This window comes from Salvelinus fontinalis, chromosome 13 (genome assembly GCF_029448725.1).
Source record: "Salvelinus fontinalis isolate EN_2023a chromosome 13, ASM2944872v1, whole genome shotgun sequence".
Lineage (NCBI taxonomy): Eukaryota > Metazoa > Chordata > Actinopteri > Salmoniformes > Salmonidae > Salvelinus > Salvelinus fontinalis.
Genome location: NC_074677.1, coordinates 43,078,833 through 43,223,011, shown reverse-complemented (window position 1 = coordinate 43,223,011; position 144,179 = coordinate 43,078,833). Strand labels below are relative to the sequence as shown.

The 144,179-nt window shown below is 42.3% G+C and overlaps 2 protein-coding genes and 1 long non-coding RNA gene across 3 annotated transcripts; 2 read left to right on the top strand and 1 right to left on the bottom strand.

Moving 5' to 3' along the window:
• Positions 1-51,795: 51,795 nt before the first annotated feature.
• adamts8a (ADAM metallopeptidase with thrombospondin type 1 motif, 8a) lies at positions 51,796-85,792 on the bottom strand. The gene is made up of 9 exons (XM_055942938.1): positions 84,733-85,792; positions 65,392-65,631; positions 64,273-64,405; positions 63,819-63,986; positions 61,593-61,891; positions 58,661-58,847; positions 57,995-58,167; positions 57,653-57,828; positions 51,796-57,446 (listed from the first exon to the last, which is right to left on the bottom strand). The coding sequence occupies exons 1-9, from the start codon at positions 85,465-85,467 to the stop codon at positions 56,714-56,716; spliced, it is 2,844 nt and encodes a 947-aa protein (XP_055798913.1). The 5' UTR covers positions 85,468-85,792; the 3' UTR covers positions 51,796-56,713.
• A 2,393-nt stretch (positions 85,793-88,185) lies between these two features.
• On the top strand, positions 88,186-116,638 carry adamts15a (ADAM metallopeptidase with thrombospondin type 1 motif, 15a). The gene is made up of 8 exons (XM_055942937.1): positions 88,186-89,454; positions 96,872-97,004; positions 97,572-97,739; positions 108,148-108,434; positions 108,799-108,976; positions 109,255-109,430; positions 113,078-113,253; positions 113,471-116,638. Exons 1-8 carry the CDS (start codon positions 88,480-88,482, stop codon positions 114,270-114,272), a joined length of 2,895 nt encoding a protein of 964 aa, XP_055798912.1. The 5' UTR covers positions 88,186-88,479; the 3' UTR covers positions 114,273-116,638.
• A 1,241-nt stretch (positions 116,639-117,879) lies between these two features.
• Positions 117,880-139,953, top strand: LOC129868729 (uncharacterized). Its single transcript, XR_008761803.1, has 4 exons — positions 117,880-117,937; positions 135,668-135,948; positions 136,041-136,178; positions 136,302-139,953. It is a non-coding gene; the product is annotated as an uncharacterized LOC129868729 (long non-coding RNA).
• The last annotated feature ends 4,226 nt before the right edge of the window (positions 139,954-144,179 follow it).

The window sequence follows — 144,179 nt, the reverse complement described above, 5'->3', positions numbered from 1 at the left end:
TGACTCCTTATGGCGGGCTGGGCGCCTGAATGCTGACTTTGGTCGCCAGTTGGATGGTGTTTCCTCCGGCACATTGGTGCGTCTGGCTTCCGGGTTAAGCAAGCAGTGTGTCAAGAAGCAGTGCTGCTTGGTAGGGTCGTATTTCGGAGGACCCATGGCTCTCGATCTTTGCCTCTCCCAAGTCCATAGGGGAGTTGCAGCGATGGGCCGAGACTGTAAATACCAATTGGATATCACAAAATTGTGGAGAAAAATCATATATATTCATATATAATAATAATAATAATAATAATAAAAATGCTTAGATGACATTTTACAGATAGTATCTTTCAAAACGTACCCGAAAATAAAGAAATGTGGATTGATAGCAGCCTTGTAGGAAAACTGAAAGAGAGAGATGCTGCTTGTAAACCTGGCAAGGTGACCAGGGACAATAGTTTGGTTAAACAGTACAAATATGACTTATGCAGATTGATCAAGATGGCGAAACAGAAGTATAGAGACAAAGAGGAGGAGCAATTCAGTGGGTCGGACGAGTGGCAGGGGATCCTAACAATCATTACAACGTGGGCTACACACTCAATCTCCACTTAGGATGTATGGAAGTCATTCAAACGTGTTAACCCTCGCAAGGCTGCCTGACCAGATGGCATCGTTAGCCGTGCGCTCAGAGCATGTGCAGACCAGCTGGCTGTTGTGTTCTTTGACATTCTTCAATCTGTCCCTAGCTCAGGCCTCTATACCCACCTGCTTCAAGATGCCCACTATCATCCCTGTGCCCAAGAAAGGGAAAGTAACTGAACTGAATGACTTCCGAGCAGTAACCCTCACTTCCGTCATCATGAAGTGCGCTGAGAGGCTAGTCAAAAAACATATCACCTCCTCTCTCCCCGCCACATTCGACCCTCTCCAATTCACCTACCTCCCTGACAGATCCATGGACAACGCAACCGCCATTGCACACTGCCCTTACCCACCTGGACAAAAGGAATGTATATGTGAGGATGCTGTTCATCGACTACATCTCTGCCTTCAATACCATAGTGCCCTATATGCTCATTACAAAGCTCACAACCCTGGGTCTGAACTCCTCCCTATGTAACTGACCGGCCGCCCCCAGGTGATGAAGGTAAGCAACATTACCTCCTCCACACTGAGGATGGATCAACACCGTTGTAGTTACTCCACAATACTAACCTCAATGACAGAGTGAGTAACAGAAAGCCGGTACAGAATATGTTTTTTCTTCTCCAAAACAAGCATCCTGTTTGCAATAAGGCAAAGTAAAACTGCAAAAAATGTTGATAAGAAATTTACTTTATGTCCTGAATATAAAGCATGTTTTCAGCAATTCCAACACATCACTGAGTACCACTCGTCATATTTTCAAGCATGTTGGTGGCTGCATCATGTTATGGGTATGCTTGTTAACGGCAAGGACTAAGGAGTTTTTTTGGGATAAAAAACGGAATAGAGCTAAGCACAGGCAAAATCCTACAGGGTAACCTGTTTTAGTCTGCTTTCCAACAGACAGTGGGAGACATTCACCTTTCAGCAGGACAGTAACCTAAAACACAAGGCCAAATATACATTGGAGTTGTTTACCAAGATAACATTTAATGTTCATGAGTAGACTAGTTACAGTTTTGATTTAAGTCTGCTTGAAAATCTATGGCAAGACTTGAAAATGGCTGTCTAGCAATGATCAACAACCAACTTGACATAGCTTAACTTTTTTTTAAAGAATGTGCAAATATTGTACAATCCAGGTGTGCAAAGCGCTTAGGGACTTACCCAGAAAGAATCATAGCTCTCATCAATGGCAAATATGATTCTAACATGTATTGACTCAGGGGTGTGAATAGTTATGTACAGTTGAAGTCGGAAGTTTACATACACTTATGTTGGAATCATTAAAACTCGTTTTTCAACCACTTCACAAATTTCTTGTTAACAAGCTATAGTTTTGGCAAGTCGGTTAGGACATCTACTTTGTGCATGACACAAGTCATTTTTCTAACAATTGGTTACAGACAGATTATTTAACTTATAATTCACTGTATCACAATTCCAGTGGGTCAGAAGTTTACATACACTAAGTTGACTGTGCCTTTAAACAGCTTGGAAAATTCCAGAAAATGATGTCATGGCTTTAGAAGCTTATGATAGACTAATTGACATAATTTGAATCAATTGGATGTATTTCAAGGCGTACCTTCAAACGCAGTGCCTCTTTGCTTGACATCATGGGAAAATCAAAAGAAATCAGCCAAGACCTCCACAAGTCTGGTTCATCCTTGGGAGCAATTTCCAAACGCATGAAGGTACCATGTTCATCTGTACAAACAATAGTACGCAAGTATAAACACCATGGGACCACGCAGCCGTCATACCGCTCAGGAAGGCGGTATGAAGTACTTTCATCCTAGAGATGAAAGTACTTTGGTGCGAAAAGTGCAAATCAATCCCAGAACAGCAAAGGACCCTGTGAAGATGCTGGAGGAAATAGGTACAAAAGTATCTATATCCACAGTAAAACGAGTCCGATTTCGACATAACCTGAAAGGCCGCTCAGCAAGGAAGAAGCCACTACTCCAAAACCGCCATAAAAAGGCAGACTATGGTTTGGAACTGCACATGGGGACAAATATCGTACTTTTTGGAGAAATGGCCTCTGGTCTGATGAAACAAAAATATAACTGTTTGGCCATAATGACCATCGTTATGTTTGGAGGAAAAAGGAGGTGGCTTGCAAGCCGAAGAACACCATCCCAACCGTGAAGCACAGGGTTGGCAGCATCATGTTGTGGGGGTGCTTAGCTGCAGGAAGGACTGGTGCACTTCACGAAATAGATGGCATCATGAGGTAGGAAAATTAAGAGGATATATTGAAGCAACATCTCAAGACATCAGTCAGGAAGTTGGCCACAAATGGGTCTTCCAAATGGACAATGCATACCTTTCTGGCAAAATTGGCTTAAGGACAACAAAGTCAAGGTTTTGGAATGGCCATCACAAAGCCCTGACCTCAATCCCATAGACAATTTGTGGCTGAAAAGGTGTGTGCGAGCAAGGAGGCCTACAAACCTGACTCAGTTTCACCAGCTCTACCAGGAGGAATGGGCAAAAATTCACCAAACTTATTGTGGGAAGCTTGTGGAAGGCTACCCGAAAAGTTTGACCCAAGTTAAACAATTTAAAGGCAATGCTACCAAATACTTATTGAGTATTGGTTGAGTATTTGGTATTGAGTAAACTTCTGACCCACTGGGGATGTGATGAAAGAAATAAAAGCTGAAATAAATCATTCTCTCTTCTATTATTTTGACATTTCACATTCTTAAAATAAAGTGGTAATCCTAACTGACCTAAAACAGGGAATTTTTACTAGGATTAAATGTCAGGAATTGTGAAAAACTGAGTTTAAATGTATTTGGCTGAGGTGTATGTAAACTTCCGACTTCAACTGTAAATTAGATATTTCTGTACTTCATTTTCTTTAACTGAGCAAAAATATCTAACAACATTTTCACTTTTTCATTATGGTGTATTGTGTGTAGATGGGTGAGAGAAAAACATCTATTTATTCAGGTTGTAACACTACAAAATGTGGAATAAGTGAAGAGGTATGAATACTTTCTCTGAAGGCACTGTGTTAAAATGCCTCCAATATTATTCATGCCCGCCATGGTATTGGGTTCCTGCTATTTAGAACTCATCTGGTTTAAAAATCTAACTCTGCTTATATTATTGCACAAAACATCGTACAACCGTTTTAAAACCTCCATTCTAGCATACGGACACACACACACACACACACTGATAATGAATATGGTTTGCCTAAAACTACCACAGCAATTACGTTGTCTATGCTAAATGTGTTTAAATTGTAAAATACATAAAGAATAGTGTTACGCTTTAATAAATACATGGCGTGACCTTGCTTGGAGTATACCAGGAAAAGCAAACTGAAACAACCACTCTAACACCATGTAATTAGGCAAAACTATTATGCAGGGTACCTACTTCACATCTGAATACTAAAAAGGCTCTGGTATAAACTTGTCATTTCCAGTCATTTCCAGTAGACTGTAATGAACCTCATTGGTCAGTGCCTCAATGTTGAATGCTCCCAAGTTTGTATGACTTCCACCAACCCCTCTCCACAGCATCCAAGCCTGTGCCAAGGCCACATCTTCTTCACTTATCTGTTCTTCTTCTACTAGTCTTCTTTTCTTCCCGGCCGTCATCTGGGTCTTTTTTATATCTGGAAAAGTAGTAGAAGTATAAACTGATGCTGCTGCAGCGTTGCTAATCTTCACAGTGGGAATCCAGTCGACGTGATTACTTCTTCAGGTCACCTATGCCGTCAAGGCTTTTGATTGTTTGGTTGTTAAATTCATTCAGGTGTTTTAGTGTCATTAAAATATGAGATCAATTGTTGGGCTGGAACAGAAATAGATAACAGGTTGTCCTATCCCATTGAGGCCTTTGTCCTATGCTGTAATGTCCATACATTTTCCCTCCTCTTATCAATAAAGTTATCAACCAATTCTCATTCGGTCACTGCCACTAGAGAATTTAATTTGACAATAATTTCCTCCTCCATGATAGATGGACGTCATATTGTACAATTTGTGTCTCCCTTTTTCATAGGCCAAGATTAGATGGTTGCATTCAAGAAAAGGTTGTTTTTAAGGATATGTGAACAAAATTGCTTCACCAAAACTTGAAACGCACACTCCGCCTATGAGAGAGACACATGCTAATAGCTAGACTACAAGCAATCTAGCTAATGTTGGCAACTTAGTCTTGTTGTTAACACCTGGTTAGCATAACAGATAAACTAACCATGTTATGGATCAGACTTACCAGTGATGAAATGATAGTAGCAGACCCTGTACTGACTGTGGTCTGCAGTCAGGTCTTGACGGTTAATGAAGGCAATCCAACCAAAGGATTCTTGGCTTTTCGGACAATTCTTGAGTCCTATCTCCTTGTGCCCCAGTATCTGTGCATTAGAGATGTCGATGAGTATGTCAAAATACGTTCATTACTCACCAAAAAATTGACTTTCGCTGAGCAACTACCTTCATTTACTCCGGTTACGGACAGTATGTAGTTCCAAAAAAGGTCTAAATACAATTTTACAAGCAACCTAAAAATGGACTATTCGGCACCTCTAGTGTAGTCATCTGTTGTGAGTGGAAGTAATGCATGATTTACATTGGAGGTGTTGAATAGGCATTTTTTTTGGTTGCTTGTAAATGTTTATTTAGACCGTTTTTGGAACTACATATCGGCCGTAAAGGGAGTAAATTAAGATATTGTCGTTTGAATCAGAGCTTCTTGGGCGTTTAGAGAGGAGACCCGTCATACTCATCGAGATCTCTAACGCACAGATACTGGGTCAATCTCGGTGCGGGTAACCTGTAAAAAAAATGTTTTTCCTGTTGTCTTTCCTTCCTTGTTAGCGCAGCCAAATACATCACAGAAATTGACCACGGTGATGAACCAAGTAGTTTTAGGCACCGTTATCATGCAGCTTGGGGTTGCCACTCGGCCAAAATAATTGATGCAGTGGTCGGCCAACATGGCTGACAGGAGGCATCGTACTTTCACTAGCAACCCTTTATTCTGATATGCAGGAGTTCCCTAAAAATCTTACTAAGGTGTAAGCTTAAATTGCCTGATCTCAAGGAGTTAGTTAACCCTCAAACATATTCCCTTGTCAACAACAAGATCAGGTGTCTATCGTTTTACAGATGTCTGACTCTTACCTTCTACCATATAAAAACGTCAAGCTCCAGATATTTTATTTAGTGAAACAAAGCTACACATTAAATAAGTTTTCCTGAAATGTAGGAAAAACATGTTTTCTTAGCTGTTATTAAAAAAAATACATGTTTTGAGAAACCCAAGACCTATCACTGTATTATGCGTGATCCAAATAGCTTCTGGCCTCTTGGCACGGATACTGTCTGAAAACAGCCATAAGAAATACCATTAGAATCATACCCAGCCATCACCATGTCTTGAGACATCCTAAGACATCATTGAAAACGTCTTGAGACATCTTAAGACATGTCTTAATTAATAAGTGAAGATGTATTGAAGGTGTGTACATTGGCTTCTGAAAGTATTCAGACCCCTTGAATTTTTCCACATTTTGTTACGCTACAGCCTTATTCTAAAATTGATTAAATATTTATTTTATTCAGCAATCTGCACACAAAACCCCATAATGACAAAGCAAAAACAGTTTTTTAGATTTTAAAATTTATAAAAAATATATAAGGTCCCATAGTTGTCAGTCTGTAGTGCTCCGAGACAGGATTGTGTTGAGCCACAGATCTGGGGAAGGGTACCAAACATTTCTGCAGAATTGAAGATCCCCAAGAACACAGTGGCCTACATCATTCTTAAATTGAAGAAGTTTGGCGTTTTACCCGAGAAGGCTGTAATCTCTGCCAAAGGTGCTTCAACAATATACTGAGTAAAGTGTCTGAATACTTATGTAAATGTGATAAATGTAAAAAAATAAAAATAATAATAATAATATATATATATATATACATTTGCACAGTAATCTAGAGATAACATTTATTTTTATCAATCTACACACAATACCCCATAAGGACATATCAAAACTGTCATTATGGGGTATTGTGTGTACAGTCGTGGCCAAAAGTTTTGAGAATGACACAAATATACATTTTCACAAAGTCTGCTGCCTCAGTTTCTATGATGGCAATTTGCATATACTCCAGAATGTTATGAAGAGTGATCAGATGAATTGCAATTAATTGCAAAGTCCCTCTTTGCCATGCAAATGAACTGAATCCCCCAAAAACATTTCCACTGCATTTCAGCCCTGCCACAAAAGGACCAGCTGACATCATGTCAGGGATTCTCTCGTTAACACAAGTGTGAGGTTTGACGAGGACAAGGCTGGAGATCAATCTGTCATGCTGATTGAGTTTGAATAACAGACTGGAAGCTTCAAAAGGAGGGTGGTGCTTGGAATCATTGTTCTTCCTCTGTCAATCATGGTTACCTGCAAGGAAACACATGCCGTCATCATTGCTTTGCACAAAAAGGGCTTCACAGGCAAGGATATTGCTGCCAGTAAGATTGCACCTAAATCAACCATTTATCGGATCATCAAGAACTTCAAGGAGAGCGGTTACATTTTTGAGAAGAAGGCTTCAGGGCGCCCAAGGGAAGTCCAGCAAGCGCCATGACCGTCTCCTAAAGTTGATTCCGCTGCGGGATCGTGGCACCACCAGGTGTGAGTACATCTGCACGCACAGTAAGGCAAAGACTTTTGGAGGATGGCCTGGTGTCAAGAAGAGCAGCAAAGATGCCACTTCTCTCCAGGAAAAACCTCAGGGACAGACTGATATTCTGCAAAAGGTACAGGGATTGGACTGCTGAGGACTGGGGTAAAGTAATTTTCTCTGATGAACCCTTTTCGATTGTTTGGGGCATCCAGTAAAAGCTTGTCCGGAGAAGACAAGGTGAGCGCTACCATCAGTCCTGTGTCATGCCAACAGTAAAGCATCCTGAGACCATTCATGTGTGGGGTTGCTTCTCAGCCAAGGGAATGGGCTCACTCACAACTTTGCCTTAGAACACAGCCATGAATAAAGAATGGTACCAACACATCCTCCGAGAGCAACTTCTCCCAACCATCCCGGAACAGTTTGGTGACGAACAATGCCCTTTCCAGCATGATGGAGCACCTTGCCATAAGGCAAAAGTGATTACTAAGTGGCTCGGGGAACAAAACATCGATATTTTGGGTCCATGGCCAGGAAACTCCCCAGACCTTAATCCCATTGAGAACTTGTGGTCAATCCTCAAGAGGCGGGTGGACAAACTAAAACCAACAAATTCTGACAAACTCTAAGCATTGATTATGCAAGAATGGGCTGCCATCAGTCAGGATGTGGGCCAGAAGTTAATTGACAGCATGTGAGGGCGGATTGCAGAGGTCTTGAAAAAGAAGGATCAACATTGCAAATATTGACTCTTCGCATCAACGTCATGTAATTGTCAATATAAGCCTTTGATACTTATGAAATGCTTGTAATTATTCTTCAGTATTCCATAGTAACATCTGACAAAAATATCTAAAGACTCTGAAGCAGCAAACTTTGTGCAAACTTTGTGGAAATTAATTAATTAATGATCGGCTATGAAAAGCCAACTGAAAATTATTCATGATTATTATTTGACCATGCTTGTCACTTATGAACATTTTTGAACATCTTGGCATAGTTCTGTTATAATCTCCACCCGGCACAGCCAGAAGAGGACTGGCCACCCCTCATAGCCTGGTTCCTCTCTAGGTTTCTTCCTAGGTTTTGGCCGAGTTTTTCCTAGCCACCGTGCTTCTACACCTGCATTCTAGCTGTTTGGGGTTTTAGGCTGGGTCTCTGTACAGCACTTCGAGATATTAGCTGATGTACGAAGGGCTATATAAAATAAACTTGATTGATTGATTGATTAATATTTGTGTCATTCTCAAAACTTTTGGCCACGACTGTAGATTGACAAAACATTTTAAAATCATTTTAGAATTAGGCTGTAAAGTCACAAAATGTGGAAAAATATTCCTGAATACTTTCAGGAATGTACTCTATAAAGGGCCTCATTGCCAAAATCCCGAGGCATCCCTTTAAAGACGTCTCAAGACATCTTAAGTGTTGAATATGTCTTAGATTTTTTTTAATTTTAAGACACTATAAATAGTATTTTGGTAGTTTATTTATTTACTTATTGATTCCATGTTTGTCTGATGATTTGGCAATCACTTATGTACTTATTCCTAGGACAAACCTTACATAAGCACAGTTTAAAACTAAAAATATGTATTTACAGAAAAATCATTAACACTTACAGCAGTCTGATGTGCTAGGGGAAAGACATAAGAATATAACTACCAAATGTAAGTATGTTATTATTTCTCAACAGATAAGGTCAGGAGGAATACTTTTCCCTTGATGGCTTTCACAAGGCTGTACATCTGATGTGGGAAAAAGCCCTTCCTTTGTATAAGTAAATATGCAAGTTATAGAGTTTGTGCAAGCCTACTCAAACACTTTTTATAGCTACTGTTTACAGGCCTCCTGGCCCGTATAAAGCATTCCTCACTGAGTTCCCTGAATTGACTAGAGCAGTGAAGTCGGGTGTAGTTTCTGACGTCGCTATGCGCAGGATTGCTGAGAAGTGAGAGTCAGTAAGAGATGATCTGTGCCTTGACTTGTTATATTTCATCACTGAAAATGTCTGTTCACATACATAGGTTGACCCAAACAGTACAAACATCTTCTGAGCATGACTCCTGATCTTTGGAAAGTTTTGTTCATCGAGAGATGCATAGAACCTTGTCAGTGACATTGTTTTCAATAGTTCTCCAATCACTGCATCAGACTGAAGATCAATAAGCTCAAGTTGCAGGTCAGTGGGAGCGTTATCCACAATGAAGGTGAAAGGAGAGGAAACCAGCAGTATTTCATTTTCCAACACTTGAACAGAACTCACTGTTCAAAGCACTTAGCAGCGATGTATACTTCTCCCGCTGGTCATCTGATAGGGAACAGACTAGTGGTGTCGGAATGTGGGTGAGATTGTTGGCTTCTACTTGGCGGGTCAGGAGGAATACTTTTCCCTTGAAGGCTTTGATAAGGCTGTACATCTGATGTGGAAAAAGCCCTTCCCTTGTGGTTTGGAATTCAGTTCATTCATGAGGGCCATGATGTCCACGGTGAAGGCAAAATCAGCCAACCATTCTTTATCTTGCAGTTGAGGGAAATCCACATATTTTCCTTTCATTTGCAAAAACTCCGCAATCTCTGACTTCAGGTCCCACACCCTTTTTAAGCACCTTCCCCAAACTCAGCCATCTCACATTTGTGTGGTAGGGGGGATCTGCAGTGAGAAAACTGCCTGTGGTTTAATGATTTTGCTCTTATGAAGTTTACCACTTTAGTGACTGCATCCACAACATGGCTCGCTTTCAGAACACATTTACAGAGCACCCCCTGATGAATAATGCAATGCTGGAAAATATTTTTCTGATATGGGTTCGGCTCAGCTACTTGATCTTATATCCTTTTCAAAAGGCCAAGTTTTTTTCCTGTGAAGTTTGGGCACCCATCAGCGGTCACAATGGATAACTTTTCAAAACTCAGTCCCAGCTTTGCCACACACTTATTAACCTCCACCAATAAATATTTCCCTGTGGTTGTGCTCTTCATTGACTGCACTGAAGCAAGCTCCTTTGTCATGACTTCCGCCGAAGTCGGCCCTTCTCCTTGTTCGGGTGGTGTTCGGCGGTCGACGTCACCGGCTTTCTAGTCACCATCGATCCATTTTTCTGTTTCGTTTTGTTTTGTCTGTATTTTACACACCTGGTATCAATTTTCCCCATTATGTTCCCTATTTAACCCTCTCTCTTTCATTTATGTTTGTCCGTGATTGTTTGTGAGTTAGGTGTTGTATTTGATACGGGTTCGTATCTGTTTCTTTTCCATTTGTGGAATTGTGTATATATTTTGAGTAAATACTCTGTGGTTTCGCTCAGACCTGTGTCCTGCGTTTGACTCCAAACATTCTCCGCACACAACCCTGACAGAATCACGGACCTACTTCAGATGGAGTCAGCAGGCGCAGCCAGCCCTTCTCTCCCAGTAGAGGAGCAGGTTCAACAGCACGCGACTATGTTGCATAGTTTAGGGACTGCCATGGATCGCGTGCTGCAGACTATGGACAGATGGGAGAGAGGAGGTCTCCCGGTTAATCAGAACCCAGCACCAACACCCGCACCTCTACCTACACCACCATCCATCCCTCCACCGGTCGGAACCAGTGGAATTCGGCTCTCGCTCCCGGGAGCGTATGACGGAACAGCAGCCGGGTGTCAGGGTTTCCTCCTACAGCTGGAGCTATACCTGGCATCTGTTCATCCGTCCCCGTCGGGACACGAGAGGGTGGGCGCTCTCATCTCCTGTCTGACTGGTAAAGCCCTGGAGTGGGCCAACGCCATCTGGGGAAGAGAGGGATCTACCCTGGATGATTATGATGACTTCTCTCGCCGCTTCCGGGCAGTCTTTGACCATCCACCTGAAGGGAGAGCGGCGGGAGAGCGATTGTTCCATCTCAGGCAGGGGATGAGGAGCGCACAAGATTTCGCTTTGGACTTCCGTACTCTGGCCGCTGGTGCGGGATGGAATGAGCGGGCCCTGATCGACCACTACAGGTGTAGTCTACGAGAGGACGTTCGTAGGGAGCTAGCCTGCAGGGACACCACTCTCAACCTGGACCAGCTGGTTGATTTATCTATCCGGCTGGATAACCTGTTGGCCTCCCGCGGGCGTCTAGATCGGGGTCCGCCCATTCCATTACCCAGCTCCTTAGATCCAACTCCTATGGAGTTGGGAGGGGCTGCTAGGAGGGAGACCGGAGGGGGAACCACTCCATGTACCAACTGTGGACGCAGAGGGCACACTGCTGTCCGGTGCTGGGGTGTTTCTCCTGGGAGTCGAGGTAGCAGGCGGAGCACTGGTGGGTCGTCTCAGGTGAGTAGGCACATAACTCACCCAGAGCCTTCTGTTGCACTCATGTGGTTATCTATAGAATTTCCTGGGTTTTCCCTACATTCCCAGCATAAGGCGCTAGTAGATTCAGGCGCAGCTGGGAATTTTATTGACCGCTTTTTGGCTCATAGCTTAGGGATCCCTATTATTCCGGTTGATGTTCCCTTCCCTGTACATGCCTTAGATAGTCGTCCTTTGGGGTCGGGGCTGGTTGGGGAGGTCACAGTGCCCATCGCTATGAGAACGCAGGAGGATCACGAGGAGAGTATTTGTCTCTTCCTGATCGACTCTCCTGCGTTTCCTGTTGTGTTGGGTCTTCCCTGGTTGGCTTCTCATGATCCGGTTATTTCGTGGCAACAGAGGGCTCTCAAGGGATGGTCCTGTCAGTGTTCAGGGAGGTGTGTAGGTGTTTCCTTAGGTGCCACTACGGTGGAAAGTCCAAACCAAGTTTCCACCATGCACATTCCTCCTGAATATGCCGATTTGGCACTCGCCTTCTGTAAGAAGAAGGCGACTCAATTACCACCCCATCGACCGGGGGATTGTGTGATAGATCTCTTGGTAGACGCTAAACTTCCCAGGAGTCACGTGTATCCCTTGTCACAGGAGGAGACGGTGGCTATGGAGACATATGTCACCGAATCTCTGGGACAGGGATACATTCGGCCTTCCATCTCACCTGTCTCCTCGAGTTTCTTTTTTGTGAAGAAGAAGGATGGAGGTTTGCGTCCGTGTATTGATTATCGCGGATTAAATAAGATCACGGTAAAATACAGTTACCCGCTACCACTTATAGCGAGTATGACCGAGTCATTACACGGGGCGCGCTTCTTCACAAAATTGGACCTCAGGAGCGCTTACAACCTGGTGCGTATCAAGGGGGAGATGAGTGGAAGACAGCATTTAGCACCACTTCTGGGCATTATGAGTACCTCGTCATGCCGTACGGGTTAATGAATGCTCCATCAGTCTTCCAATCCTTTGTGGATGAGATATTTAGGGACCTGCACGGTCAGGGTGTAGTGGTGTATATTGATGACATTCTAATATATTCCGCTACACGCGCCGAGCATGTGTCCCTAGTGCGCAGGGTGCTTGGTAGACTGTTGGAGCATGACCTGTACGTCAAGGCTGAGAAATGTCTGTTCTTCCAACAGTCCATCTCCTTCCTAGGGTACCGCTTTTCAGCGTCAGGGGTAGAGATGGAGAATGACCGCATTTCAGCCGTGCGTAATTGGCCGACTCCAACCACGGTAAAGGAAGTGCAGCGGTTTTTAGGGTTTGCCAACTACTACCGGAGATTTATCCGGGGTTTTGGCCAGGTAGCGGCTCCCATTACCTCACTGCTGAAGGGAGGACAGGTGCGACTGCAGTGGACAGCTGGAGCGGACAGGGCGTTTGGTCACCTGAAGGCTCTGTTTACCTCCGCTCCCGTGCTGGCGCATCCTGATCCTTCCTTAGCATTCATAGTTGAGGTGGACGCGTCCGAGGCGGGGATAGGGGCTGTGCTGTCTCAGCGCTCGGGTACGCCACTAAAACTCCGCCCCTGTGCATTCTTTTCGAAGAAGCTCAGCCCGGCGGAGCGAAACTATGATGTGGGGGACCGGGAGTTGCTGGCTGTTGTCATGGCTCTGAAAGCGTGGAGACATTGGCTTGAGGGGGCAAGACACCCTTTTCTCATTTGGACTGACCACCGCAATCTGGAGTACATCCGGGCGGCGAGGAGAATGAACCCTCGCCAGGCAAGGTGGGCCATGTTTTTCACCCGTTTTGATTTCACCCTTTCCTACAAACCAGGTTCCCAGAACGTTAAGGCAGACGCACTGTCCCGGCTGTATGATACAGAGGAGAGGTCCTCAGATCCCACTCCCATCATTCCAGCCTCTCGCCTGGTGGCACCGGTGGTATGGGAGGTGGACGCGGACATCGAACGGGCGTCACATTCAGAGCCCATTCCACCTGACTGTCCAGCTGAGCGTATGTACGTTCCGTTTGATGTTCGCGATCGTCTGATCTGTTGGGCTCATACGTCACCCTCCTCTGGTCATCCTGGTATCGGTCGGACGGTGCGCTGCCTTTCTGGGAAGTACTGGTGGCCCACTTTAGCTAAGGACGTGCGGGTTTATGTTTCCTCCTGTTCGGTATGTGCACAGTGTAAGGCACCTAGACATCTGCCCAGAGGGAAATTACAACCCCTTCCCGTTCCACAGCGACCATGGTCACACCTATCGGTGGATTTCGTGACGGATCTTCCCCCCTCGCGGGGTAACACCACGATCCTGGTCGTTGTGGATCGGTTTTCTAAGTCCTGCCGTCTCCTTCCTTTGCCCGGTCTCCCTACGGCTCTACAGACTGCGGAGGCTCTGTTCACTCATGTATTCCGGCACTACGGGGTGCCTGAGGATATAGTTTCTGATCGGGGTCCCCAATTTACATCTAGAGTCTGGAGGGCGTTTATGGAACGCCTGGGGATCTCGGTCAGCCTTACCTCAGGTTTCCACCCCGAGAGTAACGGGCAGGTGGAAAGAGTAAACCAGGATGTGGGTAGGTTTCTGAGGTCCTATTGCCAGGACCGGCCGGGGGAGTGGGCAGCTTACATCCCCTGGGCGGAGATGGCCCAAAACTCCCTCCGCCACTCCTCTACCAACCTATCACCGTTTCAGTGTGTGCTAGGTTACCAGCCGGTCCTGGCACCATGGCATCAGAGCCAGATTGAGGCTCCTGCGGTGGATGAATGGTTTCGGCACTCAGAGGAGACTTGGAACGCTGCCCATGTGCGGTTACAACGGGCTATTAGGAGACAAAAGGCGAGTGCCGACCGCCACCGCAGTGAGGCCCCGGTGTATGCACCGGGGGACCGGGTCTGGCTCTCGACCCGAAACCTACCCCTTCACCTGCCCTGCCGGAAGCTGGGTCCGCGGTTTGTGGGGCCATTTAAAGTCCTGAGGAGACTGAACGAGGTTTGTTATAGGTTACAACTCCCCCCTGATTACCGTATTAATCCCTCGTTCCATGTGTCTCTCCTCAGGCCGGTGGTGGCTGGTCCGCTCCAGCAGTCTGAGGTGCGGGAGGTCCCTCCGCCCCCTCTTGACATCGAGGGGGTCCCGGCGTATACCGTAAGGGTCATCATGGATTCTAGACGTCGGGCGAGGGGCCTTCAGTACCTCGTGGAGTGGGAGGGGTACGGTCCGGAGGAGAGATGCTGGGTACCGGTGGAGGACATTCTAGATCCATCCATGTTACAAGAGTTTCACCGTCTCCACCCGGATCGCCCTGCACCTCGCCCTCCGGGTCGTCCCCGAGGCCGGTGTCGTCGCGCTGCTGGAGCCGCGCGTCAGGGGAGGGGTACTGTCACGACTTCCGCCGAAGTCGGCCCTTCTCCTTGTTCGGGTGGTGTTCGGCGGTCGACGTCACCGGCTTTCTAGTCACCATCGATCCATTTTTCTGTTTCGTTTTGTTTTGTCTGTATTTTACACACCTGGTATCAATTTTCCCCATTATGTTCCCTATTTAACCCTCTCTCTTTCATTTATGTTTGTCCGTGATTGTTTGTGAGTTAGGTGTTGTATTTGATACGGGTTCGTATCTGTTTCTTTTCCATTTGTGGAATTGTGTATATATTTTGAGTAAATACTCTGTGGTTTCGCTCAGACCTGTGTCCTGCGTTTGACTCCAAACATTCTCCGCACACAACCCTGACATCCTCTGTAATTTCAAAGTCTGGGGTTATGCCTTGTAAGAATATCAACAACTGCACCGTGTCACTGCTCTCATCCAGGGCCAAGGAGAAATAGGTGAAATCCTTTACCTTGTCTTTCAACTGTTGTTCCATATTTTCTGCAATGTCCTCAACACGCCGTGTCACTGTTCGTCTTGACAGGGAACCATTTTTAAACAGCTCTTCCTTGTCGGGACAAGGTATTGCCGCAGAGTCAATTAAACATTCTTTAATGAATTTGCCCTCAGCGAATGGCTTGCTATGCTTAGCAATTTTAGCTAGCTCTCGCAATTCCGTCGTTTGCTGAATGCAGTTTTGGGAAAAGTCCTTGCTACTTTTGCAACTGAGGAAGCAACTCTTTCGATGCACTTGCCCTCTGCTCAGAAGACATATTCCTATATTTCTCTGCATGCTTCGTTTAGAAGTGTCGGGACAAGTTGTAGTCTTTCAAGACAGCGATGCTCTCTTTGCACACTAAGCACACAGCTTTCCCTGATACGTCAATAAAGAACTATTTTGATGTCCACTCTTGCTGGAACACTCTACATTCATTGTCTACTTTCCTTTTCTTTGAAATCTTTGAAAAACTATTTGTTGTAACTGTGACGTGTGTGTCAGCCTGTCAGTCACTGTCTGTCCTCGTGCAGTTGTTATTGATACATGCCTTCAAAATAAATGTCCCACAAGCGGTGGGAGTTAAATCATTACACAAAGGCAAATATTAATTTGGCTTTTAATTTGTTGAGTAAATACGTTTTTGAAAACTTTACTATCGCAAATTCTTTATGTGATCTGAGCATGATTCTGCAGGCCGTATATAATCAGATCGCGGGCAGCATACCGGCCGGCCTTTTCCCAGGCCTGTCCTCAGTGCTGCTTTTGACACGATCGATCACCACATTCTTTTGGAGTGATTGGAAACCCTAATTGGTCTACATGGACAAGTTTTGCCTGGTTTAGATCTTATCTGTGGGAAATATATCAGTTAGTCTCTGTGGATGGTTTGTCCTCTGACAAATCAATGGTAAGTGTCTGTGTTACTCAAGGTTCCGTTTTAGGACCCCTATTGTCTCACTATATATTCTATATTACTATATATTTCTAAGCAAACAGATGGAAGCAGGGCTTTCTCCTATAGAGCACATTTTTTATGGAATGGTCTGCCTATCCATGTGAGAGACGCAGACTCGGTCTTAAATTCAACCACTATTTATTGTCGAACTCAGCGGATTTTCTCTGGACTACACAAATGAGGCCGGAAATGAAGGAGAATGAGAGGCTCAGTTAAATATGTTACAGAACTGCTGTATGTGAAGCATCACTCCTTCGTGCCCACTACCTGACGTTGCTACGGAAATCAAGCATTATTTACCATCCCTGTAACTGTCACTGCTGCAGAAAGATCGTTTTCTAAACTAAAACTCATAAAGAAGTATAGAAGCATTAGGCTCTCGATCTGATATGCACTTTTGAACACCTGAGTTAAGCTCCACTCATCGCATTAGCGCCATCGTAGCCTTGACCACGGCATTTGTTCACCGATATCCCCTTACTTTCATTTACTTTTTTTTATGGTCCGAGGCACTTTTTCTGTCACATTCTTGAAGCCCAAGAAACTAACAACGTACATATGGAAATTAAAAAGGTTTATGAATGACTTTTTGGAGGGTTACTGTCAAAATTATTGATTAAATAAAATAAAAAATAGACGTGGTTGTAGGCCATTTGGAAGCTGTGGGGGTATCCAGTACGCCAGTGGATTCATTGATGGACAATCACAAAATCTACAAATAGAATAGATGTGCATGATTGGAAGCCAAGTTTATACACTTTTGAATGAAATGGAACAAATGTACAGTTGATCAGGGGGAAAGTAAGATGGTGTGGAGTAATAAATAGTGGGGTACTTCCCGGTACCGAGACTCATGCTGACAGCAGTGAATGTGTAAATTCGGGTTACAAGTCTTGTGTAAGTGACAATAACCGAATGTCACTTATTCATAACACTTTCTGGTGTTTTGTAACTGATGTCTCTTTGCATTTATCAAATGGCGGTTGCACAGCACACTGAATGGATGTGCCTATTATTTTAGAGTGGAGTAACGTGCACAGGGGTCCCACAGCAGCCTTTTGAAGTAATTGTTTGACATTCAGATGGAATCATCATGACTGGTTGTGTTTATGCCGAATTAAAAGGTACACTGTAAAAAAATGTCCCTACAAATTTACAGCATAATACGGTCACCAGAGTTGCCAGCTTAATACTGTAATTTTGCTTTACAGCAGAGATGCTGTAATATATTTTACAGGACTTTTTTCTTACTGCATACATTACAGCATCCCTGCTGTAAATGTACAGTGATTCTGTAATGTTTTACAGTAAAGAAAATAGTACTGTAAAATACAAACAGTGATATATGTCGCACAGCTGAGACCTAAGTGAACTGAATCGCACAGGGTTGTGACAGCTAAGGAGGACACTGTGTCCTGGAGCTGTTGCCGTTCATGCTCTCACCATTGAGTAGACTATCTCAAGGCGACATCTAGACGGCTACCAATATTAGTTATTTCTTGTGTAGGCTGCTATCCTACTTGAATATAATCCTGGGAGGGAAAAAAAAAGTGGCCACTGCCCGTGACACTGTGAAAAAATAGCTACCGCCAACGACACTGTGAAAGTCTACAGCTGCCCAGTGCCCACTGCACCTTAGGTCGGCAGTTAGCTCGTTACAACACCGGTGCACTCATCATTTGCATCAGCTTTAACGGTGCCCTCAATGTGGTTCATGTGTAAAATGCGGCCCATCAATCCCCCCCAAAAAACTTATTTGCTGGTATTATGGGTATTATCTTTTAAACTGCTAGAAACAAGCCATTTTCTCTGTAGTAATGGTGAAAAAAACGGTCATGAATCTGCACTCAGTGTATTCTCTATGGTACTCAGAGGCTGCGGTACACCGAAGCCTATCACCATTACAGCATTTATTATCTGGGTGATGTTTTTCTATGTTGCACAGCAGGATATTTAAGAGCAATTTAGAGCAGACCGAAATGGCTTGTCTCACTTTGAGCTAACTAACTAGCTAGCTTCTTCGGGATCGGTGTCCCTTTCACGGGACGGTTGGGCTAACGTAGGCTAATGCGATTAGCATGAGGTTGTAAGAAGAACATTTCCCAGGACATAGACATATCTGATATATTAATTCTTGTTAATCCAACTGCACTGTCCAATTTAGAGTAGCTATTACAGTGAAATAATACTATGCTGTTGTTTGAGGAGAGTGCACAATTTTGAACATCAAAAGTTATTAATAAACAAATTGGGCACATTTGGGCAGTCTTGATACAAAATGTTGAACAGAAATGCAATGGTTCATTGGATCAGTGTAAAACGTTGCACATACACTGCTGCCATCTAGTGGCCAAACTCGAAATCACACCTGGGCTGGAATAATACAGTATGGCCTTTCTCTTGCATTTCAAAGATGATGGTACTTATTAAAAGATGATGTATTATCTTTTACCAGATCTATTGTGTTATATTCTCCTAAATTCATTTAACATTTCCACAAACTTCAAAGTGTTTCCTTTCAAATGGTACCAATAATATGCATATCCTTGCTTCAGGGCCTGATCTACAGGCAGTTCGATTTGGGTATGTCATTTTAGGCAAAAATTGACAAAAAAGGGTGGATCCTTAAGAGGCTCTTGCTAGCTAGCAAACGTTACCCAGCTAGCTGGTTAACTAAGAAAACATGCAGCAATTCACCGTTGGCTTGCAATAAAGATACTTATAAACAAGTCAAGGTACCTACTCAGCAATAGTCTGAGCTTCATGTGTCTCACCCAACAGCATGAGGTTGACACCTGAAACTGATCATTTGAATCTACAGTAGTAATACAGTATGTTAGAGTAATTTTTAAAGGAGGATTCCAATTACAGTTAACAGTATTTTCAGCTTTTACCCATAATACAGTGGGTAAACCACTAATGCTACACCACTAATGCTGTTAAACACATTTATGGTATTTGACTGTGCATTCTAAATTGTTTTACTGTTGAAATGACAGAAAAGTCTTACAGTGTAGGCTAATACATTTTAAAACCAATACATTTTAAAGCTAAACAACAAATCTTTACTACCTTTACACGCAAGCACGTGCACACATCGCATGTCCCCGTACTGGGAAGAAATGAAATCTACTTTCACCCCTGCAGTTGATATAATGACAACTCTACATGACAGTGTAAGTGTCTGTTCCCGAGGAACACCTTGTTCTCATCATGATTGTTGTTACGAAAGTTCACAATATTGACACCATGTGTCCCTGTAGATCTCGTTCCAATTCCTAATTTAGGTTGTGAAAAACACACGGACCTGGTCTTCTTGGATGAACTCCTCACACCCTGACAAAGGATCCCGTCTGTTGAGGGGTCTGAGAGGTTTCCCCTTCAAATTAAACTGGATGGTTCTCTGTAGGAAAAAGAAACACAATTGAATAACACTGGAGTTCAACATCAGAGTACAGTATCACCACTGTGGCACCAGTAACACTGTACCATGGAGTAATATAGCTCACCTAAGGCAAATACCCACATATTGGTGTGGTTGGGTACGTCTCAATGTTGGCGGCGAGGTAGGACCCCATATTTATTGTTTTGATGTCAAATCTGAGGACAAGAGTACAAAAGTAAAGGACTATTCGTCATGATGCCAGAAAACAAAAAAATTCTAAGCTTAATTTGAAATGAGGACAAATACAATACAAGTCAAAGGTTTGGACACGCCTACTCATTCAAGGGTATTTCTTTATTTTTACTATTTTCTACATTGTTTAATAATAGTGAAGACATCAAAACTATGAAATAATACATATGGAATCAAATAGTAACTAAACAGGTGTTAAACAAATCAAAATATATTTTATATTTGAGATTCTACAAAGTAGCCACCATTTGCCTTGATGATAGCTTTGCACACTCTTGGCATTTTCTCCATCAGCTTCACCTGGAATGCTTTTCCAACAGTCTTGAATGAGTTCCTACATATGCTGAGCACTTGTTGGCTTATTTTCCTTCACTCTGCGGTCCAACTCATCTCAATTGGGTTGAGGTTTGGTGATTGTGGAGGCCAGGTTGTCATGTTCCTGACCTGTTTTCTGTTGTTTTGTATGTGTTTAGTTGGTCAGGACGTGAGCTGGGTGGGAATTCTATGTTGTGTGTCTAGTTTGTCTGTTTCTATGTCAGCCTAGTGTGGGTTCTCAATCAGAGACAGATGGTAGTCGTTGTCTCTGATTGAGACTCATATATAGGAGGCTTGTTTTGTGTTGGGATTTTGTGGGTGTTTGTTTCCTGTCTCTGTGATTGTCTGCACCAGATAGGTCTGTGTCGGTTTTTGCACATTTGTTATTTTGTATTGTTGTTTGTAGTGTTTTACTTGTTCTTTATTAAACATGTTTAACACTAGCCGCGCTGCACTTTGGTCCTCTCATTCACCCCTGGAAGAAAACCGTTACACAGGTCATCTGATGCAGCACTCCATCACCCCCCCTTGAGAAAAGCCCTTACACAGCCTGGAGGTGTGTTTTGGGTCATTGTCCTGTTGAAAAACAAATGATAGTCCCACTAAGCGCAAACCAGATGGGATATCACTGCAGAATATTTTTTTACCTTTATTTAACTAGGCAAGTCAGTTAAGAACAATTTCTTATTTTCAATGACAGCCTAGGAACAGTGGGTTAACTGCCTTGTTCAGGGGCAGAACAGTCAGTGTCACCAGCAAAGCACCCCCACACATCACACCTCCTCCATGCTTCACGGTGGGAACCACACATGCGGAGATCATCCGTTCACCTACTCTGTGTCTCACAAAGACACGGCGGTTGGAACCAAAAATCGCAAATTTGGACTCATCAGACCAAGGATAGAATTTATTTGTTTAACACTTTTTTTGGTTCCTACATGATTCCATCTGTGTAATTTTATAGTTTTGATGTTTTCTCTATTATTCTACAATGTAGAGAACAGTAAAAAATAAATAGAAACCCTGGAATGAGTAGGTGTGTCCAAACTTTTGACTGGTACTGTATGTGTCCTGGCGGGATGACACGATTACACCCTGATGTAGTATGCAGTTCACTGCCAAGCTATTGGACGTGTCCACAATCTCACAAGATACGTTTTTCCTCTCTCCCATAAATTATGAAAACACTGGTTTCAGGCCAAATTGAGTAGCCATCGAGTAGCCATCGAGCCACTCATGCCCTCATAAATGCATCATATGGTATACCTTTGATCCTGCCACACATATATTACAGGTTAAATGCCTGTTTTCACTATGAGGTGTATGAACAATCTTCTGTGCGATATGAAGTCTGGAGACATCAGTCAGCATTTGCTCTTTGGGATTTCTCAAGTCTGTTGTAAATTAATAGTTAGGAAATTTTGGACTGTTGTTAGTCTCTCTTTCTTTCTCCTTTCTCCTCTCAGTGTTAGTCTGCTCCTTCTCTCCTTCTTTCACTCTCTTTTTATCCTATTGTGCTTGCCACATAAGCCCTTTTTGGGGCCAGGAAAAACCCTGAATGTGACCTGTGTGTTAACCCAACAAAGACTGCCCTCTAGTGCACAACAACAGTGATATTATAAGTCAGGGGATGGCCCTTCCAAGTGCCACCAGTGATGGTATTATACAGTTGAAGTAGGACGTTTACATACACCTTAGCCAAATACATTTAAACTCAGTTTTTCACAATTCCTGCCATAAAGTCCAAGTAAAATTTCCCTATTTTAGGTCAGTTAGGATCACCACTTTATTTTAAGAATGTGAAATGTCTGAATAATAGAAGAGAAAATGATTTGAGAATGGTCCCACAGGGTTCAATTCTCGGGCCGACTCTTTTCTCTGTATATATCAACGATATCGCTCTTGCTGCGGGTGATTCCCTGATCCACCTCTACGCAGACGACAGCATTCTGTATACATCTGGCCCTTCTTTGGACACTGTATTAACCAACCTCCAAACAAGCTTCAATGCCATACCACACTCCTTCTGTGGCCTCCAACTGCTCTTAAACGCTAGCAAAACCAAATGCATGCTTTTCAACCGTTCGCTGCCCGCACCCGCACTGACTCTCCTACCGATCCTCGACTTCGGCGATGTCATCTACAAAATAGCTTCCAATACTCTACTCAGCAAATTGGATGGAGTCTATCACAGTGCCATCCGTTTTGTTACCAAAGCCCCTTATACCACCCACCACTGCGACCTGTATGCTCTAGTCGGTTGGCCCTCGCTACATATTCGTCGCCAGACCCACTGGCTCCAGGTCATCTAGAAGTCGATGCTAGGTTAAGCTCCGCCTTATCTCAGCTCACTGGTCACGATAACAACACCAACCCATAGCACGCGCTCCAGCAGGTATATCTCTCTGGTCATCCCCAAAGCCAACACCCACTTTGGCCACCTTTCCTTCCAGTTCTCTGCTGCCAGTGACTGGAACAAATTGCAAAAATCTCTGAAGCTGGAGACTTATATTTCCCTCACAAACTTTAAACATCAGCTATCTGAGCAGCTAACCGATCGCTGCAGCTGTACATAGCCCATCTGTAAATAGCCCACCCAATCTACCTACCTCATTCCCATATGGTTTTTATTTACCTTTCTGCTCTTTTGCACACCAGTATTTCTCCTTGCACATCATCATCTGCTCATCTATCACTCCAGTGTTAGTCTGCTAAATTGTAATTACTTTGCTACTATGGCCTATTTATTGCCTTACCTCCTCACGCCACTTTGCACACACTGTATATAGACGTTCTTTTTTTCTATTGTGTTATTGACTGTACGCTTGTTTATTCCATGTGTAACTCTGTGTTGTTGTTTGTGTCGCACTGCTTTGCTTTATCTTGGCCAGGTCGCAGTTGTAAATGAGAAATAAAATAAATAAAAAATAACGCAAAACAAACTTATAGGATAAAAAAGAAAGCAGAGGGTGATTTCAACCTTCCAGACTTGGAATTGTATTAACTCGCCACCCAGGGTTTTTACTTGCGACACATGCACCAAAGAGGGACAATGGGTATGTGTTGAAGATGCGTATGCTCATCTCCAGAATCTTTTTACATTACATTTTTTTTAAGGATAGAGCTAAGAACATTAACAAATGTCATAGTTAAGAACACTACAACAATATGGAAGAAAATGAAACGTAATCTACAAGAACATATATCACTCCATAAAAACACAACCCTATGGAACAATCCTTGGATAGCTTTTCAGAATCCACAGCTAAAGTGATATACATGGAAGACTAAAGGCATAGAAACCCGAAATAACGTGTTGATAGGAAATAAATGTAATTCCATGACAGAATTAAAAATCCATTTTGGATTGACCTATGTAGATCATTTGAACATCAGAGTAATCTCTATTTGGGTCAGAAAAGGATATTCATATGACAGGTAAGATATACAAAACCTTGCAGAGAGCCCTATCCAACTTGGAACCAAGACTTAAAGAACTGATTTTGGCACAATATGGAGGGAATGTTGGAACTAACTAAATTACAGTTAATGTAAATGTACGCTTAATCCAGTATAAAGTGTACAGAAATGTACAGAATTTATAACACGAGACAACATTCACAAATTCTACAGCACAACGACAGAGTAAAACTAACAATGACTCAATAATCCATTCCTTCGTGGAATGCTATAAAGTCTATAAAGTTGGCCGTCAGAAGTTTTACAATGTAAATCAAATTTTAATCTGTCTGCATATTTCAAGACATGGCATATGAGGGTGCAGTGAGTTAACCGATGGGTTGGACGATACTTTTGTTGTCAATCATCTTTACTTAAAAACGTGTACTTAAAAACTGGAAATCAACCAATCCTCCATCGTTAACACAATGGAAAGGTCAAATGCTTTATTATCTAAATGTTGAAAGTTCATGGGAAATGGAGAGAAACAAAATTGTGCAGTTTGATGCCATGTGGTGGAGAGTGATCCCGTAAACAGGAGACACAGGACTGTGAGACATGGGCTTGATCTTAGACACATGAAAAGTGGGATGTATACGGAGGGTACGGGGCAACAGAAGACAAACAGCAGAGGGGCTAATGATCTTGGAGATGGGGAAAGGGATGATAAACCGGGGGAAAAAGTTTGCGGGACTCCACCCAGTGGGGCAGATCTCGGGTGGACAGCCATACCCTCTGCCTGAGACGATACCGGGGTGCCGGGGTCCGGTGGCAGACCGCTTGTCGTCGATACCCCCTAGGTGGTCTTGAGAAAAGCCGACCTGTGCTCTCTTCCAAGTACGTCGACAGCGGCGGACGAGCATCTTGGCCGAGGGTATGTCAACCTCTTCCTCTTGCTCCGGGAAGAGCAGGGGCTGTTAACCCAGGGAACGCTCAAAGGGCGAGAGGCCAGGGGCGCTAATGTTTCATCCCTTCTCGACTGAGCTGAATGAATACGTTATGCTAATGAGTAGCTACCACAGCCAGGTCAGCTCTAGCCTCTAGTTATCTGGCTATTATTACTATCTAACAGCAGCTGTTTGTATAGACATTTTTTGTCGCCATTGTTTTCTTACGTTTCAGAAGTACATTTGCTGGAAGAAGAAGAAATGGTGTGACCTAGCATTTACTGTATGGGGGGGGGGGGATAATAAATGCATTGCCATTAATTGAAAGGTACATAAGAAATGTCAAGTTATGTACAGTATCACTAGATTTGTTTTAAGATGAAGGGTATACTGTGCAACTTTCATAAGGTCTGGATGCCTTATATGGAATACTGTATAACAAAAGGCGTCTGTATTGAAAACATGCCCACGTCAGGGGAGATACCTATTTTATTTTTTTATTTAACTAGGGAAGTCAGGTTAAGAACAAATTCTCATTTACAATGGTGGCCTACACCGGCCAAACCCAGACGACGCTGGGCCAATGGTGCGCCGCCCTATGGCACTCCCAATCACGGCCTGTTGAGATACAGCCTGGATTCGAACCAGGGTGTCTGTAGTGACGCCTCTAGCACTGAGTGCCTTAGAACGCTGCACCACTCGGGAGACAATCCCTAGCTGCTAGGCTGCTCAGTCCTGGACCTGGGGGTTTGCTGTACTGCTGTCACTCTGGCCTTGGCCTAACACACCTGAAACCCATAATGAATGTTTCACTAAGATCCTAAAGCTGAGTGGGGTGTGTTGGGTTGGGGCACTACAGGGCCGTGGACTCCTAGGGGCAGGGCGGGGTGACCCAGATATATTGTGTGCAAGTAAAAAGAGCTCTACAGTGCTATTAAGCCTATGATATGAATTACATGGTGGGTGTACTGTTTCTGTGTGTTCATGTGTAGGTGTATGTGTGTTTTGATTCAACTTTTTCTTGAGACGTTAAAAAAAGACGGGTAGGAAGTTGTGTTGGGGAGAGATTTGAGTTGTTGACTAGACTGGTGGGTGTCGGGCGTGTAGGCGGCTCTGTTTGGCTGTGTGGTCTGGCTGAAATTCGATAGAGGGGATGTCTTAAAGACAATCAAAAGTTGGATTTGTACTTTATTTGTAAGCGGTGTTCATTTGTTAGGCTATTGGGTAAAGGTGCAGCACAATATTGATTACTTAATTATCATGGATGTGGTTCAGTCTTATCATTCACTTAAATATATTTAATAATCTCTTACCTAGGTTGATGACTGTGGGCGTTTTTGCTAACTTTTGGTTGTTGTAAATAGAGAGAGCTAGAAGGGCCAGGGGTCATATTAGATTGTGTAGAAATGCAGGAAACGTGCTTTAGACGGGCCAAAAAATGGGAGGGCCCCCAGACCCCTGCCGACGTTATGTTCCAATCTGCAAATAGCACTGCTGGGTGATTTAAAAAGTCATAGTCAATCGATCGATAATATAAAAATAATAATCTTAGCAAAAATGTTCATTTTTAATGTACAACATGTAGAATCTATGAGAATAGAAAGGTTCAGAACTTTTGTGAAATATCACAGCACAGTTGGAAAACATATGGAAAATAGACTAAACTGGATGGTGTTCAGAGATAGATGGAAGTGGTTGAGTGGAGCTGAAAGATGGGACTAAAAACAAACAAAAGATAACTATTGTAAAATATACTGTGTCCATAAAATGTATATAAACTCAGCAAAAAAAGAAACAGGGCCCTGTCTTTCAAAGATAATTCGTAAAAATTCAAATAACTTAACAGATCTTCATTGTAAAGGGTTTAAACACTGTTTGCCATGCTTGTTCATTGAACCATAAACAATTAATGAACATGCACCTGCGGAACGGTCGTTAAGACACTAACAGCTTACAGATGGTAGGCAATTAAAGGTCACAGTTATGAAAACTTAGGACACTAAGAGGCCTTTCTACTGACTCTGAAAAACACCAAAAGAAAGATGCCTAGGGTCCCTGCTCATCTGCGTGAACGTGCCTTAGGCATGCTGCAAGGAGGCATGAGGACTGCAGATGTGGCCAGGGCAATAAATTGCAATGTCCGTACTGTGAGAAGCCTAAGACAGCACTACAGGGAGACAGGACGGACAGCTGATCATCCTCGCAGTGGCAGACCACATGTAGCAACACATGTTACACCAGGATAGCACAATCCCTCCATCAGTGCTCAGACTGTCCGCAATAGGCTGAGAGTGGCTGGACTGAGGGCTTGTAGGCCTGTTGTAAGGCAGGTCCTCACCAGACATCACTGGCAACAACATCGCCTATGGGCACAAACCCACTGTCGCTGGACCAGACAGGACTGGCAAAAAGTGCTCTTCACTGACGAGTCGCGGTTTTGTCTCACCAGGGGTGATGGTCGGATTCACGTTTATTGTCGTAGGGATGAGCGTTACACCGAGGCCTGTACTCTGGAGCGGGATTGATTTGGAGGTGGAGGGTCCGTCATGGTCTGGGGGCGGTGTGTCACAGCATCATCGGACTGAGCTTGTTTTCATTGCGGGCAATCTCAATGCTGTGCGTTACAGGGAAGACATCCTCCTCCCTCATGTGGTACCCTTCCTGCAGGCTCATCCTGACATGACTCTCCGGCATGACAGTGCCACCAACCATACTGCTCGTTCTGTACGTGATTTCCTGCAAGACAGGAATGTCAGTGTTCTGCCATGGCCAGCGAAGAGCCCGGATCTCAATCCCATTGAGCACGTCTGGGACCTGTTGGATCGGAGGGTGAGGGCTAGGGCCATTCCCCCCAGAGAAATGTCCAGGAACTTGCAGGTGCCTTGGTGGAAGAGTGGGGTAACATCTCACTGCAAGAACTGGCAAATCTGGTGCAGTCCATGATTAAGAGATGCACTGCAGTACTTAATCTTAGGGCTAAGCCCCTTTTTCTCCCACTTCCTACCTGAGTGACATGCCCAAAGTAACCTGCCTGTATCTCAGGCCCTGAAGCCAGGATATGTATATAATTGGTACGATTGGAAAGAAAACACATTGACGTTTGTAGAAATGTTAAAATATTGTAGGAGAATATAACACAATAGATATGGTAGGAGGAAATCCAAAGAAAAAACAACCAGAATTTTTTTGGGAGCGAGACCATCCTCTTAGAAATGCAAGAGAAATGTCATATTGAGAATTAGCTCCCTGGATGCAATTCCTATGGCTTCCACAGGGTGTCATCAGTCTATGTTCCAGGTTTCAGGTTTGTAACTTCAAAAACGAATAAGAAATATCAGTTTTTTGCTGAGTTTAGTACTGTATGTATAAGAAGGATGTAGAAGCCTACAGTTTGATGTCCATGCGCCAAATACAACAGGTGTAGACCTTAAAGTGAAATACTTAATTACAAGCCCTTAACTGCTTGTGGCTGCAGGGGCAGTATTGAGTAGCTTGGAGGAAAAGGTGCCCAGAGGTGCCCAGAGTAAACTGCCTGCTCCTCAGTCCCAGTTGCTAATATATGCAAATTATTATTAGTATTGGATAGAAAACCCTCTTAAGTTTATAAAACTGTTTGAATGATGTCTGTGAGTATAACAGAACTCATATGGCAGGCAAAAACCTGAGAAAAAAATCCAACCAGGAAGTGGGAAATCTGAGGTTTGTAGGTTTTCAACTCATCGCCTATCGAATACACAGTGGGATATGGGTCAGTTTGCACTTCCTACGGCTTCCACTAGACGTCAACAGTCTGTAGAACCTTGTCTGATGCTTCTACTGTGAAGTGGGGCCGAAGGAGACGGGAATGAGTAAGGTCTACGATGAGCTGACCATGCTCTGACCATGCGCGTTCACATGAGAGGGAGCTCTGTTCCATCGCACTTCTGAAGACAATAGAATTCTCCGGTTGGAACTTTATTGAAGATTTATGTTAAAAACATCCTAAAGATTGATTCAATACATCGTTTGACATGTTTCTACTGACTGTTACGTAACCTTTTGACATTTCGTCTGCTTTTAGTGAACGCGCTTCCTGACTTTGGATTTGTTTACCAAACACGCTAACAAAAATAGCTATTTGGACATAAATGATGGACATTACCGAACAAAACGAAAATTTCTTGTGGAAGTGGGAGTCCTGGGAGTGCATTCCGACGAAGCTCAGCAAAGGTAAGTGAAGATTTATAATGCTATTTATAACTTTTGTTGACTCCACAATTTGGCGGGTAACTGTATGGCTTCCTTTTGTGGCTGAACGCTGTTCTCAGATTATTGAATATTGTGCTTTTGCCGTAAACTTTTTTGAAATCTGACACAGCGGTTGCATTAAGAACAAGTGTATCTTTAATTCTATGTAAAACATGTATCTTTCATTAAAGTTTATGATGAGTATTTCTGTTATTTGATGTGGCTCTCTGCAATTTCTCCAGATATTTTGGAGGCATTTCTGAACATGGCGCCAATGTAAACTGAGGTTTTTGGATATAAATATGAACTTTATCGAACAAAACATATATGTATTGTGTAACATGAAGTCCTATGAGTGTCATCTGATGAAGATCATCAAAGGTTAGTGATGAATTTTATCATATTTCTGCTTTTTGTGACTCCTGTCTTTGGCTGGAAAAATGGCGGTGTTTTTCTGTGATTTGGCGGTGACCTCGCATAATCGTTTGTGGTGCTTTCGCTGTAAAGCCTTTTTGAAATCGGATACTGTGGTGGGATTAACAAGAAGTGTATCTTTAAAATGGTGTGAAATACTTGTATGCTTGAGGTATTTTATTTATGAGATTTCTGTTGTTTGAATTTGGCGCCCTGCACTTTCACTGGCTGTTGTCATATCGATCCCGTTAACAGGATTGCAATCCTAAGAAGCAAACAATTAAGTTTTAAGAAAATCCCCCCCAAAAGTAAGAGATAACAATAACAAATAGTTAAAGAGTAGAAGTAAATAACAATAGCGGGGCTATATACACGGGGTACCGGTACAGAGTCAATGTGTCAATGTGTGGGGGCACCGGTGTCGAGGTAATTGAGGTAATTATGTACATGTAGGTAGAGTTATTAAAGTGGCTGTGCATAGATAATAACAGAGAGTAGCAGCAGCGGGGGGGGGGGGGGGGGGGGCATGCAAATAGTTTGGGTAGCCATTTGATTAGCTGTTCAGGAGTCTTATGGCTTGGGGGTAGAAGCTGTTTAGAAGCCCCTTGGACCTAGACTTGGTGCTCCGGTACCGCTTGCCTTGCGGTAGCAGAAAGAACAGTCTATGACTTGGGTGGTTGGAGTCTTTGACAATTTTTAGGGCCTTCCTCAGACACCAGTGATGTACTGGGCCGTACGCATTACCCTCTGTAGTGCCTTGCGGTCGGAGGCTGAGCAGTTGCCATATTAGGCAGTTATGCAATCCGTCAGGATGCTCTTGATGTTGCAGCTGTAAAATCTTTTGAAGATCTGAGGACCCATGCCAAATCTTTTCAGATTCCTGAGGGGGAATAGGTTTTGTCGTGCCCTCTTCACAACTGTCTTGGTGTGCTTGGAACATGTTCGTTTTTTGGTAATATGGATGCCAAGGTACTTGAACCTCTCAACCTGCTCCACTACAGCCCCATCGATGAGACTGGGGGCATGCTCTGTCCTCCTTTTCCTGTAGTCCACAATCATCTTCTTTGTCTTGATCACGTTGAGGGAGAGGTTGTTGTCCTTGCACCACACAGTCAGGTCTCGGACCTCCCGATAGGCTGTCTCAATAGGCTGTCCTCCCAATAGGCTGATCTCAGTCGTAGGCTGTCCCTACCACTGTTGTGTCATCAGCAAACTTAATGATGGTGTTGGAGTCGTGCCTGGCCGTGCAGTCATGAGTGAACAGGGAGTACAGGAGGGGACTGAGCACGCTCCCCTGAGGGGCCCCCATGTTGAGGATCAGCGTGGCGGATGTGTTGTTACCTACCCTTACCACCTGGGGGCGGCCAGTCAGGAAGTCCAGGATCAAGTTGCAGAGGGAGGTGTTTAGTCCCATGGTCCTTAGCTTAGTGATGAGCTTTGAGGTTACTATGGTGTTGAACGCTGAGTGGTAGTCAATGAATAGCATTCTCATATTGGTGTTCCTTTTGTCTAGGTGGGAAAGGGCAGTGTGGAGTGCAATAGAGATTGCATCATCTGTGGATCTATTGGTGCAGTGTGCAAATTGGAGTGGGTCTGGGGTTTCTGGGATAATGGTGTTGATGTGAGCCATCACCAGCCTTTCAAAGCATGGCTACAGACGTGAGTGCTACGGGCCGGTTATCAATTAGACAGGTTACCTTGGCGTTCTTGGGCACAGGAACTATGGTGGTCTGCTTGAAACACGTTGGTTTTACAGACTCGGACAGGGAGAGGTTGAATGTTGATCTGTTTAAAGATCTCACTCAAATCGGCTGCAGAGAGCGTGATCACACAGTCATCCAGAACAGCTGATGCTCTCATGCATGTTTCAGTGTTACTTGCCTCGAAGCGAGCATAGAAGTTATTTAGCTCGTCTGGTAGGCTCGTGTCACTGGGCAGCTGTCGGTTGTGCTTCCTTTGTAGTCTGTAATAGTTTGCAAGCCCTGTCACATCCGACGAGCGTCGGAGTCGGTGTAGTACGATTCGATCTTAGTCCTGTATTGCTTGATTTTTCGTCAGAAGGCATAACGGGACTTATTATAAGCTTCCAGGTTAGAGTCCCGCTCATTGAAAGCGGAAGCTCTACCCTTTAGCTCAGTGCGAATGTTGCCTGTAATCCATGGTTTCTGGTTGGGGTATGTACGCACAGTCACTGTGGGGACGACGTCCTCGATGCACTTATTGATAAAGCCAGTGACTGATGTGTTGTACGCCTCAATGCCAGAAGAATCCCAGAACATATGCCTGTCTGTGCTAGCAAAACTGTCCTGTAGTTTAGCATCTGCTTCATCTGACCACTTTTTTATATATTGCTGCTTCCTGCTTTCATTTTTGCTTGTAAGCAGGAATCGGGAGGATAGAGTTATGGTCAGATTTGCCAAATGGATGGCGAGGGAGAGCTTTGTACGCGTCTCTGTGTGTGGAGTAAAGGTGGTCTAGAATTGTTTTCTCTCTGGTTGTACATTTAACATGCTGATAGGTAAAACTGATTTAAGTTTCCCTGCATTAAAGTCTCCGGCCACTAGGAGCGCCGCCTCTGGGTGAGCTTTTTCCTGTTCCTTATGACGGACTACAGCTCATTGAGTGTGGTTTTAGTGCCAGCCTCGGTCTGTGGTGGTATGTAGACAGCTACGAAAAATATAGATGAAAACTCTCTAGGTAGATAGTGTGGTCTACAGCTTATCATGAGATACTCTACCTCAGGCGAGAAAAACCTTGCGACTTCCTTAGATATCATGCACCAGCTATTGTTTACAAATATGTATAGGCCCCCGCCCGGTGTCTTACAAGAGGCTGCTGTTCTGTCCTGCCGATAGTGTATAACCCTCCAGCTGTATGTTCTTAATGTTGTCATTCAGCCACAACTCAGGGGCGGCAGGTAGCCTAGTGGTTAGAGCGTTGGGCCACTAACTGAAAGGTTGCTAGTTTGAATCCCGAGCTGACAAGGTAAAAATGTGTCATTCTGCCCCTGAACAAGGCAGTTAACCCACTGTTCCTAGGCCATCATTGTAAATAAGAATTTGTTCTTAACTGACTTGCCTAGTTAAAGATAGAAAAAATAAACACAAGATATTACAGTTTTTAATGTCCCGTTGGTAGGATATGTGCTTTCAGTTCGTCCCATTTATTTTCAAGTGTTTGAACGTTAGCTAGCAGAACGGAAGGCAAGGGCAGATTAGCCACTCGTCGCCTGATCTTCACAAGGCATCCTGATCTCTTTCCGCGAAACCTACGTTTCTTTTTCCAGCGAATCACTGGGATCTGGGCCTGGTCAGGTGTCTGTAGTATATCCCTCGCGTCCGACTCATTGAAGAAGAACTCCTCGTCCAATTTGAGGTGAGTAATCCCAGTTCTGATGTCCAGAAGCTCTTTTCGGATCATAAGAAACGGTAGCAGCAACATTATGTACAAAGCAAGTTACGAACAATGCGAAAAAAACTAACAAAATAGCATGGTTGGTTAAGAGCCGATAAGATGGCAGCCCTACCCTCCGGCGCCATCTTGTAGATCTTTAATTCCTTTTCTGTGTTAAAACAGAGCAATCGGCAACATGAAAACACTTTTTTTAATTAGATTTTTTATGGAAAAATGTATTTTTTGCAGATTTTTTTTTGTTGTGTCATTTTTGCCGTTAAACCAAAAAACAACTTAATAGTTTGATTTTCACAAGTGGGCAGGGTTAAATGCACACTTCCTGTCATTTCAAAACATGAGTTCACCCTTTTTAACTTGATTCTATTAATCTAATATACATTCATTTATTAATGCCAAGATAAGGTGATATTTCTCAATTTCTACATTAGATTGAAGATTATAAGGTAGTCCCAGCATTGCTAGTGTTTATTCACTTATTAATGCTGTAAATGGTTTGTTAACTGATATCCTAGCTACCTAGTTAAACATTGGTAATCTGAGCATTTTAGACCATATCATTTCTGAAGAGGTGCCATTTCAGAATGAGGGGTGCTGTAGCTCTGCTGGTGTTGCTCCTCTGTCTGTCGAAGGCATGGGCTCAGGAAAGGAGGAGAGTGGAGGAGTCAGAGAATGACATCACAGAGTGACAGTAAAGAGGTAGAGAGCTTCAGATTGAGAGCCAAAGGCCAGAGGCTACAAAAACAACCCACAAATGACTGGCCTGGCCAGGCCACCACACACACAGATGCAGTACACTCACCCCCCCCCCCCCCCCCCCCCCCCACCCCTACCTGCCAGTTACTCATTCACATTTCGGGAAGATCTAGGCCTGTGTTCACAAAGTGTCTCAGGGTAGCAGTGATGATCTAGGATTACTGGTCAGGTTCCCCTTGTCCATTTAATCAGCAGATGCAGCTGCTATCTCAGCACTGTTCACCACTGACCGGTCCCCTGATTGAGTTGTCATTATAGGAAAAGGCCCATTTAACAAATGATTGTGTAGATGATTTCTCTTTATATTGCGTTGTTGTGTCCATGTTTGACGTTTTATTACCGGGAAAATCATGGAACCGTAGCCTATATTTAATGTTGTGCAACATTTGCAACCGCAGTGTTTTCATGAGACAAGTGCACGGGTCTCTCCCCTCTATTCTATCAAGGGACACATATCCTGTCATCCTGATTCAGACTCTTCACACCTTTTTCTTTATACCACAGTGCACAAAATGATTCTGGAAATGTCCAGTATTTTTCATGCTCGAACCTATGCACACCTAAACCTCAGATATCAGATATGTGCTTTAATGGATAGAAACAATGATTTTGGGGGTTCTTATCAATCATTTCAGAAAAAGGCCTATTTAGTCCATTTCAATTGTATGTAGTAGCCTGTTAAATTCCACTAGGTGGCAGTAAGGAGCAGCAATTAACCCTGGAGCCTAGTTTAGCCCTATTGGTATCTTGTGTCAGTATGTTGGTAGCTTGAATATGTTACATTCAATACAATGATAAGTAGGAGTGATACACACACACACACACACACACAGCATTAAAAAAAAAGACGGTCAGACTTTTATATCACTATCCTTTCTTTATGGTTATATTGCATTTTACCCACACACCCACTAGCTGTCAAATCCATGCCTCCTCCTTCCTCAAATCCATGTATCCTTCATTCCTTGGCTCTCTTTCAAAGCGCATCGGAGGAGGCTCGAGGGGAGGGAACCTTCAAGCCTTTCCCCAAATGTGGTTTCAGAGGGAGGCAAAGAACGAAGGCAACAAGGTGGGTTTGTGTGGTACTTTTAGCACTAGTGTTCGTTTCGTCAACAATAACTATGACAAAAAATATGAATCAACTACCTATTTTTCCTGAGGAAAAAAACGAATGACAATAAGGAGAGGAGATGCCCTAAAAAAAACGTTTACAAATTACTTTTAATTTTAGTTGATGAAAATGTAACGAGAAGAGAATTCCAGAGACTAATGGGCATTCAGTTTAATGGTCAGTCGGCTCCTTTTGATCTCCTTTTGATCTGTTTTGTCCAATCATAATCACCCATTCCTTAGCAGAATATAATACAATCCTCTCATTGGTCTTTCAGTTGTATGGGCTGATTGAGCTAATCTGCCTGGTTTTCCCACACACACAGCTACCATTCAGTCATTTCAGTCACTCATCTCTCGTTTGAACTGCAACCAGGACACTCAATTGTAATTTACCTCAATTAGAAACAATGTATTTGATAATCTTTGCTTTCAGATATGCAATTAAAAAAAATATTTGATCACATCCGAAGCAGTATTTTGCCATGTGCATTGTTAATTAATCTGTGTTTCCTCTCTTGCATTTGTCACATGTAAGTGCAGTTGCCTCGTCGCGATTTTACAAATACTATTCCCATGAATATTAGGAGTACAATAATAATTCTGGGCATTGTTGGATAGCTCAGATTCTAAACGTTTTAAGGCAAGGCACCACACCCTCTTAGGGGGAAAAAATGTCTTCATCATATCACAATCAAATTTAGCAGCTGAACGTAGACACAAAAATAATAATTTTTTTGTGATATTAAAAAATATATATATTGTATTAAAATATGCAAACGAGGCAAAATCTCATTATACAAATACATTATTCTGGACACTGGATGAAGTCAACCTAAAAATGTTGGTTTCATTTTTGTTGAGTCATTCCAGGATTGGATTTGTCCAAAGCAGATTGTGGGTCATCTTTCTATCTGTAAAATACAGTACTAAAGACATGGACAGAAAATGTCGTTTTGGCGCATTTTTCGAAAGAAAATGTAATCTAGAAAAAAACTATTACATATCAACAATTCCCTCTGGGCAAGTCTTGAGAATATATCCAAATATAACCACACATAATTTAGTGAATGAAAAAAAATATTTTGGCATGTGGGAATATTGTCCAATTTGTAACACTCTCTATGAAATGGGATTTTAAATTATGTGTAATTTAATGTAGTCAGCTTTTGTCACGTTCTGACCATAGTTCTTGTGTGTTTTGCTTGTTTTAGTGTTGGTCAGGACGTGAGCTGGGTGCGCATTCTATGTTGTGTGTCTAGTTTGTCTGTTTCTATGTTTGGCCTAATATGGTTCTCAATCAGAGGCAGGTGTTTTGTGTTGTCTCTGATTGGGAATCATATATAGGTGGCTTGTTTTGTGTTGGGGTTTGTGGGTGGTTGTTTCCTGTCTTTGTGTTTTCTCTGCACAAGATAGGGCTGTATCGGTTTGCCACATTTGTTATTTTGTATCGTGTTTATCGTTTTATTAAACATGTTGAGCACTGGCTACGCTGCATGTTGGTCTGATACCTGTTACGCCCTCTCTTCTCGTGAATATATATATATATATATATATATATATATATATACATTTTTATGTTTACTTTTTGAAAATACTAATACTACCAAGGTTATGAGACTTGAAATTGAGCTCAGGTGCAAGTGTATGTAAACTTCCGACTCCAACTGTATATAAGGTTTCACTGTTGACTGTGCATGTCAGAGCAAAAAGCAAGCAATGAGGTCAAAGGAATTGTCCTTAGAACTCCGAGACAGGATTGTGTCGAGGTACAGCTCTGGAGAAGGGTACCAAAGCATGTCTGCAGCATTGAAGGTCCCTAAGAACACAGTGTTCTCCATCACTCTTAAATGGACAAAGTTTGGAACCACCAAGACTTCCTAGAGCTGGCCGACCGTCCAAACTGAGCAATCAGGGGAGACGGGCCTTGGTCAGGGAGGTGACCAAGAACCAGATGGTCACTCTGACAGACCTCCAGAGTTCATCTGTGGAGATGGGAGAACCTTCCAGAAGGACAACCATCTCTGCAGCACTTCACCAATCAGACCTTTATGGTAGAGTGGCCAGACGGAAGTCACTCCTCAGTAAAATGCACATGACAGCCTACTTGGATTCTTTGGTCTGACGAAACCAAGATTGAACTCTTTGGCCTGAATGCCAAGCGAATCTGGAGGAAACCTGTCACCATCCCTATGGTGAAGCATGGTGGTGGCAGCATCATGCTGTGGGTAGGGCTGTTGTGGTGACCGTATTACTGCCACACCGGCGGTCACGAGTCATGAAGGCAGTCAAATTCTACGTGACCGTTAAGTCACAGTAATTAGGTTTCTCCAAGCGCTGATGCTGCTAATAGTAAATAGTAGCCTACAAAACTTGCTAACTGCCTGGTACTCAGCACTCTATTGTCCCTCTAATCACTCTGACATCAATGCAAATGTACTCGAAAATCTAATCAATCATGAGAGCTCATGTTGCACAACATTTCAATAAGCTATGCTTTTGCGTGAGAAAACAGAGTGATGGCCTCTACTAAAAAGAGGATGATCCCATCAGCTTTCTATAGGCTAGGCCTACTACATTTATTTCTCAACATTTATAATATTAAGCACATTGCTTATATTTACAACAGAAGTATAGCCTACCTGGCTGGCATGAAAATGAACCACGCGAAAAGCGTTCTCCATTTGCTATTTAAGTGCATAGATGACATGTATTTTTTCCTATTTTTTCCTTCCTTTCTATTTCGATAAACGTGCATGATAATGGTCCATTCTAAATCAAAACACATTTCGCACATATACATTATTTAGTATATGCAAAGACAAGATTAAATCAAGAATAGTCTGATGGATAACAATATTAGCCTATCACTTTTGAATGATATATCATATTATCACTTGTGAATAATGCCCAGCATAAGAAACGATGCCTGTTTTTTGTTACATTTTCAAATCATTGTTACACACCTCATGTAGCCTAGCCCATAGGCCTATATGTTTTGATAAGGTTTGTATCACAACTGAAGTGGCCAAATAAATTCTTAAAATGTAAAACATTTATCCGCTTTACAAGGGTTATTTATTTTGTATCTAATTAAGAACAAATTCCTATTTACAGTGATGGCCTACCCTAGCCGAACCCGGACGACGCTGCAGCCCAATGGGACTCCCAATCACAGCCGGATGTGATACAGCCTGGATTCAAACCAGGGACTGTAGTGACGCCTCTTGCACTGAGATGCTGTTCCTTAGACCCCTGTGCCACTCGGGAGCCCATAAACTGCGTGTGAGTTTCAAGTTTGTGGAAAATAATTTTCACCATAATAAAATGCATGTTTAAAATGAAAGCATTACATGCATAATTGTATTTGCAGTCACTTTTGATTATGGTGTTTTCCGCTAATGGAATATTTGTGTTTATAACCTACTACCATGTGCGCATTGCTGCGCTTATAAAGTGAAGAAGTAGCCAAATAGTTGATCAACATTTTAAGCTAAACGTTCTGCTATGTTGCGTCTGCTCTGTTGCTAGTGGTTGTATTAATTTGGGATCTATCCTATCCCACAACTGTCCTAGACTATGTTTGGAATATTTATTTATCGCACAGAATAGAATATGGCGACCTTTGTACTATGGGGGATAGTAGAATGACATAGGCTAGTCCTTTTGCTGTTCGTTAGGCCTACTCATCTTGTTGGCTGATGAAAAGTAAATGTAGACATTTTTCCAATATCTTCAATATGCACCTCGGAATTGGATAGAGATAAAGATACGATCACGTGATGGAGAGCCATGTGAGTGAGAGGTGACTCGGAGCACTTAATAAATCCTCTTCGGGCTAGGGGTCACTATTTTCACGTCCGGATGAAAAGCGTGCCCAAAGTAAACTGCCTGCTACTCGGGCCCAGAAGCTAGGATTAAGCATATAATTTGGATAAAAAACACTAAAGTTTCTAAAACTGTAAAAATGATGTCTGTAACAGAACTTATATGGCAGGCGGAACCCCGAGGACAAACCATCCAGGATTTTTTTTGTTGTTGAGGTGACTGTGTTTTCAATTAGGTTTTTATGGGAATCTAGATTTCTGAGTCATCTGGTTGCAGTTCCTATGGCTTCCACTAGATGTCAACAGTCTTTCGAAATTGGTTGATGTTTTTCCTTTGAGACATGAAGAAGTAGCCCTTTCCTTTCTGGGTGTCGAGCCAAGTGGACTTTTGTTTGGGGCGCATGACCTGGGGCTCGCTCCACTTTCATTTTATTCGCTATTGAACACAGTATATTCCGTCTTAAATTTGATTGATTATTTACGTTTTAAAATACCTAAAGTTGGATTAGGAAAGTTGTTTGAAATGTTTGGACCAAGTTTACAGGAAACTTTTTAGATAATTTGTATTCATGTTGGAACCGGTGTTTTTCTGAATCAAATGCGCCAAATAAATTGATATTTTGGGGATATAACGACATAATTTATCGAACAAAAGGACCATTTGTGATGTTTATGGGACATTTTGGAGTGCCAACAGAAGAAGATCTTCAAAAGTAAGGCATGAATTATATCGTGCCTGGAGGGTTGAAATATGATAGTCGTGTGTTTGTATGATGGGGTGCTGTCCTCAGATAATCGCATGGTTTGCTTTTGCCGTAAAGCCTTTTTGAAATCTGACACAGTGGCTGGATTAACAAGAAGTTAAGCTTTAATTTGGTGTATTGCACTTGTGATTTTATGAAAGTTAAATGTTTCTAATAATTTAATTTGAATTTCGCGCCCTGCAATCTCACCGGATGTTGTCGAAACGCTAACGGAACGTCTAGCCGTAACAGGTTTTAAGGAGAAGGGCACAACGGCCACTGGCCACAAAAGGCATAGATTTATGGGATACCACCGTGAAATTCTAGGCATTATCAAATGCTTGTCAAATTATGAGTGAGTGAATGATGCAGTGTACAGCCTGTGCATAAAACAAAGCAGAGCTCATGCCTTTCAAGCAACTGTTTTCAAATCATCATTAGAGTCGCATCATGCAGCTTTACCTATTTCTTTGTTAACTGGCATAGCCAGATCAGCACCTAACATAAAGACAACTCAGAGTATGCTATTCTGTTCTTCTGAAATAGACTACATTTTCTTCATATCATGTTTCTTTAGACCTGTCTAAAATAAATAGTGGATTTATTGTGAAGGTGTAGGCTATATTACATGGATTTATTAGACTTTTTAAAATATAGATGTTCCAAAGGTCTGCATCAGTGGCAGCCAGGAGATGCTAAATGTGTGTATGTTTATTAACGGTCAATTACCGTAAGACTGACAGTTATTTACTTGATAATCCCCGACTGATGAAATGTTGTGACTGCCACAGCCGTAGCTGTGGGGATGTTTTTCAGTGGCAGGGACTGGGAGACTATTCCGAATCGAGGGAAAGATGAAAGGAGCAAAGTACAGAGAGATCTTTGATGAACGCCTTCCTACAGGACAACAACCCTAAGCACACAGCCAAGACAATGCAGGAGTGGCTTCGGGACAAGTCTATGTCTATGTCCTTGAGTGGCCCAGCCAGAGCCCGGCTTGAACCCAATCGAAAATCTCTGGAGAGACCTTAAAATAGCTGTGCAGCAATGCTCCCCATCCAAACTGACAGAACTTGAGAGGATCTACAGAGAAAAATGGGAGTAACTCACCAAATGCAGGTATGCCAAGCTTGTAGCGTCATACCCAAGAAGACTCGAGGCTGTAATCCCTGCCAAAAGGTGATTCAACTAAGTACTGAGTAAAGGGTCTGAATACTTATGTAAATGTTGTATTTCAGTTATTTTTCTAAATATATTTGCAAAATTTCTAATAACCTGTTTCTGCTTTGTCATCATGGGGTATTGTGTCTAGATTGATGAGGGAAAAAACTATTTAATATATTTTAGAATAAGACTGTAATTTAAAAATGTTTGGAAAAAGTCAAGGTGTCTGAATACTTTCCGAATGCACTGTATATGGCAAATTATGGCTGGCCTGGCATTGGTTACAATATGCCACAATAGCAATGTTGCCAGTTATATGGGGGAATAGTAAAACTATTTGGACAAGGCTATCTTAAGGTGCATATGATGGAAGTTAGAGGTAAATCAGAATTATTTAATGGAGAAAAATAAATGACTAAAATGAATGTCACTAAAACTAGACTAAAATTGTCCAGAGTTTTAGTCGACTGATAATAACTAAAACTACGAAGGATGAAATGACTAAAATAGGACTAAGACGAAATATATTTTAGTCATAAGACTAAGACTTAAACTACATCTAAAATAGCTGTCAAAATGAACACTGTTTAGCATGTCATTTGAGGCATGGGTTGGATATTTCATTCCATTTCTTGACACACACCATATCGGGCTGATAGTGAAGCAGAGCAGCTCTGGATCCACCTCAGAATAGCTGGAGATCTGCTGTAAACAGTGAAAGGACATAGCTAGCAGCATATCTGTAGTCTAGCAATAGATACTGCTGTTTTGGCTGTATGCCATCATTGAATACGATTACCAATGGTTAGCTAGGTAGCTGGGATATATCAGTTAGCAGCTAACCCTTGACAGTAACAGCAGTTCATTAATAAATCAATAAACACTATCATTGTTGTGGCTAGTTTACATAACTAACCTTAAATCTGAAGTAGAAATGGAGAATTTATCAACTTATCTTGGCATTAAAGCTAGAATCTGTAGTTGAAACAATAACATAGTGACATAGTGGTAAAAAGCAGAGGGATGTGCCTGGAAAGATTGAACCACTCCAAAAATTCATAGACAGAGCTATGGATGCAAGGACTGACCATCCGTGATATAAAAATGATAGTTTTAACCATGTTTTGAGGCTATACAGTGATGTTTACATTTACATTGTTCTGATGGGGTATGACAGTTGAACTAAGAGCATGAGGCATCAGTTATATTCTTCAAGAATCAATGGGTATAATTAATTTAGAAGTACAGCTAAGGATTTTAGCTTTAGTAGATTCATTAATAGCTGGTCGTTCGTTCTATCGGTACGGTTGCTAGAGATGCAACCCAGTCGTTCAGTCTTTTTGTTCTGTATCTATGGACGAGACCCAGTCGTTCAGTCTTTTTCTTCTGTATTTATGGATGAGACCCAGTCGTTCAGTCTTTTTGTTCTGTATCTATGGACGAGACCCAGTCGTTCGTTCTAAATGTTCCATTGCCATACTGGCTGGCAACGTTCTTATCCCTCGCTTGCTAGCTAGCCAACTACGGCTAATTTACAGTCACGTCAAAAAAGTGCAGTCAGAATAACAGCAAAGTAGCCACATTTGCATTTGTTTAAGCTGTTTTCTAGTTACATTTATTTGGATACACCCATAACAATGAGCTAATGAGGCGCGATTTCGCCTGGCAAAGAAAATGTGCTCACTCATCAGGACACTGTTGTTCAGAGAGGCTAGCCAACAACACAGCTAACACAATCACTTCAAACTGAAGCTGGAAAGACTGTAAACTTGCTGCACTTTGTTTTCGTTGGACCTTTTTTCAATTGACATTTCCTTGTGTATATCCATAAAAAATATGCCATCTGATTCATGATTTCGACTGGCTAAGAAACGCTGCCTGCCTGTCTGTTTCGTCCCAACTTCCGACACGTTCATTACTATGGGACAGCTGGAATCAAATTTGAATATTGAAACAATGTTGCAAATGTCGCAGAGACAGACAGCAAGGTTTATACAAATCTCCGCTGTAGAAAACTAAATGTTAGTCTAAAAGAAATGTGAGATAATGTCTAGAGGCTTTTTATAGTGGAGATCAAGTTTATAAAGTGCCTGGCTGGGCTGATGAGACATTGGATTGCGCAGTCAGATGGAACAGAGTTAAACAGACATTTTAACATCATAGATTTATCCGGTGGTAACTTGTGGAATAGACACCGTCTGGAATGCGGTTTCAACCAATCAGTATTCAGGATTAGACCCACCCGTTGTATAATAGATAATAGTTTAGTAGAGCGAAGTTAGATGGGTGAACTTTTATTTTGAAGGGACATGGAGTGTTGGCTGTGCATTTGGTCAATAACAGGCATTCCACATTTAATCCCACCCAAATGTGAAAATATAAATATATATTTTTTGGATGTTGTTTATTAGCAAAAATGAGATATCAAAAAAAACAAGCAATTTACAGTTTTTCCGTTAAAAAAAACACAATAAACCCCAAAATAATAGATTGTGATAACGTTGCTGATTGCTCCGTTTTAACACAGAAAAGGAATTAACCACACGTACATGGACCTCATATATTCATTATATTTGGTCTCAGAACGCATCAAATAACAATACTATATTCTTTTAAACAATTTAATTCCGAAATGTATTTCAAAATATATACACTGATGTCATTTTATAGATTTTTTTCACATTTTCTCAAAATCCCAAATTTGTTTGACACTGGAAGTATGATAGATAATGACAATTTTAAGATGTCAATGTGGCCTGTCTAGATACTTGTACTAACTTTGTTGACACCGCATTCTATGCATTTACACCAAACAGAATTTGTTCTGTGGCACATTTTGATATATACTAAATATAGTACAACCAAATATTAAAATCAGTTTCTTATTGAAAGATGGGAATCTGTAGGATTACCCATTGAGCGCAAATTATGACCACATTTCCACTATCTTTCTTAAACTATCAGTATTTATTTATTCTTTATAGCTGAGCATCTCTCCATCGTCTTCTTGAAATGCACTTAAGTAAATCTCAACTATTTTATTGACCACCAATAATAGACCACTATACAAAAAGCCCTAAAATTGCTGAAATAATTAGTCAATGAGAGAAGCCAATGAGAGAATATTAGATTAACTGATAACTGACACAGACATGGCGGCGTAGCAGTAAGTGTGGAATGACTTGAACTAAGCGGTTCAAATCCCAGGTAAAGATATGCTGAATAATAATTTCTGAATAAATTAACATGCACAATGTTATCATGTACACTTATACCAAACATTAGGAACACCCTCCTAATATTGAGTTGCACCCCTCTCCCTTTTGCCCTCAGAATAGCCTCGATTCTTCAGGGCATGTACTCTACAATGTGTCAAAAGCATTTCACAGGGACGCTAGCCCATGTTGACTCCAATGCTTCCCACAGTTCTGTCAAGTTGGCTGGATGTCCTTTGGGTGGTGGACCATTCTTGATACACAAGCGAAATTGTTGAGTATGAAAAACCCAGCAGCATTTCAGTTAAGTGATAATGCCAGAGAAGCCGGTGTTTGGAGGATATATTGGCACAGGTACTGTTAGGCCCGAAACGAAGTGGCAACACTGGCAACCATGTTCTGTATATTTTTTGGGGGGACGTTAATGGAATATTGTCCTAACCCTCAGAAAACTGGACATAGGAATGATCTTGCAACATTCCAATGAAACGTGTCTAGGATGTTAATATGGGATATTCTGAGAACATGGAATCCATGTTCTGGGTAAATTCTGTTTGCCATTTAGAGGTGTGTTCTCCTAACTCTAATCCCAAAACATGCTAAATTGGTTCTCAGGAGTTTTTTTGTAACAGACATGTTCCTCTAACTAACGTAAAACTGGACGCTCAAACATCTGGGGAACATTATGGGCAACATTACGTAAGCGTTCTCTCACCCTAGAATTGTTAGCTGGGATGCCTGGAATGTTTCATGCAGGCGTCCTTGTGGTTGGTGGAACAGCGGGGGATTGAACACAGGTTCTGTTATATTGCCATGCTGGCATTCTCTCTCTTTTACGCCCTGGATTAGTGAGCTTTCTCTCAGAGTTGGAGATTTGTGATTTGTATATAAGGATTTTTTTTGGCATAGGCTACGGCCATACAGTAACCTGTTTGAGTTGCATAATAAACCGTTTTATTCATGATATATCGAGGTCATTACATTGAAGCAGAAACAAAAATTGAGGTAGTTAGCTGAACTAACATTATGGTGGCTAGGTAGCTACGTGGATTACGGTAGCTGAGAAAAAAGGACTGAAAATACTTTGTGGTAGTCCGAGAGTAAAAGAGGAGGAGGAGGCACATTGGGAAGCTTTTGATGCCCAGTTTCAACTGTTAGCTCAATCACAGGAGTGGTCGGTTGAAGATAAGGCACTTCAGCTAGCTGAAGCTAGCTGAAGTGCCTCACGGACGATGCTCTGTTCTGTTTGATATTAATTAGCCCGGAGAACAGACGTGATTATGGGGCTTTAGTTGGAGCACTGAAGAGGCGTTTTGGACATTGTTTAGAACCCGGGCTGCTGTGCTCCGAAATGACTAATAGACGCATGCAGCCAGGGGAGCCACTACGGGTGGTAGCTAATGTTTTGTGTGGGCTGGGGTTTCAGTGGGGGGGTGTGGAGATACACCCACTTTCCGGGCTGTGGTGCAAAGCAGCCCAGAGCTGGAAACGCCTGCATGGGTGGCTGAAATAAATGAACTAATTCGTGCTGTAGCACAACAGATGGCACGCAACACACAGACCGCACGCAACACACGCTCTGGCCCCATGGTCTGCTGGGGTTGTGGAAAAGGCAGGCCGTCTGCACAGGGATTGCCCCATGTCCCCCAGGGCCCAAGGAAACGGCGCAGGGTCCGTATAGATAGTGCAGTGTAGACCCCTGGCTCTCTTTCCCAATCCCCACCATTGCCAGGAGGAGCCCAATGGCACAGACAGGGGAGCAGGGCTCCACTTCCCCCAGACGTGTGCTGGACCTGTGTTGGGGACTTTTTTCACGTCCCTGCCACTGTGGAGGGAGTGCCCTGCTCTGCCCTGGTGTACACTGGGTCCACAGACACCCTGGTGAGGCCAACATTGTACCAGGTGGGACACAGTTCAAGCCCACAACTGTGCAGCTCCACATAGTCACAGGTAAGCTGGCACCCATGAAAGGGAAGGGGATAATGACTCTGACACTAGGGGGCTGGGCTGTGCATCATCCTGTGTGGGTAGTGCCTGTACAGGACCCCTGTATCCCTGGGGTTGGACTTTCTTAAGGGCACAGGCTTCCAGCTAGACCTAGACAGGGGCACATTGAGCTTCCAGGGAGGGCCTGCAGTCACCATGCCCCCCCCCCCCCCCAATGTCACATCCCAATGGCCCTCTAACACAGGCAGTCAAAGCAGCAGAGACCAATGGCTGCCCACCACCTGCCCACCATAGCTAGGGGGGGGGGGGGGGGGGACAGGTGTCCTTCTTAGGGCACAAAGTGGGAGGAGAGAGCATCAGCACCATGGAGGAAAAAGTGTGGGCTGTCCGAGATTTGGCTCACCCCCACTGACCAGCAGCAGCTGAAGAACTTCCTGGGATTGGCCTGATTGCCCTGCTGTTCCCTTGGGCCAGAGTACGGCAGGAGACACCAGAACCGTCTGGAGATAGCTCACACCTTCGACACAGAGCAGCTGGTAGATGCAGGTTTGAGGCAGAAAAGGAACTATGATGTGAACACCCAGGGAAGGCACTTTGAGGCTGGGGAGCTGGTCTGGGTCTACAGCCCCCTGAGAAAGAAAGGCCGATGCCCCAAGCTTGACAGTCACTGGGCGGGGCCCTGCAGGGTCTTGGAGAGGGAGGGGGAGGTGGTGTACTGGGTCTAGCTATCTCCCAGGGTGATAACGATGGCACTGCACCGGGACAGGTTAGCCCATACAGAGGGGCCGCTTCTCATCCACAAACAGGGACCCCCACAACCCCTCCCTCTGGCAATGACATTCCCCAAACTCCCACACCCAGGCCCCACAGACAGGTTTCCAGATGGCCCACTCACCCAGTCTCCACTGTGCCACTGCGTGGTTCCCAAGAGCCACGGACTGTATCCCCTGTTCCGACCTTTTCTCCCATGTCCCTGCCTCCACCCCCTGTGCCCCAGAGGGACAACCCCCTACATGCTGTTGTTGTGTGGTTATCAGGGCACGTTTACGAGTTACTGAAGGTTTTGCAGGGTCCAGCAACCCAGACCCCTGTTGTCTGCCAATCAAAAGAATGCCTGGAATGTTTCGTGCCAGGCGTCCTTGTGGTTGGTGCAACAGTGGGGGGCTGGACAGGGGGCTAGACACAAGTTTGGTTATATTGCCATGCCGGTCATTGTTCTCTATCTTTCCGTCCTGGATCAGTGAGATGGCTCTCAGAGTTGGTAATTTGTGATTTGTGTATAGCGGTTTATTATAGCCTGTTCGAGTTGCATAATAAACCGTTTGATTTGAGAATGCAATCCACTGTTCTGGACATTATTTTATACATAATATATCGAGGTCATTACAGTATGTAATCATTTAAGATAACTATTTTGCCTGTTCATGCTCTGGTCTGAATCGTTGCCTACCCAGCTAACAATTCTGGGGAGAGAGACATTTTTTGCAATGTTACCCGTAATGTTCCCCTAATGTTTGAGTGTCCAGTTTTCCGTTAGTTAGGGGAACATTCTATCTATCTTAGAAAAACCTTCTGAGAACCTTTTTACCATGTTTTGGTGTTAAAGTTAGGAGAACATTCCCTTAATTAAAGGAAAACTCCACCCAAAAACAACGTTTTGGTATTTGTTTCATTAGTCCATGGTTGATATAGTCCCAAAATGTTTTGCATGTCAGCAATCAAGTTTTCAAGATATATAACTTTCAAAATACAGAAATACAAGTGGAATGATGCATCTTGCATTATATGATGCTGTGCATTTCATGCGTGTTATATTTACAGTAGCATGTCTTTACATTCTTACATTTGCCATTTAAGCAATGATGATGCCAGTTATACCGAAAACAATACACAAAACAGTGTTCCAAGTTTTATTGTGGAAAAATAGACAAATTGCTAAATAATAATAATTAATATATATATTTTATATATTTTATGAGTAACAGAGTAATATAACGAGTTACTGTCTTCAAATATAGTAATATTATTACAGTTACTTTAGCAAGTAATCCATATTACTTGCAAAAGTATGAACATTTTGGGAATCGCTGGCAACTTTAAAAGTTTTGAGCTTATGCCGCAACCGTTCGTGGTAGATGGTGGCAGGTAAATTGAGTCATTCTGGCAACAATGGCTGACACTTAAATAACGTGCCATAGAGTTCCTCGGCACCCAGCGAGCTGTGTCGCAGTGCGCCACAACTTTTAAAGGACCACTGTACTTTCAGAAGCATATCTTTACCAGCGTGCTATATCTTTTTTATATCTGAATTCATGCTGTAGGCCAGCGATTCCCAAACTTTTCATAATCCTGTACCCCTTTAAACATTCAACCTCCAGCTGCGTACCCCCTCTAGCACCAGGGTGAGCGTACTCTCAAAAAGGGCATCAGTGTATTAACAGCGCGATTTGCCAAGGCAGGATATTCTGAGCGCAGCCCAATCCAGAAATCTGGCAGGGGTTTCTGATTAAATACATTTTTCACAGAACCGCTTGTCGCAATTTCGATGAGGCACTCTTGTTCAGATATCGGTAAGGGGACTGGAGGCAGGGCATGAAAGGGATAATGAATCCAGATGTTTGTGTCATCCGTTTCGGAATAGTACCTGCGTAATTGCGTAATATCACATTTGACATTGTCCGTAAGCTTGAGTTCATTTGCACACAAAAAATCATACAATGATGGAAAGACCTTTGTGTTGTCCTTGTTAATGCATACAGAGAAGAGCTCCAACGTCTTAATCATAGCCTCAATTTTGTCCCGCACATTGAATATAGTTGCGGAAAGTCCCTGTAATCCTAGATTCAGATCATTCAGGTGAGAAAAAACATCACCCAGATAGGCCAGTCGTGTGAGAAACTTGTCATCATGCAAGCGGTCAAACAAGTGAAAATGATCGTCAGTAAAGAAAACTTTTAGCTCGTCTCTCAATTCAAAAAAAGTGTCAATACTTTTCCCCTTGATAATCAGTGCACTTTTGTATGTTGTAAAAGTGGTATATGGTCACTGTCCATATCATTGCATAGTGCAGAAAATACACGAGAGTTCAGGGGCCTAGCTTTAAAAAGTTATTCACCATTTTCACTGTAGTGTCCAAAACATCTTTCAAGCTGTCAGGCATTCCTTTGGCAGCAAGAGCCTCTCGGTGGATGCTGCAGTGTACCCAAATGGAGCCGGGAGCAACTGCTTGCACACGCATTACCACTCCACTATGTCTCCCTGTCATGGCTTTTGCACCATCAGTACAGACAACAACACATCTTGACCACCAAAGTCCATTTAATGTCACAAAGCTGTCCAGTACTTTAAAAATATCCTCTCCTGTTGTCCTGGTTTCCAGTGGTTTGCAGAAGAGGATGTCTTCCTCTTCTGCAAACCACTGGAAACGGACATATACCAGGAGCTGTGCCAGGCCTGCGAGAACAGTACTTGTTTCAAAAAAATCTCCTGCCATGTCACCGATGCGTCGTGAAACAGTGTTCTTTGATGAAGGAATTTTCTGTATAGCTTTTTTGGCCTTTTCCCCCAGGATTTCCCCAGCCATATCCGCGGCAGCAGGAAGAATTAAGTCCTCCACAATAGAATGGGGCTTGCCTGTCCTAGCCACTCGGTAGCTCACCATATAAGACTCTTCTAGCCCCTTCTTATTAATGGTATCTGTTGCTTTTATACATGTCTTACTACTCAAAAGTCGTCTTAATTCGCGCTCAAAAAACTCCTGTGGCTTATTTTTCAAATTGCCATGTTTTGTATCTAAATGTCTGCACAAGAGTGAAGGTTTCATCGAGTTGTGAGATAGTTCTCTTGCACATATAACACACTGTGGCTGAGGAAAGGCACTACTCCCAATATAAGTGAACCCCAAATCAATGTACACTGCTCAAAAAAATAAAGGGAACACTTAAACAACACAATGTAACTCCAAGTCAATCACACTTCTGTGAAATCAAACTGTCCACTTAGGAAGCAACACTGATCGACAATAAATTTCACATGCTGTTGTGCAAATGGAATAGACAAAAGGTGGAAATTATAGGCAATTAGCAAGACACCCCCAAAAAAGGAATGGTTCTGCACGTGGTGACCACAGACCACTTCTCATTTCCTATGCTTCCTGGCTGATGTTTTGGTCACTTTTGAATGCTGGCGGTGCTCTCACTCTAGTGGTAGCATGAGACGGAGTCTACAACCCACACAAATGGCTCAGCTAGTGCAGTTCATCCAGGATGGCACATCAATGCGAGCTGTGGCAAAAAGGTTTGCTGTGTCTGTCAGCGTAGTGTCCAGAGCATGGAGGCGCTACCAGGAGACAGGCCAGTACATCAGGAGACGTGGAGAAGGCCGTAGGAGGGCAACAACCCAGCAGCAGGACCGCTACCTCCGCATTTGTGCAAGGAGGTGCACTGCCAGTGCCCTGCAAAATGACCTCCAGCAGGCCACAAATGTGCATGTGTCTGCTCAAACGGTCATATACAGTACCAGTCAAAAGTTTGGACACACCTATCTTGCTCTATAGAATGTCCTTCCAAGGTTGTAATTACATGGTTTTCAGAGTGTTTAGTATTGGAAAATACCATGTATTTTATATACACAGTACCAGTCAAAAGTTTGGACACATCTACTCATTCAAGAGTTTTTCTTTATTTTAACTATGTTCTACATTGTAGAATAATAGTGAAGACATCAACACTATGAAATAACACATATGGAATCATGTAGTAACCAAAAAAGTGTTAAACAAATCAAAATATATTTGATAGTCTTCAAAGTAGCCAGCTTTGCACACTCTTGGCATTCACTCAACCAGCTTCATGAGGAATGCTTTTCCAACTGTCTTGAAGGAGTTCCCACATATGCTGAGCTCTAGTTGGCTGTTTTTCCTTCAATCTGCGGTCCAACTCATCCCAAACCGTCTCAATTGGGTTGAGGTCGGGTGATTGTGGAGGCCAGGTCATCTGATGCAGCACTCCATCACTCTCTTTCTTGGTCAAATAGCCCTTACACAGCCTGGAGGTGTGTTTTGGGTCATTGTCCTGTTGAAAAACAAATGATAGTCCCACTAAGCGCAAACCAGATGGGATGACGTATCCTTGCAGAATGCTGTGGTAGCCATGCTGGTTAAGTGTGCCTTGAATTCTAAATAAATCACTGGCAGTGTCACCAGCAAAGCACCCCAACACCCTCACACCTCCTCCCCCATGCTTCATGGTGGGAACCACACATGCTGAGATCCTCCGTTCACCTACTCTGCTTCTCACATAGACACCGCGGTTGGAACCAAAGATCTCAAATTTGGATTTATCACACCAAAGGACAGATTTCCACCAGTCTAATGTCCATTGCTCGTGTTTCTTGGTCCAAGCAAGTCTCTTCTTCTTTTTGGTGTCCTTTAGTAGTGGTTTCTTTGCAGCAATTTGACCATGAAGGCCTGATTCATGCAGTCTCCTCTAAACAGTTGATGTTGATATATGTTGCATTTATTTGGACTGCAATCTGAGGTGCAGTTAACTCTAATTTATCCTCTGCAGCAGAAGCATTCTGGGTATGCCTTTCCTGTGGCGGTCCTCATGAGGGACAGTTTCATCATAGTGCTTGATGGTTTTTGCGACTGCACTTGAAGTAACTTTCAAAGTTTGTGAATTTTTTCGCATTGACTGACCTTCATTTCTTAAAGTAATGATGGACTGCTGTTTCTCTTTGCTTATTTGAGCTGTTCTTGTCAAAATATGGACTTGGTCTTTTACAAAATAGGGCTGTCTTCTGTATACCACCCCTACCTTGTCACAACACAACTGATTGACTCACATTAAAAAGGAAAGACATTCCACAAATTATATTTTAACAAGGCACACCTGTTAATTGAAATGCATTCCTGGTGACTATCTCATTAATCTGGTTGAGAGAATACCAAGAGTGTGCAAACCTGTTAAAGGGTAGCTACTTTGAAGAACCTGAAATATAAAATATATTTTGATTTGTTTAACACTTTTTTGGTTACTATATGATTCCATATATGTTATTTCATAGTTTTGATGTCTTCACTATTATTCTACAATGTAGAACATAGTAAAGATAAAAAAGAAACTTGAATGAGTAGGTGTGTCCAAACTTGACTGGTACTGTATATATCATTTATTTATTTTTAAAATAAAACATTTTCAGGCCTCAAAATGTGGACAATGAGGCTTGCAAAACAAGAGAATCCTTTTGTGTTGACGAACTGGTTGAACAAGACAGACCCAACAAAAGTGTTTCAGTCAAGAGAAATCTTTATTGTTAAATTATGATTCAGTCTAATTTCTTACAATTCAGGAAGACAGACAGCAGCAACGTAAAGATGAAACTGTAGTAATTAGTCTGAAAGTATTAAAAAATAAATAGCTTTGTAGGGAAGCTATAACAATAGCATCGTAAAGACCTTCATTGAAGGGATAGAATGCTTTGAAATCAGTTCTACATCTTTTCTCCTTTAAATACATTCTGGAATGCTCTATCATTACATACCTAGTGAGAGGAAATCTGAAAACAAAGCTGTTTTAAACGAACAACACATAAGGGGTGGCATAATAGCTAATTCCCCCCTTTTAGTCACCAACAGCATCTTCAATTAAATAAAGCAATGATGTTTTAACACTCAGGGATTTACCTGGCAGAAATATAATAATTTTAATATACAGTTGAAGTCGGAAGTTTACATACACTTAGGTTGGAGTCATAAAAATTCTTTTTTCAACCACTCCACAAATTTCTTGTCAACAAACTATAGTTTTGGTAAGTCGGTTAGGACATCTACCTGTGCATGACACAAGTCATTTTTCCAACAATTGTTTACAGACAGAATATTTCACTTATAATTCACTGTATCACAATTCCAGTGGGTCAGAAGTTTACATACATTAAGTTGACTGTGCTTTTCAACAGCTTGGAAAATTCCAGAAAATGATGTCATGGCTTTAGTAGCTTCTGATAGGCTAATTGACATAATTTGAGTCAATTGGAGGTGTACCTGTGGATGTATTTCAAGGCCTACATTCAAACTCAGTGCATCTTTGCTTGACATCATGGGAAAATCTAAAGAAATCAGCCAACACCTCAGAAAAAAGTGTAGACCTCCACATGTCTGGTTCATCCTTTGGGAGCAATTTCCAAACGCTTGAAGGTACCACGTTCATCTGTACAAACAATAGTATAAACACCATGGGTATAAACACCATGGGACCACACAGCTGGCATACCGCTCAAGAAGGAGACTCGTTCTGTCTCCTAGAGATGAACGTACTTTGGTGCGAAAAGTCCAAATAAATCCCAGAACAACAGCAAAGGACCTTGTGAAGATGCTGGAGGAAACAGGTACAAAAGTATCTATGTCCGCAGTAAAACAAGTCCTATATTGGCATAACCTGAAAGGCCGCTCGGCAAGGAATAAACCACTGCTCCAAAACCGCCATAAAAAAGCCAGACTATGGTTTGCAACTGCACATGGGGATAAAGATCGTACTCTTTGGAGAAATGTCCTCTGGTCTGATGAAACAAAAATAGAACTGTTTGGCCATAATGACCATTGTTATGTTTGGAGGAAAAAGTTGGGAGGCTTGCAAGCCAAAGAACACCATCCCAACCATGAAGCACAGGGGTGGCAGCATCATGTTGTGGGGGTGCTTTGCTGCAGTAGGGACTGATGCACTTCACAAAATAGATGGCATCACGAGGATGGAAAATTAAGAGGATATATTGAAGCAACATCTCAAGACATCTGTCAGGAAGTTAAAGCTTGGTCGCAAATGGATCTTCCAAATGGACAATGACCCCAAGCATACTTCCAAAGTGGTGGCAAAATGGCTTAAGGACAACAAAGTCAAGGTATTGGAGTGGCAATCACATAACCCTGACCTCAATCCCATAGAAAATTTGTGGGCAGAACTGAAAAGGCATGTGCGAGCAAGGAGGCCTACAAACCTGACTCAGTTACAACAGCTCTGTCAGGAGGAATGGGCCAAAATTTAACCAACTTATTAAGGCAATGCGGCCAAATAAACTCAATTAGTATGTAAACTGCTTACCCAGTGGGAATGTGATGAAATAAATAAAAGCTGAAATAAATAATTCTCTCTACTAATATTCTGACATTTCACATTCTTAAAATAAAGTGGTGATCCTAACTGACCATAGCAGGGAATTTTTACTCGGATTAAATGTCAGGAATTGTGAAAAACTGAGTTTAAATGTATTTGGCTCAAGTGTATGTAAACTTCCGACTTCAACTGTAGCAATTAACTATGAACTTAAATGACCATTAAACAGATTCAGTTGTTGCTGTGTCTTATAAACTTCTGTTCTCATTCCACCCAGAGAGTGGAAATGACCCTTAGCTCAAATATACAACATATTGTATTTCTACTTAACAGAGTACATGGAAACCATGACCTCTTTCTCTGTTACTCTGAGTTGTACAGTGTTAGAATAAAGGTGCCATCTAGAACCTAAAATGGTTATTCGGCTACCCACATAGGAGAACCCTTTGGAGAACCCTTTTTGGTTCCAGGTAGAGCCCTTTTGATTCCAGGTACAACCCTTTCGGGTTCCTCTACATGGAACCCAAAAGGTATCTGGTTCCCTCTACATGGAACCAAAAAGAGTTCTCCCATGGGGGCAGCTGATGAACCCATTGGAACTTTTTTCTAAGAATGTATGGATTAGACTTTAACCACATTAGGAGTGTATCTACTATCTACGTAAACAACTTCTCATTTCTTATTTCACTTCTAAAAGAAGCTGCGATTCGACATGCTATTTAACACAAATGAATGAATGACATCTAGGTTGTGGCATCATAAAGTACATTTACACCATTTCAATAGCTGCTATGCTCGTTTCACTTGAGCTCAAAAGTATTATTCTTCAGCTCACCTTTCATAATGCCATATTTTCTGGGACAGCATATTTCAAATGAAGCATCATGTACATGTTTGACGTTAGATACAGATATTCCATTGTTTTCCTTGTCGTTAGTTCCTTAAACATAAGTCATAAAATGTTTATCTACAGCATTCACCATGGCCAAGAATAATAACAAACACAAAGTTAAGAAAATAAATACAATCTCCTTGTTATTAACACGACAGACATTTGTTTTAAAAGAATGCCACAAAACCATTCCAACTAGCTGTGGATATAGAATTAAGTCTTAATAACTAGTACTTCTATCATGAATATGCATATTTCAGCAAGCGATAAATAGTCAAGCAAATTGAAAAGGTTATGTGGGTTTGTTTCGATCATCCCTACTTGATTAAATAGCTCTGATTTATGTGAGAAATATGATAGTGTGAGTTTAACTCTGTGACCAGAGACTTGGCATTAAAAACATGCTCCAGTGTTCCAGAAATACAGACAGAATGGAACAGGGTTTCAGATGTTCCGATATGGCTCCTCAACACAGGGGCCCCTCAGGGGTGTGTGCTCAGTCCCCTCCTGTACTCCCTGTTCACTTATGACTGCAGGGCCAGGCACGACTCCAACACCATCATTAAGTTTGCTGATGACACAACAGTGGTTGGCCTGATCACTAAAAACGATGAGACAGCCTATAGGGAGGAGGTCAGAGACCTGACCATGCGGTGCAAGGTCAACAACCTCTCCCTCAACGTGATCAAGACAAAGGCGATGATTGTGGACTACAGGAAAAGGAGGACCGAGCACGCCCCCATTCTCATCGACGGGGCTGTAGTGGAGCAGGTTGAGAGTTTCAAGTTCCTTGGCGTCCACATCACCAACTAACTAACATGGTCCAAGCACACCAAGATAGTCGTGAAGAGAGCACAACAAAACCTATTCCCCCTCGGGAGATTGAAAAGATTTGGTATGGGTCCTCAGATCCTCAAATGGTTTTACAGCAGCACCATCGAGAGCATCCTGACGGGTTGCATCACTGCCTGCTATGGCAACTGCTCGGCCTCTGACCGCAAGGCACTACAGAGGGTAGTGCGTACGGCCCAGTACATCACCGGGGCCAAGCCTCCTGCCATCCAGGACCTCTATACCAGGTGGTGTCAGAGGAAGGCCCTAAAAATTGTCAAAGACTCCAGCCACCCTAGTCATAGACTGTTCTCTCTGCTACCACACGGCAAGCAGTACCGGAGCGCCAAGTCTAGGTCCAAGAGGCTTCGAAACAGCTTCTACCCCAAAGCCATAAGACAGCTACTCCAGACTATTTGCACTGCCCTGCCCCCCTCTTCTACGCTGCTGCTACTCTCTGTTATTATCTATGCATAGTCACTTTAATAACTCTATCTACATGTACATATTACCTCAATTACCTCGACACCGGTGCCCCCGCACATTGACTCTGTACCGGTACCCCTTGAATATAGCCCTGCTATTGTTATTTACTGCTGCTCTTTAATTATTTGTTATTCTTATTTCACTTTTGTTGTGGTATTTTCTTAAAATTGCATTGTTGGTTAAGGGCTTGTAAGTAAGCTTTTCACTGTAAGGTCTACACCTGTTGTATTTGGCACATGTGAGAAATTAAATTTGATTTGATGTATTGTCTCTCTATTCATATGAAAAAAGTTTTTCTTTATTCCCTAAAATATTGAATGTCACTTGATTTGATTAGGTGGTACACTTTGAATTGATTTGAGGGCATGTGTGTTCAAAAGGGGGGCATGTGGCCCGACGAAAATGAATGATAGTGGTATTCAACCACTCCAGCGGCAGATCAGCAGCATTGGTGGAAAGGTAAGGTGTGCCTTTTGATAATGTGTTAAGCTAGATGCAAACAGAAACGTCAGGTTAAGGAGTGATAGTTGATTATTTTTACATCCTTTGAGGTAGATCTCTGTTGGAAAACAAACCGCCAATAGTTGTTTTGAAGCTATGACATCATCAAGGAAATAAACATAGAAATAATTAAGTTAATCTATCAAATGTGAAATATTTCTACCACCAAGCCAAACCACAGTTTTGGTTCTGGTTGATATAGTGAACCGACCACTCTTGATTAGTCTAGCTTCCCTGCTTGTCTCTGAAGCATGGTTGTGGTGGTTGAGAAAGGGTTGTGCATTGGTTAGTTGACTAACTAACTAGCTTCCTACACTACTTCCCTCGGGCTCGGATCCCACCACTGCCACCAACTGCCCTTTCCCTTTCTGCTTTATCAGCACAGACTCAGCAGTCCTGGTAGCTGCACTCTGAAGAAACCACCCCTGGCCTCTTGGCGAGGTTACATTTCCCTAGCTCCACCATCTTACCGGTGTAGTCAATACACAGCACGCTTCGATGGCGCACCCCCACACCACATGTCCTTGAGCATGCCGACCAGGGACCCATCTGCCAGACAGGGCAGGGCAGGTCCCCACACGGCCGGATGTCTGCCGGCCGCAGGTCCTCATCACAAGAGAAGGACAGGGTGCCTGCCCCGTCCCGGCACTCTATGTTCCTTCTTGACCAACCTGAGCCGCAGCTCTTGGAGCACTCGGACCACTCCCCCAGAGCCCACTCTGAGCCCCCTAGTGGCAGAATCGCATGTAGCGAAGCTCTACCCTCAGCTCCGGGCTTGGTGAAGGGGACATCCCTGGGGAGGAAAAAGGTGTACTTGACCCTAGGGGGAGAGGCGTCTCCGGCTGTGGACAGGAGTTGGACAGTGACTGCCTGTCGGAGCTTCTGGTAACTCAAGAGCCTCTCCAGGGTGGTGGAGGAACCACTATACCGGAGTACGGCGCCCAGGACTGGGATGTCCTGCTCTGCTGTGGACACAGAGAAATTCCCGTTCAGGATGTAGGAAACCTCTGTCTTCAAGGCCAGGTAGTTGCCATCGTGTTTGATCCCGCGGTGGCTCTTTTGCTTGATGTCGATGTTGGTGGCCCCGGCCGGAATGGTCACAATGTCGTTGTAGCCGAATCTGTGTTGAATTAAAATTAAGACAAGAGGAACGGTTCAGTTGAAAGCTTATACTTGCTAATGGCTTTCCATGACCGGCATTTGAAGGCTTTCTATGACATCAGAATCATCGTGGAAAGACGTGAATCGGTCAGCCATTTTCACGATTTTAGAGAGACAACACTGCCCTCAAAGGAGTTGAATCCGGAATATATTTATTTGACTCACATGGCTTTATTCATCGATCCAGTGATCTTCCTGCAGATTGTTCCATCACCCCCACACACGCCACATTTGTCCAGCTTCACACTGGAGCCGATCACCTGGTCGCAGCCAGCTTTGACGCACTGTCCCTGGACACAGATGGAGGTGGTGTCTGGGCCACAGGTGGTGCCATCAACAACCTTGAAAACGACATAGAAAAATGATGCGAAGTATTAGCCTAAACTCCTAGAGCACTGTAAAGTTGATAATGAATCAACTCAGTGATCAAAAAACTGGTTTCTGGTTATAATGACGTAATTTCAACCAGCTGGGAACTATTTCAAATTTGAGTCGAGTTATAGCTACCTTGGCCTCGAAGACTTTGAATTCATTGCTGCCCCTTGCCCTGCAGAACAGTTTGCACCTGTCCCGTGGTGAGACGCCGTTGTACTTGGGGATCCACTGCTTGATGTTCCCATGCATGTCCAGGTATCGGTCGCTGTTGTACTTCTCACACTGCTCATCTCTGAAGCTCTTGCCTGGGAAAACGACCGTGGCATATCATTATCAATCCTAGCTCTACTGATGACATTCCCAGCATGCCAAGGAAACTCTTATACTACCAATTAAACTGGCCTTGTATCTATACTGTATGTGATAATGCCAACTGTGTACATTTGAAAATGCTATCATTGCCATGCACCATATGGAAGATGTATTTGTGTTTATTAAGGATCCCCATTAGCTGCTGCCAAGGCGATATTAAGGCAGTTATATACAATTACAAATATTACATGACATTACATTTCATAACACTTTTCACAACACATTAAGTGTGTACCATCAGGCCACTACTTTACTACCTCATATCTACAATACAAAATCCATGTGTACGTGTGTGTAGAGTGCGTGTGTTCGCATGTGGATGTGTGTGTCTGTGCTTGGGTGCCCGCCCAATGTGATTGTTGAGGTGTGGATATATTGATCAGTTATTGATTTGGATATAGTGATTCATTGTTAGTGTTAATTTACCATGCTCATCTTGGCAGGCCTGTATGTGACAAGTCTGGTACTTGGCTCTCTGTCCCGCACAGTATGCTCCTCCGTTCTGTGGCTTGGGATCAGTGCATTCTCTCTGGGAAAACTCCACCCCTCCGCCACATGACCTGGAGCACGACCCCCAGGGGCCCCACACACCCCACCCTCCGTCCACAGGCTCCTACAAGATACAACCAGACAGATCAATCAGTAATTCAATCAATGAAATTGTGTTTAGAACCCTTCAACTGTTGTCACAAAGTTTACAGGCTTTGAGTGAACATGTGAAATGAAATGATTCACACTACAAAAAAAATTGAATCTCTATGCTCAGTAATGATATTCCCTACCCATGTCATTTGAAAACAATTACTACATGGCAGTCTTGACAAGAGTTTTTCTTTGCTTGCTTAGGTTTTTTTTTGTTTGGCATCTCTTGTGGCACATAGTGGCCTGGCCTGCAGTCTGCCACGCGTGTAACTGCCTCTTGTGCGTACTCACAGCTCCTGGCATGTGCTACTAAGACACAGCATTTCATTTCTCGGGGGCTTTTACGAGTTGGCTGCAACAACTCCTCTAACAGCCAGAGTGTCTGGAATCACAAGCTAGTCCCTTGGAATAGGCCTGGCTGTTTTTAAATATACTTACTTTTTAAAGGCCTGAACCAAATATACTAAGCCGGGCTCTCAGACTGACATTTGGGGGTCTGAATAAGACAGGGATTTATTATTTTCAGCTGCCACGCGACATGGCTGGTGCTGGGGCCGGGCATAGGGCCAGGGCCGGATGGGGGCACATGACAAAATGAGGCTACATTCTATTTCTGAAGATGAAGTATTGAAACAGACGGGAGCCAGAAACTGTCTCTCACCAAAACAGTGAAAATAAATAATACCTGTCATGGTCAAGTGTAGACGGTGAGAGAAACAGAGCGCAAGAGAGAGAAAGTCAGAAGAGAAAGACTACAAGAGAGAAATCCTGGAGGCTATGACATAAACACTACATACAAAAAGCAGAAGTAGATAGTAAATCGTTGAGGTAACCTATATAAACATCTTTTTTTCAGGCAGGTAAGAGGGTTCATAAATCACACAATCAGTTAGTGCCTCACAATCAGTTAGTGCCTGGAGAAGTTAGTGCCTCAGACACAATCATCCGATCCCTATGCAGAAGGATGGAGGATTTAGTGCCTCAGACACAATCATCCGATCCCTATGCAGGATGGAGGATTTAGCCAGTCACTCAGACAGAGCGAAAATCAGAATGGTTCAGAATACAGTTGAAGTCGGAAGTTTACATATACCTTAGCCTAATACATTTAAACTCAGTTTTTCACAATTCCTGACATTTAATCCTAGTAAAAATTCCCTGTGTTAGGTCAGTTAGGACCACCACTTTATTTTAATGATGTGAAATGTCAGAATATTAGTAGAGAGTGATTTATTTCAGCTTTTATTTCTTTCATCATATTCCCTGTGGGTCAGAAGTTTACATACACTCAATCAGTATTTGGTAGCATTGCCTTTAAATTGTTTAACTTGGGTCAAACGTTTCAGTTAGCCTTCCACAAGCTTCCCACAATAAGTTGGGTGAATTTTGGCCCATTCCTCCTGACAGTGCTGGTGTAACTGAGTCAGGTTTGTAGGTCTCCTTGCTTGCACACATTTTTTCAGTTCTGCCCACAAATTTTCTATGGGATTGAGGTCAGGGCTATGTGATGGCCACTCCAGTACCTTGACTTTGTTGTCCTTAAGCCCTTTTGTCACAACTTTGGAAGTATGCTTAGGGTCATTGTCTATTTGGAAGACCCATTTGCAACAAAGCTTTAACTTCCTGACTGATGTCTTGAGATGCTGCTTCAAAATATCCACATAATTTTCCATCCTTGTGATGCCTCGTGATGCCTCATCCTCGTGATGCCAAGTGCACCAGTCCCTCCTACAGCAATGCACCCCCTCAACATGATGCTGCCACCCCTGTGCTTCACGGTTGGGATGGTGTTCTTTGGCTTGCAAGCCTCCCAACTTTTTCCTCCAAACATAACGATGGTCATTATGGCCAAACAGTTCTATTTTTGTTTCATCAGACCAGAGGACATTTCTCCAAAAAGTACAATCTTTGTCCCCATGTGCAGTTGCAAACTGTAGTCTGGCTTTTTTATGGCGGTTTTGGAGCAGTGGCTTCTTCCTTGCTGAGCGGCCTTTCAGGTTATGTCGATATAGGACTGTTTTTACTGTGGATGTAGATACTTTTGTACCTGTTTCCTCCAGCATCTTCACAAGGTCTTTGCTGTTGTTCTGGGATTGATATGCACTTTTCGCAACAAGTACATTCATCTCTAGGAGACAGAACGCGTCTCCTTCCTGAGTGGTGTGACGGCTGCGTGGTCCCATGGTATTTATACATGCGTACTATTAATCGTACAGATGATGGTACCTTCAGGCATTTGGAACTTGATTCCAAAGGATAAACCAGACCTGTGGAGGTCTACAATTTTTTTTCTGAGGTCTTGGCTGATTTCTTTAGATTTTCCCATGATGTCAAGCAAAGAGGCACTGAGCTTGAATGTAGGCCTTGAAATACATCCACAGGTACACCTCCAATTGACTCAAATTATGTCAATTAGCCTATCAGAAGCTTCTAAAGCCCTGACATAATTTTCTGGAATTTTCCAAGCTGTTTAAAGGCACAGTCAACTTAGTGTATATAACTTCTGACCCACTGGAATTGTGATACAGTGAATTATAAGTGAAATAATCTGTCTGTAAACAATTGTTGAAAAAATGACTTGTGTCATGCACAAAGTAGATGTCCTAACCGACTTGCCAAAACTATAGTTTGTTAACAAGACATTTGTGGAGTGGTTGAAAATCGAGTTTTAATGACTCCAACCTAAGTGTATGTACTTCAACTGTACATATAGTACCTCTCTTTTCTGCTGATCAGTCACTGCAGCACAGACACCTCCCTGACAGGTGGTGTTGGTCCCAGCCCAGCAGAGCGTGCCATCAGCCCAGGGCAGGCTGCCGTTCCGGGTGGTGCAGTGTGGCTGGCCCTCCTCCCGGCACCACAGCTGGCTGCAAGTCTGGTCTTCTGGGGTGTCCGGACACAGGGTGAACTCCTCCCCGAAGGCCTGCTGGCACTGACGGTCCAGGTTGTAGGAGGCACCAGGGGGATCAACAGGGAGAGGGAGAGTCCGCTCTGGAGGATCCAACAGACAGTCACCTGGGAGAGAGGAACATAAAGCAGGCACAAATCAGTCAATCAAATTGATTTACTTGGCCCTTTCTAGATCAGCCGACAGTCACCTGGGAAAGAGACGCATTTTGTATTCATTGAGTCAGTTGAGAATAACTGATCGTATACAACGATGGTCTAGCTACATAAGCAAACAGGCACAGACACAACAGCAGGCGTGAACGTTCCAGTAAACTCAGGGGTGACCAAAGACCTGTACATACAGTACTGTATTATAGGTGTTAAGAAGACCTGGGGGGGCTAAAAAGCTCTGATGAAGGTGGGAACACACGTTCCTCTTCTATCAGTCACCAGGAAACGACAACTGCAACTGGGTGCCAGTCCGCCTGAAAGCACGTGAAATTTTGACTCTTCTGTTTATTTTTTTTGCAAACCTAAAACAGGTCTACAACAGGTTTAGCTTGAGGGGGCTATTTTCATAGCAGAATGAAATGGCCAAATACACAAAGATGTGTTTAACGGGAAGATACATTCTTTGCCTCTAAAGATTCTGTTGCCGGAAGGTAACACCATATCCAGTGGCTGAATCGGGTGATAGAAATGGTTGTAGATCATTGCCAAACATTACATTTAACTTTAGGCTTTTGAAGCAGCTTTTCTTCATGAACTCTTATGTAGAAAAATATACTTTAACTCTTGGCATTGATGTGCATGTCGGACAGAAGAGTTACTGCCTCTCTGCCCTGGTACAGTATGTTGCTTAATCCTATTTTGTTAGATCTTTTTAGTGGTATGGCCCCTTTAACAGAGGAGAATTCTGCAACATCAGTTCACTATATATCTGTGGCAAGGCCGGTAAAGACAACATGTGCTTGGCTACACTCATTTTCTCTTCTCTGTGAGGGAAAACAGTTGTTAAAGCTGGAATGTGTGACTCACCAGCAGATGAGTCAGAGAAACAGAGAGAGAGAGAGAGAGAGACAGAGAGACTATTTTATTACAATGTATATTGTGTATATTGTTGCTTTGGGAATATTGACGCAATGTTTTTTTCATTGCATTAAAGCAACTTGAATTTTTGAATTTGAGAGAGAAATCAAAGTGGAGACTGAAATATCGATGGGGGATTAAAACATTGACTGAGAAAAATGTATGCTATTTCGCAACACAAATATCTGCTTTGCCTTAGATTTGATATCTTCCATTCCAGGAGCAGGAACATCAATCTTGAGATGCCTTCTCCCAGCAATCTCAGGCATGTCTGCTGTGTGTGTGTGTGTGTCATCTGAATTATTACAGTGCTGTCTGTGTCTCTGCGCTGCCATGAGCAGACAGAAGTGAAGAGAAGAGCCTCACACTGCAAAGAGAGAAGAGCTTACTCTCCAAGGACTGTTAGTTTGGACACTCTCAGCAAAATTACAAATAGTGGTTTTCAGAGACCATAAATAGTGGTTGATGGAGCGAGTTTAGGCAGAATGGGCTTTTTAAAAAGAGAGAGGAATAAAATAAACTTGTGAAATGTTAGGGGTTCATATTATATAGGGATTTCTCCCCACTCTCTGAGTCCTAAATTACATAGCACACTCTCTGTGGTAGGTTTCTATTAACTGCATAATAACAGCCTATGGCCCTTTAGGACAAATGTCTCAAAACTGTTATTCAAACTTAATGCAACCGCAAACTGTTTTTACTCAGATTCAGTTTGTCTGGAATGCTACCTCATGACCAAAACCAAATGAAAGCTGGGAACCACATGTTAACCAATAAGAACAAACTGTCGATACAATTATGTTTCTGTGTAGTAAGTAGTGCATCGGGGGAATCATGATTCCAGCCAATACATCTGACTCAATACATCGACACTTGATACAGTGGTTAGAGAGAAGAGAATAGATTAAAAGAGTAGAGAAGAAAGCACTGGGATAAAAAGGTTTAAAAGGGTAAGTTATCCTACCGTATCCATTGTCGAAGAACTCTGTGACATAGCGGGCGCTACATGGCGACCATGGCAACGTCTCGTTGAGGCTAAAGAACACAGACGCCATCATGTGTGGCCCATCCAGGTGTCCGAACCATCTGATACAGTTATTAGAGTCGTCATGAGGCATGCTGAGTACATGACCTGAGGAGATAAAGAAGAAGGCGCCGCTGAGAGCCGACGCTTACATCATGTACTTTTCTAACTTTGCTCTCATTTAAGCTCGCCGGATGGTTCCGTGGTGAAAACAAGAGGCAAAAGCAGGACAACCATGACAAGTGACTTAGGAGAAGTACTGGACATCCATCCACATTGGCCTTTTACTAAAGTGTCATACCTTGTGAGATAGGAAACACACAAGCATGCCATTTGTTCCATAGTGTGTTACTGTAACATACCACGCTCGTATTTCTATTGCGTATTAACATACCTAGCTCGTGTGTCACGGTGTAGGCGGCCTGAAGACCGTTATCCTCTATCACAGAGCAGCTTCTCTTGGGGTCACACATGGTGCCCACGTCAGCCACCCCCAAGGTGTCACAGCTCCTCTGACCACAGATGTCCTGCATAGGGGGTACAGAGAGAGAGGGCATGAGGAGGGCAAGAGTAGTAGGCATCTCACAACTCATCTGCCCATAGATATCCTATATGGGGTAGAGGGAGAGGAGAGGAGAGGAGAGGAGAGGAGAGGAGAGGAGAGGAAAAGGGCTAGGGGAGTAGGGAGAGTAGGAAGAGGAGGGACACATTTCAGACACTGATATCCAGACATTGCTACGTTTGTTCCAGACAGAGGGGGTTTTCCCCCTAAAAGTGAAGCTCTTGCCAGCAAAACATATTTGTCAGTGTTTCCATCGTAAAATGAAGCAAATACATGGCAACCAGTAGATTTGGGGAGAAAGGAAATGTAACTGTGTGGTATCTAAAGCACACAGTGAAGGGGGATTCAGTATTAACAAAGCCATTTAAGCTCTAGTTTCAGTTACACTTACAGACAGGCATCCCCCAAATTATACCACAATCCAAAAGGGTACTTTGGAGACTGGAAGGGCAAAGGGGCATGTGCTCTGCACAACACAGGAGGTTGATGGCACCTTCATTTGGGAGAATGGGCTGGTGGTAATGGCTGGAGCGTAATAGGTGGAATGGCATCAAATACATCAAACATATGGTCTCCATGTGTTTGATGCCATTCCATTTGCGCCGTTCCGGCCATTATTATGAGCCGTTCTCCCCTCAGCAGCCTCCTGCGCTGCACAGGTGGAGCCCTATCTGTGCACGTGCCACCCTATCTGTGCACGTGCCTGCTTTTCACACTGAACAGAGCCAAACCAAGCTGCACCGAGCATGGCCTGGTTTTGCATCCACCATAGTTGCTGGAACCATACTGAAAAGGACAATGTTAAAATAAAACATTTGAGCTAGTACTGTGTGGTCAGCACAAGAGAGTAAAAGAGTAATAGGGTTCATCTCACCTGTCTGGTGAATTGGATAGTTGTGTCGTCGTGTGCTGGGTGATTGAGATGGAATGTCTAACGCTCTATGTTCTCACCTGTCTGGTGAATAAGATGGCCGTATCGTAGTGTTCCAGGTGCCTCTGGCTGGAGGGGTTGAAGAGCTGCTGCCAGTTACAGAAGTTCCTGAGGGCCATTCCTCCGTTGCTGGACACCTGGGGCCCTACATCTTCGTCCTCCACCACCAGCATCTTCACAACCACCAGGCTCACTGAGTTCTTCAGACTGGGGTGGCGGTAGACCCGCGCCGCCACTGCCATCAGAGTCAGCAGGTAGTGCTTTCGAGGGAAGAGAGAGATGTGCCTTGTAATATGGCCATTTAGTAGAACTGTCAGCATTGACAGTGACACGTATATTAACGGAAATGTGGCTCATGCGGGAATCGAACCCTGGTGTTGCCAGCACCATGTTTTAACCAAATGAGCGACTGGAAGCACATGTGGAAGCATGGGCAACAATGACCTGATACACTCAACAGTTCACTTTTAGCTAAAGGCAAAACGTTTTCTGCAATGACATGGTGACCAAGGCAACATGAACTCACCAACTCAATGCATGTACTGAATATGATGAACATACAGTACAAACCAAGCAAGCCAAAATTGATTCTGGTTCCCAGGACATTTGTTCGGTCACGGCTAATGTTCTCATAACACAAAAAACTGTCCAGTCGTGTTTATATAAAACATTCACCTGATGTTGCAAGAACGTTCCTAGAACACATTTAATCTGTTCTTTAAAAGGTTCCCAGAATGTTTCATTAGGTTGTGGGAAGAGGCCTTCGACTGCATGGCACTACAGAGGGTAGTGCGTATGGCCCCAGTACATCACTGGGGCCAAGCTTCCTGTCATCTAGGACCTCTATACCAGGCGGTGTCAGAGGAAGGCCCTAAAAATTGCCAAAGACTTCCTAGTCATAGACTGTTCTCTCTGCTACCGCATGGTACCGGAGCTTCTTAACAGATTCTACCCCCAAGCCATAAGACTCCTGAACAGCTAATCAAATGGCTACCCTTTTACGCTGCTGCTACTCTCTGTTTATTATCCATGCATAGTCACTTTACTTCTACCTACATGTACCTATTACCTCAATTACCTTGACAAACCTGTGTCCCCGCACATTGACTCATTGTACCGTACCCCCTGTAGATAGCCTCGCTACTGTTATTTTATTGTTGCTCTTTAATTATTTGTTATTTTCAATTTTTTCTTCTTTTTTTACTTCAGTTTATTTAGTAAATACTTTCTTCACACTTATTTTTCTTAAAACTGCATTGTTGGTTAAGGGCTTGTAAGTCAGCATTTCATTGTAAGGTTGTATTCGCCGCATGTGACAAATACAATTTGATTTGATTTGATTACACTACTTCTATTCGGTTGCAAAACACATTTGTTGGTGTTGCATGAACATTCTCACAACACATTTTATGTTCTTTAAAAATTCCTAAAATATCTATTTAGGTTGTAGGAACATTGTGTGGATATGACAGGAGATACTGTAGGTTCCCAAAACACAACAACTGTCCAGTTGTGCTGACATTTAGACAACGTTGGTATCAGGGTGTACAAAACATTCCTTTGATGTTGCAAGAATGTTGACAGAACAGACTTTCTGAGTTCTTTAAAAGGTTCCCAGAATATTTAATTAAGTTGTGGGAACAGTGTGGGTACATTATAAGAGATAACTTCTCAAAACAGAAAATATGCTCAGTTGTGAGGACATTCATACAACGTTTAAGTTACGTTGCACAGGACATTCCCTTTTTATGACGTTCATAGCACATTTGTTTTAGGTTTAATATAATATTCCTTTGATGTTCACATAATATACATTGTACCTTGTCTTTGAGGCTTAGGAAAATTATATTTAAGTTTGACCTAATATTAACAAAACATTCTCAGCATGCAAAGGTGTAGCTCCTTAAAGCATATTGGAAAACATTCCAACTATGCTTCTCTCCAGATGTAATGCCAAATTACATTTGAAGACTATATAGTATAACTACACTGCTCAAAAAAATAAAGGGAACACTTAAACAACACAATGTAACTCCAAGTCAATCACACTTCTGTGAAATAAAACTGTCCACTTAGGAAGCAACACTGATTGACAATAAATTTCACATGCTGTTGTGCAAATGGAATAGACAAAAGGTGGAAATTATAGGCAATTAGCAAGACACCCTCAATAAAGGAGTGATTCTGCAGGTGGTGACCACAGACCACTTCTCAGTTCCTATGCTTCCTGGCTGATGTTTTGGTCACTTTTGAATGCTGGCGGTGCTCTCACTCTAGTGGTAGCATGAGACGGAGTCTACAACCCACACAAGTGGCTCAGGTAGTGCAGCTCATCCAGGATGGCACATGAATGCGAGCTGTGGCAAGAAGGTTTGCTGTGTCTGTCAGCGTAGTGTCCAGAGCATGGAGGTGCTACCAGGAGACAGGCCAGTACATCAGGAGACGTGGAGGAGGCCGTAGGAGGGAAACAACCCAACCCCAGGAACGCTACCTCCGCCTTAGTGCAAGGAGGTGCACTGCCAGCGCCCTGCAAAATGACCTCCAGCGGGCCACAAATGTGCATGTGTCTGCTCAAACTGTCAGAAACAGACTCCATGAGGGTGGTATGAGGGCCCGACGTCCACAGGTGGGGGTTGTGCTTACAGCCCAACACCGTGCAGGACGTTTGGCATTTGCCAGAGAACACCAAGATTGGCAAATTCGCCACTGGCGCCCTGTGCTCTTCACAGATGAAAGCAGGTTCACACTGAGCACATGAGCACATGTGACAGACGTGACAGAGTCTGGAGACGCCGTGGAGAACGTTCTGCTACCTGCAACATCCTCCAGCATGACCGGTTTGGCGGTGGGTCAGTCATGGTGTGGGGTGGCATTTCTTTGTGAGGCCGCACAGCCTTCCATGTGCTCGCCAGAGGTAGCCTGACTGCCATTAGGTACCGAGATGAGATCCTCAGAGCCCTTGTGAGACCATATGCTGACACATGCACATTTGTGTCCTGCTGGAGGTCATTTTGCAGGGCTCTGGCAGTGCTCCTCCTGCTCAAAGGCGGAGGTAGCGGTCCTGCTGCTGTGTTGTTGCCCTCCTATCACTAGTCACTTTATATAATGTTTACATACTCTACATTCCTCATCTCATATGTATATACTGTATTCTATACCATCAACTGCATCTTGCCTATGCCGCACGGCCATCGCTCATCCATATATTTGTATGTACATATTCTTATTCATTCCTTTACACTTGTGTGTATAAGGTAGTTGTTGTGAAATTGTTAGATTACTTGTTAGATATTACTGCATGGTCAGAACTAGAAGCACAAGCATTTCATTACACTCGCATTAACATGTGTATGTGACCAATCAAATTTGATGATATAGACATGCATGGCTTTTTAATTGAATTCACAGGACATTTGAACAGTATTTAATCATACAAACACAACTATCTGTATCACTCTTCATATGCTGACAAACTGCACATGTGGGGTTTGAACTTTCAATGTTTGGTTTTCCAACCAGATAATTAACCATCTGAGCCTTGTGGCTTTGTTCAGCCAAATATGGTCAATCAGGACACAGAACACATAAAAATATACCCATCCTCTTCATATGCTGTGTACTTGTAATTTAAAATTGATTAAATTGAGCTTTTTTGTCACTGGCCTACACACAATAACTTGTAATGTCAAAATGAGATGTTTTTTTAAACATTTTTACAAATTAATTGAAAATGAAAAGCTGAAATGTATTGAGTCAATAAGTATTCAACCCCTTTGTTATGGCAAGCCTAAATAAGTTAGGGAGTAAAAATTTGCTCACCCAGTCACATATATTGCCCGGACTCACTCTGTGTGCAATAATAGTGTTCAACATGATTTTTTAATGACTGCCTCATCTCAGTACACCCACACATGTTTTATTTATTTATCCATTATTTTACCAGGTAAGTTGACTCAGAACACATTCTCATTTACAGCAACAACCTGGGGAATAGTTACAGGGGAGAGGAGGAGGGATGAATGAGCCAATTGAAAACTGGGGATTATTAGGTGACCATGATGGTTTGAGGGCCAGATTGGGAATTTAGCCAGGACACCGGGGTTAACACCCCTACTCTTACAATAAGTGCCATGGGATCTTTAATGACCTCAGAGAGTCAGGACACCTGTTTAACATCCCATCCAAAAGACAGTACCCTACACTGCCCTGGGGCATTGTTTAGACCAGAGGAAAGAGTGCCTCCTACTTGCCCTCCAACACCACTTCCAGCAGAATCTGGTCTCCCATCCAGGGACTGACCAGGACCAACCCTGTATAGCTTCAGAAGCAAGCCAGCAGTGGTATGCATGGTGGTATGCTGCTGATATGCATACAGTTATCTGTAAGGTCCTTCAGTGATGCAGTGAATTTCAAACAGAGATTCAACCACGAAGACCAGGGAGGTTTTCCAATGCCTCGCAAATGTTATGTTATGTTTGGGGCAAATTGAGTACAACACGTTACTGACTAGCCTTCTCCATATTTTCAACCATAGTGGTGGCTGCAATATGTTATGGGTATTCTTGTAATCGTTAAAGACTGGGGAGTTTTTCAGGATAAAAAATAAATGGATAAGCACAGGCAAAATCCTAGAGGAAAACCTGGTTCAGTCTGCTTTTACACACTGAGAGATGAATTCCCCTTTCAGCAGGACAATAACCTAAAACACAAGACCAAATCTACACTGGAGTTGCTTACCAAGAAGACAGTGAATGTTCTTGAATGGCCGAGTTACAGTTTTGACTTAAATCTACTTAAAAATCTATGGCAAGACCTGTAAATGGTTGCTTAGCAATGATCACCAACCAATTTGACACAGCTTGAAGAATTCTGACTAATGGGCAAATTTTGCACAATTCTGGTGTGGAAAGCTCTTAGAGACTTACCCAGAAAGACTCATAGCTGTAATCGCTGCCAAAGGTGCTTCTACAAAGTATTTTCTCAGGGGTGTGAATACTTATATAAATGAGATATTTCTGTATCTCATTTTCAATACATTTGCAAAATTTTCTAAAACAATGTATTAACTTTGTCATTTTGGAGTATTGTGTGTAAATGAGTGAGAAAAAAAGGCTGTTACACAACAAATGTTGAACAAGTCAAGGGGTAGGAATACAGAATAATGTGGTTTCTGAAGGCACTGTATGAAGTGTAAAAAAAAACATTTTTATTTTTATGATGAAATGCTTTTCAAATTTCCAATGAATCAAATTCTATGCAGATTTTTTACATAGGAAGTGTAAAAAAAAATCTGGTTGTGTTTGTATGATTAAATGTTCAAATTCAAATGTCCTATGAATGAAATTATATACAGATTGTCAACATATGAAGTGTTAAAAATATGGATGTGCTTGTATGATTAAATGCTGTTCAAATGTCCTATGAATTAAATAAGAATGTCCTGTGTCTCTACAGTGCATTCGGAAAGTTTTCAGACCCCTTGACTTTTTCCACATTTTCTTACGTTACAGCCTTATTATAAAATAGATTTAATAGTTTTTTTCCCTTCATCAATCTACACACAATACCCCATAATGACAAAGCAACATTTTTGCAAATGTATTAAAAATAAAAACTGAAATATGACATTTACATAAGTATTCAGACCCTTTACTCAGTACTTTGAGAGTTCAAAGAGATCAATCTTGGTTTAATCAGACCAGAGGATCTTGTTTAGAGGATCTTGTTTCTCATGGTCTGAGAGTCTATAGGTGCCTTTTGGCAAACTCCAAGCGGGCTATCATGTGCCTTTTACTGAGGAGTGGCTTCCGTCTGGCCACTCTACCATAAGGACCTGATTGGTGGAGCGCTATAGAGCTGGTTGTCCTTCTGGAAGGTTCTCCCATCTCCACAGAGGAACTCTGGAGCTCTTTCAGAATGACCATCAGGTTCTTGGTCACCTCCCTGACCAAAGCCCTTCTCCCCGATTGCTCAGTTTGACCGTGCGGCCAGCTCTAGGCAGTCTTGGTGGTTCTAAAATTCCTCTATTTGAGAATGATGGAGGCCACGGTTTTCTTGGGGACCTTCAATGATGTACATATTTTTTGGTACCCTTCCCCAGAGCTGTGCCTCGACACAATCCTCAATCGAAGCTCTACAGACAATTCCTTTGACCTCATGGCTTGGTTTTTGCTCTGACATGCATTGTCAACAGTGGGACCTTATATAGACAGTTGGGTGCCTTTCCAAAATATGTCCAATCAATTGAATTTACCACAGGTGGACTCCAATCAAGTTTTAGGAATATCTCAAGGATGACCAATGTAAACAGGATGCACCTGAGCTCAATTTTGAGTCTCATAGCAAAGGGTCTGAATACTTATGTAAATCAGGTATTTCTGTTTTTTATTTGCAAAAATGTCTATAAACCTGTTTTCGCTTTGTCATTATGGGGTACTGTGCGTAGATTAATGAGGAAAAACGTAACGTAACAAAATGTGGAAAAAGTCAAGGGGTCTGAATACTTTCCGAATGCACTGTTTCTCAAATACAGTCCTCAAATGTGAATTGCCATTAAATCCGGAGAGAAAGATAATGTGGATGGATTCCAATCTGCTTTCCTATGCTTTAATTTGCATGCTAAGTATGTTGTGGTAATATTAGGTCAAACGTAAATACACCATTTTCGAAATGCTCTTGAATGTTGTGAAGACCTCCAAGACAAGGTAAAATGTATATTGAGTGAACATCAATATTATGTTAAGTTTAAAAGACATATGCTATGAACTTCATAAAAACTAACATTTCATTCTTACAACATTAAGGGAATGTCCTGTGCAACCTAACCTTAAACATTGTATGAATGTCATCACAACTGAGCATATTTTGTATTTCGGTAAACTATCGTAATTTACCCACACTGTTCCCACAACCTAATTACATGTTCTTGGAACCTTTAAAGGACTCAGAAACACTGTTTTGTCAACATTCTTGCAACATCAAAGGAATGTTTTGTACACGCTGATACAAACGTTATCTGAATGTCAGCACAACTGGACAGTTGTCCCAACAATGTTCCCACAACCTAATGAAATTTGTGGGAATCAGCAGATGGAAAATGTGTTGTGGGAACGTTCTTGTAACATCAGGTGAATGTTTTTTTGCACCCTAAAAGAAACATTGTGCAATGATCTGCACGCTGGACAGTGTTGGTGTTTTGGGAACATATATTTTGTCCCCATAATGTTCCCACCAGACTCTTCCCACAAGCTAATGAAACATTCTGGGAACCTTTAAAGAACAGATTAAATGTGTTATAGGAACATTCTTGCAACATCAGGCAAATGTTTTATACAAACATACAAACTTTTGGGGAATGTTCTGTGGTGGTTGTTACAGATGTTATGCACAGCATTTTAGTGAATGTTAGGAGAATATTCCAAGGATATTTAATATAAAACATTTATGATAAATACATCGATTTTATCAAAACAATTCTCTGAATGTTTTTGGTATGTTATATTCTTAGTGTTCGATAAATCCCTAACTAGAATTGAATGTGCATCTGTTATGGGAATGTTCCCGGGTTTGCTGGGAAGGCACTATCAATTGTGCACCACCTAGTTGATGTCAATAAACATTGAATCCTGGATTCATTTCACTGCTTAATTAATTGCAAAGAGATCTGACAACACACGCTCTGCAGCCAGTCAGAGAAGGGACCCAAATCCGTAAGCCAATTGTAATCAAATGTTTGAACATGTGTGTTTTTCTTTCCATCAATAAAATGGGTGGAAGGACCACAAAAAAACAAACTCCTCTTGGCTTCCTCTCATTCCCAGATGGTTTAAACTCAAACACAAGACTCTGTGCCAACATTTTTATTTGCCGTTTCAGATAGACACAGACTTAGTCAGATTGTATAACATCACACGGTATATTAAGACCAGAATGTCTCTATCTTTTCTGAGGTTATTAGGTATTGACAGAGATATATAGTGAGCTCCAAGAGTATTGGGACAGTGACACATTTGGTTTATTTTGCCTCTGTACTCCAGTACTTTGGTTTTGAAATCATAAAATGACTATGAGTGCAGACTGTCAGCTTTAATTTGAGGATATTTTCATCCACATCGGGGGAACTATTAGAAATTACAACACTTTTTGTACATAGTCCCCCCATTTTAGGGGACCAAAAGTTTTCGGTCAAATTCACTTACATTACTGTTCAAAAGTTTGGGGTCACTTAGAAATGTCCTTGTTTTTGAAAGAAAAGCTATTTTTTGTCCATTAAAACAACATCAAATTGATCTGAAATACAGTGTAGACATTGTTAATGTTGTAAATGACTATTGTAGCTGGAAATGGCAGATTTTTTATGCAATATCTACATAGGCGTACAGAGTCCCATTATCAGCAACCATCACTCCTGTGTTCCAATGGCACGTTGTGTAAGCTAATCCAAGTTTATAATTTTAAAAGGCTAATTGATCATTAGAAAACCCTTTTGCAATTATGTTAGCACAGCTGAAAACTGTTGTTCTGATTAAAGAAGCAATAAAACTGGCCTTCTTTAGACTAGTTGTATATCTGGAGCCACAGAATTTGTGGGTTCGATTACAGGCTCAAAATGGCCAGAAACAAATAACTTTCTTCTGAAACTCGTCAGTCTATTCTCATTCTGAGAAATGAAGGCTATTCCATGCGAGAAATTGGTTGAGAGCTTCAAGTTCCTTGGTGTCCACATCACCAACAAACTAACAAGGTCCAAGCACACCAACACAGTCGTGAAGAGGGCACGACAAAACCTATTCTCCCTCAGGAGATTGAAAAGATTTGGCATGGGTCCTCAGATCCTCAAAATGTTCTACTGCTGCACCATCGAGAGCATCCTGACAGGTTGCATCACTGCTTGGTATGGCAACTGCTCAGCCTCTGACCACAAGGCACTACAGAGGGTAGTGCGTACGGTCCAGTACACCACCGGGGCCAAGCTTCCCGCCATCCAGGACCTCTATACAAGGCGGTGTCAGAGGAAAGCCCTAAAAATTGTCAAAGACTCCAGCCACCCTAGTCATAGACTGTTCTCTCTGCTACTGCACACAAAGCGGTACCGGAGCGCCAAGTCTAGGTCCAAGAGGCTTCTAAACAGATTCTACCCACAAGACTCCTGAACATGTAATCAAATGGCTACCCAGACTATTTGCATTGCCCCCCCCCCCCCCACACCCCTTTTATGCTTCCGCTACACTCTTATTATCTATGCATAGTCACTTTAATAAATCTACCTACATGTACATATTACCTCAATTACCTCGACTAACCGGTGCCCCCGCACATTGATACATTGACTCTGAAACTGTACCCCCTGTATATAGCCCCACTATTGTTATTTACTGCTACTCTTTAATTATTTGTTTTTCTTATCTCTTACTTTTGTTTTTTGGGGGGTATTTTCTTAAAACGAAATAGTTGGTTAAGGGCTTGTAAGTAAGCATTTCACTATAAGGTGAACCTGTTGTACCTGTTGTATTCGGCGCATGTGACAAATCCAATTTGATTTGATTTAATCCTGTGGTTAAAATTTCACCCTCATAACAACACTTTTTCAAATCCAATGTGTTTTCCACGTAGATTCCACATCACAATACATTGGCAAATTACGTTGAAAGAACGTTGATTCAACCAGTTTGTGCCCAGTGGGGAACTTGACCCAAGCCAAAATACCAATTAAAATCCCTAACATGTTGAAATGCTCTTTAAATTATTGATAGAGGGGATGCTTTTGTGGACTTGCAGACTAGTTAGGCCTACTGTAGACCCACTAGAAAGTAAACGCACATTTGTCCCCCGGCTTGGCATGATATTGAATAACTCATTTTGATCATTGAATTTGCGGGAATATTTAGTCTTACTTTCAATATAGCCACATGGCCATAGGGGAGTTTTTCAAGAGAATTGGCTTTCCCGATAAGCACTGTGCTGTGCCTGTCATGGTTGTGAGAATGTGGGATGATATTGGAATTGCACAGCCTCACATGAGTCATGGCTGCCCAACCTGGTCTCAGAGCATTTCGTTTTATTCTGTACGTAAACCCACAAGGTAAAATGTTGTATTAACATGTGATTACAATTGATATATTATGGTACATTACGAATTGCAATTCATACAATATGTTACGAATTACAATTTGTAATGTACAGTACCAGTCAAAAGTTTGGACACACCTACTCATTCCTGGGTTTTTCTTTGTTTTTACTATTTTCTACATTGTAGAATAGTAGTGAAGACATAAAAATATATTTTATTTATTTTTATTTAACCTTTATTTAACTAGGCGAATCAGCTAAGAACAAATTCTTATTTACAATGACGGCCTACCAAAAGGCCTCCTGCGGGGCTGGAATTATTCTATATTTTTTTTAAATATAGAATAAAACACACATCACGACAGGAGACACCACAACACTACATCAAGAGAAAGGCTTAAGACACCTCATAGCATGGCAGCAACACAACATGACAACAACATGGTAGCAACACAACATGGCATCGGCAACAACATGGTAGCAGCACACAACATGGTACAAACATTATTGGGCAAAGACAACAGCACAAAGGGCAAGGAGGTGGAGACAACACTACCTCAAGCAAAACAGACACAATTGTCAGTACATGTCCGTGATTGATTATTTGAATGAAAAGAGGAAGATAAACTGTTCAGTTTGAGTGTTTGTTGCAGCTCGTTCCAGTCTCTAGCTGCAGCCAACTGAAAAGAGGAGCAACCCAGAGATGTGTGTGCTTTTGGGACCTTTAACATAATGTGGCTGGGAGAAAAAGGTGTTGTATGTGGAGGATGAGGGCTGCAGTAGATATCTCAGATAGGGGGGAGTGAGGCCTAAGAGGGTTTCATAAATAAGCATCAACCAATGGGTCTTGCGACAGGTATACAGAGATGACCCGTTTACAAAGGAGTATAGAGGGCAGTGATGTGTCCTATAAGAAGTATTAGTGGCAAATCTGATGGCCAAATGGTTAAGAACCTCTAGCCACTCGAGAGCACCCTTACCTGCCAATCTATAAATTGCGCCTCCGTAATCTAGCATGGGTAGGATGGTATAAGACTGTATCATCTGCATATAAATGGAGGAGAGAGCTTCCTACTGCCTGAGCTATGTTGTTGATGTGTATTGAGAAGAGCGTGGGGCCTAGGATTGAGCCTTGGGGTACTCCCTTGGTGACAGGGAGTGGTTGAGACAGCAGATTTTTTGACTTAATACACTGCACTCCTTGAGAGAGGTAGTTAGCAAACCAGGTCAAAGACCCCTCAGAGACATCAATACTCCTTAGCCGGCCCACAAGAATGGAATGGTCTACCGTATTTGGGGCGGCAGGTAGCCTAGTGGTTAGAGCGTTGGACTAGTAACCGAAAGGTTGCAAGATCGAATCCCTGAGCTGACAAGGTAAACATCTGTCGCTCTGCCCCTGAACAAGGCAGTTAACCCACTGTTCCTAGGCCGTCATTGAAAATAAGAAAAAAATAATAATAATCAATAGCTTTGGCCAAGTCAATAAAAAAAGAAGCACAACATTGCTTAGAATCAAGGGCAATGGTGACATAATTTAGCACCTTTAAAGTTGCAGTGACACATCCATAACCTGAGCGGAAACCAACTGGGACTAGATACTATGACATCAAGAAAGCCAGTCAGTTGATTATTGACAAGTTTTTCCAACACGTTTGATAAACAGGGAAAAATAGAAATTGGCCTATAACAGTCAGGATCAGGTTGATCTCCCCCTTTAAATAAAGGACGCACCGTGGCTGCCTTCCCAGAGAGGAGAGTTTAAGAAGCTCCTTTAGCACCTCGGACTCAGTGACCACCTACAGGGAGAAGCGTTGTAGCAGGGCAGGGGAAAACATTAGAAGGGGTGGGTGATGAGGAAATGTTGGAAGGGGAAGGAGGCGTGGCTGAATCCAAATAGGAATCCTAACTTAATGAAGTGGTGATTATAGAGATCAGCCATGTGCTCCTTGTCAGTAACAACCACATCATCAACATGAAGGGACATGGGCACCTGTGAGACGGAGGGTTTATCCTCCAGGTCTTTAACCGTTTTTTAGAACATATTGGGGTTAGACCCACATAGAGAGAACTGCTCCTTAAAGTAACTAACTTGGCCTTCCAGATAGCCTGAGTGCACTTATTTCTCATTTGCCTGAACGAGAGCCAGTCAGCCTGAGTATGCGTGTGCCTTGCGCCAAATGGAATTCTTGAGTTGGAGTAACTCTGCCAGATCACGGTCGAACCAGGGGCTGAACCTGTTTTAATTCTCATTTTACTTTATGGGGGTGTGTTTGTTAACAATACCACTGAAAATATAAAAAATGAAGGTCCAAGTCTTCGACATAGGGGATCAAGCTGATTCTATACCAATTTACAGAGGCCAGGTCTGAAAGTGTGAACCACTGCATTTAATCATGGCATGGTGACTGGGAATATGGCCGAATACAAACAGTGCAGTTATTCCCGCCATAAGGCAATCAAACAGGCAAAACGTCAGTATAGAGACAAAGTGGAGTCGCAATTCAACGGCTCAGACACGAGACGTACGTGGCAGAGTCTACAGACAATCACAGACCACATAAGGAAGACCAGCCATGTTGCAGACATCGACATCTTGCTTTCGGACAAGCTAAACACCTTCTTTGCCCGCTTTGAGGATAACCCAGTGCCAACGACGCGGGCCAAGGACTGTGGCCGATGTGAGTAAGATGTTTAAGCATGTTAACCCTTGCAAGGCTGCCCAGATGGCATCCCTAGCTGCATCCTCAGACCAGCTTTCTGGAGTGTTTACGGACATATTCAATCTCTCCCTATCCCAGTCTGCTGTCCCCACAAACTTCAAAATGGCCACCATTGTACCTGTACCCAAGAAAGCAAAGGTAACTGAGCTAAATGAGTATCGTCTTGTAGCACTCACTTCTGTCATCATGAAGTGCTTTGAGAGACGAGTCAAGGATCATATCACCTCTACCTTACCCGACACCATAGACTCACTTCCATTTGCTTACCGCCCCAATATATCCACAGATGATGCAATAGCCATCGCACTGCACACTGTCCTATCCCATCTGGACAAGAGGAATACCTATGGAAGAATGCTGTTCAGTGAATATGGCTCAGCATTCAACACCATAGTACCCTCCAAGCTCATCATTAAGCTTGAGGCCTTGGGTCTGAACCCCGCCCTGTGCAAATGGGTCCTAGACTTCCAGACGGGCCGCCCCCAGGTGGTGAAGGTAGGAAACAACACCTCCACTTCACTGATCTTCAACACTGGGGCCCCACAAGGGTGCATGCTCAGCCCCTTCCTGTACTCCCTGTTTACCCATGACTGCATGGTCACGCACGCCTCCAACTCAATCATCAAGTTTTCAGATGACACAACAGTAGTAGGCTTGATTACCAGCAGTGACGAGACAGCCTACAGGGAGGAGGTGAGGGCCCTGGGAATGTGGTGCCAGGAAAGTAACCTCTCACTCAACGTCAAAAAAACTAAGGAGCTGATCGTGGACTTCAGGAAACAGCAGAGGGAGCACCCCCCTATCCACATCGACTGGACCTCAGTGGAGAAGGTGAAAAGCTGCGAGTTCCTCGGCGTAAACATCACGAACAAACTGAAATGGTCCACCCACACAGACAGTGTGGTGAAGAAGGTGCAACAGCGCCTCTTCAACCTCAGGAGGCTGAAGAAATTTGGCTTGGCACCTAAAACACTCACAAACTTTTACAGATGCACAATTGAGAGCATGCTGTCATGCTGTATCACCGCCTGGTACAGCAACTGCACCGCCCACAACCACAGGGCTCTCCAGAGGGTGGTGCGGTATGCCCAATGCATCACCGGGGGCAAACTACCAGCCCTCCAGGACACCTACAGCACCCGATGTCACAGGAAGGCCAAAAAGATTATCAAGGACAACAACCACCCGGGCCACTACCTGTTCACCCCGCTATCATCCAGAAGGCGAGGCCAGTGCAGGTTCAGCAAGGCTGGGACCGAGAGACTGAAAAACAGCTTCTATCTCAAGGCCATCAGACTGTTAAATAGCCATCACTAGGACATTAGAGACTGCTGCCTATGTATATAGACTTGAAATCACTGGCCACTTCAATAATGGAACACTAGTCACTTAAATAATGTTTACATATTTTGTATGACTCATCTCATATGTACAGTATATACTGTATTCTATTGTATCTTAGTCTATGCCACTCTGACATTGCTCGTCCATATATTTATATATTCTTAATTCCATTCCTTTACTTAGATTTGTGTGTATTTTGGGTATTTTTGTGAAATTGTTAGATATTACTTGTTAAATATTACTGCACTGTTGGAGCTTAAACACAAGCATTTCGCTAAACACGCATATGTGACCAATACAATTGTATTTGATTTGATTGTATTTGATTGGAAGGCTTGCTAATTAAAGTTTTTTAGCAAGCGTCTATGACAAATCAGGACAGGTCGTTTCACTGAGCAGCCATTATGAACACAGGCTGTAAAACAATGATCGATAAGGTCATTACAGAAAACACCAGACTGATACCTATCAGGATTATTTGTGATGATAACATCAAGGAATGTAGCCTTTTCTGGGTGTTTGGAGACATACCTTGTGGAATTGGTAATAATCTAAGAAAGAGTTAGGGAGTGCCATTGCTTTAGGACTTGGTCAGGTGGTTTAAGCATCTGCCAGTTTAGGTCACCTAGCAGGACAAATTCAGACATAGGGTATTTAGGGTACAGGCCAGTGCTGATGGTGGACAATAACACCCAGCAACAGTCAACAAAGAGCTATTTGAAAGTTTAATGCTTAGAACCAGAAAATCTAATTGTTTGGGGACAGACTTGGTGGAGACAACCGAGCACTGAAGGTGTTCCTTGTTAAAGATTGCTACTCCACCAGCTTTGGAAGATCTGTCTTACCAAAAAAGGTTATGACCAGAAAGGTTAACATCAGTGTTTAAAACACTCTTTCTTAGCCACGTCGCAGTAATGACCAATACATCTGGATTGGAGCTGTGAACCCACACTTTCAATTGATCAATTTTAGGCAATAAGCTTCTAGGGTTAACGCGTAGAAAACCCAGGCTTTCACGAGAGCAGAAATCAGTGAAGCAGATATCAGAGCAGATATCAAGTCTGAATTGCGGCTAGCAACAGTAGATGGTCCAGGGTAGATGGTCCAGTAATACAATCAGGGTACGGCAGAGGATAGAGAGAGCTCTGCAGTGTTGATTTATGACATGTGAATATGCATTAAATGGCAACAAGATCATATCGTACAGCAATTTCATCAGGTAACATGAATACAAAGCCAGCAAGAGGTGGTTAGAATAGGATGGGAGGCCAAGAGTCTGTATAACCAATAGAGAGTCAGAGTCCCGAGTGTGGAAACAAACATAGTCTGTCCTACTATGAAATACGAAATAACACATATGGAATCATGCAGTAACCAAAAAAGTGTTAAACAAATCCAAATATATTTGATATTTGATATTTTTCAAAGTAGCCGCCTTGATGACAGCTTTGCACACTCTTGGCATTCTCTCAACCAGCTTCATGAGGTAGTCACCTGGAATGCATTTCAATTAACAGGTGTTCCTTGTTAAAAGTTCATTTGTGGAATTGTTTTCCTTCTTAATGCGTTTGAGCCAATCAGTTGTGTTGTGGCAGGGTAGCAGTGGTATACAGAAGATAGCCCTGTTTGGTAAAAGACCAAGTCTATATTATGGCAAGAATGGCTCAAATAAGCAAATAGAAACGACAGTCCATCATTACTTTAACCGCCACATGAAAGAATGACCCATGGTTACCTCTAATGCAGAGGATAAGTTCATTAGAGTTACTAGCCTCAGAAATTGCTGCCCAACGAAATGCTTCACAGACTTCAAGTAACAGACACATCTGAACATCAACTGTTCAGAGGAGACGGAGTGAATCAGGCCTTCATGGTCAATTTGCTGCAAAGAAACCACTACTAAAGAACACCAATAATAAGAAGAGATCTGCTTGGACCAAGAAACACGAGCAATGGACATTAGACCAGTGGAAATCTGTCCATTGGTCTGATGAGTCCAAATTTGAGATTTTTGGTTCCAACCGCCATGTCTTTGTGAGACACAGAGTAGGTGAACGGATGATCTCTGCATTTGTGGTTCCCACCGTGAAGCATTGAGGAGGAGGTGTGATGGTGTGGGGGTGCTTTGCAGGTGACACTGTCAGTGATGTATTTCGAATTCAAGGCACACTTAACCAGCACGGCTACCACAGCATTCTGCATTAATACACCATCCCATCTAGTTTGCGCTTAGTGGTACTATCATTTGTATTTCAACAGGACAATGACTCAACACACCTCCAGGCTTTGTAAGGGGTATTTGACAAAGAAGGAGAGTGATGGAGTGCTGCATCAGATAACCTGACCTCCACAATCACCCAAGCTTAACTCAATTGAGATGGTTTGGGACGAGTTGGACTGAAGAGTGAAGGAAAAGCAGCCAACAAGTGCTCAGCATATACTTCAAGAGTATGAGAAAAGTATTCCAGGTGAAGCTGTTTGAGAGAATGCCAAGTGTCCAAAGTTGTCATCAACGCAAAGGGTGGATACTTTGAAAAATCTCAAATATATTTGATTTGTTTAACAATTTTTTTGCTTACTGCATGATTCCATATGTGTTATTTCATAGTTTTGATGTCTTCCCTATTATTCTAAAATGTAGATTTTTTTTTTAATAAATAAAAACCCTGGAATGAGTAGGTGTGTCCAAACCTTTGACTTTCACTGTATGTGCAATTTGTAAAATATGTTACGTATTTGCAAAATGTACAATATGTTACGAATTCCAATTTTTTGTTGCTAACGTTAGGTAGGTGGCTAGGTGGCTAATGCTAATGTTAGCCAGATGGCTAACAGTTAGGAGTTAGGTTAAAGGGTTAAGGTTAGGGGTAGCTAAAAGGGTTAAGGTTGAGGAAGGGTTAGCTAACATGCTAAGTGGTTCCAAACTACCTAAAAAGTAGTAAGTAGTTGCAAAGTTGCTAAAATACTAAAGTTATCCATGAACAAAGATTGCTAGACATTTGCATTATATGCCCACCCATCCACCCTCCTTTTGTTTTTGCCTTAATAACCTGTTGAGGATGGGGGCGCTGTTGTGACTATTTATGCTAATCGTGTAATTTTTGAAACGGCTTCCCACAAAGTTCTTGATCGTACAATATGCATATTATTATTATCATTGGATAGAAAACAGTCTATAGTTTCTATAGGAGTTGAAATTTTGTCTCTAAGTGGAACAGAGCCCATTCTACAGCAATTTCCCTGACATGGAGTCAGATTTCAGAAATTTTGGCCACTGTTCTGGAGTCAGTTAAAAGGGCACTGTTATTGCTATGACTATACGGACACTGCTTACGTCTTCCCCTGGATGCCTTTACGTGATGACGATTTGAATGGGGTCGATTGCGCGTTCACAGGCACTATAAATTAAAAAAACCTGTAGCTAGCAAGTCTTTTCTTGCTGCGTAATGCGCGTGGAGGACATCGACCCGCACTTGTTCCAAGCATTAGTGGAGGGAGTAATATTACTCTGGTCATGTTTCTACTCGTTATGGGAGTTAAAAACATCATAAGGTAGTTAATTTAAAGCGTTTTATAGCAATTTATATCCGTTTAGTGCGATTTTGGGACATTTATTTCTGAAACGCTGTAAATTGCTGGGCACGCTTCCAATTCATCCCGAACGCAGTTGGCATTTCCACATGGCAAGAGGACAGCTTTCCACCAAAAGACGATTGGACCCAAGAAAGGATCCTTTGCCCAAGATACTGATGGAAGAACAGCTCAAAGTAGGACATTTTTATTATGATAAATCGTGTTTCTGTCGAAAAATGTTAGTGGCTTAGGACGCCATGTTTTTTGACGTAGCTTCGCTTGGCGCAAACTGTATTGAAAAGTAAGGATAATTTTAAAAATGTAATTCCGCGATTGTATTAAGAATTAAATTGTCTATCAATCCCTGTCCACCCTATATTTTTTAGTCACGTTTATGAGTATTTATGTATAAGAGTAGATCACTGTCTAAGTGGCGCATGGACATTTTCTGACCAGCTGAGCTACATTTCACATTGTCTAACCATGATTTTGGTGGCTAAATATAAACATTTTCGATCAAACTCTATATGGATTGTGTAATATGATGTTACAGGAGTGTCATCTGAAGAATTCTGAGAAGGTTAGTGAAAAAATTAATATATTTTGGCGATGTTGACTTTTATCGCTCACTTTGGCTAGAATCAATGCTGGGCTGCTATGTGCTATGTGCTATGCTAATATAACGATTTATTGTGTTTTCGCTGTAAGACACTTAGAAAATCTGAAATATTGTCTGTATTCACAGGATCTGTGTCTTTCGATTCGTGTATGCTGTGTATTTTTACGAAATGTTTGATGATTAGTAAGTAGGTAAACACGTTGCTCTAAGTAGTTTTTCTATTCCATTTGTGACGGTGGGTGCAATTGTAACCTATGCCATCTACCTGAAATATGCACTTTTTTCTAACAAAACCTATCCCATACCATAAATATGTTATCAGACTGTCATCTGATTAGTTTTTTTCTTGGTTAGGGGCTATAAATATCTTAGTTTAGCCGAATTGGTGATAGCTACTGGTGTTGGTGGACAAATAAAAGATGGTGGATTATGCTAATGTGTTTTTAGGTAATAGATGTACATCTTTACATATTGTGTCTTCCCTGTAAAACATTTTAAAAATCGGACATGTTGACTGGATTCACAAGATCTGTGTCTTTCATTAGCTGTATTGGACTTTAATGTGTGAAAGTTAAATATTTAAAAAAAATATTTTTTTTGAATTTCGCGGCACTGGTTTTTCAGTGGGGGTGGGGGGGGAGTGCCGCTTGCGGTACTCTCATCCTAGACAGGTTAAATAAACTTCTATCATATGTTTAATATGTTTTTATTAATTTTACCCTTATTTTACCGGGTAACCATACCAAGTAACATATACTAATTTAGTTTTCACGGATTTACATTTACTATATTACGCCTAGTCTATGAGACCAGGCTGGGCTGCCTTGACAGTTCCACAAATGACATTTCAGGCGCTTATTTTTGCCTGGAAAATTAAACTGCTTTGAAAACCCTTTGTGTGTAATGACGCGTTTGGAAATGTGCCCATCACATTGCAGCCAATGCAAAAAAAGATATAATTAGTGTATTGGTTTCTAATTTTTGTTAACAATATATTCAGTTTGTGGTTATCAATTTGTGCCAGTTCATGCTCTCACCTTTATTTCGTCTCCATAGAAATGTGTCATTGAAGCGTCGGCTACGACCAGCGTCTCGATATATCTTGGAGAGGAGACAAACCGTCGCTTCCGTCCCGTCGCTATCTCAGCATCATCAACAGGATATGCAGTGCCGTCATCTGTGGCCAGACGGCTTTTATCCTTCACCTGATCAAACGCTTGGAAAGTCTTGGACACATTTTGTACGTCGGTCAAAACTCTCCTTTTTATAATGTGCACCTGCAAGAGTGATCTCTCTGTTTTACCTTGGCCAAGAACTTTGGGTTGAATTAGATACACATTCCCATGCGCTATGAAGAACCCTTGCATCCCGTGGCACAGGCTCACCGCGACAACAGATTCCTGGTCGGTGTCCACATTCCCTGAGAAGAAGCAGCCCTTAAGCTCGTCCCCATTCTCTTCTGTCTTGATGATACCACCGGTAAAATGCCCTGATCTGGTTCCGTTGAAAAGCGCAGCCAGATGTTTCGATTGTATGTGCTGAATGGTTAACTTTGGAGCAACAAACGAGTCATCCGGAATCAAATTCAATGTGAAGTCCTGGCCGAAAGCTGTCAATCTGAAACACTGTTGATCCTCGCTCCTTTTCCAGAGCCGACCGCTGGTCTTCACACTGTTTCTGACGGGTATGGTCTCCTCCGAGTGGAACATTTCCGACAGCACAACGTTGTTTAAGGACAGGGTTAATAAAGTGATATGCAAAGTTGAACCCATTTGATTACTATCACAAGCACCGTTTCTATCAAAGAAACGATGTAAAATAAGATATTTTTTCTTCTTAATAGAAAAATTGCTATGAATAAAGAAGAGCGCGTATGACAGGTACCATACAGTCTTGAGTGCTCAACATAAAATTGCGCTATAAATTAAACATCCACCAATACATCTATAGGAGTTGCAAAACAGTTGTCTATACTAAAAATAAAGAATTATTCTAATAGTTAGTTGAGGTCAGCACTCGAGACCTGTAGCAGTCTGAATAAGCGGCGACTTCTCGTGGCTCTGGTATTTATACAGCCTTGCTCTTCTAAAACATAGGCCTAAGTGGTTTATTTTTTAATATCATTTGCTGCTGCTCTCTCCACCCCTTCGTGCTTACAGAAAAAAACATCAACTAAAATCAAATTGATCCAATGGGACCTCACTGGCACGCCCACTCTTCAATAGTTCCAACAGATATTCTAGACGGGAAAGTCTAAACGGGATCCTTGGGACGTCCCTAGACCGAGTCAGGTCGAAGTAATACCAGCAAACAGTTGGCTCAACTCACTCCATTACGCGTAGCTCTCTATTTCAGCGGCAAACTGCAGCCTGAGTCTGAAAATATAATCAAATCTCTTCCAGAACTGCACGCGCACACTTAAGGCGCACACTTAAGGCTCGAGTCTTATCTTCACGTTCCATCTGACGAAGTATAGTATTTAGAACCTCTGTGACTGGACTGTTTACCACCAAATATCTGATTTCAGCTCAAAGGAAGCACTTACATAGATTACATAATAAAGCCGCGAATGTTACATAGAGGAAAGACTTGAGCACTTTTCTCTTCTCTGGAATTATTTTGTAGGCTGTGCTTCTGCTGTTTTTCGTTCTCAGTGACTGACTGAGCTCGACACGTGCACATTATTTAGGATCAGTAGGCAGTTTATGGCTATAGCCATTGACATTTATAGCCTGGTAGTAAAAATGTAAAATGGCTTTTTGTTAAACAACAATAATAATGTAATAATGGTGTTTTCGTTAGACACATTCAATTAAGTTAAACACGCCCACATCTAACACACAAATGTGGAGTTAAATAAAAATGCCAAAATTACAATTAAAAAAAATAAATGCAATCGCATCACATTCACTTTGGGACTTTTAAAATGCTTCGATGTCTATTACATATTTTTCTGTTCCCATTTTGGCCACATTAAAATAGGCTACTTTACTTCGAAGTCTCTATCAGGCGTCAGCTAAATTATCATAATGACCAATGATAAAACAAAAGTATTATTCAATCGCCGTCTTTTAACCACGATGTGGCAGTGTTGTTTCACAATTCAAATGTAGGCGCTTCTGGTGATGTCGTTGAAACCCATGTATGTTACAAAAAAAATGCATTTAAATGGGAAGAAATCAAACAAATGATGCACACAATTAAAACGTAACAGTTAATGGATGATAGCAGCTAATTGTATTCAATTTATTCGATGAGACATTACTTATTTCAAATAGGGGACACATAGACATGCAGTATGGGAGCTGTGTACATGATTCTGCCTGTTCTGCCACAAGATGGCGCACTTGTTTCAGCCTCCAGAATATTGTATCTAAAAAGAGGACTGGCTGGACACCGCCAGGCATCAATCTAAATTAAGTTGGAGTTTTGAACAATCTTGAACGAAGCAAAAACGTCAAGTAAAAGTACCCAACACATCACATTGTTTCACTTTGTCAAGGTTGTGTTGTATTCATATTTTCACAATTCCATAGTAACATTAGGCTACTGTGTTACATCGTAGGCTATAAACTCGTGTTGAACTTGAATGGACTTTTCCCCGATGATCTGCTGCTGATGATTAATATGATGATTGTGATAGCATGATTACTTTATAATCAGATATAGCCTAAACCCTGTCTCACTGGCTCAATTATACTACAGTGCATAGGCATGTAAGCCCACTAGTTTCAGGTAATTATAAACCCCAAGAAGAATGTGTATATTGAGCACAAAATTACAATTATGCACACTATCCACGGCCACTGATGTTTGTCTCTGAGCTCGTCTGCCAATAAGAGGACCATATTTGTATCCTCAGTGGGTGTTGAAGCATAACCTAACCCTAGATACATCTTACTCATTCACAAAGCCATGTTATATAAAATTACATTTTGTAGAGTATAGTCACTGGCTAGTAAACAAATGCAAAATATACCACTCATTTGGTGTTGTGCCACTTTGCTTTGGATACAGATGTGTATGGAGGCAGGCTGCGCGCTATGCACTGCATAACATAGCACAGATCCAGCTCGAGGGGTAAGTTGGAAGAAAACCCTGCTTTTCGTGTGCTGCGCGGAAGTGGTGATACTAATACAGGACAGAGTTTCAAGTGGTCGCAGAGTAAACCTTGAACTGAGACGCATAACCAATGAGCTTTCCCGAGCGCCTCCCCAAAAACTCTGTTGTCACTAGTTACCGCAGCCACAAAGTCAAAACTGTCTATATCGTAAAAAAAAATCATTGAAACAAAAATGTGCTTTATAGTCTTAATTTAAGGTTATGGTTAGGCATAAGGTTTGCAGTGTGGTTAAGGTTAGGGATACATTTAAGGTTAGGTTTAAAATCAGATTTGAAGAGAAATTGTAGAAATAGGCGGGGTTAAACCATAATTATGACTTTGCGGCTGTGGTAACTAGTTACGACCCCAAAAACTCTGATTACAATTTCTCAATATTTAGGCTACTCATGACGCCAAAGCATAAAGTCCACAGAAGGCAGCAATCGGCTCAGCAGACAGGTAGATGATGGGAACGGGTCAGATACTGAAGGATTTTGCACTGAGCGGACTTGTAACGGCAATTGTTTTAGAATAGCCTTCCATTCGCGCCTTGGATTATTCTCTGTTGTATCGATCACTGATTACGACTGCATTAGAGGGAACGCTTACGGCTCGTGCAGGCTACTTCTGCTGTTCATTTCAATTCCTGATCATAACATTAGGTTACTCAATAAAATCAATCATGGTTATGTTCATAAGGACAATATTGCTCTATTGTTTCGTGATTCTACACTCCAGATCCGTTAATTGCATGGAGAGTGAAAGTGAACTTTGCTATCCCATTAGACTGGATGACAAACAATATGAGCCTAATGTTTTTGACAACGGCGAGGATATTCTTACGGGGATAATTGTTCTTAAAATACGTGCCTTCCAGCAGGAGCTAGTGCTTGATTTGCATCCAGATTCTAATTTCCTTGCCCCCACCGTCTCTGCTTCCAGTCCAGCTGCAAGCGGGGACCTGAGCAGGTGTTTTTACTCTGGTTATGTCAACTCAGACCGGCTGTCATACGCAGCGCTGAGTCTGTGCAAGGGCTTGCAAGGCGCATTCGGTTTCAAAGGCTGGGAATATTTCATCAAGCCTGTCCACAATGACACCACTTCAGGAAATACCAGGAGCGCCGAGAGCGTGCATGTTATCCGGCGCCGTAGCAACGCTAACTTCAATGGTAACTCGACCTCCAGGTGCGCGGTGGACACGGGTCTGAGTCCCGAGGTCGCCGCGTCTTTGGAGAAATACAAGCACTTAAACAAAGGGCACAATGGGACTGAAACAATGTTGAAAGGTATCCAAGGTAGATCCAAGAGATTTGCCTCCATCCCCAGATCCAAGAGATTTGCCTCCATCCCCAGATACGTGGAGACGCTGGTTGTTGCTGATGAGTCCATGGCTAGTTTCCATGGAGATGACCTTAAACATTACCTCTTGACCCTCATGTCTGTGGCAGCTAGGCTCTACAAGCACCCCAGTATTCTCAACTACATCAACATTGTAGTTGTCAAGTTCATTGTGCTAACTGATGACGACAAAGGACCCAAAGTCTCAGGCAATGCAGCAATGACGCTGCGTAACTTTTGCACTTGGCAAAAAAAGATGAATAAGAATAACGACAAGCATCCAGAGTATTGGGATACTGCCATACTGTTCACCAAGCAGGTAAAGTTGAGCTTTATTCTGTCAACATGGGGTGCTCTCTCTCTCTGTGTCACCTTGCGATCACCATGGGAGCATGGGGTGGCAGGTAGCTAATTGCAAAGGTGTCGGGGCAGTAACCGAAAGGTTGCTAGTTTGATTTCGACAAGATGAAAAATCTATGATCTATCAATCTTCCCTCTTAACCCTGATTGTTCCAGGGTCTCCGTCAATAATAGTTGATTCCTGCCCGTGACCCCACTCTCAGGGTTGCAATAAGCCAAAAAGCACATTTCCATTTTTCCCCTCCAACTTGTACATGCAGTGAAACTGGATAGATTTAAGCACCCTTTATTTGACCTTGGTTTGCAAATATGTATGCATCTGTGCAATTAGAATTACTGTGTAATCTGCATGCAGAATGAGGATTATTGTGTTGCATTGGACCATTGCAATAGTTTGAAAATGGGAATATAATTGAATGCACCACATAAACAATCTAATCCAGTCTATAATGCTGACCAGCATCTTCTATTAGTCATCAGTGAGCTATAGGCAATGTGTTTGTCTATGGTGACATAGATGCCATATAATAGAACTTGTGTCACAAGGAGCCTTGGCATAAGTCCATGTAAACCCAATGGCACACGAGACATAGTCGTAGACGTAACACTAGCTAAACCAACCCAACCCCAGGTTTCATAAAGTAGACACTGACTTGATTTATACTTGTTCACAAATCACAATGCTTATTTATAAAAGGCTGGGTTCAGTGGGTTGTCCCTGCCCTTAAACATGAATTGATTTGCACTCAAACCCACTTTCCACCTCTGATGAACTCTGAGACAATCCCCTCCTGTTGGGAGGGAGAGGTAGACAGAGAGGTAGAGGGAGAGAGGGGGAGAGGGAGAGAGAGAGAGGGAGGGAGGGAGAGGGAAATGGAGGGCCGCGCCCACAGCAGTGTCGACAGACCAGACCACTCATTACTCACACAGCCAAACAACAAGACTACATGCCACGTGGCCAACCGGCTGGTCAGCCCTAACTCTGAAGTAAGGTCAGGGATTGTCATGGTCCAAGTTTACCATCACAACCAGAAATAATCACTGTCAGAGCAGAGTGGCAGTTATTTGTTTCTGTTTTGCTGACATATTTTCTTTTTGATTCATTTCTAAATTTCAGGTCAGAGTTGAAGTCCCTCCTTACATTCCAACCGTTATTAGAGAAGGTGTAGCTCTTTGACCCAAGAAGAGACATGTGAACACTCACTTCTCAGCCAAGTTTCAGACAGCCGTGATATGCCAGACAGACAGGCAGGCAGACAGGACTGTATAACGTCTGCGTCTGTCTTTTTGTTTTCCTTAGTAAAGAAGGTTGTCCGTGGTTTACTGTCTTGAAGGTAGGCACGCATTTAGTGGGGAGAGAGATTCAGACACCTCCAAGCGTAGCAAGGAATACAGTTACCATGCAGTTAGCCACTGTAGTCTCAGAGCTTTCATGCAAGAAATAGAGCCAAACTCAATATCAGCGCAGTGCTGTACTCAACCAGCCTTACTTGGCAGATGTAATTGAAATAATTCCGGATCATGTCATATAGCACATTGTGTCATGGCCAATCTCTTCATGACCAAGTCACCGTACTTTCCAGCAAACATACTGCACATAACAATCCAATAGAAAATGTACCGATAAACTAATTCAACTAGCTTAGTTATTTGACCCTGTGCTCTGTGACAAGGGAGTGTCAGTCAGTCCGTCAGTCCCCCTTAGGGATGCAGCAATCGGAAGTGTCTTGTTTTATGTGGACCTTCCCCGCCCTGCCTTGCCTCCAGCTGTAAATGCGCTGGCTTGTCCCTACCCACCTCCCGCTTCCCCCTTCTGAGGATGCCTTGCCTGCTCCCCATTAAATATGCCCCTGGGGAAGATCACCATGAACATGTCAGAAATTCCCCTGTCCTTCCCTCCCTCCCGCCACGTCTCTGGCCCTGGCCCACTTGCTTTGCCCCCAGTCTGAAACCACAGCAGCACTAGAGGAGGGAGAGCCTCGCAGCTGCAGCCAGCCGCAAGGGACAGGAGTCGGCACATCTCTCCTCTGCCTAGTGCACATTTCTCATCTGGGTTGTTGGCTCAGTTGATCTGTTTGTGTGTGTTTCCATTCATTCCCCGCGTCTCTACCATGTGACCTCTACAGCGATGATTTTTTTTTACCTATCAGCCTGTCACTCGTCAGGGTTGTTCACCTACGCATATTGTGAATAATCGTTCTGAAAATCGATTGCGAATTGATTGTCGAGTATTCAACATACACTAGAGATTTGAAACAAGCACACAATAACTACACTATTACACATCGTGTTGCTTTTTAATTTGCCATAGTGGTTTCCAGTTGGCTAAACCTTACCTTTTAATATAGCCCAACTTTATCGAGTCCCTCAGATTTACACCTAATAAAAGAGGCTTAGTAGCACTGGCAGTGTGGCGTGGCACAGTTGGCCATCATCAGTCACACGCTTTCCTCTCAAAACCCCAAAAGTGACAAAGAAGCCGTGCAAGTCATTTTAAGCGGCACCACACGAGCCTGTCATCCTAAAACCACTAAATATAAACAGTCTCACGCCAGGCTATAACCAAGGAATTACACATGAATAACATAACAGAGACTGACTGTTGTTTGTGTCAGCACATTCGCCGTGGCAAAGAGTGGCAAAGAATGGCAATATGGATCAGCATCACTATGAGAAAATTGAATGTGTCAGAATCATATCTCTCCTGGCGACACTTTGGTTGGCTAAGTTGGCAGCTGTGTAGGCTGAATGTAGGCTTGAAAAGCAATGTCAATGATAATAGGCCTACTAGAAGTGGAGTAGATTGATACAACTTAATTCAACAAGTTGGATGAATGTGTTATCTCTAGAATTACACTCTGCAGTCATTGCCTTTTCAGTAATCTTGGTAACCATACAGACCATTGGCAACAGGATTTGTTATGACCACTGAGCTACGATGCAGTTCTGTGAGGTAAAACCTTCCAAAGCATGGTCTCGGGCTCATCATTTCAAAGATACTGTCATGGTGACTTGTAAAAGGAAGTGGGAGAAAGAAAGACTTGAAACAATCAGTTTCAGTTTAAATTTAGCTCCCTCAGGCATTCAGATTACTCCTCATGACAAATGAGTCTTAATGTTCCTGAACATTGGAGTGGACGTGAAAGACTAACATATCTCACCTTCAGCTGTGAAGCTGTCATTATGAGACCCAATACTCCCAGTGGGCCCTTACAACTACCACACAGCAGACCCTTGTGTGAGCTAATTTCTTTACTGTCTTTCATTGGCAGTAATCCTAACTTCCTCCTCTCACCCCACTCCAGCTCTCCTTTCCATTTCCACTCGTTTCTGTCTGTAATAATAACAAGTCTGATTAAACATGTTAAAGCTGAGTTGTGGTGGACACTGGTATGTGGTCTGTGACTCAGAGAGAGAGAGAGAACGAGAGGAGGGGGATAGTGGGAGAACTAGAGAGAAAAAGAGAGGGAGAAAGTGTGAGAGAGAGAGAGGGGGGGAGAGTGGGAGAACTAGAGAAAAAGAGAGGGAGAAAGTGAGAGAGAATGAGAGGAGGGGGAGAGTGGGAGATCTAGAGAGAAAAAGAGAGGGAGAAAGTGTGAGAGAGAGAGAGAGAGGGGGGAGAGTGGTAGAACTAGAGAGAAAAAGAGAGGGAGAAAGTGAGAGAGAGAGAGAGATAGAGGGGGGAGAGTGGGAGAACTAGAGAGAAAAAGAGAGGGAGAAAGTGAGAGAGAGAGAGATAGAGGGGGGAGAGTGGGAGAACTAGAGAGAAAAAGAGAGGGAGAAAGTGAGAGAGAGAGAGAGAGATAGAGGGGGGAGAGTGGGAGAACTAGAGAGAAAAAGAGAGGGAGAAAGTGAGAGAGAGGGGGGAGAGTGGGAGAAAGTAGACAAATTGAGAGGGAGTTGGAGTGAGATAGAGGCAGAGAGGAAGAGAGAGAAATGGAAAGAGAAGGAGGGGGAATGCACACATGGAACAGTTTGGATGTTATAAAAGCCTAATGAAAGTCTGCTGTTTGTACCACCGGGTGCCAATTGGGTCAGGGTTGCTTGAGGAGAGGAGTCGTCTTTGACACCGTGAAAATGAATAGGTTTTGACAGACATGGGCTGGTGGTGATGCTGATGATGCACTCAGCCGACCTTGGTCCATAGCAGGAGACAGTCATGGGACACTTTCCATGCTTGTGGCATAGGCATTCTCATTCTAAATACCCAGAGGGCGTGACATCACAATGACGTCATTTCAATCAGTTTCTAACGCCATTTCAACCATTTTCCACCAGCTGGTTAGGCACATTACATTTAGACGCCTGTGAAAGGGTCTTGAAATGGTTTGCAATCAACAGCACACTGGCTTGAGTAAGGCACAGATTGCGCCCGATGTGATGTTTACTTATGCTGAGTTTAATGTACTATACTTATGTGTTTTATATAGACCACTCAGCTCTCACAGGGAGCCTCAGTTCTCCCCATGGCTCCTTCCTTACTGCTCTGCAGCTTGCTGAGATCGCACAGTAACGTCCACAGAATGTGCAGTGTATGTGAAAACCCCTTTTCCAAAAGATTAGTAATGGATTCTGACCATAAACCTGCCAGATTCATATTTCCCCAGAGAGGGCTGGATGGGAGAGTAACTCTACACTAAGTTTGCTATTAACTTCCATGATAGACAGATACACACCAGGGTAACAAGGGGGGAAGGACACACCTAGCTAAGTATTTCCAGATCTTATAAAACCCTTCCCGGTGATACTGGTGTATCAGACCAAGGTTTCCAGTTGTTGTTGTGTAACTTGTTTAGTGCCTAGCCTCATTCTTTCTCGGTGTTGCTCTTTTAACATTTTGCTACAACATGTCGCTTTTGAATATGCCCGCCAGGCCCCTACTAATCAGCCAATGGCTGATTGATTGAATCACTACAACTCTGATTGGTTCCCGGCCCTACGCTGTTCTGTTGCAATTCTGTGCAACAACATGTTCCTTTTGAATGTCCCCCCTGGTCCTACTGAGCCAATCACTAGCAACATGACTTATGTTATGGAGGGGAGAGTATTTTTGAATGTAACTTTTATTTAACTAGGCAAGTCAGTTAAGAACAAATTCTTATTTACAATGACAGCCCGGGAACAGTGTGTTAACTGCCCTGTTCAGAACGACAGATTTTTTATCTTTGTCAGCTCGGGGATTCAATCCAGCAACCTTTCGGTTACTGCCCCAACACTCTAACCACTAGGCTACCTGCCACCCCAAATCCTACTCTGTTCTATGCCTGGTTCAGTGAAAAGAGGAAGTAACATGCAGAAACAAGGTCACCAAAAGCAGTGGGTTTTTGAATTATGATTAGTCAGGATTGGAACGATATTGTTGGTCATTGTCATTAAACAGCTGGGTGAGTGAGTCCACACCGTGGAAAGATGGATAGGATGGAGAGTCAGGATTGGAAGTTGTGTTTGTGTGTGTGTGCGTGCGTGTCTGTGTGTGTGTGTTAAACAGCTGGGTGAGTGAGTCCACACCATGGAAAGATATGGCAGATGGCGGATGGGAAAAGTAGGTCATTGGCAGATGAAAACACAGCAGCTCGTTACAGTGTAGTATATTTTCTTATAGACCCAGCGCAATCAAAAAATTTGATTGTCCTGTGTTTTTATATATATTTCCACACTATGATGTTGGAATAATATGAAATTGTGAATATGATGATAATGGCCTTTTAGTGTAAGAGCTGTTTGAAAAGACAGCTAGTTCTCAGTTTTTCCCTCCCCACTCAGACCACTCCCAGACAGTCGTAGAAAAAATGATTGCTTGAGAAATTACTCTTTTTGACCCTTTTAATTGAAAAGAATCCCAGGTACTTTATTATTTGATATTGAGTTAAAACACACACACACACACACACACACACACACACACACACACACACACACACACACACACACACACACACACACACACACACACACACACACACACACACACACACACACACACACACACACACACACACACACACACACACACACACATCTGGATTGGATTTTCATTGTCTAACAATTGTGGTATATACTGCAAATATTTTGTCACAGTACTTTAAGGCTTCAGTTTGGATATACTTTTAAATACCAGATCAAAGCTGAGAGGAGCTTGGGGATTGATGGGTTTTTACTGTGTGTTTGTGGAAGATTCTACTCTAGTGTGCACAGCCTGGCATCAGAGCAATACGAAACATACTTAATGTATTTCAGAGCTCCTCCAAGACGTATGACACCTACTAATGGTCTAGTTACTTTAGACTGAAACAAAAGTAGGGAGATTGGTCGGGCGTAATCCGCGACCGTCTAGCAATTTTAAGGTTGTGTGTTTGAGTCACGTCGGGAACAACTGTGTCATTTTAGCTAATCCTTCCCCTAACCTTTATTCTAAACTTTACCCAATTCACCTAAACTACAACTTAAATTCACCTTACCGTTGTTGTTTTAGTTCCCCAAACCTTTCACGTAATGTTTCCTAACCGTTGTTGTTAGTTCCCCAAACCGCCAACGTAAATTCTTCCCGTAATTCTACTTTGTTGTTACACGCAACAATCAACCTGGTCTCAGAGAAAGACGTATAATTCTATATGTCCGCCCAGACGTGTGATAACTTCCGTCATCCAATTCGTATGCTACTGTCCGACCAGGTAAATGTATGATACTGTACGTCCTCTAATTTGTATGATATTGTACGACCGCTACTCCATTCGTAATGTAACCCGACATAACGTAACATACTGTATCATACTAAATTGAGTTTCACAGATTTGCTTACAGAATAATACAAAATGGACAGAAAGGCATTGCTCCGTGGGTTGTTTAGATACTGCCTGGTTGTCAGTGAGGCCTGTGATAATGAGGTCCCAATGGGTCCTTACTAACATCCATTGTGTTTAAAACAGTGTGGTGCAGAAATATAGGTCAATTGGAAAATTTGCTACTTGGCAGAACAATTGGAGGCATTTACATGAACTCAAGTACAGGTAGATTGAATGTGTGGCAAGCAATGCCTATTGGGAGAATGCATGGCAAACCAAAGCAGACGTATTAGAATGGTTTGTCACAGCATAATGATATTACTCTCATTAACATCTGCTAACCATGTGTATGTGACAAATACAATTTGATTTGATGACACACAGTGTAATCACTATATATAGAACATACTACTGTGTTGTCCTCTTTCAAGGTATTAAAAGCACGACAAGTAAGAGGGTCAAATTAGCTTGACAGCAAGTGAATATCCTAGTTAAATCTCAGACCAGCAATAGAAATGTTATTGCCATGTGTAATGGGAGATATTAGTGTGTTTGTCTGACCAGTGTGTGGTGTGTGTGTTATCTCCTGTCCAGGACCTGTGTGGAGCCTCCACCTGTGACACCCTGGGCATGGCTGACGTGGGCACCATGTGTGACCCCAAGAGAAGCTGCTCCGTGATAGAAGATGACGGTCTGCCCTCCGCCTTCACCACTGCTCACGAGCTTGGTGAGTGCTCTGTTACATCACCTTAGTCCGTCCTCCAGGGGTCCTTAGTCCGTCCTCCAGGGGTCGGAATTGAATGTTCAGTTTACTTCCTGAATTGACTAAATCGACTCAATGGGGTGAACCCGTTCACCCAAACCTGCTGTCCTCTCCACCCCCCCCCCCCCCCCCCCCCCCCTGGCACCGTCATTGAGAACCCAACGTTGCTGTTTTGTCAGTGTGACAAGAATAGTTACTAAAAATGACCTAGATTTCCACTTTTTAGTTTGAACAGAGCTGATATAAAGGAAGACCGATATCCATGCAGATTCTTATTGTGTTTTTATGTGAATGTAAAGCTGTAAAAACTGTCAAACAAAGACGAAACTGTTGAAGGTATCACCCTCCTTTCACAATACCTGAGCAACCATAAAATAATTGTGTACATTTCCAGTGTTTAGTGACTGACAGAAACAACAAGCCAGTTGACGGCAAGGCATATGACCGATGCTGCCCAAGTCATTTATTGAGCAACAAAGACGAATGAGACAGTTGACAGTAATGTCTCCCTTCTTCCTCTTCCTGCTACAGGCCACGTGTTCAACATGCCGCATGACAATGTGAAGGCGTGTGAGGAGACGTTTGGGAAGCTGAGGGACAACCACATGATGTCCCCTACCCTGATCCAGATCAACAGGACCAGCCCCTGGTCCCCCTGCAGCGCAGCCATCATCACTGACTTCCTGGACAGCGGACATGGTGAGTCAGCAGAACCTCTAACCCCTGGCGCACACACATAGGCATGTACGCACAGCACATACTTGACCCTTTACTAAGGTGTGGTAGTGGTAAAGAGATATGTGGGTAACCCTTGAGTGCTGCCTGTAAAATAAGTGGGCAAACCCTTGTGCAATAAGTGGGCAAACCCTTAACCCGTTTATCTTGCGTAATATGTGGGAAAACCCTACAAGGTTGGTAAACTGCCTGGACAGTGGAAATGGTGAGTCATCTGACCCCTAACCCCTGACCCTTGTTGTGTAGAACAAGAGGAAGGAATGAGGGCGAGTGTTTGATAAAGAGGTGTGAGTGAGACTCAGCTGAACTCATTCGCACTGTGGCGCTTCAGGCCCCCCTTATAACACACTCATTGGTTGACAACACACGGTACAAACATCTTGTGTTGTGTTGGCACCAGGACTGCTGATGGCTGATCACATTAAGAGAACACATGCCCATCCTAACGTGCTGCTGAGCACATAATCACAGAGGCTGTTTTGTTCCTGTTGTGTCCCTGCCACAAACAGAGTCACACAGTCTAGCCTGTTATCTGTTGCCACTGGGTCAGCAACTAAGGGGCTAGGAAGCCTGCGGTTGTCAAGGAGCAGGCTGACTTACTTCGCAAAGCAGACATTTGTCTCTTGGTTTTTCTCAATTCCGCCCGATAAGATCAAATAGATAAGACGGTAGTTATTGTCCCTGAAAGGGAAATGTGTTTTAGACATTTATATTGCTCAACATAAGGATTATGAGTCTTCAAATAGTCCAAGAATATAATAACCTCTCAGCCATGAATATGACCTGATGGGGTAACAACAGCTATAGTTGTCTCCGTCATAAAGACAAATTATGTATCGGATGAACTCTAAATGGGACGTGTGCACAGACCAGACAGGCTACACTCATTGTAACGTTGGAGGCACTCACACAATGTTACATTACAGACAATGAGAGAGAGAGAGAGAGAACTCTCTCTGCAGACATCCTAATCCCACTCTCTTGAATATGTGGCGTGTGCCAAGCAGGGCAAACCACAAGGTCTGGACCCAGATCAGTGACAAACTGTTATTTCAAGTCCTGCTATCCTGACCATCTGTCCCAAATTATAGGGGCTGTTATACGAAGAACCACCACAGTGGTTTGGGCAGATAGGTGTAGTCCTCAATGCTTCCCACATAGGTTAAAATAGAATAGAAGGAAAAATGCTCTGTAAGACTGCACTCAACAACCTGTATAGGGCCATATTCTAACAAGAAAATGTACATCCAGAAGTGGCGCTTCTCGTGGCCGGTGATTTTAATGCAAGGAAACTGAAATCCGGTTACCAAATTTTTACCAGCATGTCACCTGTGCAACTAGAGGCCACAAAATTCTAGATCACCTTTACTCGACACACAGAAACGTGTACAAGGCTCTCCCTCGCCCTCCCTGATTCCTGCTTACAAGCAAAAAACTCAAACAGGAAGAATCAATACGGAAGTGGTCCGATGACGCGGATGATACACAGCAGTACAGTTTCGCTAGCACAGACTGGAATATATTCCGGTATTCATCCAATAACATTGAGGAGTTTACCACATCAGTCACCGGCTTCATTAATAGGTGCATCAATGACGTCGTCCCCACCGTACGTACATATCCCAACCAGAAACCATGGATTACAGGCATGCCATGGATTTGTGTGCGACCGCACTGAGATAAAGGCTAGAGCTGCCGCTTTCAAGGAGTGGGACATTATCCAGACACTTATAAGAAATCCCTCTTCAACCTTTGACGAGCCATCAAACAGGAAAAGCATCAATACAGGACTAAGATCGAATCCTACTGACGCACGTCGGATTTGGCAGGGATTGAAAACTATCACGGATTACAAAGGGAAAACCAGCTGCGAACTGCCCCGTGACACGAGCCTACCAGATGAGCTAAATGCCTTCTATGCTAGCTTCAAGACAAGCAACACTGAACCATGCATGAGAGCACCAGCTGTTTCAGAGGACTGAGTAATTCCTTTAAACAGATTAACATTCACAAAGCCGGATTACCAGGATGCGTACTCAGAGCATGGGCTGACTAGCTGGCAAGTGTCTTCACTGACATTTTCAACCTCTCCCTGACCAAGTCTGTAATACCTACATATTTCATGCAGACCACCATATTCCCAGTGCCCAAGAACGCCAAGGTAACCTGTCTAATTGACTATCGCCCTGTAGCACTCACATCTGTAGCCATGAAATGCATGGCTCACATCAACACCACCCTGGACCCACTTTGCACACCGCCCCAACAGATTCACAGATGATTCAATCTCTATTGCTGCCTTCTCCCACCTGGACAAGAGGAACACCTATGTGCGAATGTTGTTTATAGACTAAAACACCATGGTGCCCTCCAAGCTCATCACTAAGCTCAGGACCCTGGGACTGAACACCTCCCTCTGCAACTTGATCCTGGACTTCCTGACAGGGCGCCCGCAGGTGATGAGGGTAGGCAACAGCAAAACCGCCACGCTAACCCTCAACACATGGGCTCCTCAGGGGTGCGTGCTTAGTCACCACCTGTACTCCCTGTTCACCCATGACTGCATGGCCATGCATGACTTCAACACCATCATTAAGTCTACTGATGATGACGACACAACGGTGGTAGCCCTGATCACCGAAGATGATGAGACAGCCTATAAGGAGGAGGTCAGTGACCTGGAAGTGTGGTGTCAGGAGAACCTGTCCTCTCCTTGCCTAGTTAAATAAAGGTTAAATAAAAAAAATTAAAAGGTCAGCAAGAATAAAGAGCTGATCGTGGACTACAGGAAACGGAGGGCCGATCACGCCCCCCATCCGCATCGACGGGGCTGTAGTGGACCTTCAAGGACCTCTATACCAGGCGGTGAAGAAAGGTCCTAAAAGTTGCCAAAGACCCCAGCAGACACTGGGACACATGTTAGACAATAGAACCCAAATTCATACAATCAGTAGGTCTAGGCAATGTTGTAGTACTGGAGACCGTGACCGGTCTTGAGACCACATTTTTAGTGTCTCGGTCTTGCCTCGCCAGAGACATTTGTACTCAGTCAGCCGAGACCAGCGGAGTAAAAAACTCATAATGATCAGCTTCCATTTAATAAGCGCATACAACCGCTTCACCAGGCCAAACATATACACTCCTTTCGTGAAACCTTAATACCTGCAGTCTTTATATCTATTATAGACATGTTTGCGCAGTGGCGAACCTATTGGACCTAGGCATTCATTGTGTGACAGGTTGGTGATGCTGAAGAGACAGCAACGGTAATACCAGCGCACTCATGTACGTAGGAGAGTGCACTTTTTGTAAAACAGATGATCCCCAGGTGAAGAAGATTTTTTTTTTTTATGTATAGCGGGGGCTATTTAAGCCAGTGGTGTAGTGGGGGATATATAAGCAATAAGACACGAGGGGGTGCGGTATATTGCCAATATACCACGACTCAACAGCCCTTAGCCGTGGTATTGTGGCCATATATCACAAACCCCCAAGGTGCCTTATTACTATTATAAACTGGTTACCAATGTAATTAGAGCAGTAAAAATACATGTTTTTGTCATACCCGTGGTATACGGTCTGATATACCAAGGCTGTCAGGGCTCGAACCATCCAGTTTTTAAATGCAGGTGTATGCCGTGTACCCACTTTTCTTTCAGTGGGCATTGCATTTACTCACCTCTTAATCCCCAGTTATGTGTAACAAAGTAGTGTAGTGGAGGTATACAATATCAAGTATGTAGTACAATAGTGAAATCCTGCACAAAGTAGCCTACACAATTGCAAAACACGTGAAATATATTCACATGCACGCCGCTCACATAGCCTAGTTTCAGCAGAATATCATCTGCAGGCAGGCAGCAAGAGCGCTGGTAACTGGTTTTGGTATGGAGCAGCTCACAGAATGTCATCCATAGCTGGTAGGTAGGAAAGACGTTTCAACTTATGATATCTACCAATAAATGCTAACTAAGGCAACAATGGGTATGCAAACCAGGTTTTGAAAAATGTTAGTCTGAAGTCTTGGTTAGTCGGCTATTTGTGATTTCAGTCATTATGTGCTGTTTGTATCAGGGGCATAGGCCTGAGTGGGCCTGGTTGGACACAGGCTCAACCACTGGGGCCTTGCCAGGCGCAACCAATCAGATTGAGCAAAAAAACTAAAACATCACAGTTCCACTCACCAGATGATGATCATTTGAAACAACCCTTCCCTGCAGTCAATGACCAAAAGCGCCTTCTTTGGCCTCATAGGTGGAATGATATTCATATTTTTTCTAATTTTGTAATTATTATAAAAATAAACGAATATCAAGTGTTTCTATGTCAAACACGTTTGTTATATTTCAGTGTTCTGTGATGTAAATAAAGTGTAATATTGGGATGCGAACAACAATTTGGATACATTTTAGTTCTATATCTGACATGGTGCAGGTGTCTTTTTTTTAAAAGTCCATAACCATGTGTGAGGTGTATACTTTTTTTAAATGTATTTTTTTTAAAGACTACTAAGAATCACTCTGAGTGACCCTGATTTAGCCCACTGCAGTTAAAGGTTAACTTCTTGTTAAAAGTTATTCTTGAAAAGGGAGAAGCTAACAAATTAGCAACAACATCCTCTTCGATAACACCTGTTGCAGCCGCTGCAAACTAGCCAACAACAAAAGATAGCTAGCTAGACCCTGGGAAAACTACTGCTCGCTATTGCACAGTGATCTGTTGGCCTTTGATAAGGCAGAAGTTTCCATACGTATTATTGGTAAAAACGGTCCCACCCATTACAGTTCAAAATGTGATTAGTTTATTCCGATGTCACTCCCAAATTTTGCCCGAATACAGTTGAATGGCATCTGCCTTCTATCCAGCTTCTCATGGCCTAGCTAATGGCTGAATTAGCTAGGTAGATTTATCTTGCCAGAGATTAAATCTGAACTGAAGAGATTAAATCAGAACATGATTGAAAATAATAATATAATTGTAATTATTGTTGTTTTTATTATATTATAAATCCTTAGCCCTCTGAAGGCGTAGAAGGTCCTCATTGTTCCCCGCTGTGTTTGGGTTAGTAATAATTGCCCTCAGCATGCATTTGTTTACCATTCTGAATGTCTCTATAGAATCCATATGTTCTTCTGAAATATGCAGAAATACTGGACAAAGAATTACAATCATGGTCTTGAATGGGACACGCTTTTTTCTGTTCTCGCTATTGAATTGGTCTCGAACCGGCTTGTCCCTCTCCCGGTCTCGATGTCAACTCGGTCTCGACCTCCCTCCGGTGTTGGTCTTGACTCAGACTCGATTTGCTCCGGTCTTGGTCTTGAATTTGTCTCGCTTTAGGTGGTCTCGAACACAACACTGGGCCTAGGCTACATAAAAAACATACAAAAATCAATGAGTCTGATGCAACAGATCAGAAAATGTTGCTGCACTATTAGTCTGTGTCTTCACATTATAAGCGCAACAATGTGCACAAGACAGTAGGCGACGCGTGAATGTTCGTTTCATAAGGCAATTAGCATGAAAATACCATTGTCAAAGTAACAGATGTGAAAATATCCTTTAGAAATTTTGAAAGTTGATCTTGCTCAGTTGTGCACCGAGGCCTCCCACTCCTCTTTCTATTCTGGTTAGAGCCAGTTTGCGCTGTTCTGTGATGGAAGTAGTACACAGCGTTGTACGAGATCTACAGTTTCTTGGCAATTTCTCGAATGAAATAGCCTTCATTTCTCAGAACAAGAATAGACTGACGAGTTTCTGGCCATATGGAGCCTGTAATCGAACCCACACATGCTGATGCTCCAGATACTCATCTAGTCTAAAGAAGGCCCATTTTATTGCTTCTTTAATCAGAACAACAGTTTTCAGCTGTGCTAACATAATTGCAGAAAGGTTTTCTAATGATTAATTAGCCTTTTAAAATGATAAACTTGGATTAGCTAACAAAACGTGCCATTGGGAGACAGGAGTGATTTTTGCAGATTTGAGCACTAAATGCATCAGGGAATTTCATGCACATAGGCCTATAGGCTTATGCATCCACTGTATGATATTAATATTTAAATATAAAAGGAAGAGATGCTTAGGCCTAGCCCCAGAGAGAGAGACACAGATATGCCAGTGGCATGCTACGACACCGACATGCATTTATTTATCCTTCTCAGATTGGCTACTGCTATACAGATATAGACATAGGAGGCTAATTTGTAAATGTTTTATCCTAATCTTTTTTTAACTAAGATAAGCATTGTATGTTAGATTATAGGAGAATCTTTGGTAGGCCTAAAATGTTCTTCCTCAAGTTCTACTGTCATAGACAGTTGGAGTGCCAGTGCACACTGCCTTCATATCATAGGCCTGCAGTAGCATTTAATAGGTTAATAGTCACACCACACCAAACCGTCAAAAAAGTTTCTAAACTTAAGGTAATGTAATATCATAAGTCATGTTATTGCTAAAGGGAAAATACAAGCAGCATAATATATCACAGCAAACACAACATTGCATTTGGAACATCATTTGGCAAAAGAAAATGGCTGAAGAGAATGAAACAAAACAAAACAACAAAACTTGCAAACTGGTTTAAAACCTTCACCAAAATTTTGAACAGGATGTATTGCAGGAATTATCAAGAAAGGCTAGTGCCTTTGTTTAACACTTTTTTGGTTACTACATGATTCCATATTACATGATTGCATAGTTTTGATGTCTTCACTATTATTCTACAATGTAGAAAATAGTAAAAATAAAGAAAAAGCCTTGAATGAGTAGGTGTGTCCAAACTTTTGAATGGTACTGTATAGTTTTATGTTATTTAAAAATCTTTCTCTCTGCATTGTTGGGATGGTCCTGTAAGTAGTAAGCCTTTCACTGTTAGTATGCCCCTTTTGTTTACGAAGCATGTGACAAATAAAATTAGATTTGAGTGTATTGAGTTAGGAGTGTCTCACTGAGTGCTAAGTCACAGACTGTCCAACGCTTCCAATTCAGTCTGGCCTTTTGATGTTGTGTAACACAGGCCTATCAAACCCTAATTATTATTAGACTTTTCCTAGAAACAGCTAGGCCCTATGCTCTGTGCTTCTTCTTCTTATCTTAACTCCAGTCTGCAGGGCTTTTGTCACTCAGGTGTGCACATTTTGCGGAATATTCAGAGGTGGAAAGTTTCCGTGGGAATTAACAGGAATATATGGGAATTAATGGAAATATATGCACATTCATATTAATACCATTTAAATGTAGATGTTTTTTGCATTGGATATATTTACCATATCACATGGAGACAGAAACATAAACCTTTTACCTTATCATAAGTAGACATAATTACAAATTATAAATCCTTCCAATAGAAATTTAAAAAAACTATTTACGAATTTAACTTTAATTAAATTAGTTGACTCTTCACGTTCAAGAAAGGGAAAATTGAATGATCCCCAATGATCCATCGCATTTCCCAAAAATGTTTTCAACATACATCTGTAAAATGATGGTCTAGAAACAAAAACTTTGGTTGTCTTCCTCTCAGGCTTCCATGTCTTCTCCCTGGACCTCTTTAATGTCCCCCTCTTGAACGTCAGACTCTGAGGCCGCATCTTCACTGTCACTTTCCAACTGTGTTGAGGATGGCTCATTGTCAGGCTCAAAAAGCCCAAAATTTTCCTGGATGACCACCCATTTTTCAACCCTTGTATTGGTCAGCCTGTTGCATGCTTTGGTGTGTGTTCCCAAACAAGGACCAGTTGCGCTCTGAGGTGGCTGATGTTGGTGGGATTTGGAGGATTATGGAGGCAACAAGGGAAAGATCCTCAGATCCACAAAGTCCCTTCCACCAGGTGGCTGATGAGATATGTTGGAACAATTGCCATATTGCATCTCCATCCCAAAGCCCTTGCTTGGAAGTGTACTTCGCCAGACTGCCAAGAACCTTGCCCTTATCCAGGCCAAGGTGGCGAGTCACGGTAGTGATGACACCATAGGCCTTGTTGATCTCTGCACCAGAGGATGCTTTAGCCAGCATACTTGGGGTCCAACATGTACGCTGTGGCGTGTATGGGATTCAGGCAGAAGTCTTCACGCTTTTTGATGTATTTCAGAACAGCAGTGTCCTCTGCTTGGAGCAACAGTGAAGTGGGCAGGGCAGCACGGATCTGCAAGCAGAGTCTGAACATCAGACAGGATGGCATTGTCTCCCTCAATCCGTGCAATGGCTACTGCTATAGGTTTCAGGAGTTTCAGGCTGCTTACCACTCTCTCCCAAAATACATCATCCAGGAGGATCCTCTTGATGGGGCTGTCCATATCGACAGACTGTGATATGGCCATTTCTTGGAGAGAATCCTTCCCCTCCAGGAGACTGTCAAACATGATGCCAACACCACCCCAATGGGTGTTGCTGGGAAGCTTTAATGTGGTGCTCTTATACTTCCACTTTGCTTGGTGAGGTAGATTGATGCTATAATTTGATGACCCTTCACATATACCTAATTATTTCCTTGGTTCTCTTGTAGAGTGTATCCATTGTTTTCAGTGCCATGATGACCTTGAGGAGCAGATTCAATACATGAGCAGCACAGCAAATAGGTATGATGTGAGGGTAGGACTCCTCCTCTTTAGACCAAGCAGCCTTCATGTTCGCAGCATTGTCTGTCACCAGTGCAAATACCTTCTGTGGTCCAAGGTCATTGATGACTGCCTTCAGCTCATCTGCTATGTAGAGACCGGTGTGTCTGTTGTACCTTGTGTCTGTGCTCTTGTAGAATACTGGTTGAGGGGTGGAGATGATGTAGTTAATTATTCCTTGCCCACGAACATTCGACCACCCATCAGAGATGATTGCAATACAGTTTGCTTTCTCTATGATTTGCTTGACCTTCACTTGAATTCTGTTGAAGTCAGCAAATGAGTAGATAAAGCATGTCTGGCTGGAGGGGTGTATGCTGGGCGAAGAACATTCAGAAATCTATTCCAATACACATTGCCTGTGAGTATCAGAGGTGAACCAGTTGCATACACAGCTCAAGCAAGACATTCATCAGCATTTCTCTGACTACATTCCTCCATTTAGTCAAAAAAACGTCTGATTCCAGGAGGACCATGAGCTGTTGCTATCGATAAGGTGTCTGATTCATAATTTTCACCTCGAATAGAAGTAGAGGGACTTTTGTCAGAGGTTGCTTGTTGTGAGCGCTGAGGGAACTTTATGCACTTCACCAGATGATTCTGCATCTTTGTTGCATTCTTCACATATGATTTGGCACAGTATTTGCAAATGTACACAGCTTTTCCTTCTACATTAGCTGCAGTGAAATGTCTCCACACATCAGATAGTGTCTGTGGATTTTCCTGTAAAGATTAGAAAAAAATGAGTAAAAAAAACAACAAATACAATTACATGTATAGATAAATAGTTCAGCAGTTAGATTAAACAACTGATTTGTAAGATAAATGTTTTAAAATGAAATGTATGGAAACAGGTGAATTAACACACTCCTCAGTTAGCAGGCTCAAGCAAGCTAAAACCCACATGGTAGCAAAAATTAACTAGCAGAAATTGTTAACAAGTTAGAAATGATTTAAATACACTTTGCTGTAAGCTACTATTTCACCGGAAAGATTCCGACCCTTTGCAACCCTAGCCTTAGGTCAATTAATTATCATGTATCTGTTTGTGTGTGTGTGTGTGTGTCTCTGTATATGTCTGTGCGTGCACATGTGTGTGTGTGTGTGTGTGATCGTTACTCTACTCAGCAGGGCAGAGGCAGACATTAGGCAGACACTAGGCAGACGCCTATGGAACAGCACACTAATGGGTTAAACTAGACTTGGCCGAGTCAAGAGATTGTGTGTGTATGTTTTAGGAGGTAGACGTACCACCTCCTGTGTGTGTGTGTGTGTGTGTGTGTGTGTGTGTGTGTGTGTGTGTGTGTGTGTGTGTGTGTGTGTGTGTGTGTGTGTGTGTGTGTGTGTGTGTGTGTTTTTGGTTGGGGTTGGTCTTTAACAGCTAAGTGTAATGAACCATCAGCAGTTTCTGAAGCGCCGTCTTCAAAGGGGTCGACGTCACAGGGTCACAAACTGGGTGACTGGCTGAGAGGCTGTGCACTTGTTTAATCTGCACACACGTGCACACACGCAGAGATCCACACGTACCCACTCACACAAACGTTTGAAAATCCTAATCCTCACATGCAAAGTCTTTCACTACAGAACAATTTTAAAAAGAGAAAGGATGCAAAAAGACAGAGCAGTTAAACACTTGAATTGAAGGCACTTGAAATACAGTAAGCTCAGCCTTACTAAGAGTTGGAGTAAAAAACCTGTTGGTGTAGCTGGGTAACCCATGGCCTGTATTTCTCTCTCTCTCTCTGTTCACTAGGTGAGTGTCTGCTGGATCAGCCCCTGAAGCCTCTGGCCCTGCCTGAAGTCCTCCCTGGATCCTCCTACAGCCTGGACCGGCAGTGTGAGCTGGCCTTCGGAGATGGCTCTAAGCCTTGTCCCTTCATGCAGCCGCCCTGTGGTCGCCTCTGGTGTACAGGGATGTCCCGGGGCCAGCTGGTGTGTCAGACACGTCACTTCCCCTGGGCTGATGGCACCGCCTGTGGGGATGGAAAGTTGTGTATGAGGGGCGTCTGCATGGATAAGATGGATATACACAAGACTAAGGTAAGGCTTTGAGATATGCGCATGCACGCACATGCAGGTGGGCAGGCAGGCAGGCACGCACGCACGCACACACACACTCGTCCAACACTCGTCAACACACTTCATACACTTCAAGCTTTCAAGCAATTCTCACACCAGTGTGAGATATGTCATGTCAGTAGAGATGTGACTCCCCTACCACTGTGGTATGAATGACGCAAGCCCCATGTTGTCAAACATACTTATTTAGGCCTTTTATACCTTTTTTTTCTTGGAGCATTGGCCACTGACATAGGCCATGTTGTCATATCTCTTATAAGAACCATGCAATAACACTTTAATAACTGTTATAGACGTATAATAACCTGTTATAACCTCACCCCAGGTGGACGGGCGGTGGGGGAGGTGGGGTTTGTTTGGCTCCTGCTCCCGTACGTGTGGCGGGGGTGTCCAACTGGCCAAGAGGGAGTGTAACAACCCAGTGCCCTCCAACGGGGGCAAATACTGCCAAGGGGTCCGGGTCAAGTACCGCTCCTGTAGCCTGAACCCCTGCTCTGACACAGGTAAGAGTCGGCCCAAGACCTGTATTTAATTACTTAATCCTCTCCATTCCCTTTGGGACATATTGTAAGGTCAATGAGCTCACTCCACTTCATCCGGACCATGGCGACATGTTGTACCGCGCTCCAAGAGAGGTTGATCCCTGCCAGGTCATCTCTCAAAACCTACCACTACTTTACTCTATTACTTGATTACATTTCATTTTACTGGGACAGCACACATTAGTCAACATGACTGTATGGTTGTTCCTCACCTCTGACCTCTCTCTCCCTGATCTTAGGGAAAAGCTACCGCGAGGAGCAGTGTGAGGCGTTTAACGGGTTCAGCCTCAACACCAACCGTCTTACCCCCTCTGTGGTCTGGGTCCCCAAGTACTCCGGGGTCTCCCCCAAGGACAAGTGCAAGCTCATTTGCAGGGCCAACGGCACCGGATACTTCTATGTCCTTGCACCCAAGGTTAGTTAGCAGCCACCTTCCTATTCTATTTTGTTTTATTATATTCTATATCCTCAAACCTATGGTTAGCAACGGGCACATTTGAAACCTTGAAGACATGGTACACGTGTGCTAGACGCAGCATTGTTAACCACTGCACGTTAGAGGTCTTCTCGGATCCCGAAATTGAGATCCGAATGGAATTGGATCCATTAAATTCCCATCCGACACCGACAGGGCCAGGTCATTTTTGCTTGAGCACGCATGAAAGTGCCTGGTCTGTGTGTAAATGTAAGCAGTAGTTCCTCAGTGTGTTTGAAAAATCTTTCCGACACTCTCCTTCTCGATAGGCCTTGGTGTGAAATAGCGACATATTGCTGATCTCATATCTCCCGTGGAAACATCATAACATATGCTATCTGAACACTTCCCCCTTGGTAGGGCCCAGTTAAAACAATGTAGCATGTCCGCTACGGCGAGAGATCAAGCCAGTCAGAGAAAGAGGCAGACCGGCAGAGGAGAGGGATTCATGCTTTTGACTGAACCAACTGCCATGTGTAGCAAATGAGATTTATGGGGAATATTTCTTTTCATCAGGATATTTTAGTCTTCAAATCCAGTTTTGGATCTGGTCGGTATTTCACATATTGTCAGACAGATCCGAAATCTGTGGCGACCGAGCGGGAGCCAACCCGGGATCCAAAGGTCAACTACAGAATATCTGACCTGTTCGAATATCGTGTCGGATCTCGGGTAATCGGGCTAGGGTATATCCGTGAAGACCTCTACTAAACATGTCCAGACCACCTGAGATGTGTTTTTGTCCGGAATTACTGAAGCATAATGTTTTGACTGGTATTTCAGATGTTACAGTACAGTATCAGTAGTAAAGACATGAAAAGAACAATGGCAGGCAGTCAAGCATTATGAGATGATGTGACGTATTCCTGGAGCCACAGACAGCACCTCGCTGCACAACCCCCCAACACACACACGTACATGCAGATGAACTGACCTAAGAGAGCAGCGTCGAAAAAGAAAGGAATGAGGAGGGAATGTAGAGAGAGAAGGAGGGCATGGAGACATGGCTTATCTTGTTCAGATAGAGTGGTGTGGAGTGAGACAGAGCAGGAGCCCCAGTCACGGCATGGAGTTGCGGGTTCCACAGTCCACAAACTCCACTTCACATTGCCGTCACACTATCAGGCTTTCAGAGCAGGGGCAGATATGCGGAGAGACATGAAGGGGTAAGAGCTCTTACTGGTCAATACTGGAACAGAGTTTCTGAGAACAAGTATGTTTATTTAACCCTCCTGTTATGTTAGTTTCATGTTAATTCATTCTGTGTTCCCGGTCCAAAATGACCGCCCCATTATAGCTGGATATAAATCCATAATAATACATATATTATCACCTAATGTTGTGTTAGATCATTTTATCAACTTATGTTCTTGTGAACATTACAGGTTTTGAACTTCTATTTTCTGTTTATGGCCTGTAGGTCTCATTGACCTGAGCTCATACAACTTGTTTTTGAGTAAAACAAGCATAATGTATGGGTTATTTTGACTATAACAAATACTCAGATGAAACATATTGTGCTATTTATCACAGATCACTTTGTGTCAAAGTTTAACAAGGACTCTCTCCTCCTCACCAGTGTCAGTGATATGATCAAGAGCCTCACATACAATATATTGTTTGGTCATTGTGCTGCCACAAAATGAATTGTGAGCAAGGCCTCAAAAAGGCTTTCGATACCAGAGCTACGAGAAAAGTTCTATATATTATTGAAACAATGTTGCGAATGTTTGTGAGAATGCCAACAGGTGTGGTTCCCGTGGGGGAAAGATTATATTGGGGAAAAGTTCCCGTTGGGGTTGCCATGGAAGCCAAGAAGGCGTGTGTGTGTGTGTGTGTGCTCAAACACACATGCATGTGGGGGTCTGGGAGAGGAAGTGTGTCCATCTGATGAATGGGTATCTGCCTGAACTCAATTTTATACACTAATTGTAGTCTCACCCATTCATTTATAATGATCGGTCATTTTTGAGCGGGAACACCACAGGTGTACAAAAGTTAAATAAAACACCCAAAGTTTTATGAAAATCATCAAAATGTATTTTGTGTGTTCAGATGCCCTGTGTGGACAAAGTCATGGAACCTTATGACAACAAGATTAAATTAACTATATTTTTCAGAGAGAAAACGTGTAAATCGGTCCAATTCGATCGGAACACATCAGGAGGGTTAAAAAATTGGGACTTCAATTAGGTCCCAGTTTTGACCGGGTCATGGGAAAAAGACAGTTGAGTTCAGTTGAGGCAGTACTCACAGACACCATGTTGAGTTATCAGCTACATATTTCACCATGGCCCCAACTCTGCCGACACAGACTGCTGAGCATACTGACCTGGTCGACTGCTTCCACTCCAGACAGGCAGATCATGCGTTAGTAGGGTCATGTTCAGGGTGTGAGAACCAACTATAAGGCTGTCTGTAAACTACATATTTTGCTCAGTCTAAGCGTGTCTAAAACGATCACAGAGGGGTATCCCACAAAACAAGCTACATCTACTTAGGGTTTGCTAAAGCTAACCAGCTTCATTTCGCGTCACTTTCCAGCTCGGGCTTCATCCATACTATGACAGTGGATATTGCTCGTCCGCCTGCCGCTAACTCTAGCAGGTGTTTAACTGCACTTGCATGTTGCACCTGGCTAGTCGAACAACAAACTCTTCATTGAGATAACGCTGAAATATCAATCCATGTGCGAATTAGAGCCACATTTTCATTTGTGCCGAAATCAAAATGATTTTTTGATGGTGTGAAATAGGCTTTTTATTTTTTATTACTTATTGTTAATGCCGTCTTTTGTGTACTTTGGTGTGCTTATTTATCAACACACAAACATATTTTTCCCCCCACTCCTATCGATATTTTTTATTTCTTTATTTCATACAAAAGGGTTACGTCGCGGTGACGTTTTAAATTAATTGTGTTCTTACGAAATGTGTAATGTGATATTTTAACATTACTGTTTTTTTTAACACACAAAAAACATTTGAATAATGCAGTATTTAATCAGTCGTCTTCCTCAAATGAAGGAGATGATGACGCAATCTTTGCAACAGGGACGGAATCTGATTGCGTTGATCCTCAACTCGCGGCTCAGTCATTTCACTCAGGGTAAGTTTGAGTTTTCCGGGAGTTAGCCTGCTCGGTGCAGGTTAGTTCTGAAGAATTCGTTGGCATAGAAATTTATCCGGCTAAAAGGTTTTCCACTTTCGTATGACCAGTTATCCTGAGTTGACCAAAGTTACCTCGCTAACTCCTCAAACCTGCTTCGATCAAATACCACTCAGGTGTGATATTTTACATGTATAGTTTGTGTATGTCATGTACACTAATCTCAGAACTGAATTTTATTTATTTTTTCTTTCTTTAACTAGGCAAGTCAGTTAAGCACAAATTCTTATTAAACATGACGGCCTAGGAACAGTGGGTTAACTGGGGAAGAACGACAGATTTTTACCTTGTCAGCTCAGGGATTTGATCTTGCAACCTTTCGGTTACTAGTCCAACGCTCTAACCACTAGGCTACCTGCCGCTATTGATGTTGCATAACATTTGTTGAGTAATAAAGTATATCTCTCTCTGTATCCCAGGTGGTGGATGGGACCCCATGTTCTCCAGACTCCTCAGCCGTCTGTGTCCAGGGGAAGTGTATCAAGGCCGGTTGTGATGGCAAGCTGGGCTCCAACAAGAAGTTTGACAAGTGTGGCATCTGTGGAGGTGACAACAAAAGCTGCAAGAAGGTGTCGGGACTCTTCACCAAACCCATGTGAGTTCTAGGGCCATTTATGCAATTTCTCATAGGTGCTTAGAGAACCATCTTGTAATGCATGGAAGTCGTCCTTGTTTACAAGTGACACAAATTCCTATAACAGGAATGGATCGGATGGATTCCATGTAAAAGGAATGGTTTTGTTAACATTCCTGTACCTGTTTAATAACAGTGGTTTTACAGATTTATGAATGTATTCTATTTTTCCCCAAAGACACGGTTACAACTTTGTGGTTATGCTTCCGGTGGGGGCATCCAACATAGACGTACGGCAGCGCGGCTACAAGGGCCTGGTGAGTGACGACAACTACCTGGCGGTGAAGAACAGCCAGGGCCAGTACCTGCTTAACGGGAACTACGTGGTTTCTGCCGTGGAGAGGGACATCATCGTGAAGGGTAGCCTGCTGAGGTACAGCGGTACGGCCGGCCTGGCAGAGACCTTGCTGGCTGTGAAGCCGCTCCGCGAGGCCCTCACTGTGGAGGTCCTGTCTGTCGGTCAAATGACCCCTCCCCGCATCCGCTACTCCTTCTACCTGGCCCGCGAGAGCAAAGACAAGAAGAAGGAGGAACGGGCGAGGTCACATAATAGTGTTCTAGCGGAGGACGTGGGCGGGGGGCAGAAGGGAGGAGAAGGAGGGGATCTCCTGAAGAAGTCCTCATACAGTATTGAGGGACCCATTCCAGGTAAGTGGTCCGCGGGAATGTGGGACAAGTGTTCGGTGACTTGTGGGAGAGGGGTGCAAGGGAGGCTGGTGCAGTGCCTGGGGCAGGACGGCGAGCCAGGGCTGAACTGTGACTCCATCGTGAGGCCCTCGGCCACCAGAGTGTGTGGGGACCCTTGTCCTGTGTGGGAGATTGGGGAGTGGTCGCCCTGCTCCAGGAGTTGCGGGAAAGGCTTCAAGAGGCGGCCGCTGCGCTGTACCACACAGATGGGGCTGCAGCTGCCCCGGGACCACTGCATTGCGGGGAAACGCAAGCCACAGGAACTGGACTTCTGTCACCTAAAGCCCTGTTAACACACCATGAACCCTCCTTTTGTTCCCTCCTAGTCTACAGTCTACAGTGTTTTTCAGAAATGCATTTGACAAAGATTAGACAAAACGAACAAGAATAAACAATCCCAATAATGATCCTGAACTTTGTTTCTGGTGTATCTGGCATCTGCCTGCGAAATGGGACAAATGTGAAGGAGATGAAGGACCCAATATTGTTGGAAAGACAGAGAGGCTGAGCGGGAAATGTGCTGTAAGCTTGAGGTCATTGGTTAGTTGGTTACCGGTAACACTTTTGAAGAGCCAATATTACAGAAAGAGTTGGTGCTGTTGTTTTTTTGTTGTTCCAATCCCAACGTATTCTAGATTGTATTCTAGAATGTCCATATGCCAGCAATCCATCCAGTTGACCTGATGAATCTGGAACCAAGGCACCATCTTGTCCCTCTCTGGTGTTGCAAAGTTCAGGTTCTGTGGGACATAGCAGAACTCTAATTCGCTGGCGAGCCAACTGTCCACACAGCTTTCTCACCTACTTTTCCTGAAAAGCCAGACTTTTGTAGGAAAATATAAAGAAAACATACAGTATGGAAAAACCATCTGCTAACTGGACCAAGATCCTAATGCCCTTGTACTGCATGAGACGAGTTTATACTGCAAAAATACTTATTGTATCCTTTACGTCCAGAGGTAGAATAAGAATCAAGAGAAATGGTTGTACTATACAGAGTATTGTACTGAGTATTATTGCACCGGATATTACCAGTAGATACAGTATCATGGTAATTATTCCACACCTGGTTATAGAATTAACATGTTCTTATTAGGAATTAATTTGGTAAGCATAGAATGTGATGATAGGATATCTGTTCAGTGATCCATGAAAATAATTGTTTTCCTATTGTGTTCTGCTCCTCCACGACATGAAAATACGCCTACACATTTTTTTTTTAGCAATGACAAAAAGGGGTAGTGCAATGGGAATATCATATCTGTTTCCCTTGTGCTCCTCTTGCAAACAACACAGAAGAGCAGAAATAAACCTGTACTTTGGATGCAGCATAAGACATTAACTCTCTACAGAACTTTGACAGACAGCAGAACTTCTGTAACGGAAACTGTTGCAAAAATCGTACTATTGGCTGCTTTAGAAAAAGCCCCATACGGTAGTGTAGTTAGTCCCAAGAAGCGAACTGGGACAGGAAAAAGGAAACTCGCTACCGACGCCTCTGTAGTAGTCTGCACTCTGTCACCACCGCACTAGTGCGTTAGCGAGAGAGAGCTTTCAGCGATGTCATCATCCTCTAACTTAGGCTGCGCCCAGCCCCACACTAAGTTAGGCTGCGCCCCAGCCCCTGACTTCACCGGCCGTTACCACGTAGTTCAGCTACGTTTAGCAGAGACCGATGTTGACTCAGCCTGTTGCCTGTTTGATTCTCCCTCCCTCTACACGGATTCAAGTGGATTTAACAAGTGCAATCAATAAGGGATCATAGCTTTCACCTAGATTCACCTGGCCAGTCTATGTCATGAAAAGAGCAGGTGTTCATGATGTTTTGTACACTCGAGTGTACACCGTCCAACGAAATGCTAACTTGCAGATACCTTCTCCCGTTCATTCTCCCTTTCCCCACCGTCCCCTCCACACATGCACATGGACAGACAGTGTGTTCCAATAACTGCACTAGCAGACCACAAATGAATTAAGCAGTGGGTGTCGGGCATGCATTCTTCTAAGTAGTGTGCTCGTATCGATGCAGTGTTTGAACTAGTACGAGGACAAAGCACGTGTGTAAGCATCTTTATCATTGGGTTTGATTGTGTGTTCATTGTTGCCCCTATCATTCCAATTGTTGAGCCAGTGGCACAGCTTCTGAAATCCTGTCAACGTGTTTGGCTCAGTTGTGCTAGCCAAGTTGTTATAATTGAAATGAAAGGATCTAAGTGGTATAGAAGAATGTCCTGATCTTTCTGAGACTGTTACAGAATGTGTGTTCTGTTCGAGCTCTCTGTTCCATCCTGTCCACAGCCGGAGCCCTGAAGGCGAGCTGTTCTTTGTACACAGTTAATGAAACCCCCTGTAATCCATTATATGCTTTTTGTTTTGGTTCTTCAGAGTGACCACATTGTCCATCTAAAAGATGGTTCCTGTATTACTTGGAATATTTGATTTGTCATTTATCTTTTGCACTTTGTACAGCAAAAGAGTGCAATGTCATGTCCTGCATGGGCTGTCTTGTATACTATGTATACATCCATTCGGCTTTGCGCAAAATAAGTATTGTAAATACTTTTTCATGTTTTTCGGGGGGGTTTTGTCTACGCTGGCATTTTTTAAAAATTGTATTTGACATCAAGATATTTATTCCAAATAAAAACATTTACACATCTGTTGACTCCCCCTCTTCCCCTCTCTAAAATATCTTTGGTTCTCACAGTCGTCCTCAGGCTTGTTGCCAACGATAAATGAAAAAGCTTCCCACTGGGCACAAACTGGTTGACTCAATGTCATTTGTCAACGTTTTGTGACATGGAATCTATGTGAAAAATACATTCGAATTTGAAAAAGTCATCAATGTAAACTCTTGTTTTGGGGGTAAAATTTAAAACACATGGTCTTCATGGTAAACATACACAAATCCATCTCAACCAAAAATATAAGTTAAAGAATGGGACTAAATCAAATCAAACTTTATTTGAAGTGCATTTTAAGTTTGATTTGATTTAGTCGTATTATTTAACTTCGATTTTTGGTTGAGATGGAGACATGAAGTCAACATATAAATGATTAATGTGTAGACAAAGTGGAATTACAGCCAGACTAAGTCAGTAGCACAGATGGAACTATCCAAGCAGAAGATACATCTCTTTCAAACTAATGTAACATTCAACCTTAAAATGATGAACACATCCATAGCCACATAGCCATACTGTCTAACTATGCATTTCTTCTCATGTAATCATATAAAGCTTGCATGTTCAAGATAGCATGCATACTGTAGGTCGTTGCAGGTCTGTGGAGATGTTCACAATTGTTGTAATACTCTGTGCAGAATCTCGAACAGCATTGATCACTTGCACCATGTACTTTTAATGTAACCTCAACTCCAATCCAGGTCATTTGGTTCTGACCAAGCACAGTGATAGCACATGAATCGGTTGTATAAATAAACTAAACATCTGACATTGTATTCCCATTTGAACTCTGCTGTCAAATATGATCCACTTTGAAATTACGTGGCGTGCCCAGTGGGATATGTATACAATATACAAAGGGTTTTTTCTCTCTCTCTCTCTTGTACTTGTGTCTGTTAGTCATATGTTTATAGCATATCATTTTCCAGGCATTGTTTAAGAAATGTGGGGCACGTCAAAAATATGGATCATCATCCCAAAAAAAAGAGGGCAAACAGAGAGGACGAGCAGAGAGGGAGAGAAAGGGAGTGTGGAAGGAACCAAATTGCAAGCAGGAACGTTTTACATCTGGAGCCTCCCAAAGCAAAGCCATGTATGGCAGTTTGACTTCATTATTACTCTGTTATATATAGGCAGGCTCTCGGCTCTCACAGAGAGAGAGAGAGAGAGAAAGAGAAACAGAGAAAGGGGTCAGAGGCTAGCTAGTACAGCCAGTCAGCCAGGAGGGAGGTATTGTTCCAGGCTGCAGAGAGGACTATTACATCAAGCTAAAGGTATTGTTATGTCAGGGGGAAGAACGTTTGATTAAACTGACCTACATAAAAGCAGATCGAAATAAAATAAAAATATATTTTTTTAAAAGCTAAGAAAATAGAAAAACCTGACGGAATTGTTTTGTTCTTGGCTTCTTAGCCTCAGTCCAGGGTGATGGAGTTTGGTTGAAGGCTGCTCTGGATCAGCCAAATAACTCTCGACTGTATCTAGAGAAATAGAGAAATTCTGAGCAGTGCGGCATGCACTTCACAGAAGAGAAAGAAAAAAACTTTGAGCAGTTTGAAGAAGTGCTTGTTCCAGGGAGACATATCTTGGGAGATACAGATGCTTTAGTAACAACATCTTCTCAATAAATCTGGAGCATTCTTGTCGGGGCCCAACTCCATCAGAGCTCTTTATCAAGGGTACTTTTGGAATGGGCTTAGGCAATGGGTGGCTACTTTTTTGGATACTACATCATTCCACATGTGTTATTTCATAGTTCTGATGTAGAAAAAGGGTAAAAATATAGAAAAACCCTTGAATGAGTAAGTGTGTCCAAACTTTTGACTGGTCTGGGTAGCCATTTGATTAGATGTTCAGGAGTCTTATGGCTTGGGCGTAAAAGCTGTTAAGAAGCCTTTTGGACCTAGATTTTGTCCTCCGGTACCACTTGCCGTGCGGTAGCAGAAAAAACAGTCTATGACTAGGGTGGCTGGAGTCTTTGGCGATTTTTAGGGCCTTCCTCTAACACCGCCTGGGATATAGGTCCTGGATGGCAGGATACTTGGCCCAAGTCATGTACTGGGCCGTACGCACTACCCTCTGTAGTTCCTTGCGGTCAGACGCCGAGCAGCTGCCATACCAGGCGGTGATGCAACCAGTCAGGATGCGCTCGATGGTGCAACTTTATAACTTTTTGATGATCTGTGGACCCATGCCAAATCTTTTTAGTCTCCTGAGGGGGAATAGGCATTGTCGTGCCCTCTTCACGACTGTCTTGGTGTTTGGACCATGATAGTTTGTTGGTGATGTGGACACCACGGAACTTGAAGTTCTCAACCTGCTCCACTACAACCATGTAGTCCACGATCATCTCCTTTGTCTTGATCACGGTGAGGTAGAGGTTGTTATCCTGGCACCACACTGCCAGGTCTCTGGCCTCCCCCCTATAGGCTGTCGGTGATCAGGCCCACTGTTGTGTCGTCGGCAAACTTAATGATGGTGTTGGAGTCATGCTTGGCTATGCAGTCATGGGTGAACAGGGAGTACAGGTGTGGACTGTGCACGCACCCCTCTGAGGGGCCCCTGTGTTGAAGATCAGCGTGGCAGATGTGTTGTTAACTAGCCTTATCACCTAAGGGCGGCCCATCAGGAAGTCCAGGATCCAGTTGCAGAGGGAAGTGTTTAGTCCCAGGGTCCTTACATTAGTGATGAGCTTTTTGAGGGCACTACGGTGTTGAACGCTGAGCTATAGCCAATAAATAGCGTTCTCACATAGGTGTTCCTTTTTTCTAGTTGGGAACGGGCAGTGTGGAGTGCAATAGAGATCGCGTCATCTGTGGATCTGTTGGGGCGGTATGCAAACTAGGGGTTTCTGGGATAATGGTGTTGTGAGCCAGGACCAGCCTCTGAAAGCACTTCATGGCTACAGACTTGAGTGCTACGGGTCGGTGGTCATTTATGCAGGTTACCTTGGGGTTCTTGGGCACAGGGACTATGGTGGTCGGCTTGAAACATGTTGGTATTACAGACTCGGTCAGTGACAGGTTGAAAATATCAGTGAAGACACTTGCCAGTTGGTTAGCGCATACTCGGAATACACATCCTGGTAATTCGTCTGGCCCTGCGGCCTTGTGAATGTTGACCTGTTTAAAAGTCTTACTCACATCGACTATGGAGAGCCTATAAGCGTCCGGGTTAGAGTCCCGCTCCTTGAAAGCTGCAGATGTTGCCTGTAATCCATGGTTTCTGGTTGGGGTATGTACGTACGGTCACTGTGGGGACAACATCATCAATGCACTTATTGATGAAGCCAGTGACTGATGTGGTGTACTCCTCAATGCCATCAGAAGAATCCCGGAACTTATTCTGGTCTGCTAGTTAAACAGTCCTGTAGCTTAATATCTGCGTCATCTGACCACTTCCGTATTGAGCGAGTCACTGGTACTTCCTGTTTTAGTTTTTGATTTTAAGCAGGAATCAGGAGGATAGAGTTATGGTCAGATGTGCCAAAAGGAGGATGAGGGAGAGCTTTGCATGCGCCTCTGTGTGTCGAGTAAAGGTGGTCTACAGTTTTTTGTCCTCTGGTGGCACGTGAAATGCTTGTAGAAATGAGGTAAAACGGATTTAAGTTTCCCTGCATTGAAGTCCTCGGCCACTAAGATCGCCATCTCTGGATGAGTATTTTGTTGTTTGCTTATGATCTTATACAGCTTGTTGAGTGCGGTCCTATGTATAAATAGACAGCTACGAAAAATATAGATGAAAATCTCTTGGTAAATAGTGTGGTCTACAGCTTATCATGAGATACTCTTCCTCAGGTGAGCAAAGCCATTTGAAAATCTAGTCAGCTGTATGTTATCGATGTCGTCATTCAGCCATGACTCGGTGAAACATAAGATATTACAGTTCTTAATGTCCCGTTGGTAGGATAGTCTTGATCGGAGCTCATCCAGTTTATTATCGAGTGATTGTACGTTGGTTAATAGGGTGGATAGTAGAGGCGGCTTACCCACTCGTTGGTCAGGAGCCCGTAAATCGTCAGCCTTCTCCTCCGGCACCATTCTTATCATGAACTCATCCCCCTTCTGCTTCAGAGTAGGAGTGCTAATCTAAGATCAGGTCCCTGCATCCATAAAATCGTATTCATTATGATCTCAAATCAGAACTGATCCTAGATCAGCACTGCTACTCTGAGATGCTTTTTGAATACAGGCCCTGGAATCTAAACCTGGGATCTATTGGGCCCAATAGAATGGGAAGAGAGGGAAGAGGGGGAAGTCTTTTGGAGGAGGAGGAAAATCCAACCTCATCACCTTATTTCCTTTTTAAACCAACTGACCCATAAATCCAAGCTGTTTTCTTTCTTTCCTCCTCTTTCTTTTCTTTTCTTTCCCCCATCATTTTTAGTTTCTTCAACGACCACAGAAAAAAAGTCAACCGTTCTAGAACTCTGGAGCTAATTAGAATGAGAAGAGTCAGCAGATGACTCAGTTCTCTCTCTTCTCTCTCTCTCTGGGTTCCGTCTGATCAGCAACAGATTCCTGTTTTTGTGGTTGAACATGGAATCACTGAATCAGACAAACTGCTCTCTCTGGAGACAGTTTAAAGGATAATCGCTGTGGAATAAAAAGTGCTTTGTACCAGTATCATATGGTACTGAATGAGGGTAGGCCTATATGGTGAATGTTAAATTAAAGGGCTTATCAGAAGAGCCCTTAGGGCCCACATCAGCACATCTCAACTTTGAGGAGTTCTGCTGGGTGCTAAGTCAGGGAATAGAATATGATACATCTGGGAACAATATTGCTGACCTGGAGAAAAGGTCTACTGGTCCCAGATCCAGACTCCAATGGTTATAGGAGTCTGGATAATGGCTATAGGAGTTGGCAAGACAGCACAAACAGATCTGGAACTAGGCTATACTACTCATAACAACAAATGTCACCCCTCTTCTCCAGTGCATATAACTTTTGAAGTCATTCGGCCCAAGGGGGTTCCGTGTGTCTGTGGTCTAAGGTTCAGTGGTTGTTCAACTTAATGTCAGTTGTTAATACACTCTGTGTTACGGAATAGTTGGAGTTTCTTCAACTGTCAGTAAACACAGGTCAAAAGTTCCCCTCAGGCCACACTTGTAGGATGAAATACTTCAATACCCATAATGCTGTATAACATTTTTGGTTTTATCGGAGTAAATATGTCAATGAAGGATAACATAATGGTGTCTCCTAACCAATACAAGATGTCAGAAGTGGGATATCCAATAAAACACTCTCTTGATGACTTTGTAGCTCCAACTAGAGTCATTCCTTAGGGTCGTTTAGTATTTGTGAACGACATGCTCAAATCGGTCTTAAGTATCAACATTTGAAATTGTGTTTTTTACATTGGATAAATGTAGAGACTCAGAGCTACAAAATGGTATATCATACACTGTATTTGAGGAACAATGGGAAAGTAATTTTGCTTTGAAAGTTGAGAAAATGGCCTTTGAATCTTTTAGTACTACTGCTGGGGAGCCCTTTGTCTACACCCATTCAGCATCATTCACACCCTCTTAAGCTTTAGCCCCACCCATCTCTTTAAGGGTTGATCCGAGCATTCTGTACTAATAACAGCAGTCAAGCACCCCTGTAAAGACCTTTATTATACACAGATTCAAAATAGCTATTGATAACAAATGTGTATTTTGTTGTTTGTGACCCAGAGACTCCTGACCATTTATATTGGGACTGTTCTTATGTCAGAAGATTTCGGAGTAGATTTTATAAATAAAATAAAAAAATTACTATTGATGTTCATTTGAAAGACTGATATAATGTCTTATTTGGATCCAAATGATATGGGCCCTGATTTAACTTTCATTGTTGATTTGTTAATTTTTCATGGGAGATTCTTTGTCCATAAAATGAAGTGGGCGGAGAACAAACCCCCTCTTCACATTGTTATGATAGAATTGGAATATTATTTTGAAATTAAGTGTAAAAACAAAAAAGCAATACGTACTATTGTGTAGATGTATCTTGATATGTAGGTTTATGTATTTTTCAGTTTTTGTTTTTGTATTTGTTTGGTTCATAATAATATTAATAATAAATATATATAAAATAAATAAAAAATAGCAGTCAAACACCCAAGCTAACTTGCTAGCTACTTCCAGACACAAATGAGAGAACAGCTCACTGAACATTACTCGCCCTAGCCAAGCTGGTTAGGCTGTTATGTTATCCAGAGCGTTGGTGACTACAACTGTGCTGTCAAATTGTCCTTTCATAAATTCAGAGCATTTCGCACTCCGAGCACACACTGGACGCTAGCCGATGAGTATGGCTGATCCGAACATTCTGACATCAAAACCGCAGTCAAGCACCCAAGCTAACTGGCTAACATTGGCTAGCTTACTAGCTACTTCCAGATACATAATGAGAGAAAAACCCACTTTGACCATTTTACTCACCCTAGCAGAGCTGGTTAGGCTGTTTTCATGTTATCCAGAGCATTGGTGACTATAACTGTGCTGCTGGCAACAATTTAATTACACTTTTTTGCCAACATTTACTGACACCAGCCATATTCAACTGGTGTTGAGCGTTCACAAATTCATCACTTATTCTGCGCTCTGGCACACTCAGACGAGAGTGCTCTGAAATCGGAGTAGATGGCCAGCCGGAATTTACGAATGCACCTGAAATGGTTACTTGCATAGTGGAGTCTTTTGTTAAGACATGTAGCTAGCTAAACAATGAACCATAATCCCGTTACTACCCTGCATGAATGTAACGTTAGCTAGCTAACAGTACACTTTAACTTGAAATTATACCACTTTCTTTCCCATACACATGATAGATGGACGCGTCTCCTGTCGGATGCCATGGTTGCCCTTAGTTTGAAGATGTAATCCGGAGACAGGTGTTTATTTGTACGATGCAAGAGATTTTCTTGTAGGCAGAACTCACCGGAGTAGGATTCTATTGCAATGACAGGCACAACTCAGCCCATACTCTACAAACCTGTGTGGCATAACCACTCAGAGCTGCAGCACCTCTATTTAACCTTTCTAGCCCAGGGGTTCCGCTAGCGGAACACCCACAACATTCCGCTGAAAAGGCAGCGTGCGAAATTCAAAATATTTTTTAGAAATATGTAACTTTCACACATTAACAAGTTCAATACAGCAAATGAAAGATAAACATCTTGTTAATCTACCCATTGTGTCCGATTTTTAAAATGTTTTACAGCGAAAACACAACATATATTTATGTTAGATCACCACCAAATCCCAAAAACACACAGACATTTTTCCCAGCCAAAGATAGTCACACAAAAGCAGAAATAGAGAAAAAATGAATCACTAACCTTTGATAATCTTCATCAGATGACACTCATAGGACATCATGTTACACAATACATTTATGTTTTGTTCAATAGTGTGCATATTTATATCCACAAATCTCGGTTTACATTGGCGCCATGTTCAGAAATGCCTCCAAAATATCCGGAGTAATTACAGAGAGCCACGTCAAATAACAGAAATACTCATCATAAACTTTGATGAAAGATACATGTTTTACATATAATTAAAGATACACTGGTTCTTAATGCAACCGCTGTGTCAGATTTTTTTAAAACTTTAGGAAAAAGCATACCATACAATAATCTGAGACGGCGCTCAGAAATACACAACATTTCTCTGCCATGTTGGAGTCAACAGAAATACAAAATTACATCATAAATATTCCCTTACCTTTGATGATCTTTCATCAGAATGCAGTGCCAGGAATCCTAGTTCCACAATAAATCGTTGTTTTGTTCGATAATGTCCATTACTAGTGTCTAATTAGCTACTTTTGCTAGCACTTTTAGATCACATGTCCAAACGCTGGCGCCGGTCCAGGCGAACTCGGACGAAAACTTCAAAAAGTTATATTCCAGGTCGAATAAACTGGTCAAATTAAGTAGAGAATCAATCTTCAGGATGTTGTTATCATATATATCCAATAACGTTCCAACCGGAGCATTTCTTCATGTCTGTATAAGTAATGGAAGACATGTCCATATCAAGACTAGCGCGCATGACCAGGAACTAGCATTCTGCCAGACCACTGACTCAAATAGCTCCCATCCGGCCCCACATCACACTAGAGGCTTCATTCCTCGTTCTACAGACTGTTGACATCTAGTAGGAAGTGCAAACAAATCCATATATTACAGGGAATTGAATAGGCAATGACTTTAACATCGACCCTTCTCAGAATTCTCACTTCCTGTTTGGAAGTTTGCCTGCCATATGAGTTCTGTTATACTCACAGACATAATTCAAACAGTTTTAGAAACTTCAGAGTGTTTTCTATCCAATAGTAATAATAATATGCATATATTCGCATCTGGGACAGAGTAGGAGGCAGTTCACTATGGGCACGCGATTCATTCAAAGTGAAAATGCTGCCCCCTATCCCAAACAGGTTTTAACATAAACTCAAATCAATCTTTCAGTTTAAAAAATAATTCAGTTTCCAAATCATAATTAAAAACCCAATTAATTATCCAACCGAAATTTAGAATGACTCAGTGATTCAAATTGGTCCTATCACTCAAAGTAAATAAATACATTTAACACACATCAACATTGGCAGAATGTACATTTATATTAACATCCAGTATAATTATCCCATAATTCTACTATTAACTTCTACTTCATCACAATCCCGGATCCGGGAGTACCCCATCAGTAAAAAAGCTGACTAGCATAGCCTAGCATAGCGTCACAAGTAAATACTAGCATCTAAATATCATTAAATCACAAGTCCAAGACACCAGATGAAAGATACACATCTTGTGAATCCAGCCATCATTTCTGATTTTTAAAATGTTTTACAGGGAAGACACAATATGTATTTCTATTAGCTAACCACGATAGCAAAAGACACAACTTTTTTTCCCACCATAGGTAGCTATCACAAATTCGACCAAATAAAGATATAAATAGTCACTAACCAAGAAACAACTTCATCAGATGACAGTCTGATAACATATTTATTGTATAGCATATGTTTTGTTCGAAAAATGTGCATATTTCAGGTATAAATCATAGTTTTACATTGCAGCCACCATCACAACTCTCACCAAAACAACTAGAATAACTACAGAGACCAACGTGAATTACCTAAATACTCATCATAAAACATTTATGAAAAATACACAGCGTACAGCAAATGAAAGACACAGATCTTGTGAATCCAGCCAATATTTCAGATTTTTTAAGTGTTTTACAGCGAAAACACAATATAGCATTATATTAGCTTACTACAATAGCCAACCACACAACAGCATTGATTCATAACAACAATAACGATAACGAATAAACCAGCAAAAGATATTAATTTTTTCACTAACCTTCTCAAACTTCTTCAGAGGACAGTCCTATAACATCATATTACACAATACATATAGAGTTTGTTCGAAAATGTGCTTATTTAGCGGCACAAATCGTGGTTATACAATGAGAATAGTAGCCAAGCTGCCAACAAAATGTCGGGAGGAATCTTGGGAGAGGCACCTAATCTAATCATTAACTAATCATAAACTTGACTAAAAAAATACAGGTTTGACAGCAAATGAAAGATACATTAGTTCTTAATGCAACCGCTGTGTTAGATTTTTTAAATTAACGTTACTACGACATACAGCGTGCGTTAAAGCGAGACCGCACCGAAATTAATGGCGGAATAGGAGTTTTACATTTTTCAACAGAACTACGAATTAATATCATAAATAGTTCTTACTTTTTGATTAGCTTTCATCAGAATCTTGGGCAAGTTGTCCTTTGTCCAAAAGGATCGTTGCTCGGTTGTAGATTGTCGCCTTCAACTTTGGAATTAGCAGTAAACATTAGCCATGTGGCCCAGACGTGCCCAACTCACTATAACGCAGCACAAAGAAATATCCGAAAATCGCAATATACTGATATAAACTGATATAATTCGGTTTAAAATAACAACATTATGATGTCTTTAACTTCTTATGGCTGCAAGGGGCCGTATTGAGTAGCCAGTTAAATCGTACCCATTTCAAACGGCCTCGTACTCAATTCTTGCTCGTACAATATGCATATTATTATTACTATTGGATAGAAAACACTCTCTAGTTTCTAAAACCGTTTCAATTATTTCTCTGAGTGAAACAGAACTCATTCTGCAGCACATTTCCTGACCAGGAAGTGCAATGTCACAAATCGATGCTCTGTTCAACTTCCTGCCTATACATGGGCATGATACGTAAGAGTCTACGTACACTTCATACACCTTCCCCTGGTTGTCAAGAGGTCGGTGAGAGAAGAAATTTCGTGTTTATCTTGGTCTGAGGTGGAATTAAAGCTCTTTGTATGACGTGACCGTCCATTTCCTGTTTCTGGAGCGCACGAAAGGGGACATGGATTTGCCTTCTGTTTAGCTGTCGTTATGGACGACTAACATCGCCGGTTTAGATTTTATTTGATACATGTGACCATATCATCGTAAAGTATGTTTTTTCAATATAGTTTAATCAGATTATTGAATTTTTTTTGGGAGTTTTGCCGTGTTCCGTTCTCTGACTTTGTTGACGTTGGAGAAATCCGTACCACTTGGCAAGTGCCCATGCTAAATCAAGAGGGAAATTTGCCGTTCCAGATCCAAACAACGACTGTTCTGGACAAAGGACACCTTGTCCAACATTCTGACGGAAGATCACCAAGAGTAAGAAACATTTTATGATGCTATTTCTAATATCTGTCGTGCATGTGAACTGGTCGTCGGCGCCCAAGTGTTTCTGGCTATTGTGGCTACGCTAATATAACGCTATATTGTGTTTCCGCTGTAAAACACTTGATAAATCGGAAATATTGTCTGGAATCACAAGATGCCTGTCTTTCAATTGCTGTACACTATGTATTTTTCAGAAATGTTTTATGATGAGTATTTAGTTATTTGGCGGTGGTGTCTGTAATTTTTCTGTCTGCTTTCGGTGCAATTTCTGACTGTAGCTGCAATGTAAACTATGATTTATACCTGAAATATGCAAATTTTTCTAACAAAACATATGCTATACAATAAATATGTTATCAGACTGTCATCTGATGAAGTTGTTTCTTAGTTAGTGGCTATTTATATCTTTATTTGGTCGAATTTGTGATAGCTACTGATGGAGTAAAAAACTGATGGAGTAAGAAAAGTGGTGTCTTTTGCTAACGTGGTTAGCTAATAGATTTACATAGTGTCTTCCCTGTAAAACATTTTAAAAATCGGACATGTTGGCTTGATTCACAAGATTTGTACCTTTCATATGCTGTATTGGACTTGTTAATGTGTGAAAGTTAAATATTAAAAAAAATATATTTTGAATTTCGCGCCCTGCACTTTGAGCTGGCTGTTGTCATAAGTGTACCGACGTCGGGCTTGCACGCCAAACAGGTTAACACCTATATCGAATAAAATCAGAGCCGGATATATCTAAGGCCTATAACGGGAACTTTCCAGAACGCCATCCTGAGGTCTGTCTTGCGTCATGGCGAATGTTGAAAAGACTGCACCCCACGTTCCAAGACCCTTTATATGTCCTCAGATCTGCCTAGCAACTCCATTCCAATTCTCACTATTTGCTGACATCTAGGGGAAGGCGTATGCAGTGCATCTCGACCAATAGAAGACATGCAAATTAATAAACTGACCCCAGAACAGCCTGCCTGATTTCAGATTTCTCACTTCCTCACAGGAAGTTTGCTCCAATTTGAGTTCTGTTTTACTCACAGATATAATTCAAACGGTTTTAGAAACTAGAGAGTGTTTTCTATCCAATAGTAATAATAATATGCATATTGTACGAGCAAGAATTGGGAACGAAATTTTTACAAAGTGAAAACAGCACCCCCTATTGAGAAAAGGTTTTAACCTTTTTATTGCAATTATAATACAGATCAGTACCTCAATGCATTCTTAATCTAAATTACTATATTTTTTTATGTAGTGTGTAGACCTCTACAATCAACCTGATACCCCAAAAGTCTAAAACAATTTTGGGCACAGTTGACCAACCCCCACTGTCAACTCCATCGTAGAGCCACAGGATCAGGAAGTTAGACCTATAACCCATCGGGAACAGAACAGAACAAACAACACAACACAACAATACACTCCTTCACATATCACTCCATACACTCCTACACATCACTCAAGGTGTGTAAACTTCAATCCAAAACCTCAGAGGACTGTTCCCTCCCCCATTTTGACACATAACTCCCCATGTGAGTAATGTGTAAAAAAAACACCACTACTGGTCAAAAAATGAAACAGCATTTCAAAAAACCAAATCAAATTAAAATCACTACCCTTAAGAACTCCACAAAGAAAAATATTTGTACCCATACGGTCATAGGAAAATAGACATAAGGCAGCCTACCCTTAGTCAAAGGCAACACCCTCTCCTTCTTCACATTGGTCCAAATCACAAATATGGCAAAGAACTATAAACGTCATCATAATTATCAATATTACAAATTACATTACATTCATTATCCAAATGGCTTTCCAATGAGGGTGATCAAACCACACTGGAAAGTCATGAGAGGTCAGAGGTCATTCAAACCCTTCAAAAAAGTGTTTCTTACTATATTAGACAAATGAATGGAAAACATTTCATATATGTTGTATCCCAGGTTTCCAGAACATTCCTTTATCAAAAGAATTCACGTGTTTAATTGAAACTCAGAAAATAAAAACTTTCCATGTGTGTGTGTGCCCCTTTAAGATATCTTGGCACTAAGACAAATGGAAAACTCACTAAATCCAAAGGAAATAGAACACACAAATCAAACATAGTATTTTAAAAACACCAACAAATAGTCATAACACGTGTGTTGTGTGTGGGTATTTGCAAACCTTAAGGTAAAAACAAACCAATAATTGCCAGGCCTTATTTAATTTGGTAGTTTACGGCCTTAATCTCACTCACTGCTCTTCCCAAGACCACAGCCCCGGGAAACATTTCAAAGAGAGACAATGAAACCCACATTCTCCCAAAAAGAGCCCAAAACATTTTGTCAGCATTCACTCGAACTACACCGATTCAGCAAACCAAAAGTTAACTACAAACAAAACCTGATAAATCCACTGAACTCCCTCAAATCATTCATCGTTTGTATTAATCCACCTCAATGTTTATGTGCGCTTAATTTAGCATGCACTACCCTTAGACACAATTATCCTGGTATTGTTACTAGACCAATGGCCAACAAATATGTGATAGCTTGTTCCTGTTACCCCTCTAAATGTAATAATTTTTCCTGTCGCAAATGTAGTAAATTTCTCAGCGTAAGGAATCAGTGATATATAATCCCAGGCATTTAATAAAAAGTTGTTTGAGACGTGTTCTCCTACGTCCCTTAACACACAGTACATACTGTAGTGGACTTCCATCAGTCCCGGAAGGAAAAATCCTACTCAAAACACATCCGATAATACAGTGTTTAATTAAGTGAAATTGACACCTAAAATAAACAATAAAACCCATAACCCCTTTCCAGTAATCTAATCATTTCAACCTGTTGCATAAAGTTTGTAAAAAATATAAACCTGTTGTTTAACAAATCTAGAACATTTAAAAAGTTGGTGCTGTCTCATCAGCGTAATAGTCAAAACTAACTGTTCCCCACTCTTAGCTACGATGTGGGCATGCCCCAAAGGTCAATACTGTTCAGCTTGTACATTCATGATCTGCCTTCTGTCTGTACTGGGTCTGAAGTTCCAATGTATGCAGATGATACAGTGATATATGCATCCAAAGAGCAAACAACAAGCTACACAAGAACTCACTACTGTAATCCACTTTTATGACCGGACATTGTTCCATGTAATGGAAACAGATTATAATGTAAGAATACATTAACTTCCTGCTCAAATTCCCTGGTGTTACCTAAACTATAAAACCAAGCAACAATAATCAGAAACTATCACAAAACGTTTCTGATTCAACTATTCAGACCTGAATCCCTTACAGCCCGATATAGCCCAGCGAGCACAACTAACTCTCCTATTCTTACCAGTAGGCAAAAATATAACCCATTCTCAAACAACATTCTGCGCTTACCTCTATCATAAGGTTAAAAACAAACTTGACAACTTTCTCTTCTCTTTCGGCTTCACACTTATGAAATGTCCAAGACTTTAAAAATAACATGTAATGCTCCAAATTTATAAAATACATCAGTCAATCCATAAGAATAAAAAAAAAAAAAAAAAAACATTTAATTGGAAACAGCTCTATCGCAATGACCTATCCCCTATTATTACAATTCATTAGATTTAGGTAACTGTCTCTTCTTTGATTCAGTTATTTAAATACAACTCCATTCTCAATATGTTATTCCAGCAGACCATTTAGGCAAAAGACAACTTATTACATCAAAATCACCTCGCTATTTATGTTGAATAAATTAGTCTTTCAACTTGAACTAAGCAAGCTGTTAAAACGTTCAGTTCACATCTTAAGCAAACACTGGCGGCCGTATCTTTCCAGGCAAAACATACCAATAGTTCAATTACAATCAGAAACCAAGATTTTAGTCAATACCATAGACCCAATGCTATTGAAATGACGAAGAAACCTCGCAAATAACCCAATTTACAATTGTCTGTAGTCGTAAAATCAGGGACAAAATAACGACACAATATCCCCAAAAATAGCCTCAATTAAAGGTCCAAGTGTTTCTCCGGCGAGATTCTCACATGCCAAAGGAATAGAGTAGCGGTCAAAGAGTTAAATCGACATTCATTGACTAGGAAACAAATCTTGCGCTTTTTAATAAAAGTAGATTATGTTTTCTCATGCAACGTATTTCAATGACTTTACTACATTGCAATGATAATTAGTTTGATGGATACCCTAGGCTTTGTACGACATTATAAATTACGTTGAGATTCCGTCTTAAATCACTATAATTTTATGGAAAAAGGTTTATTCAATAAATCCAGCAACTCCTCTCATACTGGGAAGAAAAAAATAAAACACATTTTCAGGCCTTAAGAGCAGTTTAATTTCAAATGTAGTACCCGGACGGAGAAAATCCAATAAGCGTTTTATAGTTGCATCATTAGGGTAAGTTAACCAAAAGTGGACACACTCCAATCAGTTTCTGAGACAATTGCCCAGACTTAGTAGACAGTTTAAACCTCATCTTTAGAAAATTATTTATTAAAGATACCAACTCTAAACCTACGTACGTCTACGTATGGGTGGTTTAAATTATATCTAATTATATTCCCAGTATTACTTTATCAAATCTCTAGTAATCGATTATACACACATACAATTTAGCATATTTTCATATATTCACAGAATCCATATAAAACGTAAGAAATTCTTAGGTACTCACAACAACCATTCCATTTGCTTTTTCAAGGACTCTCCACAGCTATGAAGCAGCTCTCCAAACATAGTCCCAGCAGAACAAAAATGTTTTACTTTTGTTTCCTGGACAATGACCGGCCCGTCATGGGATCCTCAACGGTTCTCTAACCTCCCAGAGACCACGGCAAAATCAAGCCTCATGTCTCATGATTAGTTCCTAGGATAATACAACTGTCACGTTCCTGACCTGTTTTCCCTTGTTTTGTATTTATTTAGTATGGTCAGGGCGTGAGTTGGGGTGGGTTGTCTATGCGTGTTTTTCTATGTTGGTATTTTGTGTTCGGCCTGGTATGATTCTCAATCAGAGGCAGCTGACAATCATTGTCCCTGATTGAGAATCATACTTAGGCAGCCGGGGTTTCACGTGGGTGTTTGTTCCTGTGTTAGTGTTTTGCCACACTGGACTGTTACGGTATGTTCGTTTGTTGTTTTGTATCGTATATTGTTTTCGTGTTCATTAAATATCATGGAAACTTACCACTCTGCAAATTGGTTCTCCGATCCTTCTCGCCTCTCCTCGTCCGATGAGGAGGACAACTTAGACTGCCGTTACAGCAACTCATACATTTGCATCTTTCAATACTTCTAAAATGGGGTACAGGTTTAAAACAATTACAGGTGTACCTTACTATCTTATACTATATCATAAATGGTCTTAACTAGTTCACAGATTCTGGATGTTTAACGTTAAATGGCCAAACCCAGGGTATACCTGGCTAGCACATTTAAAATAATTGGAATTCACCACTTCTGAGGATCACTTAGACGGTCTCACAGACACTTTTCAGAATGAGGTCCTTCTTCCAAAAGGGTTTCACCAGGTACCGTGCTTCACAAAGAACCCACAGTCACCCTGGCCCCTCACCCCTACAGACCGCACCAATCCCCACTGTGATGGCTCTAGGTCGCTCGCAACCGACCAATGATAGGTGTCTTTGAGTCAACTAACTCTCAGATCATCCTCCACTGACCCGGCCCTGTTTACGCATCCAAGGTGCTCCCCTCACACAGGAATACACACTCAGAGCCTACGTAACAGAGGCTTATCTAAAAAATGCAACTTTGCGTGTTTCGCTCACATCTATCTTTAAAAAAAAAAAAAAAGTTCGAGATGTGCTTTCCACTTGGCTCGCTGCCTCTCAGATCAACGGTGGGTCGTTCCCGAAGTGTTTGTCTCCCTGAGATCCCAAGTTTGAGGGATCCCTCGTACACAATTTACCCAGGTCGTCAGGAGCGGTCACCAAGTGAAGATTCACATCCCATCCTCGTCGCCAAATGTGGTGGTTAATTTCTTTACTATCAAATGAGGAGAGACAAACTTATCACACAAGTCAAAGTTATACTTAAACTAAATATTTAATCATAAGGAAGCAGGTCAATACAACGCACACATATAAAGTGAATCGATCGAGTGCTCTGGTAATGATGGCTGGTCGACGATTCATGCTCAGATGATTTATTGAGAGCCCTGTGACAAAAGTACAAAGGTCTTTTATAGCCAATATATACCCCTTTTAACCTACATGACGAACAACAGATATATAGAATGGGTCACAAGGTTAAGATCTGTATGAAAGATACCTATAATAGATAGCAGTGTCAACAGTTTTCATTGTGTAGAGACCAGTGTCTGGCCCGTATAGAACAGAATCATTAACTTTAGGTTTTTATCACCCAAAAGACATCATAAATCTCCTCTGTCAGTGTTATCTCTCAGAGGCCCATCGTCAGTAGAACACACACACAATAGTTAATAGAATACTCTATTCTGTTGAATAAAAGTATTATAACATAATCTAGCAATTTTTCCACCATAGCCTTCATTTCAGGTGAAGCTGGTTGAGAGAATGCCAAGAGTGTGCAAAGCTGTCATCAAGGCAAAGGGTGGCTATTTGAAGAATCTCAAATATAAATATATTTTGATTTGTTTAACACTTTTTTGGTTACTACATGATTCCATATGTGTTATTTCATAGTTTTGATGTCTTCACTATTATTCTACAATGTTGTAACGTCTGGAGAGGGATGGGTGTGGAGTCAGACGCAGAGAGCAGAAGGTAGACGGGTAAAAACGCTTTAGCACAGTAACAGGTACAAACATGGGTGAAGCCTAAAACACAGGCGCAAACAAACCCAAAACCACTGTTACCAAAATACCGGACAGCGAAAAACCCAAAAGTCAACAAACACCACTAACGTCAAATAACCACAAGCCCGCACAAACACCAGCGGGCTAAACGAACTTAAATAACACCCGTCCCAAAACCCCAACAAGGAACAGGTGAAAACAACTAGACAAAAACAAAGGAAAAAGGGATCGGTGGCAGCTATTAGACCGGCGACGACGACCGCAGAGCGCCACCCGAACAGGAAGGGGAGCCACCTTCGGTGGTATTTGTGACAAATGTAGAAAATAGTCAAAAATAAAGAAAAACCCTTGAATGAGTAGGTGTTCTAAAACTTTTGACCGGTACTGTACGTGAGAGTGGCTATTGGTGGTCCAGAGAGAGGCTCCCCGGCCATAAATATGAGAATTCTGCATTTGTGACCCGTTTCAGGAAACTAGGCGTATGTCGCGGGTCAATATGTGTAGGTCTGCCATATAGCACGCTTCTGTCTATTTGAGCTGGTCAGTATGTGTAGGTAGTCCTGTCTAACGCGGCTTTAAAAATATATATATATGTCACGTAGTAAAACTTTAAAAAAAGACTCCACCATGCAAGTATCCATTTCAATAGAAAGTCACTGCAACAACTATTTCAGAGCACTCTCGTCTGAGTGTGCCAGAGTACAGAATAACTGATGAATTTATGAACGCTCAACACCCGTTCAATATGGCCGGTGTCAGTAAACGTCACCAAAAAGCGTAATTACATTGTTGCCAGGAGCACAGTTACAGTCACCAGCGCTCTGGATAACATGAACACAGCCTAACCAGCTCTTTTAGGGCGAGTAAAATGGTCAGAGTTTGGTTGGGGGCTAAACCTGATGATGATTCTCATGGCATTGCACACGGTCAGTCTGAACCAGAGTGACTTGACACAACGGGCCAAGCAAGCTGTACAAACAAAACGGAAACTACACAAGACGTCTTATTTAATGTAAGTGGTTGCAGTCTGCCGTGAAGTGATCACCTATATATACGGGTAAGAATCTAGCTACAGTTTCAGATATTATACGTTTATAATTTGGTCAGAAAGTTGTTTTTATTGCAAGTTAAAGCTTAATGTTAGCTAGCTAGCTGACGCTAGATGGCTGGCTCGCTTTCTAACATTGATCTGTGTGTAGTAATGTTATCTCCGAATGCCATTTTGCATTGTTAGTTATAGTCTAATGTTAGCTAGCTAACATTGAAACTATTTGGTTAACTTTAGCTAGCTATGACAAGAGGTTTGTATTGCTAGTACTTTATGGATTGGGATTATGCTTCATTATTTAGCTAGCTAGGTACATGTCTAAACAAAATACCCCAAGTTAAAGCTTACTGCTTGACGCTGACCCATCAAGTTAGCCAGGTGTGTCTGACGGTGATTACGGCTATCTATTGTATAATAATGCTAAAATATTAGTATCTGGAATTTGTCTTTCAGCATCAGTAGAACACGCCTGACTCTCCTCCACCAGTCATACAAGGAAAATGGTCTAATGTATCCCATCAAAAAGAGAGCTGGCACAAACAAGCACAGGTTACACCTGAAGCATGAGGACTTGCGGCAAGTGGTGAACTTCATCAACAACTACACAGAGGATGATGCAATAGTATTACCAGGACGCCACCCAGGACACAAACATTTTGGTGAAAAGATACTGCCATCCCATGTGACAAAAGCAGCAGTGTGGCGTCTCTACAAGGAATCGATGACAACAGTTGGTATGTAAATCATAAACAACAAGTTTGATTATTTAATTGACCTCCAACACGATTGGCACTTTGTCTGAGATTGCTGGTGTTGTGAAAGACAGCACTGTGGCAGGGGTCAACATTCCACGGCTGATTGGACTGGAGGATGATACGGTGCTGGTGGAAAGCTATTGCTGGCAACAACACCTGACTCCGCACTTCAGGCCGCTGCCACAGATCAAGCAGTACCAGCACTTCAGGTGAATATCGTTTTCATTGCATTGTATGAGGTTATTCTTCTTATCGAAAAGTGGGAGGTGAATTCATGTTGTGAAAGGATATTTATGTCTTCGACATGTTTTTTGTTATTTCCTGTTTTACAGCTTCGATGCTCTGGAGCCTGGTGTTGTTGTCACCAAGGAGTGTTCGTACTCGGTCGGGACCAGGTTTCAGCTGCTGCGCAATGCTGCCATCCTTCCTCCCAAAGATGGTCTGCCTGTACAAGTACCACATGGACTGGACACAGCTAGACAAACGTATCTTTTTGAGAAGATCAGGGAGTTTTGCGGCGAAGAGGCTATTGGGCATCACATGCCCTGCACCAAAGTCAAGGGCAGGACAGAAACAGGCTCTCTGAATTTAGATTCCCTTGTTCATGTGTGGTTCGGACGGACCAGTCATCAGCACTATCTGCAGTGCCTCTATTCACATGACTCTCTCCTAACACACACGCCATTCATTGCTGCTACTATTTGTTTTTTATCCCGCTGCTCAGCCACTTTACCCCTGATTGTATGCGTTTAACTACCACATCTATCACTGATATTGCTATTGATATTGTTCTTGTCCATATTGAATATTATTTTATTCATATTAACACTATTTCTGATATTGCTACTATGCAAGTAACCATTTCGCTATACCGTCCACACCTTCTGTAGAGACACATCCACTTAGCAAGATGTGTCGGGATGATACAGTAGCATTTTTGTCACATGAACCATCAATTTAAACAAGTGTGTCTGGGTAAGCGTCATCTAATATTTATAAAATATTTTTTATCTGGACACGCTGTATACCTGGAAATTTTCCTTATTGTAGGCTACTACTTTTGCCATTTATAGTCATAATCTTTACTACACTACTCACTGTTTAGCACATGACCTCACATGTGAATCCTTAACGAGATGGGTGGGGCTGGCTTAAGAGGGTGTGAACAATGCTGAATGGGTGTAGACCAAAGGAGTGCTCTCCAGTAGTAGTACCAAAACATTCAAAGGCCATTTTCTCAAAATTGAGGTTACTAGTTTATCAACTTTCAAAGCAGAATTACTTTCCCATTGTTCCTGAACAATGTAGTGTATGATATACCATTTTGTAGCTCAGTGTCTCTGCCTTTATCCAATGTAAAAAACACAATTTCAGATTTTGCTACATAAGACCGAATCAAACAGCTGAAAGCTTTTTTTTCTGAAATCTAAAGCCATCATCATTATGCTTAATTCTATGTAGAAAAATGTGTATATTTTGTGCATATGTAAGCATACCTCTTGAGCTGTCTGTATCCTCCTGATTGGTGGTTCTATTTTTAAAGAAACTAAATATGCTTGTCTGCATCTCTCAGTAAAAGACTGAAAGGAATGTGAGTCTTATTCAGGACATCTATTTATTGCTTGCTTTTCTTATGTCTACTAACATTGCCAGCAGGCATGCCAGCTATGATACTAAGACAAGTTAGCTACTCTAACTTGATTGATGGCCTTAAATGGCTTCTTGGTTGCTAGTTGTGAGGTACAGATATTGGGAACCTATCTTGGCTAGCTAAAGCCAACTTCACAAAATGTCTAGGTGGCTAGTAGTATTACCGGAAAACAACAATTACATTACAAAAATCACAACAAAGACCTCAAACCTAATGTTCAGACTGTTTATCTATGTACTGCTGTCACGTTGGTATAAAGGGATCGGGAGACAGGCGCAGGAATGCGTAATAAGGGTTTTTATTGACCCAAATTGGTGACGAAGACCAAACAAACACATATACAAAACACAGGGTTAAGACCCAAACAAAAGAGCGAGGAGTACCTCGAATAAATACTCAAGCGCACAATGATACCACATGGGACGAGACCCATAATCATCTGCGGAATACACGTGGCACGAAAGCCAAACACAGCACAGGTACTCACGCGACCAACGGACATTGTAACAATAATCAACAGGACAATGGTGAACAAAGGGCACGCTTATACAATTTCTAACCAATGGGAATAGAGACCAGGTGTGCGTAATGACACAGTTCCTGGAGGGATCCGTGACAACTGCCCTTAATATTTAAGACCATTTTACCCACTTGTGTTTTACCCAATATAAATCAGAGCATATGGTGGTCTATCCCATATGTGGAGTAGATCTAGCTATGTGCCTCAACTCCAAATAAATGAGAAATATAAGCACCGTCTAAAAACCTGAACATAGTTGCATGCACGCAACACATAATATGGGAGGCGAATGAATCTCGACATTATACAACTTTTGAGGTCTGAAAATGTTTGACAAACTTGTCAAATGTAAAATAATTGACAGACCAGAGGGCACACTTCATTCATATACCTCTCTGAAAGATGCTAGTTGGAGAGTTTTGGAAGGTTGTCCATACCCATAGTGCATTGCAGCAGAAAGGAAACACTGGCAGTCTCATCTGAAAAAGGTTGAATTAATTGAAAACAGAAAAACAACACACCATTCAAACCATACTACATTGATAGAATAATGAATGATGATAAAATCTTTATCAGCATTTAGATGGAAGAAAACTAACATGAAATGATCTCGTTGACATGCTATGGCAAGGTGTTGTCTACTCTGCATCACTAACCATTACAAATGAAGAATTCACATTCCTCAGCCTGTTGCCTTAATGATTTTGTCTCTGTGTGGTGAATCTAAAGCTTTTATAGTGTTTTGTTTGGTTATTTCTGTATTAATGTTTTGATATTTTATCTGTTTGTCATAATCCCCTCAGAACACACTTCATTCTGTGCTTGAAGTCTTTGAGCAGGTGATTGAGCTGATAGAAATTGTAACGTCTGCTTCCAGCTCGCACTCTCAAACACCTAGATCCCCTGAACGCAGCTCACTCTCCAGATCCCAATCACCTGAATTCTAATCACCTGTTCACACACCTGTATGTCATTATCACACACTATTTAGTTCAGTTCTTTGCACCGCATTGTTTGTTTTGTGACACACGTCTTTCAGAGCACTGGATTTCCAGTGCTTGCCTCACTAACGACGCCTATTGAATTTCCTGTTACCTACCAATTGCCTGATCTCCTGGACTACGTTTACTAGCCTTTTCCGTGCCTGTACTGTTGCCCTTTTGGACCCCCTGCCTGCACTTGGACCCAGCTACCTGCCTCTTCCTGTGGTCCTTTGCAACAAACACCTGCTGTGCCCTGCGCTTGAAACCAGCGCTCTGTCTCCCCTCGTTTTCATTACAGAAATGAATTCCTTAGAAATTCCATGTTGTGTTACTTACAACTGTTTGTAGCGAACACCTGTCTTGAGTGTACACGCTCCTTTTGTCACGCCCTGACCATGGTAAGCTGTTTATTCTCTGTGTTGGTTGGGGTGTGATAGTGACTTGGGTGGGTCATCTAGGTGAATTTGTATGTCTATGGTGGCCTGATATGGTTCCCAATCAGAGGCAGCTGTTTATCGTTGTCTCTGATTGGGGATCATATTTAGGTAGCCATTTCCCCATGGTTATTCGTGGGATCTTGTCTACATTTAGTTGCCTGAGTGCACCACAGTAGCTGCACGTTTTGTTTTTTGTCCTTGTTCGTTTTGTTTTGCTGCGTTTCGGTTTATTAAAAATATGTGGAACTCTACTCAGGTTCCAACTCACACCTTCAAATACGTAGATCCCCTGAATGCAGCTCACTTTCCAGCCCACTTTCCAGCTCACACTCTCAAACACATAGATCCCATGAACGCAGCTCACTCTCCAGATCCCAATCACCTGAACTCTATTTGGTCTATTCATAATGACGAGCATGACACCTTTCACATAGGCTTTTATTATCAGGATTCTCTGTGATAGGACTATATTTTCCAGAGAACTCAATGTTTGTAACCCCCAAAATATGAATCACTTCTGTCTGTTATAACACAAGGGGTCTTTTTTCCCCCAGAGCTATTTGTCCCATTCCGAACTCGGTTACAATGAGCTTTGTTGCCATTACCTATGACTGGTCGGTAGGGTAACCTCCATGATAAAATGATTTCCCTGGGTCTGTTTTCAATGCATGCGGTCCAGCGCTGGGTCCCAGTCGGTTACCGGAACGCATCTTACTGCCTAAACTGAGTGAGGTTCATTTTGACAACAGTACCCCTAAGTGGCATGGCCAATCGGGGTACGTCACTGATCACCAGAGCCCATGGACTTTAAGGAAACCTTGACACAAACAGTCTTTTCAACCAAGTTCCACTGTAACGTCTGCTTCCAACTCACACCTTCAAACACGTAGATCCCCTGAATGCAGCTCACTTTCCAGCCCACACTCTCAAAGTCGTTTGGCTGTCCCAGTCAGGCTTGTGAGGGTGGGGTGCGCAACTCGATTCAGGGGTATGGACATTGGTGCGAAGCGCACTGCATGTCAATTACCCAGAGTATCTGTCGCTCAGGTGCTTCCCCCCTATTTTGTTGTACCGGTTTATATCGTTCCTTTCTGTTCCTTTTTAAACCTCTGAAATCATTTGTTTTTTTGTTTTTTTACATTTAACTTAACATTAAATTACTTCACCAATCATGCAGTGTGGACAGAGCAGCTTGCTATGGAGTGGGAAAGCTATAGCTCAGTGAGTCTTTTACATGCTGTGATAGAAAGACAAGTGGAGCAGCTGAAATTTTGCAGGTGGGGTGAGAGCAAGAGAGGGTGGAGGACACACACTGGCAAAGATTTTCAGCTGGCAGGCAGACACTGGAAGAAGTCTCTTATTGACAGAGGGAGGGCTTTACAAAGGCGCTTTGTTGCATTTTGTGGGACTGTAGAAAAATGCCCGGAACGTAAAAATAATGATTCTGTTCCGGAACAATATAGATCACTTTCATTCCCAGTTCAGATTCTGTTCCTTGACAAATGTAGTTATTTTCCGGTTTTCAGTTCTGTTCCCTGAATCAGTTCAAACCCCTGGTGGACAGAGAGGAACTTGAAGCTCCACTACAGTAAATTAAGCACATTTGCTGCATTTCTATACAATGAAACGACTTTCAAATGCTATTTGGAGAACAGCAAAACAAACAAAAATTACTCCAGACATTATCACCTTGGCTGCGGTAAGTTCATTCATCTCAGTAGATCTACAAACACATAGCTTATTAGCTATTAGTGCTTTTTGAAGTCGGTTCAGTTTCGGTTATATTATTTTAAAAATAATCACGGTTTTGGCTTTTGATAATTTTAAAAAACATTAAATGCACTATGCATTATGTGGGTTGTTTGCTGTAACTACACAGAATAAAACAACGAATGATCGTAGTGACTTCCTGTCACGGCCGTTTAAAGGAGTGGACCAAGGGGCAGCGTGATTGGAATGCATCGTTTAATTCAACGAAGAACACTTAACAATATAACAACCGAAACGTGAAGCCAACGTAGTGCTCACAGGCAACTAAACATGGACAACTACCCACCAAACCAACATGGAAAATGGCAACCTAAATAGGCTCCCCAATCAGAGACAACGATAAACAGCTGTCTCTGATTGGGAACCCACTCAGGCCACCATAAACCTACATTCCCCTAGACAATACAAAATCCCCATAGATAACAAAAAACCCTAGACAAGGGAAACCCTAGACAATACAAAAACTAAACAAACCACCCCTTGTCACACCCTGACCTAACCAAATAATAAAGAAAGCAAATATAACTAAAGTCAGGGCGTGACACTTCCCATTACTGATTATCACTTATTAACCATCATTTATTTACATTAATGTATTTATTTAAAGTTGTGCATATTACATTGGTTTTATTTGATTACTTTATTATTGAATTTGAAAGTCATCATCTCTATACAGCTGCTGCCTATGCTGTCTGAAACCCCCCCCCCCACTATTTTAGTAGTTCTTCAAATTCAATAAAGGCGTACTGCTGAATACCAACTATCAATCACTTAGATCATGTATTTTCACGTATAGATAAGCCGAGAAGCAACTGCTCTCAATCTCACATTCTTCTGTCTTATGTAGCAGGCCGAAAACACAGATCTGACAAGTAGGCGCAATGTATTTTGGTCATTAGAGTTAATTACCACATTTTCTGCGCTAAACTATGTAGAATATTGGCCTTTTGGAAACTACATCTCACAGTTCAGGCTTGATCTGATTTATCTCTAGAGAAACTGCAAAATGTGCTCATTGAGCATGCAGACAAAAAAACACAACAAAATGGAATTACAATAATTGCACTGAACATTGCGCGCAGAAAAACACTGAACCAAATGGGTCAATTAGTTGTTTTAAAAACCTAAACATAACCGAAATGTAAAGCACTATCAGCTATACAATTGTAATGTTCTACCCCTGAAAGCGGGGAAATATGAGAACTGTTTCACACCGACACGTAGCATCAGCAACAAAAGACATTCTTAGAACTGTATTGTTTGCATTTTGATGTCGGCCTATAGGGAAGATAGGGTATGTGGATATGTTCATGTTGAAACATATCTTCTAACTTGTTTGATAAGATTGTAACACTTTACTTGACACCCATCTTTATGACAGTCATACCTATGTCATTATGTCAAAACGGCTTACATAACCTGTCATAATATGGCCATAACACTGTCATGACCGATATATTTACACCTGTTGTGACATATATTAAGCCATTTTATGGCTGGTTATGACACCTACATAAGTGTCAAAACCCAGATTTATTGAAATGTGTTTTTTCCCCTGTTCCTTTCGTTTGAAAATGTGTTTCTTTATTCCTTTTTTTGTGCATCATATTTTAAATAACTTGCAGTAAAAAAGATTTATGACCCTGACAAGAAGCATTATGAACATCCTGTGTCACTTTAATTGGACTAAGAAAATACACTCTATGACAATGTCAAGAAGCATTATGACCATCATAAATCATATAAACCAGACAGGCCTATCACATACATACCCTTATGTCAGTCATCAGTCAAAAAGAGGGTGTATTTTCCTGCTCCTGAAATCTGCTCCTGCATTCATCCCAGTCAGCAGCAACAGAGCATAGGAGAAGGTGCATATCTGACATAATTTGCTGCACAATTACAATTATAATTTTATATGGTCAATTTCAGAAAATGTATAACATAAACAAACTCTTGACAAGTAGGCTATGGTGTAATGGAATGTTTTGCTTTGTGTGGTAGGTTTTGTGGGTTTTGACTCTCTTATGTAGGTGTCATAACCAGCAATAAAATTATGCAATATCTGTCACAACAGGTCTAAATACAAAGCATGTGTCATGACAGTGCTATGACTATATTATGACAGGTTATGACAAGTTATGTCAGCATGCATTGTATCCTGCCTCAGCCTCACCACTGAGCGCCACATCACTGTCTGTTTCAGTAGCCTACTCTCTGGCTCCAGTTAATGTTAGCTTATTACTTCATCCTTCTAGGTCGCTAAGTAATACTAGCCAGAGCCCCGCAATGTTACTGCAATAAAAGTCTCTGCCAGCAGCTAGCCACCTGACCAGGGGTGAAAGTGTAATTATTTTAGGACCTCCTATATGTTTGCGCGTGCACCAAAACTGTGTATGCGTCTAATCATAGAATTACATATAGAATCCCTATTAATTCAATAGGATCTCTGTGGACCTAAAAGTAAACATTTGTTATTTAACTTTTAAAATACATGACCTTTTATTGTGGCATTAACACAACCAGTCGTGATGTTTTCACCTGATTGTCAAACAATCACTTCAAAGGGCTCCTTTACTAGGCTACCCTCACCCGTTCATCCACTAAACATGTTCCCAGCCTCAAAAACAGTGGTGATTGGAAAGAGACATCGGTTACACAAAGCACCAAAAAGTGTAATGACATTTGTAGATTGTATTTTGTCCAGAATATAATGCGTCCAGTTCTGTCCATGTGCGTCTCGGTGTGGGCCACTCATCTCTGCCTTGGCAACATTTCAGTGTTCTAGTCTAACCACATCGCATTTTGGAGAGTAGTGTATATACCACCCGTTTTCAAGTCCATTTGCT

What these genes read in the sequence shown, in the direction of transcription:
- adamts15a (XM_055942937.1), top strand. Translation starts at nt 88,480, where the DNA reads ATGGTTATGTTCATAAGGACAATATTGCTCTATTGTTTCGTGATTCTA. An exon ending in CTTCCTGGACAGCGGACATG is followed by an intron (nt 97,740 to 108,147) that starts GTGAGTCAGCAG and finishes TCTGTTCACTAG; the next exon opens with GTGAGTGTCTGCTGGATCAG. An exon ending in GGACTCTTCACCAAACCCAT is followed by an intron (nt 113,254 to 113,470) that starts GTGAGTTCTAGG and finishes TTTTCCCCAAAG; the next exon opens with ACACGGTTACAACTTTGTGG.
- adamts8a (XM_055942938.1), bottom strand. Translation starts at nt 85,467, where the DNA reads ATGGGTTCAACTTTGCATATCACTTTATTAACCCTGTCCTTAAACAAC. An exon ending in CACCGTGACACACGAGCTAG is followed by an intron (nt 63,987 to 64,272) that starts GTATGTTAATAC and finishes TTATCTCCTCAG; the next exon opens with GTCATGTACTCAGCATGCCT. An exon ending in CTGATCAGCAGAAAAGAGAG is followed by an intron (nt 58,848 to 61,592) that starts GTACTATATGTA and finishes TGTATCTTGTAG; the next exon opens with GAGCCTGTGGACGGAGGGTG.